We start from the raw sequence: 144,179 nt of genomic DNA on the forward strand, positions 1-144,179 counted from the left end.
GATCGCGACGAAGCAGCTCAGAAGCTGAGACAAGCACTGGAGACCATCGGGTTGACTGATTTGGCCCAAAATGTACCAGGTGAGCTAGAAGACTAGACTTTATATCAGACGCTGTATTGTCAGAAAAAAACTGCCTTGCTAATTAAAAGAAAAGTTCGAAATTAGTTAAACATTATTTGTAAACAATAATTATGATGCACTCTGATTCCTACTTGCATCAGTAACGGGCTATTCGAGAGACCAAGCAGCTGGACCCGAGCCAGAAAGGCGTCAAGAGGCAGGAGAAGACGAGGAGAGCAAACAAAACGGGGCGGCATCAACCGAGGAAGAGAAACTGAAAAAGGAACAAGTTGGCAACTAAGACAAACCTCGGCCTTTCTGGTAAAACATGATGAAATGTTGTTATTCGTACTGCCCCCGTGTTTGAAGAATTTACTCAGCATCAAATGTTGTTTTGAAGACAGCTAAAATTCCTTGGAAAACAGTCTTTTCTTACCTAAACAATAGTGTAGATAATGTGTACAATAATGGTTTATGATATTTGACTTCATTCATATAATTCAATGTGATTGAAATTATTCAAAGGGCCTTAACATGCAAATCCTCCTTTCTGACAGTTTCAGATATGTGCAAGTCTTCATCAAATGCCACGTGTCACACAAAGCAAAGACACTTTGTTTTCGAATGAATGCAGAGACATCTGTCTTTACCTTGAAGCATATGATAAACGAGAAAATCAGTGTCCAGCCTCAACAACAACGACTGTACATCCGAAGGAACTTTCGTAACTTTGAGGTAAAGATGGCTCCATATTTTACAAATTAAACATGTCGTAAAGTATACCAATCAACCTTTGATCAAATTAAAGGCAATGCATCGTGGGTTTTAGTCACAATCTCTTCTGTTTCAAAATAACATGAGGGTATATTAGATAGTGCTGCTTGTGATGTCAGTACATAGAGTGTTTGTTTAGCACCCGAGTAGAAACAATCAACAATTTGTTGTTTGTTTTAGCCCTAATAAATTAGTCTCACAATAAAAAAAAAGTCAAGTTTATCCTTAATAATTTTTTTACCCGTTTTTTTTTTTAATCCAACCCACTAAAGTGTCGTTTTACAAACATTGGTTCCAAAGATTGTGTATTTTATCAGGATCTTAAACATTGTTTTGCCAGCTTTGTAACTTGCTGACACTTCAAGATTGTGGAATTCATCAGGACGAGAACATCTCACTCCGTCTTTCTACTGATGGCCTACTGGGCGGTGGACCAACAGGTAAATACTCATGGGAAATGTTTCTAGACTGGGAAAAACCTACGGGCCTTATTATTTTAGCTGGGGATGCCACATCCGCCTCTCTAACTAGATTCATGTCACAGAAAAACAAACGGCATCGGCAACTTTTCCATATGCCTCTTGGAAAGTGCAGTTATGAAAATATGATCGACGCTCTATTCTCTATTTTTTGTCAACATGGTGAGTAGCAGTGGTGCAAGTACTTGTAGTTAAAGAGCGAGATAAATTAATATGCTGTACCGCCTCCTCCGCTGTAATTTCTCACCATTTCCCAGCATTTGCTAACCACTTCATCAGAGATAAACCAAAAATAGAAAATAAATCAGATATTTAAACCGTCAGCAGAAATCACATTTATATTTGCTTTTACTTCAACTAAAGTGTAAAGTTCATTGCATTTCATTAGGAAATGGCAGCTATCAACCACATACTCATATATACGTCTTTAGGTAATAAGTAAAAAGGCTTCTTTTCGTTTGGCAGACAAACTCCTTGTTGATGATCAATTCTTCCGGGACTTGGCTTCGAAAACTGAATCATGCTGGGAAGAATTTGCCAAATCCCTGAGATATGAAGAAGCAGAAATCAAGCAATTCCAAACAACCTCCCAAGAAAACAAAGAAAGGAGCCTACAGATGTTGCTTTCTTGGTGGGGAAAGCAAACAAATCGCGAGGAAGGATTTCAGAGTTTGAGAGACGCGTTAAATTCAATCGGGCGTGCTGAACTGGCTTCAATGATTCAATCAGCTGAGCAGCAGAGGATGAAACAGGACGATTTTGGTCATCGAGACAAACCTCAACCATCGGTACAAACGGAAGAAACTCGAGAACACAATACGCAGAAAGGGACTACATCGTCTGAGGGACAGAGACTAGGACAGGAGGAAGTTGCTGAACAAGGAAAACCTCAGCTACATGTACAAGGAGAAATTGCTAAAGAACAGGGGAAAGAGAAGCGGACAAAACCAGCTAATGAGGGACAGAGACCGAGTCAGGAGCTTCCGCCAAAACAACAGAAACTAGGGGAATTCGAGAAGAACGTTCAACAGAGGACGACGTCATCCGAGGAACATGGATCGAGGCATGGGGAATTAGAGTGTCCTCGAGATAAACCCCAACCAGAGATTCAAGTGAGAGGGGTAAAAGAAAAGCAGAAAGGTACTACATCATCTTATGGAGAAAGACCAAGACAAGAGGAAGTTGGTCAACGAGACAAACCTCAATCAGAGCTACAAGAGGGAGAGGCCAAAGAACGGAGCAGGCAGAAAGAGACTACGACATCTGAGGGGCAGAGACCGAGACGGGAGGAAGTTGGTCATCCAGACAAACTGCAACCAGAGGTACAAGTGGGAGGGGCCAAAGAACGGAGCATGCAGGAAGAGACTACGACATCTGAGGGGGGGATACGGAGACAGCAATTCCTTCAGATTGTGAGAAACTTGTGTATTTCATCCGTGCGTTTTGACCTGGTCTCAATGATCCCAAAAGAGCAGAGACCGAGACAAGGGACTTCATCATCTGAGGGACAGCGAAAGGGAAAGGAGGACGTTGGTCATCCAGCCAAGACAGAGACAGAAAGCAAATCAGGTAAATAATTGCAAAGAATCCATTATGCCGCACACTGTCTTACCTTCTATTTTCATTTGTTTCTCTCTGTATTATAAGGTTTCAACTTATGTCAAAGATGAACTGTTAATGTTTTGTTTTAATTTGCTCTTTTTCTCACAACAAAGTTTCAACTATTATATGTTATATGTGACAGATATAACTCCTTTATTTTTAGGTTCTGCGGTTGTTAACCTCTAATTCTGGGTATATTTTGCGCGTGACCATATCTTGTCAGCGTGTAGACTTGTTCTAGGTGTCTTCATTATGGAGACTGTAAAAGTGGCGGGAAACACATTTTTATTCTATGGGCCAGCAACATTCGAAGGCCTGCCTGCACAAATCAGGCGATTAAATTCATATGTCATGATAATTTACAATGCCTCAACATTTGTGAAGTAAATAATTCTAAATATATTATGAGTGGGATTTTTTTTAATGATTCATTCAAAAATAAAAATAAAAAGTAAACATAGTTTAATTGCTATAAAATAGAAATTCGGAAATAAAACATGATGTAGACGCAAACTTAATGCCACAAACTGGCATCATGAATTGGAAAATACCGAAGCATAATTCCATAGGAAAACCAAATACAATTAAGTACGATTGTTTTGTAACTTCTATTTCGCTATGCTGGTCTATTGTGATACAGTTGGAACGTATAACAACCGCTTTACTTTTACGAATGTCCCCATAATGTAAACGCAGTCCTTCTCAATGTATGCTCCCAATGTAACAAGTAAACTGCACTCGCTTTATTAATGGTGCGATTATATTTTATTCATTTATAGATACTCTACCTGACGACAAATCCATTTGGGGTCAATCTAAGAAGATTGGAACACACTGGGAAGAATTGGCCTTAAACCTGAAAATTTCTAAAATAGAAATTAATATAATTAAGGCTGATCATCCCAACGAAACTGTAAGGCAGTGCTTTGAGATGTTAAGCACATGGTGGAGGAAGCAGAACAATTACAACGAAGCATGGCAGACGTTGGATACGGCTCTGGTTGATTCGGGCAGAAGCGACTTGGTTCGGGGCACATCAGGTAGGCCTATGCACATGCAGCAACTGAAGAAAGATTGGCAAATCGTACACTTACATTAATTACGCTTTAAATGGTTCATGCAATGTAATTTCAGAATGCTGTCCTTCAAAATGCACCTTTGTGTACCATTTTACCTTATTTTCAATTTTCGTTTTGCCTTTTCGAAAAGTATCATGGTGCAGTAACCTCAATGTTACAGCTATTTCAGCAGCAGAAGTTTATAATCTTTGATATTTCGTAGTCATCAATGTTCTTTTCTATGATAATTCGTTGTTGTGTTAGTACATGGCAGTAAACCAATGAGCAACACCTCACAAATGTTTTTAATGAGGAAATCGTGGGTTTACAATATTTGAACAGTGTGATGCACCTATTAATTATTTGCAGGATCTTACGATTTGGACACAAAAAAGCATTGTGTGTGGCTTTTACTTTTTGTCAATGAGGCACGCTACCTTTATACGAATTATGCATGCACGTATGTACATGACCGATATGCACTTTCCCCAGTTATCTGTCATCAACTTTAAAAAGAGCAGAATATTCGTTTTGACCAGATTTTTTTTATTCTTTTCTTTTACCTTTTTGGGGTAGGGGGAGGGCACCGGGAAAATGGGGGTGGGGGCGGCAAAGGAATTGAAAAATGACCAGTATAAAAATACTTCAAATCTGACGCATTTATTCCTTTTTATTCATACGAAACAGAGTAAACGCGTATAATCGAAAAAAAAACTAAGTAAAAAGTAAATACTTTCAGATTATTGCAAGTGCGTCTTAGAAAAACCATCTGCTTCCTTTAATATATTCATACAGATGCGAGTAAATACTCAAAAAATGGTACAGCAAAAGCAAATGCTAGTTTTACTCATACGACGTAATGTTATTAGATGTCGAGAGCAGAGGACAGACGGTATGATTTTTTTATCTGTCATTATGTCTTATAACATAATGGAACAACAAAGAATAAAGTGGCCCAAATGAGAAAGTTAAATAATCATTAGTGTAGCAAATCATCAATTTGACAAAATCAAAGATTAATTTCTTCGTTTTATTTTTAGAGCGACCTCGTCACTCACAGAGCCAGGGAGACGACAGTAAACAAGGGATACCACCAAGCATGTCCACTGCTCTAGCAGGTAAATCCACACACAAATCACTTATTGAGAACTTTCCCTTGCAATTTGCACCTTTCACCTTTAATAATAAGAATGCGCCTATCAGTTATCGTAATACATTTTCATAAGAAGAATATAATTTTTCTTCTATGAACAGAAAAGTCACAAAAACTTTTGGATCCCGCTAAAAAAAAGAAATATACAAAAGACTAACGTAAAGAGGCTGTACAAGTTGTTGAAATCAACTAATTTCCCTTTCATAGTTAAAAGCGCTTTTACGATTAGCTTTGAGAGGATTTCGTATTGTTGATTCCCCTAAATAGGTATCATCACAGTTGTGTTCTTGTGGTGAATTAGCACGAAGAATAAACACCAGACTCATTTGATTTGATAAGAATCCGAATACAGCCTGGGTTATCGAATTCTTTTCGGCGAATGAAATGAAAACAACGACGAAATTCGAACCCAACTCTCACTTTGATTGATTGACATGATTTGTTTCAAATTTTGTTGTGTTACTCTTCACGTAAGATTCGAGTGGGTCGAGTGCAAGGCAACAACAGCCAAGATGCAGTACGACACCGGAGACTCGTGATGATCCAGCTCAGCTTGCTGCGGATAAGTGCGAAAAGGAGTTAAAATATAAATATCAGACGACGGGTAGCTTTGTGCAGATGCTTCCATGGGTCGATGTCAACAAAAAACATATTATGGACATCTATACAAAGCTACAATTAGAAAAGGGTGATAATGATTTGAAGGGAGAGGTAAAATCGTATTTGGATATTTTCAAACTCAAATCAAGAGAGGGACATCCAGTTATACGGGCAATTTTAAGAGGAACTGCTGGTGTAGGGAAAACCACTCTTATTGACAAAATTGCTTACGATTGGGCTTGTGGCACTGTTGACGTACTAAAAAGATATAAGCTTGTTTTTGTGTTGAAAATGCGATCCCTGCATCAAAAGTCGGATGTGATTGACGCTTTGTTTGATCAGTTACCAAACAAAAATGCCATAAATAGGAAAGACTTGAAATCCTTCATTACAGCCAACCCGGAGGACGTGCTGTTTCTGTTGGATGGTTTTGATGAATTCAAGTCCACCAAACTTCGTGAGACGCAGTTTGGTTCGATCCTTAAAATGCTTAATCGAAAGGGAGAGTACGAAAAATGCACTGTATTTGTGACAACCCGCCCCTCACACTATGACAAACTGGTAAAGAATACTTTGATTGAAAAGCCGTTTGCTCTTGTGAATGTGTTGGGGTTTAGCAAGGAAGATATTGTGAAATATGTGTTCAAATTTTACTCACCAGAACTACTCAAACCTTTTAGACTTCTTGTGAGGATTACTTCATCAGGTGTTCTGTTAGATTTGGCGAAAAGTCCCATGTTGTTGTTGTTGATGTGTTTGTTATGGAATGAGAGTGCTACACTCCCTGACACCATGTTCCGCCTCTATAAACAGGCAATGCAATACATATTTAAACGTAAGACACAAATGTCAACAGGAGAGATATTGAGGCTTATTATTGCAATTGGAAAGGTTGCTTTGGGTGGTCTACTTTTGTCTGATCAAAAGCTATCATTTCAAGAGGAGGATTTTGAGCCGGGTGAGCTTGATATGGCCATACGAGCTGGCATCCTCACCAGCGAGCGAGTCGTGACGGGGATCGACACTTGCAAAATTATTCATTTCATCCATAAGACGTTTCAAGAATTCTGCGCTGCGGTATACTACCAAAGTTTAACATCGGAAGGAGAAACACAGCAATTTGAAACGTTCTTTCGTGAAGTGTCTGATACAGCAGGGTTTGAATATCTTCTGCGTTTTTGTTGCGGTGACAATGTTGTACCAAGTACACAGTCAATTTTGAACGTTTTAACGCATAAAGTCATAGATGCAGGAAATCTGAAAGATACAAACTTACAAATAGCCCTGAATTGCTACTTTGAGAGCCAGAGCCAGACTTTGCAACCAATGGAGTTAATTAATTCTGTTATTGCCTCAAAATTCATTGCTAATGACGATTTAAGCCGTGATCATTTGACATCGTTGATGTACTTCCTAAACAACGTTACTGACGAGAAAAAGGGTGGAGGGAAAGCTTGCCTCCAAAGAATACATTCATTATTAATAGGAGGATCAACCTTTCTAAGCTTAGGTGCAGATTTTGTCAAACATGTAAATAGAATGGCAAGTCTGCATACTATTCATGTAGGTAATTGCTTGCATCAACAATCCCTTTCTTCCACACCGTGCGAGTTGTCACATTTAATTTCCCTTCTTCGCCTGAAAGAAATGACGCAGCTTAACGTCGTGTGTTTTAATAAATGCACCCTGACGAGTAGTAACATGGAGCACATTATTGGGGAACTGAGTAATCTTCCCAACCTTGTTGAATTGGATCTGTCTGAAAATACGACCCTTTCTGGGTCAGGTCGGTCATTGTCTCACTTGTGGGGAATTAAAACCCTAAAGAAACTGGCCTTGAGTCGCTGCAGATTGGGAAGTAATGACTTCGAGCACTTTGCCGTTGGGCTGAGTAATCTGCCCAACCTTGTTGAATTGGATCTGTCTTGCAATACCCTTACTGGGTCAGGTCAGACATGGTCTTATTTGAGGGAAATTAAAACCCTAAAGGAACTGGTCTTGGTTCGCTGCGGATTGGTAAGTGATGACTTGGAGCACATTGCCCTTGGGCTGAGTAATCTTCCCAAACTTGTTGAATTGAATCTGCATGGCAATGAGACCCTTGCTGGGTCAGGTCAGTCATGGTCTTATTTGAAGGAAATTAAAACCCTTCAGAAACTGGTCTTGATGCAATGCAGATTGGGAAGTGGTGACTTGGAGCACATTGCCGTTGGGCTGAGTAATCTTCCCAACCTTGTTGAATTGAATCTGTACGACAATAAGACCCTTGCTGGGTCAGGTCGGTCATGGTCTCACTTAAAGGAAATTAAAACCCTTAAGAAACTGGACCTGCTTGAGTGCGCATTGAAAAGTGATGACTTGGAGCCCATTGCCGTTGGGCTGAGTAATCTTCCCAACCTTGTTGAATTGGATCTGCTTGCCAATGAGACCCTTGCTGGGTCAGGTCAGTCATGGTCTCACTTAAAGGAAATTAAAACCCTCAACACACTGAAACTAAGCTTCTGCAAATTGAAAAGTGATGACTTGGAGCCCATTGCCGTTGGGCTGAGTAATCTGCCCAACCTTGTTGAATTGGATCTGTCTGGCAATGAGACCCTTGCTGGGTCAGGTCAGTCATGGTCTCACTTAAGGGAAATTAAAACCCTCAACAAACTGAACCTGAGTTACTGCAAATTGGGAAGTGATGACTTGGAGCCCATTGCCGTTGGGCTGAGTAATCTGCCCAACCTTGTTGAATTGGATCTGTCCGACAATAAGACCCTTGCTGGCTCTGGTCGTTCATGGTCTGTCCTGGCAAAAATCAAACATCTTCGAAAGCTTGATTTGTCATCCTGCGATTTGGCCGCTGACGATAAGACACACATCACCGAAGCAGTGAGTCAAATGACCAACTTGGAAGTAATTTTGGCTGAAATGGGCTCAGTATCTGCAGCAGTCGGTAGAGTTAGGGATGTCTACAGCATGATTTGTGCGTTAACATTATTACGCTGAGCGATGACGTTATCTAGTTACTTGGCGTCGGCAATGAACGTTATAAAAATGACTTCCGCAGTAAGACATTTTACCGACATTGTTGTCATACAATATAAGTGACTTTCAAGATTTTATTCACAGTACAAAATAACTACAAATACATCGTGCATACAAAAGGCGAGAATGTTTAGGTAAAAAAAATCAATCCGAGAAATCTCAGAGCATAATGTGGAATGGTTTTGAGTTGATATATGAAATCATTTAACTCCCACAAAATATAATGAAAAAAAGTAAGAGTTTTGTCGTCCGGCTCTTTAGCCATCGAAATCGAGGACGTTTCTCCATTCAATTGGGCAATTTGTATCATGCCGATGCCACAAATAGCTGCCCTGACAATTCTGTAACCGTACTCGAACCAAGCAACCGCTCAAATCGAACGATTCCCAGCTTTTGAATTATAGCATCAGTATATTAAATTAACTGCTTCGGTATTCTTCCATTCATTTTCCTCCTTCCATTTTTGGCCGCTTGTCAAACAAACAGTTGCTGATCACGTGGACCGCTTTTCGAGGAGCAAATTCTCTCATAAAGTTCTTATTAATCTCATCAATGCCACGTGCAGGAAGCAAGCGTTGCATCTATTATTGTTCAAAAAGATTGGCGATTACAATATCAAGTAGGGCCTATGAGAAGTACGAATGACAAACAGTTTCAAGATTTAGAATTATCTAAAAGTTCTGAGAAGCCTAGAATTCGAACCCTAGCAGTATAATGAAATAATAAGATATAAAACCTGAGCTTACGGCAAAAAGAGGTTCCATCTTTATTGTAGCTTTTGACAGCAGTCAGTTATGAATTCCTCATTCTTTCTTTCTTTTTTTTTGGGGGGGGGGCGAGGTTTGCTTCGGCCAAAAGGTATGACTGGCACAGGTCTGCAAAGATTATTGCAAAATAAACAGATGCAGAGACGACATGACGTCACGCTTTGTTTACACTCTGAAAACATTCTGGTCAAATTTGACGAGAATACAGTCCAAATTGCACCCAGTTGACCCTAGCTGTAGTCAGCTTTTGGAAGATAGCAACCCACAAGCAAAACCACACCCGACATGAGCTTGGATGAATACACAGAGTCGATCTCACATTGAAAAAGAGGCAAAACTAAAGAAACATTGTTACTTTCTGATGTATCATCCTGCATACAGAGCCTGCTTTGAGTTTGCCCGTAATTGGATGACCCTCTTCAATAAGTGCACTATAGAAGTGTAAATGACATTTTGTAGTATGAGAACAATATCACTGCTTGCCGAGAAGCAGTTTTGGTGTCACTGTATATATGATAGAAATTAACATTTATAATTATATATATCTGTGTGTGTTTACATAACGTATGTTTATGTTTTTGATAAACTGAATATCAGGCTCCATCATAAAGAAGCTTTGGAAGGGAGCGTATGAAAATGTACATAATCGTGATTGCTAACATGTGTCCGTGGAAACAAACCACAGTTATTTTATACAGCAGTGATAAAGATTAGCTCGAAACTTGTATACGTGGCGATGGACGGATACCTCCACAACTTCATACTTAAATGACTCAAATCTAAAGTGAATCGCAAGTCAATCACAAACCAATCACAAGTCAATCACAATCCAGATCACAAGTAACAAAGGAACGAATGCCTTCAGTCACGGCTCATTAGCTTGTGACTCAACTTGAGACTGGATGACTTGTGATGACTTGTGATGACTTTGTGACTGACTCGATTGCAACTCTGTGAATTAATGAGTGAATTCACGTTGAGATGGGTGGCAAAGACACTCTATGATAGTAAACAAAAGAATATGGAACATTCAGTATAGCTGGTGTAAATGTTCATGTAAAAAAAAGGTGTCTTGCAAATGAGTTTCCCAAACTTTGGTTTCGTTTCGTCTTTGGCTCAGTCTCAAGTCGACATTGGAATCAAAATGTTTGGCATTCAATGGCCAGGAATGAAAACACTGTCATCTTTGGCTTATATCATAGAGTATTAGAGTTTAATATCCATCTAGAGAGAATCATCTTCTCATATTTTAACAAACATCTCCAAAGTCAGTGATTAAAAATCAGGCATAGCAGAAGACGGAGGCGATGCCAAAGATTACAAAAACAACAGTAATTATTGATAAAGGTGTGGTGTAATACCATGATTTCGTAGATATTGATACTCATCCCGTTCCAGTTATAAATATAATTCTGGATCAGGATATTTTAGGCTGTTAGATTCCAAAACGAGAAACGTTACCACAAAACACCCCGGGTAGGGCACTCCAAGTATCCAAAGGAATGGATTCATGACTTGTTTTCTGATTGTATGCTAAGCAATGGGGGGGGGGGGGACAAAATGGTGATCATGACCGGGAACATTTGAGATTTTCTGAACTTTTAAATATTGGGTACATTTGTTTGACTGTGATAAGGCTTTTGTCCAAATGTTTTTATCATGAGGGTGGAAACATATATCTTGGAAATATTTACCGCTACGGTATTGAAAGATATAACCAATCGGATACAGTTAATCTGTTTATTGGAGAAGAATAATTATATTATATGGGATGGATAAATTCTCTTTACAAGCTTGTTTTTGTCAGAGTAACATCATTATAAAGTGTACACATATTTCTTTGATTTGTTTCATATCAGTAAAGTTGTACAATTTTGTTATGAGATATTTCTAAGTTTGTTGATCAATCTCTTTTCGGTAACAATAGCATCACAATGCCGTTATTTGCTGGTTTAAATTCTCTTCAAACACCGTAACTGAAGTGTATTAAACAGTTACCTCCGTGTGATTGTTTGGAAGTCAGAACATTAAACAAGACAGTATGGATTTTCAAAGAAACGTAAATAAAAACAGTTTTATATCCAGCTCAAATTGTCTACATCAGCAGTTTTTCCCTGTTGATTTGATTTTACTGTTAAGATTAAAGGCCAAATGTTCTGCTTATAATCTTTAACCAGCGAAATTCCAAGCTGACAATCTTCTTGAGTTGCATTTGCCGTGAAAAAGGCTCCCCCTCCCCCCCCCCCCCCCCCGTGCAGGTGACCCTGTTAATAAAAGTATACATTTTACTGGCGCACAATACCGACCACTAGACTGCCCCCCCCCCCCCCCCCCAGGGGACCGGTCGCTAGCTCCCATTTAAAACCTTTGGTTGGAATCGCCTCTGCGCGGGCGCATCACGATTGTTTATTTTCAATCGCTGTTCACCTTGAACATGGACGCCAATGATTACACTCACGATCATCACGATTTAACTCACACTTGTCTTTACCAAAAAAAAGTACACAAAATCACCAGTGTCTCCATGAAAGCAACTTTCAAGCATTTCAACTGCATAGCTTGTAAATATTGAACAGCAACAATTCTCTCTTTATTAATATTTGCCAGTGATACTTTCAAATTCAACAAAAATCGAAGCTCATTGCCTCCACAAATTCCACATTCGTGGCAAGGCCTACTGCCGTTTTGAAACAGGTTGCAGCTGCGCGCAAACATTACCGAGTTTTAGAACACACGAGGCGAGGCGGGCTTCAGACCTACGTACGTCATGCATACATTACCCGGAATTCTGAGTAATGTATGCCAGATTCACCGCTAGCTAAACCTGTCCCTATTTTTGAAGTCCAAATGACAATGGGGACAGGGATCCAGACGACACCGACCACCACATACAACTATCCACAGCCTGGTACTCAACACAGCAAGAAACCAGTTGATGACGTCATTGCCCTGGACGCCCAGTCCAATTGTCTGATCAACAACAACGGTACACAGACTGAAAAAGCCGAGACACAGAAGGAAGATTAAAACAAGATTTTCTGAAAGTAATGATGAACATGATGTTGTTCTATTAACATTAATTACGCAAGAGTCGTTTTCAGAATCTTGACTCAAGGTGCCATTCCAAAGCAATTCAATTTCTGTATCCTTCTTAAGTGTGTTCTTAAACCACTTATTAAGTGGCGGCCGCTACTTATTAAGTGGTGGCCGCAGCCTCTTCTCATGACGCCTGGGTAATTCAAAGCCTTTGCAAAATATAAGTTTTCCTGGCCAATTTCGCAAAAATAGCATTCGAATTCATTCATCTGTATAGTGGTCAATTTGAAGCGGAGTAGCGACCTGCTGTCATTCCCGTGGTTCGTATTAGATTTCAGGAGTTCAAACTCGTTTAAAGACCTGACATTTTCATGTTTAACTCAATCTAAATTGAAGTTATGTCATTTGGTTTAAGTGATCATTCAATTCAGCAGTCGGTTTGGTCAAGAGTTATTTGCATGAGATTCTTGATTTCTTTTTAATTTCCGTGCATTCTATTTAGCACTTTTTGCGTTAAAAAAAATTAAAATAAAGCGAAGGCATTGGACGCGAGTCTTTTTATTTCTTCCACCTTTTTATCATTTCTGCTTTTCCGTTTCATTTTTCTCAAAGTGTCTATTCTGTCTGTTTATTCTAAAGAAGTAAAAATGTAAACAAATCAAACAAAAAGGGGGCATAACTAAACATATATGAAAATATGCAACAACAAACCTATAGGCAACAGTAAACTTAGGTGATGTTTTTCCTTCTTTTTATCGTGTTCACATCAATCTTACTTCTTTATCTTTGGGTTTTTGATCTTCTGTTGTCAATTGTGATCTTGGTTACATATATTTGTTTATATCTCTATAACTTTTTAAATGTGTAATCATCTTAGAGTCCCTTTTTGTCTCTCTTTATTTTTGAAAGATGAGGATACTGTCTCCTGCAGGTCTGTTAGCCATCGATCTCTTGCCGTGCCAAGCATCTACATTTGAAATTCTCATGTAACGCCCATGAGCTGCCATGTTGATATTTCTAGTGCTTTAAGCTAACAGTGTGCACGGTGATCAGAGTATTGGCAGAATCTTGTTGGAGACAGGTTTTTATAGCCATACCAGTATTCCAAATTCTAACAAACAACGGAATGACATCAACCTATTTCGAATCCATTTGCTTACTTTTCACAAATGCCTGCTTAATGGAAAATTTGAATGACCAAACTCACACAGCTGGAAGCTTCGGCGAATTTGGATCCTCGTTTGTGCAATTTTAATTTGAATGCCCCGTTGTTAAAATTGCATGATTAAAAAGTGAAATCGCATGCTTCAAATGTTAAATTGATTGGTGTTTTTTCCAATTGAACGTTGATCTCCGCGTGCAGTGGCGTAGACAGGATTTTTCAGTGGGGGCGCTGGGGGGGGGGGGGCTGGAACATTTCATGGGGGGGGGGGCGTCATGTAGATCAATGATAGTTTTTAGAAACTCAAAATCTCAGTGGGGGGCGACTGGGGGCGACAAGGTTTCTTGGGGGGGGGGGGGGGGCTGTCGCCAAATCTGCTAACTTGGCCGGGAAAACCTATAATTAAGACACGGCCAATACTGCTCGGAGTGGATTGCGCTATTACCGCCCGCCCCTGGTCGCTTTGGTTTCGGACCTATTGGACGTATTGACAGTAACCGTAGCAGTGAGTTACTGGGCAGAAATATCCTCGTTCTCCTTTAACATGTACCTTTTTCACCAGGACTAGTGTCTCAGCTACTTTTACTCTGCGTTGACGTTTGCGTAAAATCGCACCACCATTGAGTCAACAGTCCCGCCTAGAGCTCTGCGTTCAATCGCTGGTTGTTATGGTAACGAGACGACCAAAGTCCGGTTTTTATGTTGATTGCCCATCCCTTTTTTTATATTTATTATTGAGTATAGATATTCACCGAGTCGTTGTGTTAATTATTTTCCATTGTAGGATTGTATTAGTACTGCTTATTTTGCATGAAATATGTAAGGAGAATTCAGAAATCATCCATTATACCCAGAATCATTTAATCGACACTATAGTGTGGTTTGTTTTATGAGAATAAACAATGACGTTATCGTGTGTAATATCCTGTCATCCTTTTTTTCCTGTACTTTTGAGGGGGTTCGGATTGATATTATTTTCGTCTAGACTTCTCAGAGGCGTAGCAAAGGGAGGGGGTGGGGTGGGGCTAAAGTAGCTTTCATAGCAAATGCTGTAAGATAATATGGCGCAGCCAGTTGGGTGAGTGGGGGCCGGAGGTGGGGGGGGGGGGGGTAAGGGGTATGTACCTCCCCCCAATATTTTGGAAAGAGTACCTTTCCCCGTACACATGTGCCCCCTTTTTGCAACCAGCTGATACCCCTGTAATATTTTGTTAAGAGTGCGTGCCCATTTTGTTAACGCATTTCCCCCTTTTTTTAACCAGCGGCCTTTTTAGGAGTAGAAGTCTTGGGAGCACGTGCGGTTTTGTAGGCACTGGGTGTATATTACAGTAAAACATTTCGAAAATGGAGCATCATGTCTGATGGCATGTTTTTATACTATGTGTACGTTTCATTTTGCATTATGCTCAGGAACATGCAATGGCTTATTGACATGTGTTGTTCATCGATAAGCTGATCATCAAGTATACTTCGTGAAGAATGCACCTTACAATGACTTTATATGAATAAAACAACAGAAATAAGGTACATGTCTATCAAAGAGCAACATTAAGAAGGTGTTTGACCTTAATGCTTAGTGTCCATGTCAAATTGTGAAATGTCAATTCCTGACTTTAATGTTAATTGTGAAACACAACAATAAAAATGCATACCTTATACAGCTAACAACTTTTATTTATACATAATAAGGTAATAATTTATATGTTGAAATTATCATTGTTTTAATGCGCACAATTCTTCAAATAAGTCTAAAGATTGGGTGCATTTTTTAATCGTACACACTTTAAGTCACCAGAAACGAAATGTAATGACAACAACATGAAAACGAACGACAAACAACAAATTTGCTTTGTCAATTCAACGGCGATTGCTTCACGAGACGAATTTCAAAGATTTTGGACGAATAGGAATGCAAACAATTTGAATTATATTGCACCTTAAATGAAATCGAGTGGTGGCTTTTTGAAATTCAAATTGAGAAGTGAGCTTGGTGATGATCGGGGACGAAATTAAAGTAATGATATAGGGAATTCGTGTGATACAAGTGTTAAAATAGCCGGGAAAACCTATATTTAATTTACTGGTCTGTACCCATGCAATGGCCGTGTTCGAGTTTACCTGGCTACAGCTTGAAATTACACACGAGTCTATGGAATGTGGCTGCAGCCACTTCTCATAGACGCCTATGCATTCGAAGCCGTTGCCAAATATAGGTTTTCCTAGCCAATTTCGAAAAAAATAGCATTCGAATTCATCTTGATAGTGGCCAATTTGAAGCGGAGTAGCGCCCTGCTGTCATTCCCGTGGTTCGTATGAGATTTCAGGAGTTCAAATTCGTTTAAAGACCTGAAATTTTCATGTTTAACTCATCCTAAACTGAAGTTATGTCATTCGGTTTAAGTGATCATTCAATTCAGCAGTCGGTTTGGTCAAGAGTTATTTGCATGAGATTCTTGATTTCTTTTTAATTTCCGTGCATTCTATTTAGCACTTTTTTGCGTTAAAAAATTAAAATAAAGCGAAGGCATTGGACGCGAGTCTAATTTTTATTTCTTCCACTTTTTTATCATTTCTGCTTTTCCGATTCATTTTTTTTCAAAGTGTCTAAGTCTGTCTGTTTATTCGGAAAAAGTAAAAATGTAAACAAATCAAACAAAAAGGGGGCATTACCAAACATATATGAATATATGAAACAACAAACCTTTAGGCAACAGTAAACTTAGATGATGTTTTCCCTTCTTTTTATCGTGTTCACATAAATCTTACTTCTTTATCTTTGGGTTTTTGATCTACTGTTTTCAATTGTGATCTTGGTTATATATATTTGTTTATATCTCTTTAACTTTTTAAATGTTTAATCATCTTAGAGTCCCTTTTTGTCTGTCTTTATTTTGGAATGATGAGGAAACAGTCTCCTGCAGGTCTGTTAGCCATCGATCTCTTGTCGTGCCAAGCATCTACATTTGAAATTCTCATGTGACCCTAACGCCCATGAGCTGCCATGTTGATATTTCTGGTGCTTAAGCTAACAGTGTGCAAGGTGATCAGAGTACTGGCAGAATCTTTTTGGAGACTGTTTTTTATAGCCATACTAGTCTTCCAAATTCTAACAAACAACGGAATGACAAACACCTATTTCGAATTCATTTGCTTAATTTTCACAAATGCCTGCTTAATGGTGAATTTGAATGACCAAACTTACACAGCTGGAAGCTTCGGCGAATTTGGATCCTCGTTTGTGCAATTTTAATTTGAATGCCCTGTTGTTAAAATTGCATGATTAAAAAGTGAAATCGCATGCTTCCAATGTTAAATTGATTGTTGTTGTTTGCTAATTGAATGTTGATCTCCACGTGCATTCAAATTCGTGCGAAAATGAGTGATTGGTCACCAATTTGGCCGCCAAATCTGCTAACTTGGCCGGGAAAACCTATAATTAAGACACGGCCAATACTACTCGGAGTGGATTGCGCTATTACCGCCCGCCCCTGGTCGCTTTGGTTTCGGACAAATTGGACGTATTGACAGAGACCGTAGCAGTGAGTTACTGGATAGAAATATCCTAGTATTCCTTTAACATGTACCTTTTTCACCAGGATTGGTGTCTCAGCTACTTTTACTCTGCGTTGACGTTTGCGTGAAATCGCACCACCATTGAGTCAACAGACCCGCCTAGAGCTCTGCGTTCAATCGCTGGTTGTTATGGTAACGAGACGACCAAAGTCCGGTTTTTATGTTGATTGCCCATCCCTCTTTTATTTATTATTGAGTATAGATATTCACTGAGTCATTGTGTAAATTATTTTCCATTGTAGGATTGTATTAGTACTGCTTATTTTGCATGAAATATGTAAGGAGAATTCAGAAACCATCCATTATACCCAGAATCATTTAATCGACACTATAGTGTGGTTTGTTTTATGAGAATAAACAATGACGTTATCGTGTGTAATATCCTGTCATCCTTTTTTCCCTGTACTTTTGAGGGGGTTCGGATTGATATTATTTTCGTCTAGACTTCTCAGAGGCGTAGCAAAGGGAGGGGGTGGGGTGGGGCTAAAGTAGCTTTCATAGCGAATGCTGTAAGATAATATGGCGCAGCCAGTTGGGTGAGTGGGGGCCGGAGGTGGGGGGGGGGGGAGGTAAGGGGTATGTACCTCCCCCCAATATTTTGGAAAGAGTACCTTTCCCCGTACACATGTGCCCCCTTTTTGCAACCAGCTGATACCCCTGTAATATTTTGTTAAGAGTGCGTGCCCATTTTGTTAACGCATTTCCCCCTTTTTTTAACCAGCGGCCTTTTTAGGAGTAGAAGTCTTGGGGGCACGTGCGGTTTTGTAGGAACTGGGTGTATATTACAGTAAAACATTTCGAAAATGGAGCATCATGTCTGATGGCATGTTTTCATACTATGTGTACGTTTCATTTTGCATTATGCTCAGGAACATGCAATGGCTTATTGACAGGTGTTGTTCATCGATAAGTTGTTCATCAAGTATACTTCGTGAAGAATGTACCTTACAATGACTTTATATGAATAAAACAACATAAATGAGGTAAATGTTTATCAAAGAGCAACATTAAGAAGGTGTTTGACCTTAATGCTTAGTGTCCATGTCAAATTGTGAAATGTCAATTCCTGTCTCTAATGTTAATTGTGAAACACAACAATAAAAATGCATACCTTATACAGCTAACAACTTTTATTTATACATAATAAGGTAATATAGGTTTTCCCGGCCAATTACACCAATTTTTTCATTCAATTTAACGCCTGGCTCATTCAATTTAGATTGAAATTGAAAGATTGTGCAGATCGGCATTCCACAATCACAAAGAATCATTTAATTTCACTATCCGAGCATTCTATCGCCTTTTAGCTTCACTCGTCCCTATCAAAGATGCATTTATATTAAAAGTATCGCGTTGTTCATTCAATTTCGTCTAAACCATTAGTAAGGGGTTGATCGGGCATTCGTTTTCATTAATGGGCAAACGTGTTTTACATTTTGTGAAACATCTTTAAAGACTTCATATCACACGTGTCCGTATTCGTTAGCGTAAATCATATTTGATGACTTCAAACCGTAGATTGACTTTCTTTCTTAATTAAAGGGTTTGTTCAAGGAATTTTTCTCATGAATTCTTTTTGCGCAACTCTGTGAAATGTAAGAAAACTACACATTTGACAACACTTTTGGGGTTAATCTTATTGCAAAGACCACTTCTTTAAACATTCAAAAGTTTCTATGTTTTTCCGAACTAATGCTGTTACTGTGATGTCATTTCAGGAAGACACTGTTCAGTTTAGGGTTTTTCTTTCAAATTATTAATCCAAAATTTGCTAATTGAAAACATTAGTGGGAAAGGGTTGGTAATTGCCTTACTGCCATGTACTGACACATCATATAATCACCAAATTAAAGAAATTTATGACAGCAAAATATCCAAAATTCTAGCACTTTTTGTGCTGAAATAGCCGTGTTTTCTAATGAATATGAAACCTTGCATTAGCATAAAAACGGAGAATGCACCAAAACACCCATCAAAATGGAAAATAAAACTTGCAAATAAGGTTAAATGTGATAAAAAGATGTATTTTTAAGGTTTGCATTGAAATCTTTGCATGGGCCCTGTGAATATGGTAAGTGTTCGGTCAGACATACGCAAGAAAACATTTAAGAAATAACGCAAGAGAAGTGTTCCCGAAGGTACAACCATTGCCAAACATACTTGTCCCCGATGTCTTACACGTCAAGAAATCGTCAACGTAAAAAAGCCCCTTGATCAAACGTTTAAACAAGTAGAAAAGATCAACAGTGAAAACGAAATTATCTTAGCCCCTTTCAATTCATTATTTCGTTGCATCTTGTTTCCCTCACATCAGTTGATTTGTAACATTGTAAATTTTACAGTCATCAAGATTTTTTTTTGGGGGGGGGGAATGAACCTCGGAGAAAAATAAGAAAAAAAAAACAATTAAAAAATCTTAGTAATTTAAAATTCCAAACGATGAAAGCGATTGCCCATAAACGAATAAGAAACGAACCGCATAGTTTTACGTTATAAGCCACAGATGTTCGCTAATTTGAATGCGTCAACCGTCAAAAGGTTGCAAAGAGTTAATTTAAGACTGCTACAAGTTAAGTCTTGAATGCACCAAAACGAAATAGGCTGTTTGAAAACGAAAACGAACATTCACAGCAAATTATTGGCTGCCTAAAAATGAAATTAAATGAACCCCAAATGAAAAAGAAACCGCAATTGGACCACATGTGCAAAACTCACGCGAAATTGAATGGCAGATAATGAAACCGATTAGAAAAATTTGGAAATTCGCAGGGAAAACCTATATTATGTTTAAATTATTATTGTTTTAATGCCCACAATTCTTCAAATAAGTCGAAAGATTGGGTGCATTTTTTAATCGAACACACTTTAAATAACCAGAAACGAAATGTAATGACAACAACATGAAAACGAACGACAAACAATGTGAGTTACTGGGTAGAAATATCCTAGTACTCCATTAACATGTACCGTTTTTCACCAGGACTAGTGTCTCAGCTACTTTTACTCTGCGTTGACGATTGCGTGAAATCGCACCGCCATTGAGTCAACAGTCCCGCCTAGAGCTCTGCGTGCAATCGCTGGTTGTTATGGTAACGAGACGACCAAAGTCCGCTTTTTACGCCCAAAAATTCAAATCAGGTCCGCACCGGTTCGGTACGTGGCATTTCATTCCAACAATAACCACAGACTAGCTGCGAGCCTATCATCGGGAGATAATTCCTTTCAGGAGCTCAGGAAACATTTCAGCCGCCAGGACCGAGACCGTCTGAAACCTGCAACGGATTCATTCGACAGGCAAGGATTCTTAAGTTCAACGTAGATACACTGCCCGTTAAAGGTAGGAATACTATGCCTTTGAAAATAATTTACTTTAATTGCGAGTGTCGAAAAGGATGTTCTTCGTCATTTGAATTTATTTTCTGATTTTTTTTATCATGCATATCACAGCGATACAACACGATGCGAATACATTTAGACGGATGCGGCTTGGAAAAATGTCACTAGTCAAATCACCACTTAAGGGGGAGGGGTTGTTTCTTGAAAGTAAACAGAAATTAATTTGCAAAACGGCTGACTTCATTACTTTGTTTAAATTGACTTTCAGGTCCTTTTCAGATGGATTGTGAATTATTTATTTGAATAGTGTGAGCGTTAGATATGCTCGGTTATAATTTTTTCATTTTGGTTGGGGGGGGGGGGCGTTGCCAAAATTCCTAAGACGGGATTTGATTCACTAAAGACTTGATGGCGCCCTCTACTGTCGTGGTGGCTTGACCGTCAAGGTCTGCAATGCTATAGAGACGTAAATTTCTCCCCTGGTGACGCGCTTCCGGAACCTTGAATAGGAAAATTAACGTGTAAAATTCTAGAGTTTGCAATGATTTTGGTTTACTGAAAATCCGAAAAAAGTTCTTTGTAATATAGTTACTAGCATATCATTTTGTGCATGGAAACTGATAAATCGAAAGAGATATCGTAACGAAAATAACCTTTCGCGTCCAAAATACGGAAGCATATTCCACCGTCGGTGTACGTATAGATGAGAACTCTTGAAATTTGTGGCGGTCATAAGGTGAAACTGAGAATGCCACCAAGACCAAGATGTCGTTTAAGAATTTAAGTTGGAAGAAAATTAATAAAGGACTTTTGCTGCATGGTATTTAGAAAAAGAATCTAAAACTGACCGTTTACAGATTGCACTCATGAGTTGCTCAACCCAACCCCGCTAATCTAGAACCCACTGGCTATAGGTTGGTCAATTTTCTCAATGGTATATGCATTCTCGTTCCCACGCAAGTAGACGATATGAAAACACAAATGCGCAGGTGAGGAGACCTATGAACGATAATGCCGGATGTAAAAGATCGCAAATGAAATTCAGTTTTACCCATTTCCAATCATCCTCAAGTTTACTTGAAGAATACCAAGATACAATTTCAACGTGAGAGTGTGTAGGGATTGTCACGGTTAGAAATCATTGGGCCCAAAATCAGGTGAAATGGTAACCCGATGTAAAATGCGCGTAGGCGGGCCGCGCCGCACGAGGGTCCCAAAAGCTCGCCGAGTGACCTGTTTACTTGCATGCAGGGTCTATTGGGCAACTAACAAACTCGACGATGACCGCACATGTTGAGAACGCTGTAGCACAAACCCATTAATATTGATCTATTGGTTGATTCTGGCAACAGGAATTATTTGTATTTGAGATAAATTATTCAGATTATCCTGCATGCTTCGTGTACAAAGCCACAGTTTTAATAAGTATGTATACATGAAATCACACAACTGTTGAGTCAACATTACACACTGAACTCTGTGCATAGCATTCACCGGTTGTTATGGTGACGAAAAAAAACAAATTCTTGTTTACGCCCCAAGTACAATTCAATCCGGTATGCACCAGTAAGGTACATGGCAAAGCATTTTAATAATAACCACTGACTAGCTGCAAGCTTTCAAGAGCTCAGCAAAAAATGTAATCGCCAGAAACGAGAAAACTACAACGTATTCATACCACGGACAAGGTTTTAGACCGAGAGCTTTTATTACAAATTATCAAATAAACCACAACGGGAAATTGATAGGTTCATTTACCTTGACTATTGACAGTTGATTTGATGTACACAACAGCTACATAATTATACCACAAGCTCTTTAATTTGAGTAGATTAAAGTACTATGAGTCAATCTATAATATTTTGTCCACTACAATATTCTATAAAATGTATCACCACACTAAAAGGGAAAAATGCTATACCTTTTATATTGTCTTACAGTGTATTGTAAAATATATTTAACGAATGCAGAATGTGTATTGCACCACCAAAATGACGATTTGGGCCTCGTTTGAATCAAGATGCTCTAATAAACCGCCTAGAATATAGGCCACGCTAGCCAAACGGGTGACAGTAACAAGTGTTTTAACGTTAGCATTTTTTATATCATATGCGAATCTTGTTTGAAAGCAAAGAACAATGAATGTTACAGACTTTTTTTCCCCTGGATTGTGTGCACCTACTTTTAAAATAAAGCTCTACCACCACATAAATTCCAAAGTGGATCCGTTTTGTACAGACATTTTCAGCCCATTTCGATTTCAACCAGACCTGCCAATTTTCATGTTTATTTTACCTCGAAAATACGCGATATTTGTCACAATTGGATCACAGATTGTGTAACTATTTTCGTTATTCTGTGTTTTCAATTCAGCATACCCTATAAGCATAAGTAGCAATGGCAACATCAGACAACATGACAAGCGTTCCAGCTGCACCTACCGCCCTCAAGCCTACACCTGCAGGATCAGGATTGACTGCTGGAGAGTGGACTGGCGTTGCAATTGGTGGTTTCGTAGTCGTTGTGATCGGCCTAATTCTGGCTTGGCGTGAGTAAATATTATTGGATAATCACTGCAGATCTTTAAATGTTTTAGGGTAGCGGACCTCAACGGGGAAAATCTGCAAACACAGTTGCTCCCATCATTTATTGATTAGGTATATTGGTTGGGGAGACGTTTTGAACTACTAAACAATCCGACCTTTGAACAACATGTACTAACCGTCTAGTGGAGCTGGTTTCAGAGAACACATAAATGACATTGATTCAGAATGGCGAAAAGTTGGTAGAATAAGCTTTGTCATTAATTACGAAGTCATAATTATTCGCATGGAGACTTCACTTATCTACAAGTGAATCATGAAAGTACGCGGAACTGCTAGACCATAATGTACATGTTGTGAAACACTACACGATGCGTGAATAAGCAAGCCTCGATATGCTTGCCCGAGACAAATTACAGTTAGTTACCATCCCGAGACACCCCCTCCCAACTTGATTGATTGTTCAGCGAGTAATTGAAAGAAAATGCAGCATTTGTGCCCCTTTTTTGCATTGTATTGAGTATTGAACATAATTCTGTCCCCAAATATGGCAAAGTCAGAGTTTTTTTGGGTGTACTTAAAGCAATATGCCTTCGGAAACCACGAATACCAATGGAATTGGGAACAACAATGTAATTACTCCCTAAGCAATCCTAGCAAGACTGTAAAAAGGAAAGAAACTCTTCACGGTGGGACCATTTTGTTGAGAAAACAGTGACCCAACAAATGATTCCGTTTTCACAAAATGAGCTTCGAAGCGACGGTTTCAAATTGTTCATTACCATTTTGAAGGGTAGTTTGGTGCTTTCTGCTTTAATGCTAATGCGAATTTTCTTTTCGTGAGCAAATATGTTAATGTGTCTTTTCAGGTACAAACCTGAATTAATGATACAGATATTTCAGCCCAAACTTTTTTTGATATTTTTCTGTGGTGATTTTTTGTTATTTTCCTTATCTTCTCTGTTTGGGTGTTATAACATTACATTGAGAGTACCGACTTTTTTTTCTGAATAAAAAATTGACAAAAAGAAGGAACATAATGCATGTCATAAAAGTAATACCCTTTTCAGCTGTAAGGCTAACAACTTAAAAAATAAAGTGCAACAGTTTAGTATTTATTTCTCTTTATTATTGAATTAAATCTTGCACGCCCCCTTTTGCCCACTCGATGCAGTTCACCCTCCCTTTTCAGCATTTGGATAAGCTAAAAATTACTTTGTAATGTTTAAAACTATGACCAAACCCACTGTGTGGCCATGGGCGTCGCCAGGATTTGTTCTAGAGGGGGGCAATTTTTTTTTTTGCCAAAAAAAGCTTGTATTTCTCAACACATTCTCGATTTATCAGTTTTAGAGGGGAGCAGGGACATTTTGCCCCCCAACTCATTAAATTTACACGACTTTGTGCCCCCCCCCTCCCTTGCCAACCCCCCTCGCGACGCCCATGTGTGTGGCCTCCTTAGCTCCACCTCCCTTTTCCGCAACTGGGACCTTGACTGATGTCCTAAAGTAATAACGGGTAATACATCGACTATATCATATATGTTCAATATCTATGGACATTGTTGCTTTGGAAACTACTGTTTTATATATACAATTTGTTTTACCAAAAAGCCGAACACCTTAATGTAGAACACATGCACCAGCACTTTTTCATTACACTTTTTCTGCTTTCCAGAAATATGTTTTTCTCTAGGTTTTGCGATTCTGTTATGTTTCTCGTGTTTTTTTCATCAAAATAAAAAAAGCTGTATGAAAACAAATGATTTGATATTCAAAATTGCGTTTAAATCTCAATAAGTCCCGTTTGGTTTATTCCTCGTTATATAATAGCAAATCAAAATCAAAATCTAGTTTTAACCGAGTTTCAAGAACTAAAGGCTACAAAGTTATGATTTGGCACTGCAATGGAATGCCATTTAATACAGTAATAACCTCTGAATGATTGTGTAGACACTGATGACATAAGGAGATTTTTGGTGCTTAGTGACGTCATCGAAATATGCTTGAAATTTCATGCAAAGCTACCACTTGAAAAAAAAGTCGATTATATATCTTTTTTATCACTAGAGACATTTACAACACAAGTTTGTGGTATCAAGCGTGCCATATAATTAGCTCATGGACTTATACGTTAACTTTGAATGGCCGGAGTCCCTTTACGTTACACGTTTCATTCTTATTTTCTGGTTTATCTTCTGTCTTATTCAGTGAGATTTGGATTCGGTGATAATGTCATTGGTAGATGCCGAGGTCGTCGAAATGGAGGTAAGCATTTTGATGTAGCATGCCCCTGGGTCGGGCATTGTGGGTCCCTCAATTATTACCAATTTTGTCATTTGTGATTTTGTCACCAAATTGCTGTTCAGTCTAAAGTTAATAGTGAAATGATCTGTGAGGGAACCCGTTTTTGTATTAAAACAAATCTTATACATATGTATTTGTTTGCATAATATGTCAATTATCTTACTGGTTGCTATGCAACCACGTGCATTCACCCATATACATTTTTAAGCGTTTAAATTATCCTAACTATTTTCTTTTCTGTGAGTTAAAATAATCCGTTGACCAAACTGAACAGATTCAATAGAAAGGGTCTCTATTCAACACGCACACATATTTAATTTCCCTGTCTTTTGTATTCAGAGGGGCGGCAGTCGCACTCAAACAGAGAAGAGGACGGCGGTGAACAAGGGATTCCAAACATACCTTCTACTTCAGCAGGTAAATCCACATTACTGATAATTTGTCCTTTATTGTGTAAGTTGTAAACAGAAGTTTGCTGGTAATTTTGAAGAATAAGACAAAGATGCACCGATCAGTCGGCGTAAACCATTTTCATAAGGATATAATAAACTTGCCTTAGTGAACACAAACAGATATTACCCGAAATCCTGTGAAATTAATCCGCCTGAAGAAATCAATTACTGAAGATGGTTTTAGACACACTGCTTACGTACGTTAGCAAGGGGATCCAGTTACGAGATCCCCACAAGTTTGTTTTCTCGAAATTGTAAAGTGTCCAATGAAACTTGGTAAGAATATTTTTTTAACGCTACTTTTTCAAACCAATAAAATGTCCAAAGAAAATGATCCCAAATTACTTTCAAAAGTTAAACCTTATGAACCAAATCAAAATGGAATGAATGAGCTTTCGTGGTTTGCAGCAACACCCATGCATTTCTTGAGAAAGTTGTCGTATTGTGAATCAAACAGTTTGTGACTCATCAAAACCACTTTTTTCAGCACACAAAAACCATTGGATCATCAATTTCAGTCCGTGTTGAGAAAAATTACCGAGTGACCAATTCTCTTAGATTTTCCTCTTTTTTTGCAGGAATAAAACAACTGAAAACCTGTGTTACTTCAAATAAACTCACAGAAAATGGAACCGCTATCCAAACTATTGATGGAATTCATCACATTTCTAGGTTTTTCGATGTATTGAACAAGGAGTCCACATTACATACAACGGTTCGTTTATTTATTACCTTTACAGGGAAGACGAACGCGACTAGGTCAAAGGCAGAACAAAGACGAGCTGAGCGAGCTGCTGGACGAAGGTGTAGGAAGGCCTTAAAGGAAATATACACTAGTACGGGAAGCTATGTGCAGATGCTTCCATGGGTCGATGACGACAAAAGGCATATCATGGACATCTACACAAAGCTACAATTGAAAAAGGGTGATAACGATTTGAAGGGAGAGGTACAATCGTATTGGGATATTTTCAAACTCAAAACAAGTCAAGGTCATTCAATTATACGGGCAATTTTAAGAGGATGGGCTGGTTTAGGGAAAACGACTCTTATTGAGAAAATTGCTTACGATTGGGCTTGTGGCACTGTCAATGCACTGAAAAAGTATAAGCTTGTTTTTGTGTTGAAAATGCATTCCCTGCAACAAAAGTCGGATGTGATTGAAGCGGTGTTTGATCAGTTGTTAGATGAAAAGACCATAAATAGAGAAGATTTGAAATCATTCATTAAATCCAACCCCGAAGACGTTCTGTTTCTGTTGGATGGATTCGATGAATTCAAGTCCACCAAACTTGATAAGACGGAGTTTGGTTCGATCCTCAAAATGCTTAATCGAAAGGGGGAGTACAAAAAATGCGTTGTACTTGTGACAACTCGTCCATCACACTATGACAAACTGGTAAAAAACTCTTTGATTGAAAAACCGTTTGCTCTTGTGGAAGTGTTGGGGTTTAGCAAGGACGATATTAAAGAATATGTGCACAAATATTACTCACAAGAACTGCCCAAAGCTAAAGGACTTCTGGAGAGGATTACTTCATCAGATGTTCTTACAGATTTAGCGCAAAGTCCAATGCTGTTGTTGTTAATGTGTTTGTTATGGAGTGAGAGTGCTACACTCCCTGACACCATGTTCCGGCTTTATAACGAGGCACTGCGTTACATATTTAAACGTAAGACACAAATGTCAACAGAAGAAATATCCAAGTTTATTATTGCAATTGGGAAGGTTGGTTTGGATGGCCTACTTTCATCTGATCAAAAGCTATCATTTCCAGAGGAGGATTTTGAGTCGGATGTGCTTGATATGGCCATACGAGCTGGCATCCTCACCAGCCAGCGAGTCTGTAAGGGGATCGACACTTGTAAACGTGTTCATTTCATCCATAAGACGTTTCAAGAATTTTGCGCTGCGATATACTACCAAAGTTTAAAATCAAAAAAACAAACGTGGACATTTCAAAACTTCTTCAGTCAATTGTCTGATTTAGCAGGGTTTGAATATCTTCTGCGTTTTTGTTGCGGTGACAATGGTGGACCAAGTACACATTCAATTTTGAACGTTGTAACGCATAAAGTCCAACATGCAGGAAATCTGGAAGATGAAAACTTACAAATAGCCCTGAATTGTTACTTTGAGAGCCAGAGCCAGATATTGCCACCAAAGGAGTTAACTAATTCTATTATTGCTCAAAATTTCGGTGCATATCATGATTTAAGCCGTGATCATTCGACATCGTTGATGCACTTCCTAAAAAACGTTACTGACGAGCAAAAAGGTGGAGGGAATACTTGCCTCGAAAGGATACATTCATTAAGGATGCCACAATCAACCTTTCGAAGGCTAGGTGCAGATTTTGTGAATCATGTGAATAGAATGACAAGTCTGCATAAAATTGATATAAGTACAAGGAGTTTTAACTTTACACAGGAATTTCCGAACGACGTGTCACGATTAATTTCCTCTCTACGCTTGAAAGAAATGACGCAGCTTAACATCGTGCGTTTTAATGAATGCGTCCCGACGAGGAGTGACATGGAGCACATTATTGGGGAACTGGGTAATCTGCCAAACCTTGTTGAATTGGATCTGTCTGGCAGACGCACCCTTGCAGGATCAGATCAGCCATGGTCTCATTTGAAGGATATCAAAACCCTCAACACACTGGCCTTGCAGCAATGCGGATTGAAAGAGGATGACTTGGAGCACATTGCCGTTGGGCTAAGTAATCTGCCCAACCTTGTTGAATTGGATCTGTCTTACAATGAGACCCTTGCTGGGTCAGGTCGGTCATGGTCTCACTTGAGGGAAATTAAATCCCTCAACAAACTGAACCTGAGATGCTGCAAATTGGGAAGTGATGACTTGGAGCCCATTGCCGTTTGGCTGAGTAATCTGCCGAACCTTGTTGAATTGGATCTGACTGGCAATGAGACCCTTGCTGGGTCAGGTCGGTCATGGTCTCACTTAAGGGAAATTAAATCCCTCAACAAACTGAACCTGATATCCTGCAATTTGCAAAGTGATGACTTGGAGCCCATTGCCGTTGGGCTGAGTAATCTGCCGAACCTTGTTGAATTGGATCTGACTGGCAATAAGACCCTTGCTGGGTCAGGTCGGGCATGGTCTCACTTGAGGGAAATTAAATCCCTCAACAAACTGAACCTGAGATACTGCAAATTGGGAAGTGATGACTTGGAGCCCATTGCCGTTGGGCTGAGTAATCTGCCGAACCTTGTTGAATTGGATCTGTCTGGCAATGAGACCCTTGCTGGGTCAGGTCGGGCATGGTCTCACTTGAGGGAAATTAAATCCCTCAACAAACTGAACCCGAGATGCTGCAAATTGGGAAGTGATGACTTGGAGCCCATTGCCGTTGGGCTGAGTAATCTGCCCAACCTTGTTGAATTGGATCTGTCTGGCAATGAGACCCTTGCTGGGTCAGGTCGGGCATGGTCTCACTTGAGGGAAATTAAATCCCTCAACAAACTGAACCTGAGATCCTGCAAATTGCAAAGTGATGACTTGGAACCAATTGACATTTGGCTGAGTGATCTGCCCAACCTTGTTAAATTGGATCTGTCTCGCAATGGGACCCTTGCTGGGTCAGGTCGGGCATGGTCTCACTTCAGGGAAATTAAATCCCTCAACAAACTGGACTTGAGCAGCTGCGGATTGAAAAGTGATGACTTGGAGCTCATTGCCGTAGGGCTGAGTAATCTGCCCAACATTGTTGAATTGGATCTGTCTGACAATGAGACCCTTGCTGGCTCTGGTCGGTCATGGTCTGTCCTGGCAAAAGTCAAACATCTTCGAAAGCTTGTTTTGTCATCCTGCGGTTTGACCGCTGACGATAAGACACAAATCACCGAAGCAGTGAGTCAAATGACAAACTTAAAAGTATGGTGGCCCTGAAGGGACATCGCATATCGCAAACGTGTGCGCATACGTATGCGATGTCGCGAAATTTATCGCGAACGTGTGCGCAAACGTATGCGATGTCGCGAAATTTATCGCGAACGTGTGCGCATACGTATGCGATGTCGCGAAATTTATCGCGAACGTGTGCGCATACGTATGCAATGTCGCGAAATTTATCGCGAATGTGTGCGCACACGTATGCGATGTCGTGAAACAATTCGCGAATATGTGCGCACACGTATGCGATGTCGCGAAATGTATCGCGAATATGTGCGCACACGTATGCGAATTTGTTTGCAATGTCGTGAATTTTATTGCATACCTTGTCGCATACCTTTCAGTAAAATTCCTATTGAACTGGGGAGTTGTAGCAGCTAGTCTGGAATCTAGACGTACTGTTAGATATAAATAGGGTCTGACTAATAAACCTTCGCACGCACGCTGTTCCTCGCGCAATCGTTACTACTAGTACTGTCGAGCGCAAACTTGGTACTTGCGCAAGTTTGAAACTTGCGCGCGCAAATTTATAGCTGCCTGACAGTTTTGTAACCGTAGTCGAATCAAGCAACCACTAAAATCGAAGGATTCACAACTTTGGAATTATACCATCAGTAAAGCAAATAAAGTGCTTCAGTGCTGCTCTATTAATTTTCCCTCAAAATTTCGGTCCGTATTCATAGGACCAGGTCTTTATTGGGTGACGTAGATCACTTTTTGCGGGGCAATTTCTCTAACAAACATTTTGTTAATCTCAGCTCTACCACACAGAAGCACTGTTGCATTATGATGGTTCATAAATTAGGTGATTTATACATAGTTTTCAAATAGAGCCCATGAGAAGAGCAGGAATTACAAGAATTTTCAAGAAATCAAATATCGTGAAAGTTTTAAGAAGCCTAGAATTCGAATCCTCGCCGCATAATCAAAGAATAACTTTTAAAACAAGAGCCTACGGCTAAAAGCTTTCGATCTTCATTGCAATATATGAAGTGTTTAGGGGCGTGGGGGGGGGGCGGGGAACGAGGTCTGCATTTGTTCAAAACGTATGACAGGCACAGATCTGCAAAGATTATTGAAACAAAAAATAACTGAAACAACATGACGTCACTCTTTGCTTACACTCTTGAAACATTCTGGTCAAATTTGACAAGAAATCAGTCCAACTTGCACCCAGCTGACCCTAGCTGAATAGTCTGTTGTTGGAAGATAGAAACCCACGAGCAAAACCACACCCGACGTGAGCTTGGATGAATACACAGAGTCGATCTCACATTGAAAAAGAGGCAAAACTAAAGTAACATTGTCACTTTCTGGTGTATTATCCTAGATACAGAGCCTGCTTTGAGTTTGCCCGTAATTGGATGACCCTCTTCAATAAGTGCAGAAGTGTAAACAATTACTGTTCTTTTGTTAATTTCTCTTTCGTATATGGTCTGTCTGTATTTTGTTTGTATGAGAATAATATCACTGCGTGCCTCGGAGTAGTTGTAGTGCAAGTGTAACTGTATGATACAAATTAATATGTATATATCAATGGATATTAAGGTTATAGCTTATGTATACAACTGTGTATGTAATATAATGTGTGTTTCTATTTTTGATAAATTGAATATCAAGTTCCATCACAGAGAAGATTTAAAGTGAGAGTATTGAAATTGTAAATAAATGTGATTAGTAACTTGTTTTTATGGTTTTTATAACTACGGTCTTTTAAACAGTAATGTTAAAAGCAAATGATATTTTGTTTGTAACAGGGAACGAAAACTGTTCCATTGGAAGGAACATTTCAGAGAATACCATGCACTTTCGATTCCAGTAATCATTCTCGGACTCAGTTTACGAGTATCTCGATACTTGGACATAGCAAGGGAGGGATACCTCCAGGACTACGCTTTAGATTGAGTCAATCACAAAGTCCATCACAAGTCAAATCACAAGTCAATCACAAGTCAATCACATGTCAGTCACAAGTCAATCCCAAGTCAATCACAAGTCAATCACAAGTCAAATCACAAGTCAATCACAAGTCAATCACATGTCAGTCAAAAGTCAATCCCAAGTCAATCCCAAGTCAATCACAAGTCAAATCGTTTGTCAGATCACAACATGATGAACAATGTCAAACGAATGCCTTCAGTCACAGCTCATTAGCTTGTGACTCGACTTGAGACTGAATGACTTGTGATGGAATTGTGATGACTTGTGATGACTTTGTGACTGACACGATTACAACTCTGTGAATTAATGAGTGGATTCCCGTTGAGATGGGTGGCAAAGACACTCGAGGATAGTAAACAAAAGAATGTGGAACATTCAGTAGCTCGTGTAACTGTTCATGTAAAAAAAAAAGGTGTCTTACAAATGAGTTTCCCAAACTTTGGTTTCGTCTCGTCTTTGGCTCGGTCTCAAGTCGACATTGGCATCAAAATGTTTGACATTCAATGGCCAGGAATGAAAACACTGTCATCTTTGCCTTATATCATAGAGTTTGATATCCATCTACAGAGAATCATCTTCTCATATTTTAACAAACATCTCCAAAGTCAGTGATTAAAAATCAGGCATAGCAGAAGACGGAGGCGAAGCCAAAGATTACAAAAACAGCAGTAATTCAAGGTGTGGAGTAATACCATGATTTCGTAGATATTGCGACTCATCCCGTTCCAGTTATAAATATAATTCGGGATCTGGATATTTTAGGCTGTTAGATTCCAAAACGAGAAACGCTACCCCAAAACACCCCGGGTAGGGCACTCAAAGTATCCAAAGGAATGGATTCATGACTTGTTTTCTGATTGTATGCTAAGCAATGGGGGCAAAATTGGTGATCATGACCGGGAACATTTGAGACTTTCTGAACTTTTAAATATTGGGTACTTTTGTTTGACTGTGATAAGGCTTTTGTCCAAATTCTTTTATCATGAGGGTGGAAACATATATCTTGGAAATATTTACCGCTACAGTTTTGAAAGAAATAGGTAATCGAATACAGTCCATCAGTTTATTGGAGAAGAATAATTATATTATATGGGATGGATAAATTCTATTTATAAGCTTTTTTGTCAGAGTAACATCATTTTAAAGTGTACACATATATCTTTGATTTGTTTCATATCAGTAAAGTTGTACAATTTTGTTATAAGATATTTCCAAGTTTGTTAATCAATCTCTTTGCAGTAATAATAACATCACAATGACGTTATTTGCTGGTTTAAATTCTCTTCAATCACAGAAGTGTATTACGTAGTTACCTCCGTGTGATTGCTAGGAAATCAGAGCATTAAACAAGACAATATGGATTTTCAAAGAAACGTAAATAAAAACAGTTTTATATCGAGCTCAAATTGTCTACATTAGCAGTTTTTTTCTGTTGATTTGATTTTACTGTTAAGATTAAAGGCCAAATGTTCTGCTTATAATCTTTAACCAGCGAAATTCCAAGTTGACGATTTTAAACAACATGAAGCAGAGTCTTAGTGCGCTCACCGAACATGGAGCATATTATTATTTTGGGACAGTTGTTGTTGGCTGAACTAATTGACTCAAAATTGAAGTTGGCTCCCCCACTTTAGATTCAGTGTTTCGAATAAGTTCTTTTATCTCTTCTTGAGTTGCATTTCCCGTGAAAAAGGCTCCCCCCGTGCAGGTGACCCTGTTAATAAAAGTATACATTTTACTGGCGCACAATACCGACCACTAGAATGCCCCCCCCCCCCAAGGGTCCGGTCGCTAGCTCCCATTTAAAGCCTTTGATTGGATCGCCTCTGCGCGGGCGCATTACGATTGTTTATTTTCAATCGCTGTTCACCTTGTACATAGACGCCAATGATTACACTCACGATCATCACGATTTAACTCACACTTGTCTTTACCAAAAAAGTACACAAAATCACCAGTGTCTCCATGAAAGCAACTTTCAAGCATTTCAACTGCATAGCTTGTAAATATTGAACAGCAATTTTTCTCTCTTTATTGATATTGGCGAGAGATACTTTCAAATTCAGCAAAAATCGAAGCTCATTGCCTCCACAAATTCCACATTCGTGGTAAGGCCTACTGCCGTTTTGAAGCAGGCTGCAGCTGCGCGCAAAGATTACCGAATTTAGAATAAACGAGGTGAGGCGGGCTTCAGACCTACATACGTCATGCATACATTACCTGGAATTCTGGGCAATGTATGCCAGATTCACCGCTAGCTATACCTGTCCCTATTTTTGAAGTCCAAATGACAATGGGGACAGGGATCCAGACGACACCCACCACCACATACAACTATCCACAGCCTGGTACTCAACACAGCAAGAAACCAGTTGATGACGTCATTGCCCTGGACGCTAAGTCCAATTGTCTGACCAACAACAACGGTTATCAGAATGGAAAAGCTAAGACACAGAAGGAAGATTAGGCTCAATAAAAACAAGATTTGTCTCAAAGTAATGATGAACATGACGTTATTCTATCAACATAAATTACGCTAGAGTCGTTTTCAGAATCTTGACTCAAGGTGCCATTCCAAAGCAATTCAATTTCTGTTTCCTAACCAAAATATAATCATTTTGTTCATTCATTATTTTTGTGTGCATGAATGCATAGCAGACCGGCAATGTGTAGTATAACTGTTCTTAATGCAAACGACGCCGCAGGGCCCGAAAGTAAAATATTTTATAGGTTTGTCATAAAATTGATCATTCTGAGTCTGACTGTTAACAGATGGCAGGGGGCGTCACTGTGGCGGACTTGCATGGTTTGATCACTGTTATGCAAATTCATCAGCAACCGCTCCCTGGAACTGTCTAATCCCAATGAACGTACAGGTTAATGTACTTCCTGCCTAGTAAGATACGGATGGCCGCTTCACATACGCTGTTCATATCACAATGCATGTGTAATCTCTGCTATAGACCATTATCATGCTGCGGCCATCTTGATTTTTTCCCCATTCAAATCAATGTAACCAAAGCGAGCCTGGAAAGAAAAATAGACTGATTCCTTATTGCATAAAAAAACAGTATCATTCAGTACTGTTATTGGATAAAGGGAACATGACTGAAATGGTGGCAGCATGATAAAGGTCTATAGCATTTTTTTTCTCTCTCTGCTCTCTCATTTCGTTTCTACTACACGAGGGCGGAGCTAGTTTTCAGGAAAGGGGGGTTTGATATGAAGGGAGTTGGGTGAAACACGGATCCTACACACAAGGATGCGTAAACAAACATGTTAACGTTACATAGTGTGAACACTCATTTGTATGTTTTCGTGTAGTTAAGAAAACATGTGAAAACAAATCATTTTACTCACACTGTGAAAACTCTTTTAACCTAGTTTTTTTTTAAAACTATGATTGCCTTGTGTATTTCTCTTCATTTTGCGACTAATAAACAGAACCAATAAATGCCTTGGAATCTGTTTTCCAGAGAGGAGGAACCCTGCGTGTGTAAACACCGACAATCGTGGACCAAGGACAAAATGGTTAGTGCACAAACAATACGTCCACAGTTGATCGATAGTCTACAATTACAAACCGTGTACAAAACTAATGGGAGCTGTTGCTGAAAAGTTCGAGAACAAACAAAGGAAAAGAAGATTACGGACACTGGGGTCCACGATTGCTGGTGTTTACAATGTGTGGACGTGGGCAAGTCCACACGACGTATCTGTAACCTGGTTTATGTCGACATTCAGAGCTCTAATACAAAATGCACTGAACGGGATCACGCATTTAACCAACAGTTTTGCCGCCGAGTCGTTCATTCTTGGTGTAGGATCCGTCGGTGAAAGCTTGGCAAAATAATGTACGCCCTGCATGCTATGGGGTTTCGGGAGTATGCCCCGCGGGGAAATTCTGAAATCCACAATGCTTTCTCCTGCATGCTCTCTATGGCAATTTGTGGAAGAATTTATACGTAGGAACTTTAGGATTCCATTTTTATTTTTATTTTTTTGGCCCGTTTTACTAGTGTCATAACATTAGTCAGCGGCTGAACGGAGGGGGGGGGGGATGTTGCAACACCCTAGGTCAGCCACTGCTGCAGCATTTGGGACGTCGTTGCAAATTACAATCCCGTGCAAGCTTTAAGTGTATACCGTGTTTTGTTGGGGTTTATGTGGTTGTTCATAATCGATGCTGATTGCTATTTCCCAATAACTCAACGACAACGAGGCGATTCTATCGATTCTTAATATCTTTGTAAATGAATGCAAATGCATACGGCTGTTGCATATTTAATATACCCAAAAAGTGCTGTGGCCTTGCATCTTGCGTGATCAGGCACCATGAAGCGCATTCTCATAAAAAAAAGTACATGGCAAGAATGTTGGAATGTTGAGTAATAATACAAGCATGAATAAATTGTCAGTATTTTATGTAAATCGTCGGTTTTCCGCGCTCAGCAGTCTACAAAGGCACTTTATAACGAGTCGAAAGGCAGACGCTTGTTTACAGAGCTCCGCGATTGTCAATCGTCAGCGATCAACAAGGAAACTCTCCATCGTTTACTGAGTGTTCTGCTATTAACAGAGCTTGAGTCCTTTCACGGAAATCGTAAGTAGAAACAAAGATCATATATAGGGAACATGGGACACAGAACATTTTTTCTTACGCGCGTATAGAAGGCGCCCGCGATTGGTCGATTTCTCGAAGTAGTACTGGGCATTTGTGTTATTCTTGTGAGAACCAGTGCATCGCATTACGTGGACGTGCAAGAAACAACATTTGTGTTGGCCATGCCAATTTGTGTTGTGTACTTTCTGTTACACACACATACAGCGTGTACCGTATGATTGAATGCACACAGCGTCACCGTTTTGACGAAGTGACGCATCTGTGCACACACATGCAAAACCTAGTTTTGAGAAAATTGCGTTTGAAGTTGGTGGATTTTTCAATTTGCATTTTTGTGTACATTTCTCCACCAGAATTGAAAAAAAATATAGAACTGAGACAATAGCCCAGGAGCTAAAAAGCCAAAAGCAATGATCTCTGTTAAAATATTAATTATTAAAGATGTCTGTCACTTCGTCAAAACGGAAAATCTATTTCTTCGCAAAAATGAGGCATATGTTTGTACACGTATATAAAATGTATACATTTTAGAACGCCCATGCGTCACTTCGTAAAAAACGCAAATCGTGGAGGCTTCATATTTTCTAAATATAGCTCACGTGTAAAATCAATGAGACTAAGTGACGCAGAGATTCGTCACTTTGTCAAAACGAAAAACTTGGTGCAATTAGCGTAATTAACGAAAGATGGAATGTTGTGTCTCGAAATTTGGTAATGATGTAGAGGACATCATATAAAGTTAGAATATCCAAAAATCTCAGAATTCAGAAAATCTCAGTTTTGGACGGACTACGTCAAAACGGTGACGGCAGCTGGAAATGCGAATGCGTATGCCGCAAAATGCAGCCGCGTCCGAAGTGAACAATCGGTTTTGTTTTGTCTTTTCTCGGGAAAGGTTACAGATTAGCTTCCTTTCAACCAGGCCTTTGAAATAGAATAATTAAACAATCCAAAAATAAAATGTTCGGGGATTTTAGGCCGTAATGCCCCTTGAATTGTATACCATTATCCTCCTTATGATACAACCAACTAAATTATTGAAAACATTTAGGCTACCGATGTTCCTATGTGCCATTATCCTCTGAATTATACAACCAACCAAAGATTTGCCGTTTCGGACACCTGTTGTTGAAATTCACATTCTGGTATTAACGTTGGCTCTGAATAAAAAAAGCAAAGCATCATGTACAAATAAGTATCATGTACAAATAAGTAATTTGTTCAAATAAACGTATTCTATGACTCATACTGATCAGCTGTTTCTATTTTTTTTGGGTGTGTATTCCCATAGATTACTAGACCCCAACATGGTTGACATTGCAGCGGTGGTGGTCAGCGGCGCAGCCATAGTCAGTAACGTCCTGGCCGTGGTGATATTCGCAGCTTCCAAGCAGCTCCGCGTCAAGTACTACGGCTTCGCCTTCAACCTCGTGCTCGGCGACATTGTGGCTCCGACTTCCGTGCTTCTGTTCCATGGCAACTTTTCCGAGGCCGTGGTGCTTCCGGTGTTCGGCACGTCCCTGTGTGCCGTGGAGCTGAGCATCCTAGCGATTGCCGTGAATCGCTTTCTAGCTCTGACCATCACGCCCCCAGCTCGCTATGACGCCATGGTGACACGTTGTCGCATGCTGGCAGCTTGCCTGTTGATTTGGATCATCTCTGCTGCCATCATTGTTCCCACCCTGCTATACTCCCAGGCGGTGGCCTGGATGGTGCAGTCATGGATCGCGCTGGGCATCCTGCTCATCACCGCTGTCTTTTACTGCGCCGTGTTCCGAAAAATTTCCCGGTACGCTCCACCGCTCGCATCCACCGAAGGTGTCCGGGCCGATGACGCCGTGGCCCGTACGCGCCTCCGCCAGACTCGCCACTTGATGATCACTTTCACCATCATCTTAGTCACGTGCTTCGTATGCTGGAGCCCATCCTGCATCGTCAACTTCATGATTTACTTCAGGGGCAAGAGCATGTCCGTTGGGCCCCAAAACCTCTTGATTTTGTCTCGTCGTGTTGCCACCATACTGATGTTCAACTCTCTCATTAACCCGTTCATCTATTGGTGGCGTATCCAAGAGTTCCGCGTCAGCATGTACCGTTTGATCTGTTGTGGTAGGGGCAATGCCGATCCTGAGAATGACGTGGTCACCCTGCAAACAATGCAGGAACCAGAGAATTGATACTAAGAAAAAGCCACGCATCCTTCCTCAACTCAACTTCGTCCTCACGATAAATACTTACAACAAAATGAATGAAAGCCATGGTATGGTGGTCACATTAAATGTATCAGTTAGGATCCTATTACTCTCCTAATAAAAGATGAAAGTCATTTTGAATAATGTGGGTTCGCCAACAGATGGCGCACTTCACAACTCATACCGCCTATATTCGCAATGCATCTTGGGACTGGATGACAAACAAACCAGGCAATTTGTGCACAAATATATGGGGCTGAGTACTAGTTACAACTTTCATTTGATTTCTCCTTATTTTGTATCACGGATTAAGATTTAATCTTTTCATGCATTGTTGCATTGGTATTTCGAAACATACTCATTTCACGAAGAAAGTATGAGGAAATCCCTTTCATTGAGACCAGTTTCATTACTGAGGAATAATAATATCATGACTCTGCCAATATTGACCAATCAGAATTCAGATGTCAAGCTCACACCTACAAGCTACAACACTGATGGATCACAAGATTGTTCCACTTGGCCTGATGACTGGTACCCGGTAATCAATTCAAAGATTTCTTTCTTTCTGTTTGGAAAGTAAATAAACTAAATTTTATTTTCAAATTATGTTGTTATTATTCTATGCATTTATAAGTGAATCGATGATCATTTAATCTTGGGAAATAAGGACTTTAAGCTTGACTGGTTCCTATGCCCATAGATTTAGCTGTTTGCAGAAGCCCTGTTCATTTTCCCCATATATTTACACAGCTGTAATATACATGACGCAACTCTAAAATTGATTAAGGCAAGGAACTTGGTCACAGTGTCCAAAAAGTTGTTGTGATCAATTGACAATTGTGTTGTGATGCGTGACTGAAGTTAAATGAAACTCATAGGGTTTAAGGCCAAGGATAAGGAATATCTGCACAAACTTTTCAAAATTGACTTCATGGTTTGTTGTTATTTTAAATGTATTCAGACGGACACTTTTTTGGGGTCATACTGTATATTATAAACATTACAAAATATTTACAAATAATCATAATGTATGTACCCATTTGCAAGAAATTCGTTTCCTTCAAAACGTCTTAAATATCTGGTGAAAGAGTAAATCAATCGTTTGAAGTAATTCCTCTGTTTGACAAAATGTATGGAGTTATTTTACAAGCATTTTTAAGGTTTTCGTTTAGTTCTCAATTTCCACATTTTCAAGTGACTTTTTACTTCTCAGTCTTACAAACGAAACCAAACAAAAATGTTTCGTCTTCTTAAATTCGAATATCTTCTTCTGCGGTATTTAGGAGTTTACAGTATTTTACAGGTTTTTTTTTAAATGATTAATCAGCTGGTCCGGCCTAAGTTTGTAACAAAGTTGGGTTTTAAATTACGATTAATTTTATTTCGTTTTATTGTTTCTCGATCTATTTTTTTTGTTAAGCGCTTTGAGGAATATTGGATTCATATTGCGCTATATAAATGCTTTATTATTTGTTATTTTTATTATTATTATTAGTAGTAGTATTAGTAGTAGTGTACGTGTAATGGTACCATTAAGGAGACACGTTACTGTAATTTCTTCGCACGATGGGAGACATCGGTCATTAGGGAGATATTTTCATGTCTCCCCAACGTCACAGCCCACCTTTAGAGGCAAAATTTTGTTCGCCATTAGATTATATTTGTTGCTCGTGGTCTAATTAGTAAACATACCGAAATTCGTGGAAAAAGGACAAGGGAATATTGGGTGAGGGAACATTTAAGTTTGAAAAAAGTTGAGCACAAGTCTAAGGGGATGTCTCCCAAATGTCCAATGCAGGGTAATTATTATTATTATTACTATTATGATATTACTAAATGTACACTTCTGGTTCTTAATTAAAAAAAAATAAAACATACTAGATTAAAATACCGATGGTGTTGCCAGATATATTGGTGGTGTCAACTTTTGTTCCACGGCATGCATACATGTATGGCCCGGTATAATATTACATGGTATCTGATGGAGGTTCTGCCCACGGATTCTGCCAGTCTTTGGTTGGTTGTTGCACCCCCCCCCCCCCGTTCGCTCAGACGCTGAGTTACAAAAGGAGTACAATTGGTCAACAAGTAATAAATGGATTGCTAAAGTTTCTAAATTGATTATCAAATTGCCTGAGAATGCATTAAGAATGCATCGTAGCTTTCAAAACTTGTTTGGGCTCTTGGCATGCACCGGGACCCCCCCCCCCGGCCCCCAAATCAGGGCATGCCTTCGGATCGCCTTCACTCAACCCCCTTCAATACCCCACCCCCCTCTACTGAAAGCTAGATCCGCCCCGCAATTAGCTCATGGACGCAAGATTCAGTATTTGCAATACATTCTTTACCTCTACTTGAGTTCCGATTCCATTGCCCCCCCCCCCCAACCCAACCCTGCCCCTATGTTCTCTTGCCGACTTCCCTGGGGGACTTGGTTGGGTGCAGATCTGATATACATCCCAAAGAGGCCACGTTCACCAAATCACGATTTGTATGATCATTTTCGTCTCATAGCAGAGAGTTGTGCGGCCCCTTCACTTCAGGGTTGGTATGAAACTAGGATGCGTCCCGACGAGGAGTAACATCGAGCATATTATTAGGGAACTGGGTAATCTGCCCAACCTTGTTGAATCGGATCTGTCTCACAATGAGACCCTTGCTGGGTCAGGTCGGTCATGGTCTCACTTGGGGGAAATCAAAACCCTCAACAAACTGTATTTGAGTTACTGCAAATTGGGAAGTGATGACTTGGAGCCCATTGCCGTTGGGCTGAGTAATCTGCCAAACCTTGTTGAATTGGTTCTGTATGACAATAAGACCCTTGGTGGGTCCGGTCGGGCATGGTCTCACTTGGAGGAAATCAAAACCCTCAACAAACTGAACCTGGAGTACTGCGAATTGGGAAGTGATGACTTGGAGCACATTGCCGAGGCGCTGAGTGATCTGCCCAACCTTGTTGAATTGGATCTGTCTCACAATGAGACCCTTGCTCGCTCTGGTCGGGCATGGTCTGTCCTGGCAAAAATCAAACATTTTCGAAAGCTTGATTTGTCATCCTACGGTTTGACCGCTGACGATAAGACACAAATCACCGAAGCACTAAGTCAAATGACCAACTTGGAAGTGAAATATTAGTTTCGGCCATAATGGGCTCAGTAGATGCAGCAGTTGATAGTGTTAGGAGTGTCTGCCGCGCGCATTGTGCGTTCACATTATCACACTGAGCGATGACGGTATCTAGAGACTTGGCGTCGGCAATGAACGTTAGGAAAATGACTTCCTCAACAAGACATTATACTTGCATGGTTGTCCTACAATGTATAAGTCTCTTTCGCGATTTTATTCACAGTACAACATAACTAAAAATACATCGTGCATACAAAGGGCAAGAATGTCAAATTAAAACAAATCGATCCAAGAAACATAAGAACATCAGTGTGAATGGTTTTGAGTTGATACATCAAATCATTTTATCCACACACAATGTCGTTGAAAAGTTAAGAGTTTTTTCGTCCGGCACGTTTGGTCAACGAAATCCAGGGCGTTCCTCGTTTTAATGTGGCATTATTATCAACTGATATCACAAATAGCTGCCTGACAATTTTGTAACCGTAGTCGGATCAAGCAACCACTAAAATCGAAAGATTCACAACTTTGGAATTATACCATCAGTATAGCAAATTAAGTGCTTCAGTGTTGCTCTATTAATTTTCCCTCAACATTTCGGTCCGTATTCAAAGGACCAGTTCTTTATTGGGTGACGTAGATCACTTTTTGCGGAGCAATTTATCTAACAAACATTTTGTTAATCTCAGGTCTACCACGCAGAAGCACTGTTGCATTATGATGGTTCATAAATTAGGTGATTTATACATAGTTTTCAAATAGGGCCCATGAGAAGAGCAGGAATTACAAGAATTTTCAAGAAATCAAAAATGGTGAAAGTTTAAGAAGCCTAGAATTCGAATCCTCGCCGCATAAACAAAGAATAACTAATAAAACCTGAGCTTACGGCCAAAAGGTTCGATCTTCATTGCAATATTTGACTGCGTACAGCCATGAAGTGCTTTGGGGGCGGGGAGGAAGGGGCGGGGAACGAGGTCTGCATTTGTTCAAAACGTATGACAGGCACAGATCTGCAAAGATTATTGAAAAAAATAACTGAAACAACATGACGTCACTCTTTGCTTACACTCTGGAAACATTCTGGTCAAATTTGACAAGAAATCAGTCCAACTTGCACCCAGCTGACCCTAGCTGAATAGTCAGTTGTTGGAAGATAGCAACCCACCAGCAAAACCACACCCGTCGTGAGCTTGGATGAATACACAGAGTCAATCTATGATTTTGCCTATAATTGGATGACCCTCTTCAATAATTGCACTGTAGAAGTGTAAAGAAATACTGTTCTGTTGTTAATATCGCTTTCGTATATGGTCTGCCTGTCTTGTGTGGTGTAAGAGAAATATCACTGCGTATCTCGAAGCAGTTGTAATGTCTCTGTATGTGATATAAATCGATATGTATATATCAAGTTATAGCTTATGTATACAACTGTGTATGTCATATAATGTATGTTTATATTTTTTATGATAAATTGAATGCCAAGTTCCATCACAAAGAAGATTTTTAAGTGAGAGTACTGACATTGTAAATAATCGTGATTAGTAACGTGTGTTCATGGAACCAATTACGTTTTTATACAGCAATGTTAAAAGCAAATGATATTTTGGTTGTATAAGGGAACGAAAACTGTTCCATTGGAAGGAACGTTTCAGAGAATACCACGCACTTTCGATTCCAGTAATCATTCTCGGACTCGGTTTACTAGTATCTCGATACTTGGACAAAGCAAGGGAGGGATACCTCCAGGACTACGTTTTAGATTGAGTCAAGCACAAAGTCCATTACAAGTCGATATCAAATCACAAGTCAATCACATGTCAGTCACAAGTCAATCCCAAGTCAATCACAAGTCAATCACAAGTCAAATCGTTTGTCAGATCACACGATGAACAATGTCAAACGAATGCCTTCAGTCACGGCTCATTAGCTTGTGACTTGACTTGAGACTGGATGACTTGTGATTGACTTGTGATGACTTGTGATGGACTTGTGATGACTTGTGATGACTTGTGATGACTTTGTGACTGACTCGATTGCAGCTCTGTGAATTAGTGAGTGGATTCCCGTTGAGATGAGTAGCAAAGACACTCGAGGATAGTAAACAAAAGAATATGGAACATTCAGTAGCTCGTGTAAATGTTCATGTAAAAAAAAAGGTGTCTTGCAAATGAGTTTCCCAAACTTTGGTTTCGTCTCGTCTTTGGCATTCAATGGCCAGGAATAAAAACACTGTCATCTTTGGCTTATATCATAGAGTTTGAGATCCATCTAGAGAGAATCATCTTCTCATATTTTAACAAACATCTCCAAAGTCAGTGATTAAAAATCAGGCATAGCAGAAGACGGGGGCGAGGCCAAAGATTACAAAAACAACAGTAATTATTGATAAAGGTGTGGTGTAATACCATGATTTCGTAGATACTTAACTTGCGACTCATCCCGTTCCAGTAATAAATGTAATTCTGGATCAGGATATTTTAGGCTGTTAGATTCCAAAACGAGAAACGTTACCCCAAAACCACCCAGGTAGGGCACTCAAAGTATCCAAAGAAATGGTTTCATTACTTGTTTTCTGATTGTATGCTAAGCAATGGGGGGCAAAATTGGTGATCATGACCGGACACATTTGAGACTTTCTGAACTTTTAAATATTGGGTACTTTTGTTTGACTGTGATAAGGCTTTTGTCAAAATGCTTTTATCATGAGGGTGGAAACATATATCTTAGAAATATTAACCGCTACAGTATTGAAAGATATAACCAATCGGATACAGTTAATCAGTTTATTGGAGAAGAATAATTACATTATATGGGATGGATATGCTGGTTTTAATTATCTTAATTAAGCTTTTAGCCAGAGTAACATCATTATAAAGTATACACATTATATCCCCGATTTGTTTTATAGCAGTAAAGTTTTACAATTTGTTGATAAGATATTTCCAAGTTTGTTGATCAATCTCTTTTGAGTAATGATAACATCACAATGACGTTATTTGCTGGTTTAAATTCTCTTCAATCACTGAAGTGTATTACGTAGTTACGTCCGTGTGATTGCTAGGAAGTCAGAGCATTAAACAAGACAGTATGGATTTTCAAAGAAACGTAAATAAACAGAGTTTTATATCCAGCTCAAATTGTCTACATTAGCAGTTTTTTCTGTTGATTTGATTTTACTGTTAAGATTAAAGGCCAAATGTTCTGGTTATAATCTTTAACCAACGAAATTCCAAGTTGACAATTTTAATCAACATGAAGAAGAGTCTTAGTGCGCTCACCGAACATGGAGCATATTATTATTTTGGGACAGTTGTTGTTGGCTGAACTAATTGACTCAAAATTGAAGTTGGCTCCCCCACTTTAGATTCAGTGTTTCGAATAAATTCTTTTATCTCTTCTTGAGTTGCATTTCCCGTGAAAAAGGCTCCCCCCCGTGCAGGCGACCCTGTTAATAAAAGTATACATTTTACTGGCGCACAATACCGACCACTAGAATGCCCCCCCCCAAGGGTCCGGTCGCTAGCTCCCATTTAAAGCCTTTGATTGGATCGCCTCTGCGCGGGCGCATTACGATTGTTTATTTTCAATCGCTGTTCACCTTGTACATAGACGCCAATGATTACACTCACGATCATCACGATTTAACTCACACTTGTCTTTACCAAAAAAAGTACACAAAATCACCAGTGTCTCCATGAAAGCAACTTTCAAGCATTTCAACTGCATAGGTTGTAAATATTGAGCAGCAATTTTTCTCTCTTTATTGATATTGGCGAGAGATACTTTCAAATTCAGCAAAAATCGAAGCTCATTGCCTCCACAATTTCCACATTCGTGGTAAGGCCTACTGCCGTTTTGAAGCAGGCTGCAGCTGCGCGCAAAGATTACCGAATTTAGAATAAACGAGGTGAGGCGGGCTTCAGACCTACATACGTCATGCATACATTACCTGGAATTCGGGGCAACGTAAGCCAGATTCACCGCTAGCTATACCTGTCCCTATTTTTGAAGTCCAAATGTCAATGGGGACAGGGATCCAGACGACACCCACCACCACATACAACTATCCACAGCCTGGTACTCAACACAGCAAGAAACCAGTTGATGACGTCATTGCCCTGGACGCTAAGTCCAATTGTCTGACCACCAACAACGGTTATCAGAATGGAAAAGCTAAGACACAGAAGGAAGATTAGGCTCAATAAAAACAAGATTTGTCTCAAAGTAATGATGAACATGACGTTATTCTATCAACATAAATTACGCTAGAGTCGTTTTCAGAATCTTGACTCAAGGTGCCATTCCAAAGCAATTCAATTTCTCTTTCCTAACCAAAATACAATCATTTTGTTCATTCATTATTTTTGTGTGCATGAATGTATAGCAGACCGGTGTGGAAGGTAATTCTTTCCCCCGGTAAAAGTGTCCGGGGGGACAGAATTACCTACGTAAAAGTGTCCTCCCTGGCCCGTTAATCCTGTCTCCCTCCAGGTAATTCTGTCCCCCGGGTTTTTTTGTTCCCCTCTTTTGAAACCCGGAAGGTTATTGTTTTGATGAATTCACTCTACAAGGTATACATTTTGGACTTTTAGTCTGCCCTTCATGAATATAAAAAATAAGTAATTTAGTCTATTAGATGATACGTGAACACAATGTTTCGATTCGGAGTACGGTGAAGTCTATCGCGATTCTACCGCGATAGGTCAACACAGCGGCGATGCATGGCGATGGCCCTCGTCTCATTGATAGTATGATACAACGTCTCCTTGGATTGGTCTGTGTTCCCATCATAGCGCGTAACAAAATCCTCTTGGACGAATTTCCATTGTAGAGGGAGACGCATATGTACACATGTTATAATCACTGCCTCAAATCTTGCAGCATGTACTGGCGCGTGCGACACGCTGCCGCTCTCAGTACATACTGCATGGGGACACATTAGGCCCCCCAAAAAAGTCTCCGGTTTCTGGTATGGAGCTTGTCCAAAAAGTGGTGCGGTGACGCGGCTTTTTTTTTTTTTACCTGATTTTTTTGCTTCAAATGTCGGCTGATGACTGCAAATGGTGCCCGACTAAACTTAGTGCAAATATATGGGAGTCCAGAGAGGCCACATAAAGATTATTCTCGACCATAACCCAATCTAAAAACACGTTAAAATTGTGCAGCAGCAGGATTCCAGTCAAACCAGTGAGTTTGGCGGTTTTGAGACATCATCTTTCATTGAAAAAAAACTTTTTCATTTTGCCGACGCGCATAGCTACGGCGACGCGCGCGCATACCAGAAACCGGAGACTTTTTTTTTTGGCCTTAACCAGGGGGACACTTTCACCGTTGGGCAGGGGGACATTTTTACCTGGAGGGGGCCAAATTTACCTAGGCAAAAGTGTCCCCCCGGACACATTTACCGGGTCACGAGCCGGTAAATGTGTCCGGGGTGACATTTACCAGGGGGGACAGAATTACCTGTCACACCGGCAATGCGTAGTGTAACTGTTCATAATGCAAACGACGCCGCAGGGCCCGAAGGTAAAATATTTTATAGGTTTGTGATAAAATTGTTCATTCTGAGTCTGACTGTTAACATATGGCAGGGGGCGTCACTGTGGCGGACTTGCATGGTTTGATCGCTGTTATGCAAATTCATCAGCAACCGCTCCCTGGAACTGTCTAATCCCAATGAACGTACATGTTAATGTACTTTCTGCGTTGTAAGATACGGATGGCCGCTTCACATACGCTGTTCATATCACAATGCATGTGTAATCTCTGCTATAGACCATTATCATGCTGCGGCCATCTTGATTTTTTTCCCATTCAAATCAATGTAACCAAAGCGAGCCTGGAAAGAAAAATAGTCTGGTTCCTTATTGCATAAAAACCAGTTTCATTCAGTACTGTTGTTGGATAAAGGGAACATGACTGAAATGGTGGCAGCATGATAAAGGTCTATAGCATTTTTTTCTCTCTCTCTGCTCTCTCATTTCGTTTCTACTACACGAGGGCGGAGCTAGTTTTCAGGAAACGGGGGGTTTGATATGAAGGGAGTTGGGTGAAACACGGATCCTACACACAAGGATGCGTAAACAAACATGTTAACGTTACATAGTGTGAACACTCATTTGTATGTTTTCGTGTAGTTAACAAAACCCGTGAAAAAAATCACTTTACTCACAATGTGAAAACTCTTTTAACCTAGGTTTTTTTTAAACTATGATTCCCTTGTGTATTTCTCTTCATTTTGCGACTAATAAACATAACCAATAAATGCCTCGGAATCTGTTTTCCAGAGAGGAGAAACCTTGCGTGTGTAAACACCGGCAATCGTGGACCAAGGACAAAATGGTTAGGGCACAAACAATTCGTCCACAATTGATCGATAGTCTACAATTACAAACCGTGTACAAAACTAATGGGAGCTGTTGCTAAAAAGTTCGAGAACAAACAAAGGAAAAGAAGATTACGGACACTGGTCCACGATTGCTGGTGTTTACAATGTGTGGACGTGGGCAAGTCCACACGACGTATCTGTAACCTGGTTTATGTGGACATTCAGAGCTCTAATACAAAAATGCACTGAACGGGATCGCGCATCTAACAGTTTTGCCGCCGAGTCGTTCATTCTTGTGTGTAGGATCCGTCGGTGAAAGCTTGGCAAAATAATGCACGCCCTGCATGCTATGGGGGTTCGGGAGTATGCCCCGCGGCGAAATTCTGAAATCCACAATGCTTTCTCCTGCATGCCCTCTATGGCAATTTTTGGAAGAATTTATATGTAGGAACTTTAGAATTCCAATTTTTTTTGGCCCGTTTTACTAGTGTCATAACATTAGTCAGCGGCTAAACGGAGGGGGGGGGGGGGGGGGGTTGGGGGGATGTTGCAACACCCTAGATCAGCCACTGCTGCAGCATTCGGGACGTCGTTGCAAATTACAATCCCGTGCAAGCTTTAAGTGTATACCGTGTTTTGTTGGGGTTTATGTGGTTGTTCATAATCGATGCTGATTGCTATTTCCCAATAACTCAACGACAACGAGGCGATTCTAGCGATTCTTAATATCTTTGTACATGAATGCAAATGCATACGGCTGTTGCATATTTAATATACCCAAAAAGTGCTGTGGCCTTGCATCTTGCGCTATCAGGCACCATGAAGCTCATTCTCATAAAGAAAGCACATGGCAAGAATGTTTTAATGTTGAGTAATAATACAAGCATGAATAAAATTTCAATATTTTATGTAAATCGTCGGTTTTCCGGGCTCAGAGGTCTACAAAGGCATTTTATAACGAGTCGAAAGGCAGACGCTTGTTTACAGAGCTCCGCGATTGTCAATCGTCAGCGATCAACGAGGGAAACTCTTCATCGTTTACTGAGTGTTTTGATATTGACAGAGCTTCCGTCCTTTCACGGAAATCGTAAGTAGAAACAAAGATCACATGGGACACTGAACATTTTTTCTTACGCGCGTATAGAAGGCGCCCGCGATTGGTCGATTTCTCGAAGTAGTACTGGGCGTTTTGTGTTATTCTTGTGAGAACCAGTGCATCGCATTACGCGGACGTGCAAGAAGCAACATTTGTGTATAGGCCATGCCAATGTGTGTTGTGTACTTTCTGTTACACACACATACAGCGTGTACCGCATGATTGAATGCACACAGCGTCACCGTTTTGACGAATTGACGCATCTGTGCACACACATGCAAAACCTAGTTTTGAGAAAATTGCGTTTGAAGTTGGTGGATTTTTCAATTTGCATTTTTGTGTGCATTTCTCCACCAGAATTGAAAAAAATATAGAACTGAGACAATAGCCCAGGAGCTAAAAAGGCCAAAAGCAATGATGTCTGTTAAAATATTAATTACTAAAGATATCTGTCACTTCGTCAAAACGGAAAATCTATTTCTTCGCAAAAATGAGGCATATGTACACGTATATAAAATGTATACATTTTGGAACGCCCATGCGTCACTTCGTAAAAAACGCAAATCGTGGAGGCTTCATATATCTAAATATAGCTCACGTGTAAAATCAATGAGACTAAGTGACACAGAGATTCGTCACTTTGTCAAAACGAAAAACTTGGTGTGTAGCACTTTCAACACTTTGTGCAATTAGCGTAATTAACGAACGATGGAATGTTGTGTCTCGAAATTTGGTAATGATGTAGAGGACATCATAAAAAGTTAGAATATTAAAAAATCTCAGATTTCAGACAATCTCGGTTTTGGACGGACTACGTCAGAACGGTGACGACAGCTGGAAATACGAATGCGTATGCCGCAATATGTCAGCCGCGTCCGAAGTGACCAATCGGTTTTGTTTAGTCTTTTCTCGGGAAAGGTTACAGATTAGCTTCCTTTCAACCAGACCTTTGAAATAGAATGATTAAACAATCCAAAAATAAAATGTTCGGGGATTTTAGGCCGTAATGCCCCTCTGTATGATACAACCAACTAAATTATTGAAAACATTTAGGCTACCGATGTTCCTATGTGCCGTTATCCTCTGAATGATGCAACCAACCAAATTATTGAGAGAAGAAAATGACGGGCAAACGCAACAAAAGTTTGAGTGACATCATTTCTTGAGTGGGCGTCTGGGCAGTGCGCCGACAAAGGTTTGCCGTTTCGGACGTCTGCTGTTGAAATTCACATTCTGGTATTAACGTTGGCTCTGAATAAAAAAGCAAAGCATCATGTACAAATAAGTATCATGTACAAATAAGTAATTTGTTCAAATAAACGTATTCTATGACTCATATTGATCAGCTGTTTCTATTTTTTTGGTGTGTTTGCCCATAGATTACTAGACCCCAACATGGTTGACACTTCGCAAGCTCTCAAAATTGCACTGGTGGTGGTCAGCGGCGCAGCCATAGTCAGTAACGTCCTTGCCGTGGTGCTATTCGCAGCTACCAAGCAGCTCCGCATAAAGTACTACGGCTTCGCCTTCAACCTCATTCTGGGCGACATTGTGGCTCCGGCCTCCATACTTCTGACAGCTGTCAACTTTCCCCAGGCCGTGGCGGGGCAGTTGTTCGTCACGTCCCTGTGTGCCGTGGAGCTGAGCATCCTAGCGATTGCCGTGAATCGCTTTCTAGCTCTGACCATCACGCCCCCAGCTCGCTATGACGCCATGGTGACACGTGGTCGCATGCTGGCAGCTTGCCTGTTGATTTGGGTCATCTCTGCTGCCATCATTGTTCCCACCCTGCTATACTCCGTGCTGGTGGCCCGGATGCTGCAGTCATGCATCACGCTGGGCATCCTGCTCATCACCGCTGTCGTTTACTGCGCCGTGTTCCGAAAAATTTCCCGGTACACTCCACCGCTCGCATCCACCGAAGGTGTCCGGGCCGACGACGCCGTGGCCCGTACGCGCCTCCGCCAGACGCGCAACTTGATGATCACTTTCACCATCATCTTAGTCACGTGCTTCGCATGCTGGATCCCATCCTGCACCGTCAACTTCATGATTTACTTCAGTGGCAAGAGCATGTCCGTTGGGCCCCAAAACCTCTTGATTTTGTCCCGTCTTGTTGCCACCATACTGATGTTCAACTCTCTCATTAACCCGTTCATCTACTGGTGGCGTATCCGAGAGTTCCGCGTCAGCATGTACCGTTTGATCTGTCGTGGTAGGGGCAATGCCGATCCTGAGAATGACGTGGTCACCCTGCAAACAATGCAGGAACCAGAGAACTGATACTAAGAAAAAGCCACGCATCCTTCCTCAACTCAACTTCGTCCTCACGATAAATACTTACAACAAAATGAATGAAAGCCATGGTATGGTGGTCACATTAAATGTATCAGTTAGGATCCTATTACTCTCCTAATAAAAGATGAAAGTCATTTTGAATAATGTGGGTTCGCCAACAGATGGCGCACTTCACTCCTACCGCCTATATTCGCAATGCATCTTGGGACTGGATGACAAACAAACCAGGCAATTTGTGCACAAACATATGGGGCTGAGTACTAGTTACAACTTTCATTTGATTTCTCCTTATTTTGTATTACGGATTAAGATTTTATCTTTTCATGCATTGTTGCATTGGTATTTCGAAACATACTCATTTCACGAAGAAAGTATGAGGAAATCCCTTCCATTGAGACCAGTTTCATTACTGGGGAATAATAATATCATGACTCGGCCAATATTGACCAATCAGAATTCAGATGTCAAGCACACACCTACAAGCTACAACATTGATGGATCACAAGATTGTTCCACTTGGCCTGATGACTGGTACCCGGTAATCAATTCAAAGATTTCTGTCTTTCTTTTTGGAAAGTAAATAAACTAAATTTTATTTTCAAATTATGTTGTTATTATTCTATGCATTTATAAGTGAATCGATGATCATTTAATCTTGGGAAATAAGGACTTTAAGCTTGACTGGTTCCTATGCCCATATGTTTAGCTGTTTGCAGAAGCCCTGTTAATTTCCCCCATATATTTACACAGCTGTAATATACATAACACAAAGTGAAATTGATTAAGGCAAGGAACTTGGTCACAGTGTCCAAAAGGTTGTTGTGATCAATTGACAATTGTGTTGTGAAGCGTGACTGAAGTTGAATGAAACTCATAGGGTTTTAGGCCAAGGATAAGGAATACCTGCACAAACTTGTCAAAATTGACTTCATGGTTTGTTGTTATTTTAAATGTATTCAGACGGACACTTTTTTGGGGTCATACTGTATATTATAAACATTACAAAATATTTACAAATAATCATAATGTATGTACCCATTTGCAAGAAATTCGTTTCCTTCAAAACGGCTTAAATATCTGGTGAAAGAGTAAATCAATCGTTTGAAGTAATTCCTCTGTTTGACAAAATGTATGGAGTTATTTTACAAACATTTCTAACGTTTTCGTTTAGTTCTCAATTTTCACATTTTCAAGTGGTTTTTTACTTCTCAGTCTTACAAACGAAACCAAACAAAAAACATACTTCAAGGCGCTATATCTACAGAACCGGAAGTCCGATTTGGTTCAAACTTGGTATGCAAGTATTCCGGGACGTGTTATAGACGAAAATTGCAGTGACGTCATGATGACGTCATCGTGAGATTTTATTTAAATTATTCAATTTTTGGACCTTTTACTCATATCTCATAAACGGAATGTGGTAAATTCGAAATTCTTTTTGTAACAGGTTTGTTAGGTCATAGATAGATGCACAAAATTTCGTAAGATGTGTGACGTCATCATGACGTCATCAAAAACGTGATTTTTTTTATTCACATATAAGGGTATGTCCGATCTTTATGAAACTTGGTGGGTAGGTGGGTATAGATAACAGCATTCGAAATCTAAAGTGACGTCATCATGACGTCATCATCTGATTTTTTATGAATTTTTCAAATTTTAATACTTTCATCAAATTTTGCAAAAATTATATAAAATACGGTCCGATCAACTTCAAACCTGGCACACACTTAAGCAACCATCGTGAGATGTATGCCAAATCATGACGTCATCATGACGTCATCACGTGTCACATGACGTCATCCTAAAGGTGCATACTTTAAGGCCCTTTATCTACAGAAGCGGAGGTCCAATTGGGTTCAAACTTGGTATGCAAGTATTCCGGGACGTTTTATAGACAAAAATTGCAGTGACGTCACGATGACGTCATCATGTGATTTTATATAAATTATGCAATTTTTGGACCTTTTACTCAAATCTCATCAATGGAACATGGTAAATTCAAAATTCTTTTTGTAACATGTTTGTTAGGTGAAAGATAGATGCACAAAAATTTATAAAATTTGTGTCGTCATCATGACGTCATCAAAAACGTGTTTTGTGATTCACATATAAGGGTATGTCCGATCGTTATGAAACTTGGTGGGTAGGTAGGTATAGATAAAAGCATTCAAAATCTGAAGTGACGTCATCATGACGTCATCGTCTGATTTTTTATGAATTTTTCAAATTTAATACTTTCTTCATTAATAAAACGGTCGAAACAGCTCAGTGTTTGTCCACAAACACATTTGTAGTTATTATTATTATTATTATTATTATGATATTACTAAATGTACACTTCTGGTTCTTAATTAAAAAAATAAAATTAAAAAAATACTAGATTCAAATACCGATGGTGTTGCCAGATATATTGGTGGTGTCAACTTTTGTTCCACGGCATGCATACATGTATGGCCCAGTATAATATTACAGGTATCTAATGGAGGTTCTGCCCAGGGATTCTGCCAGTCTTTGGTTGATTGTTGCCACCCCCCCCCTTCGCTCAGACGCTGAGTTACGATAGGTGTACAATTGGTCAAAAAGTAATAAATGGATTGCTAAAGTTTCTAAATTGATTATCAAATTGCCTGAGAATGCATTAAGAATACATCGTAGCTTTCAAAACCTTTTGGGGCTCTTGGCATGCACCGGGACCCCCCCCCCCCTTCCGGCCCCCAAATCAGGGCGTGCCTTCGGATCGCCTTCACTCAACCCCCTGCAATCCCCCCCCCCCCTCCTGAAAGCTTGATCCGCCCCACAATTAGCTCATGGACGCAAGATTCAGTATTTGAAATACATTCTTTACCTGTACTTGAGTTCCCATTCCCTTGCCCCCCCCCCCCCCAACCCAACCCTGCCCCTATGTTCTCTTGCCAACTTCCCTGGGGGACTTGGTTGGGTACAGATCTGATATACATCCCAAAGAGGCCACGTCCACCAAATAACGATTTGTATGATCATTTTCGTCTCATAGCAGAGAGTTGTGTGACTCCTTAACTTCAGGGTTAGTATGAAACAAGGGTTCCAGCTCTGCATCGGTGTTTGCGCTTGTGTTTCTGTCAAATTTGGGATTAAAATGAACCCCAAAGTCGCTCTATTTTTTAAAGAAGAAGAGAAAATGTTTTTTTTTTTTTTTTTTTTTTTTAATATGGGATTGGCTTCAGGAGTAGTTGTGGGTGTGATAATCTTTGGAGACAAAAGAAAAATCATCCAAAAGAACAGACAATGAAAGAGATTAAATTGATTCGATGTATATCTTGATCACCTATGAGAATTCAGAGTATTTTCCCCGATTTTTTTTTTAAATGGGGGTGTTTATCATTGCTGCCTATGGGAACTTAGTTCCTGGTCATGCAACCACAGGTCGTTTCCGAATTTACTTGGCTACGGCTAGAAGTTACACAGAAGTCTATGGGAAGCGGCTGCAGCCACTTCTCGTAGACTCCTGTGTACATTTCAAGCCGTTGCCAAGTAAATTCAGACACGGCCAGTACTGCTCGGAGTGGATTTCGCTAATAGCGCCCGCTACCGGTCGCTTTGGTTTAGGACCTATTCAGACTATTGGCCGTAAACGTTAGTTACAGCTAAAATAATCCACAGTACTATTGTGAAACAAGGCTATGTTGTCATTACTAGTTGCCTCTTACTTCTAGCCCAAAAAGGCCTCTGACGCCGAAGCAGACACAATTGTCAAAATGAGATTCGAAGATACCGTTCCGTATACTACCACAACCATTGTAAAAACTGTCAAAATGTGACATGGTTTATTTTTTTACTAAAAAGTATTCCTAGTCATTCAAAACGAAGCATCAAAGAACTTTCATATTTCTAAACCTAGACAGTTTATACTTTGATGACCTTATTGAGGAACGTGTATATGAAACACGGAAACTAAACCAGAGTTATCTAAAGGACTTAGCATAACACGAAGTACAAGTACATGAGACACCAAGAACGCCGCAAGGATAAGCCAGAATAAATATACCATTGCAATTGATGTGAACATGATTGTTATGGTTCATCGAGCACTATTTACGTAAAGAATGTCTGTTTTTGTTGGCCCTATTGATAACGCAATGTACAAAATACGCAATACATGTCTGAAAAAAAGGAGGAAATAAAAATTAAAATACATGCAAAAGGCTGCACCATTCAGATCACATGACGAGTCTTCACACTGACGAGTTTTCACTGGATTCGTATGTATTACAATTCCGTGTGTATGATCCATCAATATAGTTCTATAAAGGCCTAGATCTGCCGAATTATCGTTCAACAGGTAAGCATTACATGTCTTAAGAATTACTGAAAGTATGTCTTAGATTTATGTTACATTTGTGATTTGTAAACTGTCTGAATTGCTCGCATGAAAATGTCATATGAACGAAATTTGCACAAGAATTTCACGCCCTATATGGTGTGATGTGAAATGAACGGAACTTCGCATCAACCACGCCATCTTTATGGCGTACATTATGGCGGCCTCACACGAAATGTTCAGTGCATATTCCTTGTACCTTCCAGTATTAATTCCTAATTCGGACTGTAAAGAGTTAGAACGATTCAGATTTAGAGATCGTTTAAAGCGGAAACTGTAATTCCGTCTTCGTGTCATTGGTGGCTAGAAAGGAGAAATTCGGCCTTTAGGCAAAATATTTTTTTTTTAAATGCTGGTTAAGAAATGTTATTGACTTTTCGACTTCCATCCTATTTAACGAAGATTCGAAACAAAATAATTATCCCTCTTTAGATTAAAACAAAATCATGTTTGCATTATGATGTTACAGTTCAGAGTCTGGTCTTTTGGTCCCAACGTTATTGAAATCCACTGCTTGTCAACGTGCGGAAATAATTGTGTAAAATTAAAAATTGCTAAATTCTGAAATAAAAAACTTCACATCTATGCTGCAGGCTTACACAAGACATCCTGGATCACCCATTTTTATAAATTGTCTGCATTATTTGGTTTCCGGTTATCTTAGGCTGTTGGGTCTGAAAACAAGACAAACGTTACCCCCATGACACCCCAGGTATGCACTTAAGTATCCAAAGGAATGGATTCATGACATGTTTTCTGATTGTAAACTAATCAATGAGGGGCAAAACTGGTGAACATGACAGGGCACAGGGGGACTTTTCTGAACTCCAAAATATTGGGTACTTTTGTTGGGATGCGAAAAGGCTTTCGTCAGAAGGCACTAGAAAGCATCATCAATTTCAAAACTTTCCGGGGCTCTGGGCATGCCCCGCACTCCCCCCCCCCCCCCCGCCCGGCAGGGCGTGCCTTCTGCTGGCCTTCATTCAAACCTGTTTCCTGAAAGTAGAATCCGCCCCTGCACTTTGCTCGCAGACGCAAGATTCAATGTTTGTGATAATTTATTCATCTGTTTTTGAGTTGCAATTTCCTTGAGACGGCAAGGCTCCCCTGCCCCGCCCCCAACCCCGCCCCTAAGACCTAAGAGATTAAATTGATTCGATGTATGTCTTGATCACCTATGAGAGCTCAGAGTATTTTCCCTTTTTTTTAAGTGGGGGGGTATTTATCATTGCTGCCTATGGGAACTTATTTCCTGGTCATGCAACCATAGGTCGTTTCCGAAGTTACTTGGCTACGGCTAGAAGTTACACAGGAGTCTATGGGAAGCGGTTGCAGCCACTTCTCATAGACTCCTGTGTAATTTCAAGTCGTAGCCCACTACTTCGGACACGGCCAAAGTAACTGGTCGGAGTGGAATGCGCTAATAGCGCCCGCTACCGGTCGCTTCGGTTTAGAGACCTATCAGACTATTGGCCGTAAACGTCAGTTACAGGGGAAAAAAGTCGATAGTACTGCTTTGAACCAAGGCTATGTTGTCACTACTAGTTGTCACCTACTTCTAGCCCAAAAAAACCTGGAACGCCGAAGCAGACATTTAATAACGGTTGGACAATAATTGTCAAAATAGAATTTGAAGAAATCGTTCCGTATATACTATGACAACTATTGTATAAATTGATTTACATCGCCCCGACGCAAAATCCACTTGATGCATAGTTTAATTGCGGTACCCGCTGCTACATGTCAGGGGTGTGATTTTTCCGGATTTTAAGTCTAACGTCTGCGGAATTTTATGTGGATTCCGGATTTCCAACGTTTTCTGTTTCCGTAACTTCTGGCAAAATATAGGCCCTAATTTACGATAATGGATGGACTGGTAACACAAGTCTAATAAGCAGTGCGGTCAAAAACCTGGTAGACATCAATACAGTGTGCGCAGTGGAGTACTTGAGGACCAGACTAAAAATAATTTTCAATGGGTTTGCACCTTGCGTTTGTATATCGCGTGTGGATGGGTGTGTGTGTATTGTGTATGTATTGTGCAGTGACGATCAAATTTGCAAACACATTGGTGTCAATATTGTCAAGGAATTTAAGAGTATGGTTGGAAGAACTGGTAATATATTGGGCATAAAGTGTCACTGTGGATGGAATCAGTTTGAGCTGCAGTAGTGCTTGAAAAATAGCCACCACCAACACAAAATTTCAAAAATGTTTTGGAAGCCTGGGACTGGAGTTTAAAGTAAGATTACTATCAATAACTTTATAAAGCACCGTTCATATTTTTTGTGTGAATCGTTTCTCTATGCAAACACTGCAAAAGTAATAACATCACACATAGAAAAAGACATATTGAGTCAATCACGTATATCGTTTCTTTCTCTCTGCAAACACTGCAAAAATAATAACATCACACACACAGAAAAAGACATTATTGAGTCAATCACGTATGGATTATCATTATTTAATGACCAGACATTTTTTTCCTTATTTTTCCCCCATTTGTTTTCTTTACTGAAGCGACAAAGTTTGCAAACATAACAGAAATTACGGTAATCCTTACTTTTAGGACCCCGTTCCTATATAGGAAGGGAAAGACTCACCAAAACAGTTGACTAAATGGCACTCAAAATTGACATTCTGATATTTCTTGACACATCTGAACAATTGGCAATGACACCTTCTTGAATATCAGCAGGTTTAAATTTGTGGAAAGAGGGCAGGGCTTTGATTTATATGAGGGAAATTAAGGGGTAAAAGACGACGATAACAACCAGAAAACAGACTCAAAAACCAAGATGGCAAACATGAAAGCTCCATGCAATAAAAGCTCGATGCTGATTGGCTGATAAAAGAAATAAATATCTTATTTTTTTTTTTGCAGCGTCTGCGAAATGTCACTTTGCAAGAGTCACTTTGGTACTGTGGACATGAGTCATCTGCAAAAGTCAGTTTTGAACAGAACTTATAGCTTAGAGGTGTCCTAAAGATAAGGATTACCAAAATTACAGTACATAAAAATGTACATGCCCTATATATGGATATACGTACATGTACAATAATACATGTACATGTATACATGTCAACCGAAGTTCGTGGATTTTTCATTTTTGTCCAATCACATCACCCCTGACATGTACATCAGATTCGAGCCCGCCAACCTTTCCCGCAAGCTCGGTGGTCGAGTGGTAAGGCATCTGCACTATAGAAAGCAGGAGTTCGTGGGTTCGAGTCACACCTGAGTATTTTTTTTCCAACTTTCACTCGGGAGCTAACACACTGAGTATGCAGTGTTTATACGTCGGTGCAGGGCAAAACCTAACATTGAGGTACATCACCCCGACGCCGCATGACGAATAGCATTGTATAAATTGTCAAAATGTGACATGGTTTAATTTCGTACTAAACAGTATGCCCAGCGATTCAAAACGAAGTAACAAAGAACTTTCATATTTCTAAACCTTGACAGTTAATACATTGATAGCCTCGTTAAGGAACGTGTACTGGAAACACGGGAATACAGGAGTTAAAGGGAATATACAACATTTGCAAACATCGAAAAATAAAACTACCAAGTTTTTACGAAATACCTTACTAGGATGTTGGTAAATGACAGTCTAAAGCATCCTGTAAAATTATGGCACCTGGTGTGAAGTCATTTTCAAGAAAATTGTATTTTTGTATACATTTCCAACGGTGGTCGGCCGACTACCGTTGGAAAAACCAATCTTTTTTTCAACTACTGCTCCAACTTTACACTTTTTTCAGTCCAAATTTTGTTTGGTATTGGTTACATGTTCATGAACGGGTGCAGGCCAGCTAGACTGGTTCCCTTACCTTACAATTTTCCGGCATTTATAAATTGATCCATTTTATCTTTAGTGGAGTCAAGGAACCAGACTACTTGAACATTTTTGTTTTTCTTGGTTTTTCCAGCATTTTCGAACACAAAACTTCAAACATGTCAGTGTAACAATATTTGATCTATGATACTAACCCCTCAAATAGTTCATTTCTGAAAATTACAGCAAAAGCCAATGATGTATATTCCCTTTAACTCAAGGCTAAAGCCTAACAGGAAATACACGGGCAGGAAGTACACAGCGCACTGCAGCTTTGATAGGCCAGAATATACACCACTGAAATGTGTGTTATTGTATATCGAACACACTTTGCGGAAGGATGCCTGGTTTTTTTATGATAATACAAATTTACAACTTAGGCCTACATAATAAATGTTTTGAAGGGAAAAAGAGGAAGTAAAAGAGAAAAAACCACAAAACTGTAGCATTCAGATAACATGACGAGTCTTCACACTTGACGAGCTTTCACTGGATTCACATAACTACAATGTGTATGTTCCGTCAAGATAGTCCAGAGGAAATACAGGCCTGCCGTTATCGTTCTGGTAAGCAATGTCTTCAGAATTCAGTAGTTGGTCCCCGTTCCTTAAAGGATTAACTCGGATTTCAGAGAATTTAAACTACTAGGATTTAGTGATTGCTTCATGTAAAGCAAGAACTGAAATTCGGTCTACATGTCATTAGTAACTAAAATCATATACAAAGGAGAAATTCGTCCAAAATATTGCATAATAAAGTAATGTCGCTTAAGAAATGCCATTGACTTTTCGTCTTGTATCCTTTCATCAAAGATTCAAAACAAAATAATTGTGCCTATTTTATTTAAGATATCACGTTCGCAATGTGATGTTACGGCTCTTAGGCCAAAAAAAAATAAGTCTCCGGTTTCTGGTATGGAGCTTGCCCAAAAAGTGGTGCGGCGACTCGGCTTTTTTTTTTTTTTTACCTGATTTTTTTGCCTCAAATGTCGGCTGATGACTGCAAATGGTGCCCGACTAGACAAATATATGGGAGTCCAGAGAGGCCACATAAAGCTTATTCTCGATCCTAACCCCATCTAAAAACAAGTTAAAATTGTGCACCAGCAGGATTCCAGTCAAACCATTGAGTTTGGCTGTTTTGAGACATCATCTTTCATTGAAAAAAAACTGTTTCATTTTGCCGACGCGCATGGCTACGGCGACGCGCGCGCATACCAGAAACCGGAGACTTTTTTTTTTGGCCTTAGTCTGGTCTTTTGGTCCCTACGTTGTTGAAATACACATAGCTTGTCAACGTGCGTAAAAAGTACGGGCCACAACCCGGAAATAATTGTGTAAAAATTAAAACAATTTGCTCAAAGAACACAACTTCACATCTTTGCTACAGGTTTACATGAGTCGATCCTGGATCATCTATAGCTACATTTTCTGCAATATCAAAACAGCTTAATTATCGTCTTTCGAGCTCGATCGACATAATCATCTTCACTTCAAAATGCAGTCTGGTGTCTGTACCCTCCTGGGAGTGTTGATTGCTTTGTCGGTGACTGGTGAGTATTATGTCTTCTTGATTATGTATCTTCAAACACCGAACCTGAATGATGATCATGATTTATAGTACTCTGTTGCTGTCAAGGGCGGATCCGGGGTGGGGCAATTAACAGGGGGCCATGCCCTCCCCCCCCCAAAAGACACATATTCTCGGGGTTTTTTAAGTGATGTCGCAATGAAGGCAGGCACTGCGTACACCGCCATCTTTGTGGTCTTAAATTGCCTCAGATCGCACCACAGAGCATCCAGAATCCGAAACAAATTCGGGGCCCCGAACTTTAACCCCATGCCGTGATTTTTGGGACCCACTTTTGTAGGGAACCAAGATTGCTTTGCCCTCGCCAAACATAGCAGTTACACGTCGTAATTGACTCGATGTTAGGTTCACGCCAACGGCGGATCCGAGGAGGGCAACGGGGGAAATCCCCCCCCCCCCAAAAAAAAAAACCAACCAGTTTTGTATTTTAACTGTGACGTCGTAAAAAAGGCAGCCATTGCGTACACCATCTTCTTTTGTCAAAAACAATTGGTTAAAGTTGTCAGAACTTTTCTGAGATTGCACCACAGATTACCTAGAAATCAAAAATTTGCCGGGCCCTTAAGCGGGCCCCGAAACCGATGCCGAAAATGTTTCATTCCATTTTAATTTTTTTTTGGGGGGGGGGGGGACAATACCCCCTCCAAAAAAAGTGTTTGGATCCGCCCTTGATTCACGCTAAACACGTTTAAACAACTCATTGTGCAGCGTTATGAATCAAGACTTTTGGAGAACCCAACTAAAACAGACCCAAAAAAAAAAGAAAATCGAAAACCCCAAACCCAAAGAAGTATATTTCATGTTACAAAAATATTTGTAGCACCTGCACCAAAAACAATTATGACAGGTAAGCAACTTTTAGTTGATGTAAATATTCTTCAATTCCTCAATCCGTTCAAATATATATCAATATTTAAACGAAATGACCCCAAAATCAGTTTCAAAAGCAATTAATGTGTGTTCTGACTGTTTGGAACAACAAAGGAAATGCCACAGAATACTTCTTTCAAAAACATAACTGTATAAATAGTACACAATATCTTTATTAACAACCCTGCAGTATCATGCTTTGGCCAACAATATGATTTATAAAACCTACCCTTTTGAGACGGACCTTCAAAAGGACTTTGTTGAATAGTTTTAACTTCTAAACTGAGGTTTTATCGCTGGCCATGGTGAGGTTTGAAGACAATTGTAACGGTGGTTTTTAAAATTGCACATCACTTTGGACGAAACAGGTTCTAGGGTCATATCATTTGAACGGATTGAACAATTGAAGTAATTTGTTTTCGTCCAAAAAGTAGTTTATTAAAATTGTCTTACCAGTCATGATTATTCTCGGTGCTACATATTTCTTATAAAATATGAAATATATTTCTTTGGGTTTGGGTTCCGCTTTTTCTTTTGACTCACCCTGTATGTTAGTTTGATGATGGAATAAAACCTTAGAGTGGGCTCGACGACTCATTATTGACACTTTATCGTCAATGCAGGTTCAAGCATCGGCCTTCAATGTTACTATTGTATCGGTAGCGTCGACGATTGCGGAGATCCGTTCAACACTACCACTGCCGTCACTATGACGTGCCAAGCGGACGGGAGCACGTGTGCGGTAAATGCGAAGTCTTGTACATTTCACTGCGAAACTTTTTATGCATTTTAATTTCTGGGGAGGGCAGATGAATGACAGTAAAGCACATCACTCTTTTTTGTTTTTAATTATTGTTTACGACATTTTGAGCATGCGCTACACGCACGCGATGTAAATAACTGAAAAAAACCCGCTGTGTTCGCTGCCACCAACTGTCGCAAAAGTCTCCCATTGGTAAGCAAACAACAGCTGGATACTAAGCACGAGCAATATCACATGGAGTTTTGGATTGGCAACCTGCTTTTATATAAGCCAGACTGTTTTCGTGCTAAACACATTTGTGTGCTCAGCAGCGCGGTGAAATTGGCCCCTTATTCCAACCGGTCTTAAACAGTGTGTTTAAAACCTCCTAATCACACATTTATTCCCTCATTATTTTTTACTACATGTAGTTGAAAACCAAGGCCAGGGTTGCTCAAAAACCGCATATGGGTCTTATTCACGAGTCGGCCATATTGAATTGAAAGTGAGGTAAAATCTTTTTCTTTCTTTTTTGAACTTGTGAAGAGAAATAAAATGCAAGTTAATTCCTAATTTATTCCAGTGAATAATTTCAAATTTGTAATTTTAAAATTCCCTAATGTTTAAAGCCAGGTTAAAAAAAATACAGTAAAATAAGGCTGCATTGTGCCTGCATAGATAGTCTGGCGCCATCCCATTGAAAAGTTAACACTTAATGAAATACGTTCAGGGAACTCTTCAAAATGGCCGATTCGTGAATAAGGCCCATTCTCGCCAGTCCACACATTCAGAGAGAAAAAAATATCGCAGAGTGTTCTCCATATCGCCTGAAGATTGTTGTATCACCCTAAGTTATTATTTTAATAGGTTGCGAAGCGCATCGACAATGGAGTTACGCAAATATTCCGCACATGTACACCTGTAAACGTGACCGGTATTGGTGTAGTGCAGTGCACCCCTGGGTGTTTCCCACCACCCATTGATACTTGTGCCGAGTGCTGCATGGAGGACCGGTGCAACGGTGGTCCGGTACCAACCAACGGTGGTCCAGAACCAACCCAACCGACACCAGATCCCGAGCAGCCCCCTCAATCGTCTCCCTCCCCGATAGGCAAAGGGGCCACTTTGGCCCCCAACCTGAAATCAGCCTTGTCCTTGATGGCGGCACTGGCCATGTACTTGGCCCTGTAGTGAAGCCATATGGTATCACTGGACACTTACGAAGGCCCCCAGTAATGGCTGAAGCACTGCTGCCCAATGACGGTTAGCCTGAATAATCCCTTGCGCAATGTTTCAGCCATTACTGGAGACGTATGTTGGTGAACGGTGATTGGCATAGGGTACACAGTACAGGGTGAGTTAAAAACAAAAAAGAACAAATGGCGCCCCCTATTGTCTGAACAAGTTCTGCATATGTATATGGCTAGTTCAAGATCTATGATATTTTAGAATGCCCAAATAATAAGCTTCCTTTTCAGTGAAAGAATCATTCAAATCGCTCACATTTTAAAACAACATGCTTTATAATGTCGAGAGTTTATAGTCTTGCCCTGCCTTCTACTTGGCTACCCGGAGACTTATGGGATTATTCTGATATCGTGTTCAGGATACAACATGGTTTCATTTACTGCAATATCTCGTAGCTTAAACGTGATCCGTGGACATAATTTCCAAACTGTGCTTGTGTTCAAAATTCTATAACTGGAAAAATACACAAGTGATTTGAATGATTCTTTTACTAAGGCCTAATTAATTGGGCTTTCACATCCTTGATCTGGAAAGTGCTATATCTGGAACTTCCTTAGGAAAAAAGGGCCGACATTTGAGTTTCTTTTGGGTTTTTTTACTCACCTTGTGTACAATGTCTACATATTCCTGATATACACAGCAGGGTGACAAGTGAAGCCGTAAAATGTTTACATGTACACAGAAAAGGTACACACTTGCATTGTTAATCCATGTATGTTATTTGGTAATAATTTGGTATCTATAAGTTACTTTTGGGGAGGGGATATAATTGCAATACAAGCACTTACTTGACTTTATTTCCATCCAAGCTAGGTACATAAACAATAATTAGCCACTTTATTATTAGTATACTAAACCACGACAAAATCAAAACATTTTCGTGGTGTTAAAACCCCATGCGTACGGGAAGCGGTCATGGCCGCGGCCGCTAATCCTCATTTGAATGTGTGTTGCCAGCTGTGGTATGCCGTGGCACACGGCTAGTGGGTAGTTCCACAGCTGCTGCTTTTGTGCAGTCCCGCTACCACACAAAGGCTGTGCAGTCATGCGGGCCACTTGCTCTAAGTGTGGAGGAATGTCCCCATTACACCCCGTCCTTAAGGGGTTAAGAAATATAAGGCAGAGATAGAGGGGACCCGAAAGAAGCAAGGCTTGTCGAGTGCAAGCCCGCATCCTCAGACGGCATTAAGTGGGCTTAAAAGAGGGATCGATAAACCACACTTGAAATACTTGGTTATCCTACCGCTAATCAACGTTTGCCTACAGTATTGATGTCCATTTAGGAGCAACATTCTTAATATTAGCAGTTCCGTATTTAACAGGAACTAAAAATAAAAAATAATTTCCCCCAAAAATTGCAGAGCGCAGAATGAGGAAATAAAACCAATATTCGACCGTAGTGCACTCGGGGCTTGTTCTTCTCAAGTACCCGCTGGTATCGGTCATCGTATATTGTTTCTTATGCCAACAGACCTCCTTTCTTGTGTACATGTAGTTTAAAAAAAAAATAAGGGCTTAAGGTTTCGGTCGCAACAAGAACTTTTTCGAAGCCAATGAAAAGGGATTTTTGTTTGTCATGTCGCAGACCTACCCACCCTTTCTACAATGATGGGGACATAAAGATGTCCTTTTTGCATCATCATGCCTTGTAATTTTTTCTTTTTCAATTCTAGGGCCCATAGTATTGTGACTGGTAGACGTACACAAGTTGTGTGTGGAATCGTTTCCAAACAATAAGATATTTCTCATTCACCTCTGCAGCATGTTGAATTCGATTATCAGAAGATAGAAGAAACAGTTATATACTGTTAATAGAACTGCATGGATTATGTTTAAAAGGATCCAATTTTACACTTAAAAGGAGTACTGTTTCTTGGTAAAGTTTATAGTCAATGTGTTATTCTCTTCTCTTTCAACAAACATGTACCTTAATTATAATGCCATTACGAACCAATGTTGCAGTTTAAACAGTTCATAGTACTGGAGCAGATAGGGAAATATTATTTTGGGGGAATTGTGCCTTAGTTTGGTGATACAATCATGTCATTTGGCTCGCGGTCAGAGTATTTCATGATAAATATATTTGACTATAGGCCCATCACAGATTTGTGCTTTGAAGAAAAAATAGAGAGAGCGAGGTAGAATAACAAGGAATTGTCATTGCTTGTTATTCTACCTATATTTAACCAAAGGACCAATCTGCAATGGCCCTATAGCCAGATATCTTTCTCATGACGTACTCTGACTGTGTGCCAAATGACATGCTTGTATCATCAAAGGCACTATCCCATCACCTATTGAATACTTTACCGGTTTGCAACTAGAAACTTGCCAATCACCTATCTGCGATACTATAGCATATCGAGAATAGTCCTATTTCACAAGGGCTTTGCAAACTTGTGTCACGGATGTGCGTTATGACAACAGCCGGATTACACATCCTACGGCTTTTCCATGTTTAGCATTTCTAGTAGCGACGGCTTTTCCATGCTTAGCATTTCTCGTGGCAAAAGCGGTAATACTATTCAAAGGCACTTCACAACATACGGCAGATAGGTTGGGATTGTGCCTTTGATGATGCAAGCATGGCATGTGGCACGCAGAGTATGTCATGAGAAAGATATTTTGCAATAGGGCCATTGTAGATTTGTCCTTTGAAAAAAATTAAATGGAAGTAAAAAAAAATGGAAGTCATTTTGAAAATTTTGAAAATTGCTTGTTATTCTACCTATATGCTTTCAAAGGACAAATCTGCGATGGCCCTTAAGCCAAATATCGTTCTCATGACATACTCTGACTGTGTGCCAAATGTCATGCTTGCATCATCAAAGGCACAATTCCACAAAATATTTCCCCTATCTGCCCCGCTATAAGTTTTAATACTGTACTTTATGAACTATATACTTTCTTCATTATTCAAGGTTTTTTTTAGTGATAAGCTGATTAAAGGCATGTGGAGGAAAAATTCAAGAGTTGCAGTTGGAAAAAAGAGCGCTTTATTTTGTAGTTTTCCCAGTCCCACATTATCTTTTTCATACTCAAACCATTGCGCGTGCGCACTGGGTGAGGATTCGCACAAAACTTAGCCTTTCGCCAGGGCCATCGTGGCTTTACTTGCCCGCATTAGACAAAGCGGCAAAGCCGCGAAACCGCCTCTACCGTCCTCTACCGTCCCTCTACGCCCTCTACCGTCCCTGCAAGCAGACCACACTTCACGGTCGCTAGCTCATCGCAAACCTTCAATAATATTAATATCCTATCTCGTTTTGCTGCAGGGTTACGTAACTTTTCCGTGTACAAACACGCTATATCCGCGTTATTATCACACTACAAATAGTATCAATGACTATGGATTCTCCCCATACATTTTTCATCAGTTGACGATCTCGGGCTATTTGCCGTCTCCATGGCAACCGGCCAGATGCGAGTCCGTTGGTACCGTAATTAATTTCAGGGGCCTGATTATCAAAAGACAAAAAAAACAAAATACAAATCAAAGCGTGTACAGTTTTGGTTTCTTCTGCAGTTGTTTGGCACGCTTAATGATCTGGATTTTTTCAATTCGGTGTTACTAGTTCCGATGATCGCATGGGACATGCGCTATCGAGCTCCCACCAACACAATTATCTTACTGATTGAAGCCAACACATTTGTATTCCAACGAGCGTCATCACTAAGCTTAAGGCGAGACTCGTCCGTACTCCTTGATTTCCCGCGAGCTGTAAACCCAGCTCTGTATAGCTAGGCCAGTCCAGCACTACGTAACCAGTCTGTGCTTGCTTCACTTTCTTGTGCTACCCCTTCATGGAATAGTCGGAAAACGAGTTCCCATAAAAACGAGAAAAGGCTCGTGCGCCAAGGCAGATGTGCTTCGTCTTCCACAGAAACTCGACGCGACAGACGGATCGATTCTCTCAAGCAAGATATCGCATCACGGTCGTGAATAGAACTTCGGTTCAAGTATGATCATCACAAATTGTAACAGTATACCCAACTGGTCGTGGAATGATTTTGATTCAATGGAAGAGATGGAGTCAGTCTTCGAGACTCTTTAATTAAGGTAAGTAAAAACACTTCATGTGGAGTCAATGTTCTGATTTTATCAATAATTATGTACAGCATAAATATACTGATAAATTGACAAACATCTTAAGGAGTCATAGCGCTGTACTTGAGTAATGAATCTTGGAGAACTGATCTTTCCCCTACAATGGCATATATAGGTTTGATTTGTTGATCATCCTTACTGCAATAAGAAATACATTTTGTCACTTTAGGTTATAATAATGTTGTGGCAGCAGTTTTCGGAGATGATTATGAAGTTTTCTGAGGTGACGTTGTGAAGCTGTACCGTCAATTCTATCAACTTGTTTATATACATCATTTGCTTTTGCTGTAATTTTCAGAAATGGATGGAATTGGGGGGTTAGAAATATATAGCAAATATAGTTACTCTGACTTTTTTTGAGGTTTTGGGTTCGAAAATGCTATAAAAACCAAGAAAAACAATCATTTTCCTGTAGTCTGGTTCCCTGACTCCATTTAAGAAGAAACAGAGCAGTTTACATACATTGGGGAATTGTAAGGTCAGGGAACCAGTCTAGCTGGCTTGTACCCGTCCATAGATGTGTAATCGATTGCAAACAAGTGCGATGGTCAACTGGGGCCAGTATTTGGGGGGGGGGAAGCCAGTTTTTTCCAACGCTGATCGGCCGATCAGCGTTGGAAATTGATACAAAAATACCACTTTTCTTGAAAATGACAGTATACCAGGTGCCATGAATTTACAGGATGCTTTACACTGTCATTCACTAACAGTCCAGCAAGGTATTTCAAAATGATTTGGTAGTTTTATTTTTTGATGTTTGCAAATGTTGTATTTTCCCTTTAACAAAAAAAACATTTGAAGTGGTCTATTTTGACAAGAATTGCCGTTGAAATTTAGATTTTCATCTTCAAGAATTGTAGTTATTCAAACCGATTTTCAGTGTCACAAACTGACCCTAAAATCAATGCCTTGTCATGATTTTGGTTGTTATGCAGTCATCTTGGACAAATTTCCGGCAAGTGTGATAAACCAAACTAGCAGAGTACTGCAAACGGTTTAGTGACTTGACTAACCAGAACAACAAACGTTTAAGGTCCCCACGTCGAACTTTCTCTACATCGGCAGGAGTAGCATGTTCTATAGACCGTTATCATATTGCGGCCATCTTTGATTTTTTTTTCCATTTCAAATCAACGTAACCAAAGCGAGGCTGGAGAAAAAAAATAGTCTGGTTCTTTTTTGCACAAAAAAAGCCAATTATCATTCAGTACAGTTATTGGATACAACGAACATGACTGAAATGGTGGCAAGACCATTATCGTGTTGCGGCCATCTTGATTGTTTTCCCATTTAAATCAACGTAACCAAAGCGAGGCTGGAAGAAAAAATAGTCTGGTTTCTTTTTGCACACACACAAAAAAAACATTCAGTACTGTTATTTGATACAGGGAACATGACTGAAAAGGTGGCAGGATACTTAACTCTAGCCCTATATTTTCATTCGATCTTGTGTCATGGTGCGAAGTGGACATCACATTTCTGTCCCCGCTGTTAATCTGGAAACACGGTGGTCATTGTGCCTTAACAACAATCCTCAACAATCGCTGCTTTCCAATCAATCAATAAATATCGATCGTCGGCAATCAACAGGAATATACTTTTGGAAGGATTGTATGGGCATTAATGCATTCCAACATGTCTGGGCCGGGGCTCGTGCGTGTTTCTAATGGCCGAGGAGTTATGGAGGTGTACGTGGGTTGAATACGAATCGATGGATTTATACGCATGGCTTGAAAAAGTCTTGAAGTAACTACCAGCTTATCCTAGGATCGATATACTGTGTGTTAAAATAATAGTGTCTCCATTTTTATTGAGGGGGCGAGGGGGGGGGATGAATATTTTGCTTGTGTCTTTTCACTGCTAGAGAAATAAACGATCGTATACTGCACTGGAACAAATGAAATGTCCCTGACTTCCCATTCCCAGTAAAAAAAAAAAAAATTTACTGCTTCTTGTTTTAAAGGGAAAATACAACATTTGCAAACATCAAAAAATAAAACTACCAAATCATTTTGAAATACCTTGCTAGACTGTTAGTGAATGACAGTGTAAAGCATCCTGTAAAATCATGGCACCTGGTACATGTTTACTGTCATTTTCAAGAAAAGTGGTATTTTTGTATCAATTTCCAACGCTGGTCGGCCGACCAGCGTTGGAAAAAAACTGGCTTTTTTTTCAAATACTGGCCCCAATTGACCATCGCACTTGTTTGCAATCGATTACACACCTATGAACGGGTACAAGCCAGCTAGACTGGTTCCCTGACCTTACAATTCCCCAATGTATGTAAACTGCTCTGTTTCTTCTTACAGGAAAATGATTGTTTTTCTTGGTTTTTATAGCATTTTCGAACCCAAAACCTCAAAAAAGTCAGTTTAACTATATTTGTTATATATTTCCAACCCCCCAATTCCATCCATTTCTGAAAAGTACAGCAAAAGCAAATGATGTATATTCCCTTTAATAATGTCATAATTTCATTCTTACTTAACAGTTATATCATATGATTTTTTTTTTCTCAAGATTATGGCGAATATGTACGAGAAGGTCGTAGACGTCATATCAGCCGCCCCGACGGATCGAGACGACAAGGATATTGACATACTACTGCCGTGGTTTAAGCGCAAGGCGGAGCTTTTTACCTCCCTAGGAAATGGTAGAGTCATCATGTTTAGGAATTTGTTTTTAGGATTTTTTTTTTGTAAACTCGTCGGAAGCAATTGGATACCTTTTGTAGTGTAGTGTAGCATTGGATAACCGATTTGGCAAAACCTTTATTTGAAACTATATGTTGTTTTTCTACCTTTTTTTAGTTTAAGATGTGAAGAAACAGAATAAAAGTCGGAATGTGAATGAGATGTTTTTTTCTGTAATTACTTTCTTCATATGCTATAGACGTCATCAGGGATATTATCAAGAACTGTGAATTTCGTCGATACAAGACGGATGACGTCATCATAAGACAAGGCGACAAAGGACATTGGTAATACATTAATATAACGAGGAACACTTCCAATATTAAAGTGCACGTCACAAAGAAAATAACATTGACAGAAATATGTTTTGATGTTCAAAGGCTGATCCTTACGGGTTAAATGAACACAGGAGAGAATGGATTTCAAAATAATGATAGATTTAACCAGACTTTTAAATTTGTTACTTTTTATCTTGACAAGATAATGTTCAATAGCTTACAATTTGGTCTGTTGTGATTTTTTTCTCTGTATCACTTTTTTAATTTCTGAAATTTTAATTTGTTTTCTTCGTTTTCCACTTTCCCCCTTCATGATTACACTGCAGTTTCTTCGTGGTTCTGAACGGCTCAATATCGATTTATATTGCCGCGGACGAGGATGAACCCCCACCCGTATCCAATGACGACCCCGATGCACCACGTGACCAGAGAGCCGAGCTTGGGACATGTGTCAGAATTCTGGGTACGTTCAAAGGGAATTTTCTCCCGATTTGATTTTTTTTGTGGTTTTATTTTTGATCACTCGTACCCAAGTCTTTTCGATTTGTTTGCCATAATTATGTCTGATTGAATGAGACAACTTTTGTCTTTATGATCGTCATCATGTCGGTACAAACTTATTTCCCGCAAGGAACCCCCCCCCCCCCATATGTTTTGTACACATCGCCAAATTGAGGACCTTCTGGAATTGGGGACCCTATTGTCCTCTATTTTGTTCAACGTCCCCTATTGGATGCAGAAACAAATTCAAACACAGCTAGCGTTTTTTCCCGACGCTTTTAACGTTCGAGCGATTTGGATGGAGGGCGTCGCCAAAAACGTTACAAATTATAATGTTACCAATGGCGAACGATCTAATGTCGTACGGTAATGCTTGCCTGATTTTTCAGTGAGGACAAAACGTGGGCTTTGTGTGGCATTTTTCATATAATTTGCAATCATTTGAAATGATTTCCTTGCTGAACATTATACGCACCTTCTGTAAACTCTATCATTTCAACGCCTTTTTCTCAACTCTTTTCTTTAGGTCCAGGTACCAGCTTTGGGGAGTTGGCGTTGATAGAAACCGGAAGCGTTCGGAAAGCTTCGGTGGTGGCCGACGAGCCTTCGGACTTCATCGTCGTGAACCGGAAGCTGTACAGCAGATCGCTGAAGTTCGCGCAGCAACGAGATTTGGACGAGAAGACCGATTTCGTCAACCGTCATCCGCTATTCAAGTGCGAAAAAAATGTTGTTTTGTTCAACCATTTCATTATAAAGTCTGGAAAACTAATTATCGATTTCTAATTGAAATACAGAAAACCGTTGAGTTATTTTTTTCCTTGATAGTCAAGCGGAACTTAACAAGACAAGACAGACATGCTTAGTAAAGCCGAACGTTCCCGCAGAGCGCCCAAAATTCTATTTAATCGTCACTCGAAGTCTGTTCACGTATCAGGTCAACACAACGGGCCTGTTTCAGCTCATTCATTGGCTGAAACAGGGCAATCCTATACAATAGCACTAGTCAGAGAGATGGACAACAAAGACACTGGTCCTAGCTCAAATGACAAGTCTGTTATAAAACAGCAGCCCATTGAATTATTGCTACCGTTGTGATGATCATTAGACAATCCAACCAGATAAATAGACAATTATACTCGACAATACTCAGTGTTAGATTCTTTCTAAGTTGGTTGGATTCTAACCTCTAACGTACCGGATGAATGTGCAGCCGTTCTACTTTTCCTCCGCAGGTTTTGGAAAGCTCGTCATAAGTCGATCCTCGCCATGAGCCTGAATCGCAAGAGGGCGCTTTTCGGCAATCGACTTGTTCAGCAGGGATCGTCGATGTTGAATTTGCTTTTCGTTTTGAAAGGGCAAGCAAAGGTGTCCATCGCTCCGTGGAAGCAACCTAATCGAAAACTGATGAAAAGGCAAGTGGGAAAATCCCTAAGGGTAACAGTTGACCCACCTGATGACAATTCTTTTCTCGTGTAACGTAATCATGTCATTAATATGAAATTAACACCTTAATGATTGGCCATGTACAGGGAGTTACCAAGGGCAACCATTGAAACTAGCCAGGTACCAGCCAGCGAGTCCACGACTAGAGCAAAGAGCGCCCCCTACGACACGACATTTGATGTCTGTTCCATTGGTCCAGGGGATATAATTGGTAGGTCATCCTCAAAATGTATTACAAAAGGCCCCGCCCACTGCGCGCGTGGTTAACAACACACGCGCCTCTCCAATGTCATCACATAAATATGCATATTCCAGACGCGCGTTTCAACGAGTACGCGCCATCGCGCATGTCGGACATTATGGCTTTGATTGGTCAAAGTATCACTAGGCGGGGCTTAATGGATCGAGTCAATTATTATCCGTCAAAATGTGGAGTATACTGTATATGACTAAAATCCTGAAAATGTATACAATTAACGTGCAATCTTTATTTTGACCTTTTGGCAAAACTTTATTTTGCTTTCAAGGGGACATAGAAATAGCTTGCGACTTCACTGAGCATGTGCAGACTGTCACGTGTCTGGAAGCTGTTGAGGCCTTTGAGCTCGATATGGACAACTTTCACAAGGTCGTGACCAAGAAAAACCCGGCGACTGTGGACCGAATGCGACTGGAGGCCCAAATGAAACTCGCTGCACGCGCCATCAGAGCGCAAAATCAAGGCTTGGTAAGACCAACAAAGACGACCAGGGGTGACCGTATATACGGTCATGGCCAAATATTCTGCTAAATGCACTCCAAAAATCTGTCCGATTTATCAAAACTCTCAGATTTATCAAATTCCCCAGAATTACTCTAAATCAATATAAACACTTAAATTCACATGCCAGTGTTGTAGTATTGCCTTGATTAAGGTTCAAATTACATTACAATCTATAGTCACATGAAGATGTTATAAAACTGCGTACATTTTCAGGCAAAACGCGGTTTATACGACACGACGAAGTCCAGTTCCCAGTGAACCTCAGCACCTAGACCCATTTTTTTTTCAAATTTGCTATGCTTTTCTGTCAAAAAAAATCCCCCATTTTTGCGTAATTCCGCCAGAAATCTGCCTTAAAAATCCATTCTCGACTGTCAAATATCCTGTCAAACTCGCATTTTTTTTAACAAAACATCCGTCAAAGTTAGCCGGAAATCGGCTAAAACGGTCACCATGATTAATTTATGAAATTGTCAAACTCTTATAATAACATAAAATTGAGTTCATAAATTTCAAGGATTATTTTTGAACTTACAGGTATATTTCTTGGAATGTCTGCTGAAGAAAATCGCGGTCGCTGAGGACGAGCCGATGGTCCAGGAAGACATGCGCAATGACCTCTGGATGACCCAGCGCGGACCAATCATCGACAGTCTTGGTCCGGGATCACTGTACTATCGCGCCACACGATTGGAGGAAAAGTTACGGCGCAGGAGAGAACGGCGGGAACGGAAAGAAAATGGCAGTGAGACGAACATTTTGTCTCAAGATCAACAACAGGACACCAAAGTTTCGAACGCCAATCATCAACAAAATACTGCTTTCGATGCAGACAGAGAACGTAAAGAGAAACAAACTTTGGAGTCCCGTAAACACAAAAGCTTTTTACCGGCGACCGTCCAGGTTAACGGAATATTGAACAACAGTGCTGATTCCCAAGCAACATCCGTTCGTGCTGTTCGAAACCCAGGGGAGGACACAACTCACATCGAGCCCCTTTTACTACCACAGGCTAACTGGTCTGCAACGAGGCAAGAAACGCCCTTGGACGTGCAACAGCCGTCGCCAAAACTCGTCATGTTTGTTAATGTTAAGGACGAATCATGCCATGAAATGCGCGGTGGACGGTAAGTTAGCTGTTTTCACCGACACTGAAGAGCACGCATAGGTATTAAAGCATGGACGAAATTGTAACCGGAAAGATGCCGACAATGTTCAAATATACAACCGTCATAATTATAACAATTAAACCGGATTCGAATACGTGTATTCGGAATATAGGCCTACATGCACGCCTGGTTATCAAAGTTTCCCAATTTATACATCAAGTCGAATAGAAACCTCTATATTCCTCACTTTCAGATCACATGCACCAGCTGTAATACCGAGTTACCTACACCTCCACCATCGCTACCTGAGTAGGAGACAGTCGACCGGGTCCGTGCTGTTAGATCGATGGGCGCGGTCCGCCCCAAACACGGCACCAGCTGCTGGTGGCGTGGCGGTCGGGCAAGACGGGTTCGCGGACGTAAGTTTCAGCAACCGAATTCAACCGAGTCTCTTGCATAACTTTCTCCCACACTTATTTGCGGCTAGTCTTGATATTCAAGATGCGATCTGTCCTGTGGTGGGGCGCCCTCAGACCAAAAAATAATGAGGGGGGGGTGGTCCTATAGCAAATATCTTTCTCATGACATACTCTGACTGTGTGCTAAATTCCATGCTTGTATCATCAAAGGCACAATCATATCTGCCCTACAGTTCCGCATCTCCAGAGTCGCTCCAAATGTGATCAGTTAAATTGAAGTTTTTAGAGGAGACTCAAAAATGCAAAATGTGCTTGAGTTTGCACTGGGCATTGTTCCTTTCATGAAAATCAAGCTTGCCAACTTCCCTTTACCGTTCTTAATTGTTTGTTTCATTGTCAGCTACAAGCGCTACGGAGACAATACAGCGCGGATGAATACAAGAGTCTCAAGGACAAATTACGACTCCAGGAAAAGCGGCACGTCCGCTACCTCAGTTCACTCTGGTGACCAAGAGAAAAAAGTAGGCTCAAGTCAGCAAAGAGACCGCGGCCACACAAGATTTCAAAGAAGAGATTGGAAGTTGTCAGATTTACGAGGAACTTGAACGGACACATGAAGATCTCGAAACGGAGTATGCACATCCCTGGCCGGCCCTATGTGATTGTTTTCCCGTTTTGCTGAAAGAACACTTAACTTTTTTGGTGATCCGTGGACATAGTGATAGTCGTGTTTAAAATTCGGTAACCTGAAAATTACATGAGTGATTTGAATTATTCTTGTACTAAAAGAAAGCTTATGAATTGGGCTTTCATATCCTGGATTTTGAAAGTGCTGCATGCTGAACTTCAGTAAAACAATGGTCCCAACATTTAGTTTTCGGTTTTTTCCCCACTCATCTTGTATAGACTGCTGGGGGGGGATGTAAATAAAATTCGAAAATAAATACGTCCGTTCCCAACTATTTGTAATTTAGAAATGCCAACATGTGTTTAAATTAGTTTAGCAGCAACTCAGTTAACGTACACGCCCCACGCGTTAACCACACCCAAAGTGAGGCCAGAAAAAAATGACACAAAAACAATACGGAACATCTAAACTGCATTAAGAAACACCATTACAGACCTACAGTTTATTTATTTAGTACATTTCTTTACCCAGCGTGTGCCCAAATTGGGGCCCTGCTTATGCGTTACAATGCATGAGTTATGACATGTACTGGACCATGGGATAAAACTGCACAAGAACAGCCAGACCGCATCAAACTAATATCAATGACTCAAAGTTAGGAAATGACACAAATAGTACTAAACGGAGTTCCATTTTTGTTTCGTATAATTTATTTGTACATTTTATTTAAATAAGTATGATTACATTTATTATTAAACACATCACAGCTATATATAACTTAGCTTGAACGAAATAAAACCTTATATATGTACCGAGGAGTAAACTAAAGACTACTTGAAATTATGTCAACTTTACCTTCTAACAGAAACTATCGATTATTGTGAAAAAGTTATTAATACTTTTCAAACAGTAACATATGTTTAAGCACTTATTATTTACCACACGAACGGGTCTGTTTTGATACTGTTCGGAGGGCATTTTAACACTTTAATTATGGAAACAGATCAGTCCAATTTCATAATGACTCTGCTAACCACAGAATTCCGTGCTTATCACCATTTCACAGTGCTAGCAGAAACATTTGCGCTAACCCTGTAAGCACAGAATCTTTACGGGATGTAGGTATGCGATTCAGCCAACATTTTTCGCTAACCCATGAAATATGCTAACCGTAAGCGAACATTTTCTGCAACAGTAAGCAGGGATGTTTCCCTTACGAGAAGCGGAGCCATGGACTCGGGCCCTGGGCTACTCGTGGAGCCGAATATAATTGCTGAAGAATAATTTTGGTTGCAAGCAAAAGTGAGCACAGCACCAGCCACAGGCAAGATACACGTCATACATGCACGTTTTTCGCAAGGAACCCATTTGTGCTAAGCAAACAGATGGTGTCAACTGCAATTGACTTATAACCTTCGTAGCTCAATGAAATTTGCTTGCTAGTTTCCATGTAACTGCTTCTGTTAACTGACACTGTGTTAGGCTTTTGATTTTAGTCAGTCCGCTACATGTATTTGTGATATAGGAAATGACAGGGCGACTATATTTAGTCACATCCTTCCTGTACAATAACATCACACGTATAAACTACACACTGTATCTCTACATGTCAACCGCTAGACTCATCCACAAGCCGTATACATGTACAGTTGAATCTCGTTAGTACAAACTCTAAAATTCTGGTTATAACAAACATAAAGCCTTAGTCCCGACTGTGCATTTATGTGCACGATGAATGGGACTGATGATCCTCTTAATACAAAATTCTGATATAACAAACAATTTGGCTAGGTCCGAACGAGTTTTTATTAACGAGACTCGACTGTACATGCTGCATATACCCCCCCCCCCCCCCCCGGGCTTTGAGATGGTCAAAATAGCCCGGCCCTTTTAGGATTAAGTGGGATTAATAAACGATTTTATGTAGATTTTAGAGCATGTGCAATGTTAAATCAATTACTGACGGAACACCATTTTTTTTACAGCGTATATCTGACTAAATTCAATGTCACTTGATCACATCACAAACAAAGGTTCCATCGATATTTCTATTTTAAAAGTTTTAAACAATGACTTTCGTTAATACAAATTCTGTTAATACAAATTCTGGTTATAACATAAAAAGTCTGGGTCCCAATTCTGCATGTGCACCACAAATGGGATGGGATGAGCACTTCTCTTAATACAAAATTCGGATATAACAAACATTTTGACAAGGTCCAGCCGAGTTTGTTTTAACGAGAATCGACTGTACAACATTTCACTAAAACACCCCAACAACTAAACCTATGAAAACTGTTGTTTTAAGAAAAAAGCAACGAACAATTGTAGATAAAAATTATGTTGGATTTGTATGAAGTTCAGGAACCATCTCCACATACAAAAAAAAACATGACCTAAACAGGTACAGTCGACTCTCGTTATAACAAGGTCGATGGGACTAGCCCAATTACCTCTTTATAACAGGAATGTTGTTATAAAAGGACAGCGAAACAAAGAAACACAAAGAGAACCTGAGATTTGGGACCTCAGAATTTGCTCTTTATAAGCAGAACCTCTTTATAAAAGTGCTCTTTATAATGAGTCGCTTGTGCATGTCCATGTATACATTTTAATTAGTGAGTATTGAGACTTGTTAGATATTAAAGGAAAATCCTGCTTAAAGTTCAGGAGTATGGAAGGAATAAAATTGAGTGTATGTCGATTTTGTTACCAATTGTTTTCTTCGAAACCTTACTTTCATTGACTTTTTGAATTTTTAAATTAAAATTTTATTTTGATAAAAAAGTCATTCAATGATATTACATTTTCTCTGAGCATCATACTTGTTTTACTCTTACCCTAAAAAAAAAAAAAAAAAAATCACATTAATTTATATCAGTACTTAAACAGAAAATCATACATTTTGAGACAAGGTCCTATGTACAAATATTGCAGACGCATCTGCAGGTATCAATAAATACCCAGTTATCAGAGGGTACATAATTTGGAAGAAAGATATACTCAAATTGCTACTGAACAAGTCAATCAAACATTTCAAATCTGGAATGTTTTTCTTTTCCCAACTGTTGAATATCATCGAATTAACCAATAGACAATTTGCAAATGCCCACCAGCGAAGGCAGGATTTACATAATGAGAGGTACAGTCGACTATCATTAATACAAACTCTGGTGATACAAAATTCTGGTTATAACAAACACAGACCCTTGGTCCCGACTGTAAATGTATGTACATGTACACAGTGAATGGGACTGACACTCCTCTTACTACAAAATTCTGATATAACAAACATTTTGGCTAGGTCAAGCTGAGTTTGTATTAACGAGAGTCAACTGTACCTGTACAGGCTGTTTCTCAGTCCCACTAGGTATTCTGGACACTGAAAACAGAGTGTGGAAATCAGTCAAAAAATGAGAATTTTGATATGTTTCACATTTTCACTACAAGACAGTACTTGTGCTCTAATTTTACAACTTTTTGTTGCAAATCTTTCTGCGTATCAGATAACTCAAATGTATGTCGGTCCGAGACCATACTAACAAATAGTCACATGTTCATGACATGCGCCTAACTCTGTCAGGTTCCCAGAAGCCAACATTGCATTTCTATTAAACATGAACTTGATTTTGTACCGTCATATCAAGTTAAGTTGCCCGTCTAAGTACTGTCTTGCTGTGGCCTGATAGAGTTGTACAGAAAAACCCACAATAGGTAGAAGTGTATCTAGGCAACAAAAATGGTCGTTTTAGGGGAGGGTAAAGGATAAGCATGTTGAAAAAAATGTTAAAAAAAATAACAAACTTTGATGTTCAATTTCATTTAATCAACACAACTATTAAGCTCCTTTACCCTCCCCTAATCTGGCACTACATGCCCCGCCCCTTTTGCTACATTGCATAAACCCTTGCCATCACATAGAAGGGACAAATTCAAATTATTTTGATTTTTAAAGTCAGTGTAGCAATAAAGGAAGCGGGGCCGACGACAACATGGAAAGCCGTGAAAAGACCGTCAACTTTTCAGTGGACGTTATATTGCTCTTTGTTGTTGACTCGCATTTGCCAGACGGAGAAGACCAGCCAGAGAACGTAAACGCCGGCCGCGATGAAGCAGTTGTTGGACACCTCCGTGTAGGCATCTTCCAACTCCGTTCTTGTCAGGGTCTTGTTCGTGTCGAGCGGGAGATCTTCCAAAAGAGCGACCGAGTTGACTCGGAAGAAGACACCCATCAGTACCTTAATGGAAAGTATGACAAAATACAGGGGTTGGAAAAATTCTCAATAGTCTGCGATCGTGCTAAATAGACATGATAGAAGCACAATATAACCACTTCATGAAAAAGGGAATTTGTAGAATTTATTCCTCACTTGTCATATCCCATGGAAACATGTTGTATTTTGATCGCGTTATGGTGGCAATTCAGTTTGCCTATTTACGCAGTCTTCACGGCAATCATGTAGTTTATACGGGTCCCTATGGAGGACCAATGTGTGACGTCATCTAGAACCTGAAAGTGTAGTGCAAACGAATGGAGTACGCGTGCGTGCATGACGTGTTGGTTCACGGGCTAAATCATGCGCTAATGTCTTTCACACACATTTTGTGCATGTGACGTATTCACTTTGGTACTCCATTCAATTTTATCAAGTTATCTTAGAATTACATACATGACATAGGCCTAGAGTCAAGGAACAAAACAAAAACGACCTTTTTAAAAAGCAGACATGGCATTGGCAGACTTCTCTCAATGCTCAATTCATGCAATTATAATGCCATCTTTATTGTAATTCTCACAACAGTTTCTTGTGGGTAGTTTCTTGTGAAGAAATACGGCATATAAAAACTGACAAATGACTGATCTGGCATTTAGTGGCAATAAGAAAATTTGATATTTACCAACATAATCACGCCCCATGTACTGATCACGGAACAGCACGTTGAACACTTCGGTCCGCAAATCTTCATACCCATTTTGCCTTTTATTAATCGTCGACGTTTCCTTCAATAAATCCGCCTCTGCTGCCACTAAATCAAGCACTTGTGCTCACTGGCTAGCTGACTCCAGAACTGAGACACTTCGAGCTTACTTGCCTCTGAAAAAGAATGAAAAATCACCAAATGCTGTTACAATTTTTCAGGGTCGAAAATCGTCAGAGCAAATTATGTCATGTGATCATCACCTGCCTAAACTCCACCCAGTAGCAGCAGACTAATCCGTAGTCTTATCGCGTGCCGTTTTTTTTTTAGTTGGCAAAAAGTGGCACAAATTTCAATGCCGGTGTCATATAAAGATCCGACTCCTATGAAAATCCGACTCCTTTTCCGTATTATTGGTTAATCTTTCGCACGTGACAGGTCACTCCCCTATAAATAGGCCTATTTATAGGCTATTATCATGTTTACGCGTGCGCAATATTACCAACGAGTCCATATTTCATGGAGTCGGATATTCACGCTACACCGAGCAATTCATAAATCAAACAAAAACGCTCCTAAAAAGAAATTCATCTTTCATAATAGATATATCAAGATAATATCAACTCAGCAGAACTTTAATGTTGGTTGCTGATGCTGTTTGGTGTCGCTGTTTGTGATACAGCTTCAGTAACTAACATATTAGTTATAGTTTTCCCAATTGTAGTTTATTTTTATGAAATTATATATGAGTATAACCTGTGCCTGTCAGTAGTTGAATTGATTTAAATGATCTTTAATGATTTAGTACTTTAGTATCACTTAATCCGTTCACTTAAACTTATTAACTTGACTAATTTGTACCATCAAAATGAAGTGTTGTGGCCTGGAATATTTCATAAGGCCAAATAGTTTTTTTTTCATATTTCTGTTTTGTTTTGTTTTTAAATTACTATCACTATAAAGGAGAAATAATAAAGAAACATTTCGGGATGAAAGTCATCGCTGGGAATTTGTAGCAGAGTAACATAAAACGGATCGTATAAAGTCTATAGCTGCAAAACCTCCTGCTGCTTTATGGATTTAAAGACTAGAATACGCACTCAGTCCAAATCAATAAAATATGACGTCATCTTGGCAGCCGACTCATTATTTTCATACTTTTCGTTGATACATTTTCTTTACAAAAATACAAAAGGCAAATTTCATCTTTTTACATAAACCAAAGATAATATTATTTCAGACGTCAATTTTTTTATTTTCAGAAATGTACATTTTTTTAAAGTTAAATTCTTAGTGTGCGGTGGTACGGTCTTGCACCTGTCATTCTTTAACGAATTCGATGACAAAATAGTTCAAGAGAACCAGACTCTCCACCGCCTCCTTTTTATGAAGTATTGACACAAACAAGTGAAAATGGTGGATCGTTTGGGTGAGTAATTTCGACTTCCTTTTGGTGGAAAGTGTAATTACGATGAATATTTTACAGTTGCGGGTCTTCTGGTTGAGGGATTGAAGAACCTTGGCGTGCAACTGTTATTCTCATCGGTGCTATGCAAGGGGGAAATGGCTAGAAACTGTTTCGTTTCCTCATTCCTGATTTGAAATAAAAAGTGATGTTCGATGATGTTGACAGGATAATCACCCTAGGCCTATTCGCACATCATTGTCATCCGGTCATGCATGACCTGATGACTCGACTAAACACCATAACAATAACATGTATCTTCACCATAGCTCTCTTCAGTCCGTTTGTAGATTTGATACTTAAGTTTTAGTCAGATAATTTTTTACAATTAATTAACAAACATGACAAACAAGTTTAAAAAGGGCGATCGTGTCATGTAGGGCCCCCTGTTCCATTTAGTTTCGATTAAATTAGAGTACGCCCTAGGTAGGTAGGTGTTTTTTATTACCCTAAAAATAAAAAAATGACCTTTTCAACACAACATAGACATGATAAAGCAGACTTCTCTCAATATTATAAGGCAGTGTATATTTTGCCGGAGACGGCAAACCTTTTACTTAGTAAACGTTAGTTTGCCGGATATGCACTGAACATGCGCAGTTACTGGTTTTTTTTTACTTTAACATTTTCCGGTGACAAGTTTTAGTCTGGCTCCGTGCCAAAATTATCGTTGTTACCTCGTATTCACAAGATGGGATTCAGACCATTTTATAATTTCGGACTTTATTTCCCTTTTAAAAAAAATCCTCCAGAGCCACAAATCTGAAAAAGAAAAAGTAATACTCTGCAAAAAATGTTTGAGACATGTTAAAATAATAAAAGAAGAATATTCTTATTTATTTGGGGATGAGAAAAAAAACCTTAAAAATGTGGTGCGGTCAAATTCGAACGCGAGTCATCCCGCTTACTAAAGCCTTTGCTTAACCATTACACCAAACGTGCTACACAACTTTTGGTGGGAATTTAATACATCTTATAATTCAGCCCTGTTTTAAAGAGTACAGCTTCTGTTGATATGGATTGCCGCCGGCAAACCTTTAGTAATCGTTAGTTTGCCGTCATTACCTCCGGCAAAATATCCACTATCATATTATAATGACACCTTTTTTGTAATTTTTAACAGTTTCTTACAATCTTACTTTTCTTAGGGTAAAAATTACAATTTTCCTATGCGGTTTATGGTTGGTGCATTCACGGTACATCGCGCGGTGAAACCATCTCTATTTTCGTGTTGCGTTTTGTCGTTGTCATTGTCAGTTTGCCCCCAAATTTCCCTCAAGAATTCAAAACCCTGCCCTTTATCTATGACATACGTACCTGTACCAACATGCTGTAAGCATGTTCTTCTTAATGTCCCAAACTAGTTTGGTAAAGTCAAATAATTTAAAGTGGAATTTGTTCCCTGAAATACAGGCATGCAATTGGGAAGTCACAAAAACAGAGGAAATTCAAATCTTTCCGAGACTTTGTACAGTGTTTGTCTATTTTCAATGGCACACATAGGAATACAAAAAAAAGAAGGAGATCAGCAGATCTGAGGAAAAGTTGCATGCCTGTACATGTAGAGCCGGGCCCGTAGATAAACGATTGCCTTAAAAAGGGCAGTGAGACAAATGAAAGAAAATGTGAATTTATCTATCATGTCATGCATGTCTGTCTATTTTGTTCCGTCTATCTATATTCCATTTTTTCTGGCAAATCTGGTACGAAACCTTTGTTTCCTCACACTTAAACTTGTGTAAAGTAGATGGCAAACCTTCAAGATACGACAATGAACATGATGAAATATATGCAGTTCAGAATAAAACAGCATTCTTTCAAACTGCTCTCAGGCCTATCTCTCAAAAGAAATCAAGGTCGGAGAAGGACGTTTCCTGGCATGATACGTTATCGTTCACTACCTGACTACTGGCATTAATGAGGTGTCTTTTTTTTTTCCTCTTTCCTTTCAGTTAATAGCGAGGCGAACGAGAAGCGAATAAGCCATGTACAGGCTTGCTTTGGTAGCTCAGGCCAGGTAAGGCCACAAAAAAAGTAATTAATGATAAAATTATGTTCACCTTAATTCTTAACTTAATTATATATGTGATCGGGTTAACCTGATTAAAGTTCAGAAATAAGTAAATAAATGAATAACTTCACATGATCTCAAGAAGATTTTATCCCAGAACGAAAGCAGCACCTTATACATTGGGCCTATTGGCGGATAAACCCTGACCATGCTAACCTTCCAAAATCCTCTTTGTAGAAGTGAGGATTTTACAGGATTGAGGCTACATGGCAAAAATGTGCTGATTTTGGAAAATGCACTGTATCAAGGTCTTGGGCCAGACCTTGTGTTGTTTATGCTCAGCCATGCATATATTTAGGCTTAAATTGTACTTGAAATCCTCCGCACTGCTCCAGGATGTCACTGGCTCTGCCTCAACATAATTTGACAGTGATTGCTGGAGGATTTTGCAGGATTGAGGCAGTGGTCACCCCTCCAAGGACCACATTCAAGAAATAACAGATGATTTTTGGAGGATTGAGGCTGTATGCTATTTTTACATGGAGGCAATATTTTGCAGACCTGGTTGAGGATGCTTCCAGCAAAAAATGCCTAGGGAGTCGGGGTTTAAGACCAACATCTGTAAGACTCATTTCTAACATGTACCTTTGCTTGAATATTAGATGTCATGTTAGAAATTGTTTCTTGTTTGTCTCCTGCCATCAGACGCTTATCGCTCCAGGGCGTGTTCTGGTCGGGGAGGGAGTTCTCACCAAGCTATGTAGGAAGAGGCCCAAGCCGCGGCAGTTTTTCCTCTTCAACGATCTCCTGGTCTACGGCAGCGTTGTAATGAATAAGAAGAAAGTAAGTTTTTGTGGTAATTTTGTTTTTCTGAGTTAACCAAATGAAATTACACTCGCAGTCAAACATGGATAGTTTCAGCCCAAATACCACATTTCCCCTAAAACAAAAACAATTCGAAATGAACTCAGAAGCTGCGAGTCAACTAATTTGTGTCCATGCGTGACGTGATTGTGCCCTGTAGTTTCTGGAAGGGGTAGTGTCCTCAGTACAAACATCAGGTTCGTGACCCTCGACCTTGACCCCTTTTTTCGTGGGACTTTCGGGGAGTTGGGTGATTACAGTGCACAGGTGTGGGTGTCTCAGGCACGAGTTGGGTGATTGATAGCGCCCAGGTGAGACATTTCTAACGTCTGTGACAAACCAACCAACCAACGGAGAGACATGTCTATTTCTTAAGCTGCTTTTCACAGCTAAAAATGGGCAAAAATTATATTGCCTAACTCCTCTTCCTGCAATGGACTCCGTGCGCAGACTGAAGAGGGCGCTCTTTGTTGAAGACGATTAATTCTGCTTTGTTGTTATTTATTTTTGCATCACAGTATAGCACCCAGCACATCCTACCCCTCGAAGACGTCAGGCTAAAATCAGTTGAAGATGACGGCAGTAAGTAGTTCCATCTTCATGATGTTGATCTAAAATCTCAATTTGAAGAAAAACAAACAAGCAAAAGGAAATTGGTATTAAACTCCGTTTTCTTGTTCTCCTTAGATCTCAGAAACGGTTGGCAAATCATCAGTGCTACCAAATCCTTCACGGTGTACGCTGCCACGGCGACAGAGAAATCAGAGTGGATGGCTCACATCAACAAGTGTATTTCCGACCTACTTGCCAAGAGTGAGAATGTGTTTTCCAGTCTTCAAGCTTAACCCTAACTCCCTAGCATAATTCACTAGGAACCATACCCATTCTGGCAAATTCCAACACCCACATGTGAAATCGTACACACACACTGTTGGACTTAGTTTCTGGAGGTATGCCAAACCCAGTGTAAAAGACCATCAGTTTAGGGGTACTGTACCTATCCCAACAGATTGCACCAAAACCTGCTGTTGGGCTTTGATGGGTTGTCTTCGGTTAGGGTTAATATTGTTTTCTTCAAAATGACAGCATTCCAGAAGGAATAAGTTCACAAGGAGTTTAGTGTCACTACTTTCTTCAAACCACGTCAGCTTTTCAATGATAATTTGGTCGGTTTCTGTTTGGAAAACTTCAACATGGTCCATTCTACCCTTAAAGAGCGACTTGCTTAAATTGAAGAGTTCTTTAGAACAAGTGGGTTTTGCAGTCAATGACTGTTCGTGGAATTACATATTTTAGGTGATGTTGATTTTATTTACATAAAAAATGAGCTAATTTAGTAACAGTATGAATTGACCAGCAACACTGTTCTGCTCTCCTTCTTTTGTCAAATTTCAGGTGGAAAGAAACCTGCAACCGAGTTGAGCCCAGTCTGGGTTCCAGACTCCGAGGCACCGCTCTGCATGCTTTGTAAAAAATCCAAATTCACCGCGCTCAATCGGCGGGTAAGACGCACAAATCTTTCCATTTTCTGAAGTGAGGTAATGTGTATGTAGGGAAGGGTCGAGACTTGAAACTAATTCTCACATGTCCAAAATAATTGATGATACAGGCATTTGATTTGTCAGACTTTTGTCTGAAATCAGACTTTTTAATCTGAGAGAATGCCAATATTTGTATACAAATGATGCATCCTTGAGCGTTAAACTGAGGTCTTGCCATGATGACTGATAGCCAGGCAAATGATTCCAATCCCAACTGCAGCCCTTTTCACAACATGCAAGAGGATACACAGCTTTTATAACGCACTGAAATTAATCAAGGCATGGAACTTGGTCACAGTGTCCCAAAAATTTGTTGTGATCAATTGACAATTGTGTAGCGATGCGTGACTGAAATTACATGAAACTTGTAGGGGTTTAGGCCAAGGATAAGAAATATCTGCACAATCAAAACAATTCAAAATGGACTTCATGGTTTTGTAGTCATTTCATAAATAGTCAGACGGATTTTTCTTGGGGGGGAGAGATATACCTTTCAGACCTTTCATCCAATTTTCAGACTTTGTTTTACAAACTGACAATCGCATCCCTGGTTCAATTTCAGACTTTTTTTTTATTTAAGGGACAATCTCATTCCTGATTATATTACGCAGTGTTCTGTTTTGGAAGAGTGAGTACTTCAAAGAAGTGGTGTTAGCACAGATGTATTTTTTTGCTTGGGATTCATACTTTTCTTTAGCTCAGTCACAATTCAAATCCCAAGTTTGGTCGCAGTTAAACAGAGAACGGGAGCAAAGGAATGCCTGTGTTACAGCTCATTTCGTGAGCTTGTCATCTGACTCATGCCTAGGCGATGGGTAAATGACTTGGGTTGACTTTTGACAACTTGATAACAATTCTGGTTCCTACGCTGTAGCAGAACCACCCAAGCTCTAAAGTTTTTTTTTAATTTGATTCCAGCATCACTGTAGGAAGTGCGGCAAGGTCGTCTGCGGACCCTGCTCAGCCAAGAAGTTTCTCCTGCCCCAGCAATCGGTCAAGCCCCAAAGGGTCTGCAACGACTGCTACGAACAGCTGTCCTCGGGACAGATGAGTGCCCAGGGCAAGAACCCAGCTGAAGGTAAGAACCAGCCGCGGCCATCCACCTTACCCCTCCCCGACCCAACCCACTCCCAGGGCAAGAACCCTGCTGAAGGTAAGAATCACCCCAGCCATGCACCCTATTCCTCCCCGACCCAACCCACCCCCAGGGCAAGAACCCTGCTGAAGGTAAGAATCGCCCCAGCCATGCACCCTACCCCTTCCCGACCCAACCCACTCCCAGGGCAAGAACCCACCTGAAGGTAAGAATCACCCCAGCCATGCACCCTACCCCTCCACCCTACCCCTCCCCGACCCCACCCACCCCAGGGCAAGAACCCAGCTGAAGGTAAGAATCGCCCCAGCCATGCACCCTATCCCTCCCCCCTACCCCTCCCCGACCCCACCCACCCCAGGGCAAGAACCCAGCTGAAGGTAAGAATCGCCCCAGCCATGCACCCTATCCCTCCCCCCTACCCCTCCCCGACCCCACCCACCCCAGGGCAAGAACCCAGCTGAAGGTAAGAATCGCCCAGCCATGCACCCTACCCCTCCCCGACCCCACCCACCCCCAGTGCAAGAACCCATCTGAGGGTAAGAATCGCCCCAACCATCCATCCTACCCCTCCCCTACCCTGACCCCACCCACCCACCTCCAGGACAAGAACCCATCTGAAGTTAAGAACCACCCTAACCATCTACCCTACCCCTCTCCCAACCCCACCCAAGGGCAAGAACCCAGCTGAATGTAAGACTCACCCCCAGCTATCCACCAATCCCTCCCTGACCCCACCCCACACACCCAGGGCAATACTCAAGCTGAAAGTAAGCACCACGCTAACCATCCAAGGTACTCCTACCCCAGGGTACCCAACCCTACCCCTGTGCTAAGGCTATCCTAGCTCTACCCCACCCACACTCCAGGGCAAAAACTCAACTAAATTTTAAGAGATGAATGCCCAATATAACATTGGTGACTCAGGGTTGAACCATAGATACCCTTTAAAACCCCGTTATCCTTCACAAAACATGGAGGTATAACCTTGAGTTACTGCCTGTTTTAATTTGCATGCTCTCCTTAGCACCACCCCAACAACCCATCCTTCCCATTTCCTCATTACACCCCTACCCCATTCCCACCCAGTAAGCACCCAGTAGGCCCAACTGGTTAAGCACCACCTTACCCCAACATTGCCTCATCCCACCCTTTCCCACTACAAGCCCCACTCCAGCTTACTACCAGATCTCCTACATCACCCCACCCCGACCCTACCCCAAAAATTGACGTACGTTAACATTTTTCAATCCAATCCCCGGTATTAATAAGTTGGCTTTAAAACACCAATGTGGAATTGTTAATAACTTTATTTTCTCACAGGTAAACGTCAAGGAAACAGCTTAAATTACGGCCCTAACGATGATTCCTCGGGCGACGAGTCTACCGACGATGATGAAGATGATGCACCTGTTGACATGGCACCTGTGGAAGACGAGGTAAGTGGCTGGACACAACATGGATGCCGTTTACAATTATGCGCACAGATGCTGGTGTCACAGAGCTGCCTAGACACAATCTTCCAATGGGGGCGCTGTTCAAAACATATATCATGGCTACAGTAGACAATAACTACCGCTATTCCCTTTCTAAGGGACATTATGATAAACAGCCACTTGCAAAAAAAATATGCACAAAATTGCAGAAAAAAAGGGACTTAATGTTCATCCAGCTAATCGTGGTAACTCATATGGCTGTGCTTTTCTGGGGGGGGGGGGGGGGGGGGTTGGCGTGCACCAAGCCACACCCCCTCCCCCCTTCCCCGTAGCTACGCCCGCTGGCGTGGGCTCTTTTCTGGTCACAATTGTTGGTGACAATCTCGCAGTATTTTAGACCAGACAGTAAGAATAACAGCCACTGTTTTTCGTATCTTTGATTCAACGTACTGTTTTTGTTTTCTCCACAAACACAGCATCCAACGTTCTACGAGGGAAACTACAAGTAGTCGATTCGTTAACGTTATATTCACAGGGGCGCCCTCTGTTGTCCAACATCCTCAAGGTTTTGGTGGCCACAAGCGTCATGCCTGCTGTCGATTCCATGTACAATTATTAAATATTTTACTTGGAGAATATGCATGAGTTAGGTTTGGAACGAAATACTTTTACAAAATAACTCCGTTTTTAAAGGGGGGGGGGGGTTTATTTGTTTTCTTTTTTTGCGGGCGTTGGTTTTTTTGTTGAATTTTTTTTGGGTGGGGGTTGCATAGCACAGCATGGCAAATTTTGTGCAAACAATTGCAAAAATCACCATAGTTAGACACATGCTTGGGTAGAACCCTTCAAATGTTCAGAATATCACTTAAACTGGGAATATTTTTAAACACGGTCAGGGCGATATCTATATATATATATTTACATACTGTATACTCTATGTTCCCATAGTTCATATGTCATGACATTTTTTATAATCCAGGCATGCAACTGGAAATTTAGAAGGAAAAAAAAACGAGGAAATTCCAAACCACACAAGACTTTGTACATTGTTTTTCAATTTGTAATGGCATTCATAAGAAGTTAAAAAACGGAGAAATCAGCAGATTCGAGGAAAAGTTGCATGCCTGATAATCCAATCAGAAAAGAATAGGCTTTTTTTTGGTTAAAATTTTTTCTTATTGTTAGGCCAAAAAAAAAAAAGTCTCCGGTTTCTGGTATGGAGCTTGCCCCAAAAGTGGTGCGGCGACGCAGCTTTTTTTCTGATGACTGCAAAGGGTGCCCGACTAAACTTAGTACAAATAGGCCTATATGGGATTGGGAGTCCAGAGAAGCTTATTCTTGACCATAACCCCACCTAAAAACACGTTAAAATTGTGCAGCAGCAGAATTCCAGTCAAACCAGTGAGTTTGGCGGTTTTGAGACATCATCTTTCATTGGAAAATAAACTTTTTCATTTTGCCGACGCGCATGGCTACGGCAACGCGCGCGCATACCAGAAACCGGAGACTTTTTTTTTTTGGCCTTAGTCACCTTCAGTCATACCCTCAATTGTCTACACTGTACATTCAAACAGTGTAGTGCCTCGCTCCTGTAAGCACCATGGAAGGGAGTTTGGGCTGTTATGTCTGTGGCACCAGTCTATTCTGCGAACACAGGTGCAGCAGGCTCTGAACTAAATGCCCCTTTAATTTTTAATTAATTTGCAGGTTTTTTTTATTTTGAGGTTTAATTTAAAGTACGTGAACGTGCACATTTAGCATGGGTTTTTGATTGTGAGAAGGTATAATTTAAAGTACATGAACGTGCACATTTAGCATAATTTTAAGTTAACTTGTTTCAATTAGGAGTTTGTTTCACCAATCTTTTTTTTTTTTAACAAAAATGCCCAACTTTCACATTTTTATTATTTTTGAGTTATATCTCATTGCTGTTTGCACAGTTTTTGTCCTAATAAGTGCAGCATTATAAATTGTTATAAAACGCCTGAAAAAATCCCCTGCATCTGATTGGCGGGTCGTTGATCACGTGTCATTAAATTATTCGTCCCAAGCAAGGCAGAAAGAGAAGTCCATTCCACCATTGAGCGAGGATCCAAGGAACCTCGCTCTCTGATTCCACGGTGAATAGAACTTCGATTGCACGGTCATACTTATGGCTGAGATGGCTCTGGTTGTACCAGTTCACAAGTTACAAATCAGATGACGGGGATTTATTCAGGCGTTGAATAAAACAAAAAATGAGTGTTTCACATTCCTACAATGGAAAGAATAATTTCATTCAATGACATATGGAATGTTCCATTCCACTCGGTTTCGCCTCGTGAAATGGAACATTCCATCTGTTACCTCATGAAATTATTCTTTCCATTGCACTCATAAACATTCATTATTTGTGTACCAACATATCCAATGTGTTTTGCTTACATGTAACTCCATTTGCTCACCTACACATTAGACTTAATTCATAGGGTGCACTGCGAAGTGACAAACATTCCGTGGACTTTCTGCGCATGGTACGTCATTTCGTGGTGCGACCGACGTTATTGAAACTTGTCAAATTTGAAATTTGTTGAAGAATTTGATTTTGGAATGCTAGCCACATTATGATTGTGTGTAATATATATGTACATGTATCTGCAATAACTCTTCAATTTATGAATTGAAAAACTGATGATTGATAAAAGTGTAAATAATTTTTCCCCCGTTGGTAAAAAGATGTAATATGCATGTGTTTTATTTTTACTGCTTATTCAGAAAATGTCAATTTTGCCCATAACTGAAAATTGAGAGACTCAAGGAAAACAATTTTTGAAGCAGCTCAATTTAAAAAACCCAAAACACGAATACTCATCACTTGCATCTGTGTCTTTTTTTTTTTTAATAATTAATCGAAGCAATTTGTACAGTAGAATAATTATTAAGTGTGTTGTATAATTGAAGAGCCAAAAAACAGGTGTTTCGTTTTTTTTTCTTAAGATTTGTTTTATCAAATGTTTAAATTTGGTTATTCGACGTTTGGAGTATTTATGCCTATACGTATAGATGAACTCCATGATTGGAGGTTTGAGAGATGTAAGGATTTATAGAAGGGCGTGACTTCAACAAATCCCATGTAAAAACTTATAATTGCATGAATTGCGCAAAGACATTCACTCCGACATTGATTCCATGTAAGCTTTCTCAAACCCTACTACATGTAAATCACTTTTGTTGGGGGGGGGGGGGTTAAAGGGGTAGGAGATTATTAAGTATAAATATCATGCACTTCTTCCTCATTGTATTACTAAAAATTAAAAGGTATGTGTAACTGATGGCTTGTGAGAGAGATACGCAATACCCAATGTTTTAATAGAGGTTTTCCCGGCTATTTTAAAACATTTTTCGTTCGAATTCATCGATTCTTATATTCAAATTCATCCAGCAACATCGATTTTAGCGCACTTTCAATGTTTAATTTCGTCTTTTGTCAGACAATTTCAAATTTTGTCCAAACACGTTCTACAGTGAGAACGCGTGTTCGACCAGGAGTATTTGATTTTCTCTCGTCTATGCCGAGTGGTGTTATTCAGAAATCAAATTCGTCTTATTAATTGATACAAGACGAATTTGATCTCTGAATGCTGCCATCCGGCAACAGCTTGGACGAATTTGATCTGTAATGACCGTATTCTCGACCCGTTGACTAAGAGGGTGACCAATTTTTATAATTGGATGGTAAATGACTAAATTTTTTTTTTTTTTCAATTTCAAGAACATTTATTTCCATCTTTTCACAACATTTGATTATAATACAAAATAATGAAAAATTATACTGATGGAGGCATGCTAAAAAAAGCCGAAGCTTATAACATATAACATGCCTGTACACATACATAACAAACTCACACGATAGACGAACATTTAGAATCAAAAAAGAAGCACAAACAAACAATTAGAGAAAAGGACAAACAAATGTGATAAACATTACAAAACTACAATAATAGTAACGGAAGCGTATAGAACAATAGAGGAGCAGCGGCAGAGATGACAAGATAAATAAAAAGCAAAGCAAGAGGTAAAAAGCAGGCAAATTAAACTGAGAGAAACGAAGAAGCGGAGAAGCTATGTAATATAATGGGCGAGCAGATGCGTCTTATAATGATTTTTAAATCTGCCTACAGAGGATTGAGATTTGATAAGTGGGTCAAGTCCATTCCAGAGACGTGGTCTTGTTAACAGCCTGTGCAAATTTTCGTTGATGAAATTAAATGATAGAGTTGGTGAATTAGAGTGAAAAATCTTTTAAAATAGCCAGGAAAACCTGAAAATTCATTAACAAAAATAACACATTTTTGGGGGGAGGGGGGTGGGGGGGGGGGGAGGAATGGCCCCCGTATGCCAACTTTTGCTTGTTCTTCGTATTCAATCATTAGGTTTCGCCTAGACCATAAGTGGATGTTATGATGTGCAGTCCATGAAAGTTATCACAACTTTTCATTCAGCCGTGTAAAAACTGTATATTAGGCCAAAAAAAAAAAAATATTCGGTCTCTGGTCAGACCAAAGTTCCGGAATTGACGCGGGGACGCGGCTTCTTTTTTTTTTTTTTCAAGCTTGGATCGTACAGACAAGGTGGGGTACTATTTTGCTTTTTTGGTGTCCTCGTGTACATTGGTGTCCTCCATAATTTGCCTTGGTGCTCTCGATCATTTGCCTTGGTGAAATTTCCCATTCCTTGGTGCTCTTTGGTAAAAAAAAATTGAGGTGCGGCAGTAGAGGGCGCTGTTGGAGCTACCGCGGAACATTTTGGGAAAAAAAAGATTGACGTGCATGATTAAAATCGATGCACGCCCTGATCAGAAACCGACTTATTTTTTTTTTGGCCTGAGCTAATAAAGCCATCCTACTTAAAATCCAAATTTAAATTTTGTATCCTTAAAACTTAAATACCTGTTATCCCTGGTATGCATGCTCCTTAAAAATAATGTTTACATGTATTTCTTCCAAGTGATCCATGGACAGTAAAAACCCCAAAGTAATGTTCATTTCACCAATTTGATTCCTTGTAAAATTACAAGTCAGGTACAGGCTGGTGGCGATTCGGTATTTTAAAAACAAAGAAAGTGTATTTCATTTTAACCTTATTATTCCAACGGTTTTGTAATGGAATTTCACCAAGTTTTCACACTGGGGCCATCTTGTGAAGTTCCCGGAACGGCCAGTTATGTAGCAATAGAATATGCGACCACAACAAAAGGCACCAGTCTAGTTAAAACACGAGCCTCGTTTTGGAACTTGGGCTCTGGCTGTGCATGGTCAAGTATGAAGGAGAAAAATAAAAAAGTGTATCAGAAAGTTATAATAGTCTAGTGCTTCTTGTGTGTTACTGTTTAGGCCACACAAAAAATGTTGGTCTCTGGTCAGCGCGCGTGTCGATTTTAATCATGCGTGTCGATCTTAATTTTTCCAAAATGTTCCACGGTAGCTCCAACAGCGCCCTCTATTTCCGAACTTCATTTTTTTTTACCAAAGAGCACCAAGGAATGGGAATTGCACCAAGGCAAATGATCGAAAGCACCAAGGCAAATTATGGAGGACACCAATGTACATGAGGGCACCAAAAAAGCAAAAAAAGTACCTACCTTGTCTGTACAATCCAAGTTTGAAGAAAAAAAAAAAATTGGCCGCGTCAATTCCGGAACTTTGGTCTGACCAGAGACCAATTTTTTTTTTGGGGGGGCCTTATTTTGTGTACATATTGGGTCAAAGAAAACACTTCTCGGTACCAATCAGTTGTGATGCTTGACAATTGTACATGTACATTGTTACTTCTTTCCCCCTTTTAAGAAAACTTCACTGTTCTCTTCGAACAAATTCAAGGAGTCCACATGTTGATGTAAAGAGCTCAAACCTACTATTACATACATGTAGATAGAGTCTACAAAATCGGAGAAAAGGGGAAAAAATGAAACAATGTACAGTTTCCAGATGCCACTTCTTTGGTTGTGTACTAAGTCTATGGAGAGTCGAGTGCTTTGGCAAAGAATTTTCTAACAAAATTGGAAATGTTTTTGATTCATGTCTTCAACATTTTGCAATGACACCTTCGTTGAGATAATAAATGCTGGAAAAAGTGAAATCAGGATGCAACATTCTTTCCAAAGAAAAAAAAAAAAAAAACTTATAGCTGAAAACTTGCATGACATTTTGTGACACCATAAAAAACACATCCAACTACACTCCTTTCTATGTGGCAAATATGCTTTTTTATTGATCCTCAAAAATCACATCACAAGACATATCTTAATAGCGTTTCTCCGTATTACATGAGTTAGTGGACTTCAGATGACTATTCCACCGTTCCCCCTATGTTGCCATCAACCTCGGAACTAGTTCCAAGTTCTAGAACTTGGCAAACTGTTTCTTTTCGGAGCCCGGGGCCTTGTTGACTTTGAGAACGTTGAAGCGGACCGTCTTGCTGAGAGGCCGACACTCGCCCACCGTCACACTGTCGCCCAGCTGAACGTCCCTGCAAAATACACACAACCGAACAGAAATTTACTCAATTTTGCCCCAGAACTCATGAAAAGTGATTGTGCTAAATGTTTTGTAGGACTTGAATCAAGACGAGCTGTTTCGGAATTCTGTCCAAAGTCTTTGGGTTTAGGGAGGTTAGGAAAGGGGTATTGAGCAGGAGAGTGCGGCCTAGTGGTTAGGGTTCCTGACTCATGTTCAGAGGGTCAGGGGTTCAAATCCAGCTGCTGGTCATATGTTGTCCTTGGGCAAGCCACTTCACCCCCACTTGCCCCTCTCCAGGCAGGAGTACAAATGTGTACCGGCATTAGCTGGGGAGTAACCTGCGATGGACTAGCATCTGATCCAGGCATGCCAGGGAGGAATAGAATTTTTCTTGGTCGTTTCATGCCAAGGAAACCGGAGATAAACGCCGGCCTGATGGGCTGTATTGGCTTGTGACAGACTTTACTTTTTACTTTGGGCTATGGACTGAGAATAGACCAATCTTTAACCCTAACCGCCCTGAATCCTCCAAAATCCTTTTTGCAAATTGGAGGAATGTGCAGGATTGAGGTTACATGGCAAAAAGTGGGTTGCTGATTTCGGAGTACGCACTGTGTCAAGGTCTTGGGCCGGACCTTGTGTTGTTTATGCTCAGCCGTGCATAAATGTAGTCCTTGATTATACTCGACATCCTCCGCACTGCTCCAGGATGTCACTGCCTCTGCCTCAGCCTTTTGACAGTCGTAGCCGGAGGATTTTGCAGGATTCAGGCAGTGGTCACCCCTCCATGGACCATATTCAAGAAACAACGGGGGAATTTGCAGGATTGAGGCTATATGCTATTTTTCCATGAGGCCAATTGGAGGATTTTGCAGGATTGAGGCTACATCCTAGCAAAAAGGCCTAGGGAATTAGGGTTAAGCTATGCCAAGTGCCCACAAGGGCAACAACAAGTTTTTTTTTTAAATGCCATGCTGTACGTTCCAACCACTACAACAAAACCACAAACCTGAAGCAGGGGGACAGGTGGACCGACATGGTCTTGTGGCGCTTCTCAAACCTCTTGTACTTGGTGATGTAATGTAGGTAATCCCGGCGGATGACGATCGTCCGTTGCATCTTCATCTTGGTGACCACGCCCGACAGGATCCGGCCGCGGATGTGAACGTTGCCCGTGAAGGGGCACTTCTTGTCGACGTACTGTCCATTCTTGGCCTGAGGAAAGATGTTCAACATTATTTTTTTCCTCCACATGTTTATACATCACATCCTGATGTTGGTACTGCTGTGGAATGACCTACTAGTACTTATGAGAATAATGCACTTCAGAAAACCAGATCTATTAACCCTGCTATGCCCAGTGCAGTTGGCAGAGAATATCAAACATTTTAAATTTGCCTGACTAAAAGGGTTTTGAAAGGTGAAATAGTGCTGGAACTTTGAAACTTTTCGAAAGGTTTCGGAAGGTGAAGCAACTCTGTGGGCAAATTCAGTAAGTTGCCTGTCAATACCTTTCAAAAGGAATTGAAAGGTGTGGTAGTGCAGTAACAATAAATTCTGGAGGATTTTAAAAGGTCCGGCATTTTTTGTCCTCCAATTTGCCAGAACCCAGATTTTGAGGTGTTTTGAATGGTCAAACCACAGGAGAGTTAATGCGTCACTGTGGCGTGAACATTAAGCCATTTGCGAGTGACCTATACCCTTTTAAATTTTAAATGTCCGAAGAACTGCACTTTTCAATAAAATTAACCAAAATGGTTACGTCGGTCGTAACGAAAGCCACACTGTGTACAATAATTTCTTGAAACATTCACACAAAACTACATTGAACGCAAAACATGAACATGATCAATGGGAAAAAATGTTGCAACCTGATGGCACTTCAGCAGTTGTAAACTACATTTTAAAAGTCTATGGAGAGTTAAGATATAGAGTTAAGTATTTCTTAACAAAATTGGAAATGTTTTGCAGTGCCAGATTCATGTCTAATCATCATTTTTGCAATTACTGACCTCTCAACCCAGGTGGGTGCCGCCATTATTTAATGGTGGGAAGGTAACAGACTAGCTAGTGGAGGAGGTGTGGCGACCCCCCCCCCCCCCCCCACAGCAGCATTATAAGAGTCTGGCCCAGTCGCTAAAGAGAGATGGGCACTTCGTTTTTGTGAGCAGTCAGCACAGGTTCGTCCCCTTTAACCCTAACCCCCTAGGCCCTTGTTGCTTACAACCATCCTCAATCCTCCAAAATCCTCCAAAATTTTTCAACTCCGCCTAAATTTTTCAAAATTGTCAGACAGTCCTGCCTCAAAATGCTTTCATCTTCAATCCTCCAAAATCCTCCTCATCCCAAAACTTTGCACTCGTGTTTAAATGAAGGATAACCAACGCCAAATCCTGCCTCAAAATGCATTCATCCTCAATCCTCCAAAATCCTCTTGTGCTTCATTCACCATTCATCCTCAATCCTCCAAAATCCTCATGTGCTTCAATCACCATTCATCCTCAATCCTCCAGAATCCTCATTTGATTCAATCACCATTCATCCTCAATCCTCTAGAATCCTCCAAAACCGCCAGGAGGATTTTGGAGGAGTGAGGTGGGTTAGGGTTAATGATATGAAGAAAAAAGGTTGCAACATTTTTTTGAGACAAATGTTCCCGTCAATAAGTTACATACCTCGGAAGGTGTCTTGAAGCCCAGGCCGACGTTTCGCACAAGACGAGCTGCCTTCTTTCCAGACCCAAGGAGGCGCTTCTTGTTCTGAAAAACTGTCGGCTGCTTCTGATACGCCCTCTCTGTCTGAAATGGTGGATTTTTAAAACAATTCAAATTAATTTGGCCAACACACTTGACATGCTTGACTGACTAAAAAGTAGGCCTAAAATACATGAAATAGCTTGAGTAACTCCAGCTCTAATCCGTAATCGTATAAGTGTTGGCCCCCTAACCATAAACAATAGATAGTGGATATTTTGCCGAAGGTAACGCCGGCAAACTAACGTTTACTAAAGGTTTTTGCCGGCGGCAATCCATGTCAATAGAGGGCGCTGTACTCTTTAAGATAGGGCTAAATTACAACATGTATTAAATTCCCACGAAAGTTGTGTAGCACAATCGGTGTAGTGGTTAAGCAATGGCTCTAGTGAGTGGGATGTCCCGAGTTCGAATCCTGATCCCCATCACATTTTTTAGTCCGAGTAACTTGGACCCAACTTATCGCCTTTTTTAACATTTGGACATGGTCTGGCGATAGTAAGGTCCAAGCTAATACCGAGACCTAGACAACACAGTCCCAAAAACCAACATTTTCCAACAAAAAACATCAGATTTCCCCTTCAAAACGGCCTCCAAATTACTAGATATGTCACCTGAGGTACAAGTAGACATAGATGATTAAGATGGTTGTACTTAAGTTTACTTATGATCCGGAAAAAAGTGAAATTTTCCGTTCAATTCTGAAGACCCCCTCTGCCTAGGTTGTCGTTGTTGTGCTCACGTTCAAAACTGCATGATAATGGCGTCTGACTTCGACCTCATGCAAATGTCGTGATGACACGGCAGATTCCCCTGCGCCGCGCCAACGACTGTTTCCTGATGTAGAGTGCTGTGTAAGTTCGCGGTACGCCTAGGAGTCGCGCTGGCTAGCCAGGCGCATGGCTGGCGCTCTACATCAGGAAACAGTCGTCGGCGCGGCGCAGGGGAATCTGCCGTGCATGCAGTGCATTATGCGCAAGCGCGCCGTCCCGACATTTGCATGAGGTCGAGGTCAGACGCCATTATCATGCAGTTTTGAACGTGAGCACAACAACGACAACCTAGGCAGAGGGGGTCTTCAGAATTGAACGGAAAATTTCACTTTTTTTCCGGATCGTAAGTAAACTTAAGTACAACCATCTTAATCATCTATGTCTACTTGTACCTCAGGTGACATATCTAGTAATTTGGAGGCCGTTTTGAAGGCGAAATCTGATGTTTTTTGTTGGAAAATGTTGGTTTTTGGGACTGTGTTGTCTAGGTCTCGGTATTAGCTTGGACCTTACTATCGCCAGACCATGTCCAAATGTTAAAAAAGGCGATAAGTTGGGTCCAAGTTACTCGGACTACACATTTTTAAGGTTTTTTTTTTCATCCCCAAATAAATAAGAATATTCTTCTTTTATTATTTTAATATGTCTCTCCAAACATTTTAAAATTTTTATTGCAGAGTATTACTTTTTCTTTTTCAGATTTGTGGCTCTGGAGGATTTTTTTTTTAAGGGAAATAAAGTCTGAAATTATAAAATGGTCCGATTCCCATCTTGTAAATACAAAGTTACAACGATATTAATATTGGCATGGAGCCAGACTAAAATTTGTCACCGGAAAATGTTTGAATTACAAAAAAACAGTAACTGCGCATGTTCAGTGCATATCCGGCAAACTAACTTTTACTGAAGGTTTGCCGTCTCCGGCAAAATATCCACTGTCTAAACAATACTTTCTGCGGTGTGCATGTTATGGTCGATAGAGGGCGTTTATCATCAATGCGCAACACGCGTACGACCGTCAGTGACTGTTCACGACGCGACAACGTTGAAAACTCAGATTTATTTCGGCAGAGTTGCCTTTGAGCAGTACATCAACAACCTTATTTTGTAAACACTATGAATCTACTATCTTTGAACTTAGTAACTGGCGGTAAAGAATGTTTGTAATCATGTGAAAACACGTGCAAATGAGGGATTACTTCACGAGAATTTTGCGATTCCCTACCTGATCCGCCATGTTGAACGTGATAAAAAGGCCGATTGGTAGTATGTTATATGTAACGTGTAGTTGATGTAAGTTAGAATCGAGAAAGAAATTGTTTTACAAACAAACTATATCATGTTTAGCCGAACATAAATGATCGGGAAACAATTAAAAGTTGAAATCATTAATGAAATAAACTCACATCAATTGCTTAAATTGCGAAAAATTGGTTTACACCTACTGTACGTACAATATTACTTTTCCTTGGCTGGTGTACAAAATATCAGTGTGCACATGACAAACAAATAAATGGCTTCAAACTGGTAGCCGTTTCCATGCGGTGTAAGAATAGACTTGTACTAGTATTAAATTTGCTCCCAGCGCGCTAACGTTGGGCGGAGTTAGGCTTATAAAAGAGGGGCAATGAGTCGGGTCTTAAAAATGTTCGTTTTGAATAATTCAATTAGTTTTAATTGAATGTAATTTAAGTTAACTTCCAGAAAAGTAATATGTTTAGTTTCTTAAGCTCGCGCTTAAGGTTTAAATTAATCCCGGAGACAAAACTTAAGGAATTGCGGCCAAAAGGTGAAATGAATCAGCCAGATTTTATATAGTAATGCAAGCTGTGTTCAATTCTGTCTTTCTTCTCCCCCCCCCCCCCCTCAAATGTTCACTTGAATAAATTTCGTTTTGTTTTTAAGTTAATGAAGGCAACTTCCAATGTGTCCTTCCTCGGCTCCTCGGCTCTCGTAAAGTTTTCCACAGCGCCCTCTATCAAGATTGTAATGGTCAGACGTTTGCGAAACCTCGTTTTTGTTTCTGCATGGGCTTCACCATTTACTCCCGAGTAATTATGAACCTTGAATCAAGGCTTCTTGCTTTCATGTCGATTCCAATTCAAACGAACGTCTCTTATTCTGAAGCAGGAAAAAAATGAAATTAGAGTCGGTTCCTAAGGTCATATATGGACCTATAACTAATATAGTCCTGAAGCCCATCCGCTTACGAAACCGAGTTTTAGCAAATCACCACAGAGTCAACAGTTCAAGGCTGCAATTACCATAACAATCAAGCTTCACCGCCCTCTTTCTATGCAAGGTATACAGAAAACTCAGCTGCGATGGAGTTATACCACGTCACAATAATATTTACTATTCATAACATATAATGACCTAAAATCGCCCGCACACACAGTCTGTGGCATAAATATGTATTTAAAAAAAGAGGACAGTTAACAGCTCACTATACGTGTTGACACAGCAGACATGAAACCAACTACATGTAGCTCTGTTAATTCCTGCGAGTGTGAATTAGAATGAAATATCATAGAATTCTTGTTGCCGATTTATCATGATGATGACGATGAGGACATATCTGTTACCGGCTATTGCTCTATTTTGGGCCAGTTTTGGTATGTGTGTTTACAGAGAATAATTGCTGCTAGGTCAGAATAAAATTAATCATTCAAACAAGCAAAATGATATCACTCGTGCCGTTTAGTTGAGCCATCATTTGAGTCAGTTATTATGCGATAATGTGAAGTCCATTGGGGGCAAACAAAACCGGACGATACTAATTAAGCACATTCAAAAAGCCTAATTTGTTTTGGACATACATGCATTGCACAATGTCTACATTAATCTTGCATTTGTTAAAGTTCGGTGTTTCCATAAATTGCCGGATGAGATTTTGATGAAAGGGGAGAGGGCCATGTATGTCGCGTGGCTTTTAATTGTGATGACATTACACTTGCACATGCGCAGTTTTATTTTTGTCAAATTATGTTTTGCAAATTAATTACTAAACGTGAATTGCCCTGGAGAGGAAAGGTGTTGCATGTTCAGCTCAGCAAAAAAAAGAAGAAGTTTAACCTGCATCAAAGCAATCTTCAAAATTAAATATTTCTTCCTGTTTTAACAATAAAGAATTTGATTGATTTGATTTCACACCAGGCAGCACTGGCTCCCTTAAATGCTTCACTTGTAGTTCAGACGTCAAGGCCAACTGCAGGGATCCGTTCTACAACGTGAGTGTCGACATGCCCTCGTGCGGCTATGAAATAAGCCAAGGAGTTTGTACGGTGAGTTAAAAAAAGGAGATGAACTGCAAGCAACCTCAAAAAAATGGCGGTTGGTGTCCTGACGTCACAGCCAACTTTAAATCAGTTTCTACTCTAAGATAATACTCGGCACTAAACTTGCATGTATAGGCCTATTGTTCTTTTTGTGGATTTGATAAAGGTAATCAGCTTAGACCAAGACTGTGGGTAAAGTTGGGACTGAGCATGCGCAATATGACGTCACACTGGCTTGGCAACCAATCACTGCGCGGTTAGACCATGGGCAACTTACCACAAAGAAATCGTCGAGTGAGGGCTCCAGATCTCTTTATAACCATCCCTTATACAAGCGTCCTTTGTTTTAAGTTGTGTCATTTTTTAAAGACTTTGCATGAACAAGCATGATTGAGGACTGTACACGTTTTATCAACTAGTGGCAGCACAACACTCTGTTCTGTTATAATCATCATTTATCATTTCAACACCATTCTACACAATAAACAATCAAATCATCCTGATTTTGGTATTTGTGCTTGCAGCAGCAACCGGGTACGACGACCCATTGTTTTAATTACATCTTTCAATAATTCGAACCTTTAAAGACTTGATAGTATTAACAGAACTATCATCTATTGTTTAGGCGTAAGAGCCTTTCATTATAGACACATTTAAGTAATCAATTAATTAAACAGAATTATACCTGAGACAACACTCGTTTTTGCAATTGTTATGATTATTTCTAAATATTCGTACCCCATTTGATGTTATGTTTAGTCTCATCGCTGTGATGACTACCAGGTACGACAGTGTTTTAATTACGGTCATTCAATAATTTGAACCTTAAAGACGTCTTGGTGGAGACAAAATTTACAGAACTAGGGTCTATCATTTAGGCGTAAGAGCCTTTCATTTAGCATATTTGCGTAATCAATAATAGAATTAACCTTGAGACTTCTCTCCTCTTTACAATTGTTATGGTTACTTCTGAATATTCGTACCACATTTGATATTATATTAAGGCAAGCTTTTTTGGTTTTGTACAATACCAAATACCTTCCGCTGAGGATAAATCACGCATACTATGGTGCAAGTCTCTATTCAGACTTGTTCGCGTTCTGAACGCATTAGATCGCTAGTACAATTCTAGCATCTCATCTAGTAGATCTGATCTTTATGAATCTTACTTCCAACCTGCAAATCTCGTTTTATACCTCCGTCAGAATCTACTGCGCCCATACCTTGATTGCCACTTGTGGATTTCATTTGAACCTTTAAGCTTTACAGAACTTTCCTTTAGGCTTCAGAGCCTTTAGCCTTTAACTATACTTAATGAATAATCGCAAGATACCACTCGTCCATTACATTATGGCTGTTTCTGGATTTGTACCCCATTTAACATTGCTGTGTTGACTGCCAGATACGAAAAACCAAAACCATATTTGGAAAATGGAAACGTACACCTGAACTATGCAAGACAACTCCTTCAGGCAAGGGTAGCAATGTTCGTCTCTTATAAATACTGTTTGAGACATTGTACAACTATGAAATTTCAACCAGACTTGACAACTGTGTTAAAAATTGTGTGTTGTCGTTGCTGCTCGCAAGCGTGAAGTGATCTACCTTCAATCCAACCACGCACACATTCCTGTGCCAGTCCCTATTCAAATTACCCGCCCTTAACCACTCTACCGTGTCTCATTTACATATCAATGATAAAGCAGATTTATTCTAATTCGTCCCGGTACTCAACCGAATAAATCAATATGTCTCTTGTGCTTTCATGATGAAGTTACTAGGTGTATAAAAAAAAAAAGAAACCCAGATCTAAATATAAATTACAGAAAATCTAATAGATATTTTCAAATAAGTTAAAGATCATGTGAAACACAAATGTGTCCACTTTTCAAGTACAGGTTTTGACCCTTGACAGAATCACAATGAATGCTTTATCAGTCATCCGTGGCCACAGACACACAATCAAGGTATCATTGGAAAGAGGACACATTGGTGTGATCACGTGATCTTCAACTCATTTGAAAATATTTATTAGATCTTTTGTACATATCATCTGGGCTTCTTTTTTTTTTATCCTCCTAAGATTTTTTTTTTTGGTTACGGCGCTCGATGTTTACAAACGAAAGAAAAGTCTGTTTGGGGCCTAATTTTGGACTGCACTTAATTGCAATGAAAAGATGTTTTGTTTCGTCGTCTCCATTCCTCAGAAAATGATAACTGCAGAAGACGTCGTGATCCGAGGCTGCGGGCTGAAGACCTCCTGTCCTGACACGGGCGACAACGGCTGCGAACAAACCTCGGGAACCACGAGGTGTTGTTGCAATGAGGATGGGTGCAACAGCGCCACCACGCGGATCGTAGACTACTTGGTCCTTACCGCGGCCGTAACGTTCGCCGCAGTGGTTGTCAATGTTGAACTACTGTGATGTGAATCTGCTTACAAATACTCCCTTGAAAAATGGAGTAACTTTAATCTCGAATACAGTCCTGCGAGACTGGAACCTTTACGCAGAGTTTTGAAAAAAAGGCATGCCTTAGGCCAAAAAAAAAAAGTCTCCGGTTTCTGGTATGCGCGCGCGTCGCCGTAACCATGCGCATCGGCAAAATGAAAAAGTTTGTTTTCAATGAAAGATGATGTCTCAAAACCGCCAAACTCACTGGTTTGACTGGAATCCTGCTGCTTCACAATTTTAACGTGTTTTTAGATGGGGTTATGATCGAGAATAAGCTTTATGTGGCCTCTCTGGACTCCCATATATTTGCACTAAGTCTAGTCGGGCACCGGCATTTGCAGTCATCAGCCTACATTTTGAGGCAAAAAATCAGGTAAAAAAAAAAAAAAAGCCGCGTCGCCGCACCACTTTTGGGCAAGCTCCATACCAGAAACCGGAGACTTATTTTTTTTGGCCTTAAAGTAAAATGGAGATGGACATCGAGAATGAACAAACGAGGACACTCGCAAGGACAGCTAGCCATACAGGTGCACTTTGGGGGCGCTATATAACATGTTATAGCGCCCCCAAGGGGGGAAAACATGTCAGACTCAGAGATCGTTTTGTTCCCATCGAAGGGTGCTGTTAATGTTTCCGGTTGCTAATAATTTATTAGTGTTTCCACAATCATAAGAATGGCAACTCAAAGAATATGTGTGTACATTACATTTTGTGTTTTATTCATGTACATTGATATCGATAATATGGCAATGGATATTGGCCCGAATTGTTACATTATGTATGTTTCACCTAATTCAACCAGCTACGTCGAACATGACATACATTTTTGGCGAACGATTGCATCTCATGAAGCATGAAAAATACTAGAGCTATTGAAATAGCAGCAAAAAATATAATGGCTTTTATATGAGAACGAAAATTAAATAAACCAGATGAAATGTCATGACTTGTCAGGCGCATGCATATGCCTGACAGTTTAAAAAAAACAAATCATAGTTACATTCGACGAGGAATGGGTTTATGAGGCACACCTAATTAATACAAAACAAATGACTAATTTTTGCAACGCGACATACAACATTATAGGAGTATATCTTGACGATTCAAATTCCGATTGAATACAACTGCATATAACAATCTTCGTTCGTAGTACGAAATTAAACATATTTATGAATAAGCTGATTCGAATCACTTAGAAAAATTGTATCTTCGCTTGAATAGATGTCATAATAAAAAATGATGACAAATAATCTTAGCCTGGTGTCTAAATGACTAAATTGGTTTTCTTCAAAGCGTATGAATTTTTTCGCGGATGAAAAAAAATGATAGAGTCGGTGAACTTGTCTGAATAATTTTTTTTAAAAGCCGGGAAAACCTATTATTACAATTTTTTCCCAAGATTGTTTGTTAATGATGTTCTTTACGGTTTAACAAAGGCGATCAACATTGACACGCGTTACCTTTACGAAGGCCCCCTTCAATGGCGAAATTACAGTTCCAGTGACTTCTTATTCTCCATGGATATGGAAGGCTACGTCGTGCGTGAGTCTACAGCAATATTGGAATGCCGATAGGCGATCAATGTACATGTACATATACACTCACAAGACCCCTCCAGTAAGTTAGCTCCGCCCAGTGCGCACGTGGGCAAATTAACACGTGTTCCTCACCAATGCCACGCTGCGTTTTCCTGCCGCGCGCATCATACGCGCGCGTGCACGCACGTCGGAGTTTAGTGCACGCGCGTCGGACCTAAAATTACGGCTGTGATTAGTCAGAACACCATGGGGCGGTGCTTACTGGATCGGTCCATTGAGGAGCCATTAATATTGTACACGTTAATGACTAAAGTTATTGCCTAGTGGCGGATTATCTGAAACGCTTTTGCTATTGAAGGGGGCCATCTTGGTATAAATTAAAAGCTTGCCCGCATCGGTATACCAAATATCATGAGCAATGTAAAGAATTATATGAGGAATCTGTTAATCACACTGTCAAATAAAACATGACCAGTTTGCATGGGTTCCTCTATAAGCAAACCACTGCGACAAGCGAGACAAATATCAGACTTCTGGTAAGAGGGTTTTGCTTGATGGCTGATTGGGCTCCGGATCCGTCTGTGACTGGCTCCTTGGTCGGGAGGTCCGGAGTCAGGAAAGGGCCGGAGTTGCAAAGGTTACCAGAGCAGCACGAGGCGCAGCCGTATTCCACGCACTGGGATTGACACGGCAGGGTGGTTGCGCAGTCGCGGCGTATGATGGAGCCAATGTCGGCGCCGCTTTCGTATTGTGTCTACAGCACACAACATAAAAAGAACCAAATTAAAAAAAAAACTGTACAGAATATGTGCAGTGCTAAATCTCATTTTCCTCCCTTCCTATAAAAAAAAAACATGGCGAATATAGACCTCTTTGCCAACCCATGGTTGTTGAACTTTTTGTCAATACATGTATACCACGGTTTGGCAAACTATCATCTGTCAAACTCACATAAACAAAGAAAAGTTGTGAATGTCTCCAAACGAATCAATTGATTGGTGAAAATACAAGTACATAGCGCCACCGAAGACCTACACAAATGCCTCCTAGACATTGGGAGTGTAAATATGCAATTTGTGGCAAAATAGGTTGCCGATTATCCACGGATCAAAACAAGCCCTTATCTGTTTCCACTGAAAGGAAAGTCATGCATAATTCCAACATAAATCATGTTTGTGATTGGACAGACTGCCATCGTGGGCAGGGCTTAACTGACCGGCCTGTCACTATTCCAGTTCGTTAGTGTGACGTCAGTTCAGTTTAAACCACGCCCACGGGCCATTAAATAGAATTGGAACCATCGGAACCGGAAGCTAACGCACCTTGAACGTTTGTCCAATAGGCGGTAGTAATCACGGTATGCGCGCGTGTATGACGGTTCACTAACGAACCAACCTCGTCCCCAGTGCTTACTTTATTTCCAACCGCGTTTCCAATAGTAAACCCTGGATAGGAAACTTTCTTCCTGTATCCTGATTGGATACCGCAATTGGCTAGTAATGGATTTTTATCGTGTACTTGGTGCTATTATTCACAACGTGCAGTACGTGTTTTCGCGATCATTTGTCCACGCCTTCTCGAAAATACTAATTTCCTTTCCAATTTGCTCATATTAATATGAAATATGATACTGTATGTTGTCTCGATAAGATCGTAACAGTTTGATTTCAAAATTCGTGTTTTCGTAACTCACGCCGTGCTCGCGCTGCTACGAATTGACTCTGTTTTTACCCCAGACACCGCATACAAAAACAAACGCTAATGTGTAACGCATATCCAGGCACCAGACTGTTCCTCATTTGCATACGTGTGCAAAAATCTTGCACATGCAAATGATCCAATACCAGGGTGAGAGAGCAGGTAGTGATGGGCGCGTACTGTTCGACACCCTGGGGACGAGGTTGCTAACGAACCGGATAAAGGGACACCTTCAACTCACCTTGCATCCCTTGTCCTTGTCGCAAGGTACTATGTAAACCTTCGATGCGTCAAACGGGAGTCCACAAGGCCCGCTGTCATCAGGGGCGGGAGATTCCAAGAAGGTCTGCACACACGAATAGCAATTAACTGTATATTCAAGACCATCTGAGAGGGACATGCCGTTGCAGAGATCTCTGTTACAGCAGTGCGTGCAGTCGGTGCCGTTCGTGCCATAACAGCGAGTCTCGCAGGATTTGTTGGCTGAACACGAACGGTTGTATTGAGTACCTTCTTTTATGGTCTGAAAGACGGACAAGCAGATAATTATCAAGACAGAGGAGGACGCACTGGATTACTTATAAAGAATGAACACTCACAATAATTACCGCGAGTTAAAAAAGTCACTTTGGGCGACTAAAACTAAGAAGATTCAGTATGAAATTCATGCAACTGAGTAGACAAGATTCAGTATGAAATTCATGCAACCGAGTAGACCGAATTTCAGTCTGCAATTTAAATCATTTTCACTCGAACTCGTCTGACCAGTGCATAATTGGAAAGTCACTGTGATGAAATTACAATACCCATGCAAAAGGAATCGAAGTTTATTTGCTCAAAGTTCAAAATGTTCACCTAGTTCTGCATATAGGAAGGTCACTGTAGCGAAATTACAATACCCATGCAAAAGGAAACGGAGTTTATATGTGCTCAAAGTTCAAGATGTTGACCAAGTTCTGCATATAGTTCAGGTAGTGAAACAATTCTAAATCGTTGTATTATCTTCAAGCCGAGAGCCTGCCCGAAAAGAAACTGCTATTATCTGATTGATAATACTTAAACGTGAATGCAATGAGTTCAATGATTTAAACAAATAACTTATTTCACCACAAAGGAAACTTGCCACAGGTTCACCTTTATTGCTGTTGTTTGCAAAATGACTTGTGTTGGATTTGAACCTTTGACCTTTAAAACGAAAGTCTCTTCCCTTCGCATGCTTTTAAAGGCTGACGAGCGACAACGACCTTGCAGTTTTGCAGATTCATGTTTTCATTACCAGAAAAAGAATACAGGCCCGTCACCATTGGCGGGGGGGGGGGGGGGGGGGCAAAGTACCAACTAGGGGAGCCCACTACCATAAACAAACCACAAAAATAAATATGTATGCCTTTTGCCGTTTGGAGGCAATTGCTTGCCACGGGGGGGGGGGGGGGGGAGCCCCACCGGGAACCCCCTCCCCTCCTTGGCGACGAGCTTAGAATATCAAAACAAAACTATTCTGATTTGGCTATGTTTTACTCACCACACAGAAGTGTTCCTCCTCACAATCAATTTGAGGGATGTTGTCTGAGAGGAAGGGATCCATACACTTGCTACCACTGCCACCTTCACAAGAGTAGCATTTTAGGCCAAGGCTTGTTCCTAGGTTTGGGTGAAAACATCATTGTCTGACAAATCATGTACACTTTTCCCAGCGTATTCTCAGAAGTCCCTAACGCACGGAAATAGCAGTAGTGTAGTACTCGGTACTCGTACTCAAGTGCTACTCGAGTACTTTTTTTGGAGTGCTCGTACTCGTTCTTATACTCGAATGTCAAAGTACTCGTACTCGAAATGACGGTACTCGAACACGGGCAGCAAAGTACTTGTACTCGAATAGCAGTACTCGGGGGAAATGGTATAGCTTGACTTTATACACAATGGCCTTATTTTATCGATACTTTCAGTTTGAAATGGTTGAATGGCTTGTGGAGAAATCGAAGTTTCTTGATTTTCCTCTGTGCGCGTCCAGACAAACACAACAGCTAGCCGTGATTGGGTCTGTATACATCGGTCTGACAGGGCCTGTGCCAATTATTACGCACAATCAACCATTTGGCCGTATTCGGAAGTATAAGTACTCGTACTCGGAGACCTGTTCTTGTACTCGGAGGTAAAAATACTCGTACTCAGCTACCTAAGTACTCGGCAGTACTCGGTACTCGGAAAAAAAGTACTCGACTACAACACTGGGAAATAGTAAAATGAAATCATAAACGTCATAACTAATAATTGCTAATAGAACCCATCATGTTTGAAAGGATTGATTCTTTAAACAAAACAGTCAGCATTCTAAGCACTGCGTCGCGCGTTAGCTATACATCGACTGTTCAGTAGTCCTAATTTTAATGTACCACTATTTGACACATTTAAATTAGACAGTTCCAAGGGTTAAGATCGCGCAAGGCATGATGGAAACAAACATGGCGCAGCAAGAATGTACCCATTGAAACGAGGTTGTGGTTCTACTTTAAAAACAAAAAAAGGCTTCTTATTTTTCTGCAATGGCTGTCGCCAGATTTATATCTGGATGCCAACACTTACCAACAGCCACAGACACTATTAACAAGCAAAGTAAAGTCTTCATCTTCAGCGGTATGAACTTCATACAGAGTGAAATAAATGGATAGATCTATCAGTATGCAAAAATTCTTTCAAAATGAAGGATACATTTCAATGTATACATGTATGCATTTTGTTTGCATTGCAAGCTGAAGCGGTCCGCCGTACGGTTAACGACGACTGAAGTCCAATTGTAAACGTGACATAATTGTCAACAAACTTGACATGAATTTAATTTCGGGGACGGTAGCACCCATGATTCTGGCATTTTCTAGAATAAGAGGTTAAAGTCCTACTTTGGGCTTCGTGCACAAGTACCACTCCAAAGGCCAGAAAAGGAGAGTTGGGAGTGACCTAGACTGGTTCCCGGTCCATCCACTGCGTATTTCTAATGATCCCAAGTTATTGTGGTCGGGGATTAGTCTTTTACGTGACAGAGGGTGCTTTTGCACTGAACGCTGTGGCTAAAAATAGAGCATATACCGCTTGCAGATGCGTTCGATAATCGACGCGCGAAGGCGCGCGACGCCATGTTGTGAGACAAGCGTATATCTATCTATGCACATTTTGTCCCATAACATGGCGTCGCGCACCTTCGCGCGTCAATTATCGATCGCGTCTGCAAGCGGTCTATAGCAGTGGGCTAGGCGAGCGCAGCGCTTAGGCTCCGCCTTGTGCGTTCGCCATAATAGACCGCTTGCAGACGCGATCGATAATTGACGCGCGAAGGTGCACGACGCCATGTTATGGGACAAAATGTGCATGGATAGATATACGCCTGTCCCACAACATGGCGTCGCGCGCCTTCGCGCGTCGATTATCGAACGCATCTGCAAGCGGTCTATTGGCAGTCACTGCTCAGTGACAGCAACATGCACACGCAGACGCATATGGGCAAGCGGCTATGCGGCCGGCTCGGTAGGCTATATAAGGCGCGCAGGAAAGCGAAATTGGCGGACCTGATTTTTGGTTCGCTAACGCCGGCCCTTGCGGGCGTGTGGTAAGGCATATACCTCCTGTACTTAGGTGGTAGGGCTGTTGGGCGGTATTGTGACGAGTCGGTTACGGTTCCTCGAGTTGGTGCTGGGTTGCTGCGGGAGCAAATGTCCCTTCTTGGGGCGTGGTTTCGTTGTGATCTTGGCTCCGCGAGTAGGGGCTGGTGGTGCGTTCGATCGAGATAACTGACTCCGGCACGGTCTACCTATAGGCCTACGGACCTGCGTGCGCTAGGCTAATAGGAAACAATAGGTACATTGCTAATACTGCGCGCTGTGGATGTGAGCGGGTGAGTTAAGGGGCCTAATTGTGGTGCGGTTCGAGTCGTCCCTTATAGGGACTTGCGTAATATCTGGCCCTAGACTTGCATTAGTCTCACGCATGTTGCGCTTGCGTAGGAACTCGGAATTCCCCCTCACTGGGTTATCGTACACTGCTTGTATCCCGTAAGTTCATTGCACCCCTGTATTTAAGTGTCGCATTTCGGAGCGCCCTCTATTGATTTCTTTACTGTTGAATTGCTGGATGAGTGGGCCTCTTTGTGATAACAGACGTGTCAATAAAACATTCCCATTAACTCTTTGGTATATGAAACTGGTGTCCCTAGGCTGTTCATTTAAGGTCTCCCTCTCTCTCTGTTACGTCATTAAGGATTAGGCCAATCAGATTAAAGCACGCTGCCCAGTCACATAAAAACAACTAGCTTTCCAACCGGGACGGTATATTTCCATCCCAACGTACTCGTCTCTATCCGCTCAGGGACAACCTCGCCCCCAGGGTGTCGAGCAGTACGCGCCCACCACTACCTGCTTCTCACCCTGGTATTGGATCATTTGCATGTGCAAGATTTTTGAACACGTATGCAAATGAGAAACAGTCTGGTGCCTGGATATGCGTTACACATTTACGTTTGTTTTTGTATGCGGTGTCTGAGGTAAAAACAGAGTCAATTCGTAGCAGCGCGAGCACGGCGTGAGTTACGAAAACACGATTTTTGAAATCAAACTGTTACGATCTTATCGACACAACTTGCAGTATCATATTTCATATTAATATGAGCAAATTGTAAAGGAAATTGGTATTTTCGAGAAGGCGTGGACGAATGATCGCGAAAACACGTACTGCACGTTGTGAATAATAGCACCAAGTACACGATAAAAATCCATTACTAGCCAATTGCGGTATCCAATCAGGATACACGAAGAAAGTTTCCTATCCAGGGTTTACTATTGGAAACGCGGTTGGAAATAAAGTAAGCACTGGGGACGAGGTTGGCTCAGGGACTTTCCGATACGTGCCGTCCGCGCCACGCCTGTGGAGAGGGCGCCCTCTTTCAAGCACCGCTCCACGCTAAGGGCGTGACGTCACAGTACTTTATGAAACCATGGACCAAGAAACGGCACTTCGGCTATGGCCTGAAATCGTTCTTGTACATTATGGACATGAAAGAACGGCAATGCCCGCGTACCAAACCTTCGTTTCGTTAAAAAAAATAATTAAATCCCAAAAAAAAAAGTCCAAAAAAATAAAAATTCCAAAAAAAAGCAATTCATAAAAAAACAATTCCAAAAAAAAAAAAACAATTCCAAAAAAAAAAAAATTCAAAAGAAAAAAATGTTGGCACTAACGGGCTTTCGTACTTGTGAGCAACTCGTACGTCACGGATCAATGGTTATCTTGGACTCTACAATCAACCCATATCAATTCCAATCAACTCCCTGCAACGGTGCTTTACTGATAGAGATACATGAAAAGACCCCGCAGTAGCAGTACATTTCTCATTGAGACGTCAATCTGTACAGAGGACAAACATTCTACAAGGTAAGAATGAGTGAAACAAGAAATTAGCCAAATTAAACTCCTAATCTGGTAAAAAGCACAATCTATGTAGAGTATATAATTAATATATTTGTATATATTCAGGCGCTCTTTACAAATTAATTGACAAAAAAGGATCAGCGTTGAAATTTCTCTAGGGACGTATCCAGCTTTTGTGCTGTGGGCGCAACATTTAGGTTGTTTTTTTTTTTAGTGGTCGGGCACAACCCGACCTCTCTTTGGATCTGTTACGATTAATCTTTCTTTCTTTCTTTGAGTGGTCGGGCACAACCCGACCACTCTTTGGATCTGTTGCGATTAATCATTCTTTCTTTCTTTGAGTGGTCGGGCACAACCCGACCACTCTCTGTTTTTGTTCTGATAAATCTTTATTTTTTTTCCGGACAATACTTCTCCGCGGCTTTTCTCATAAACGGTTCATGACATGAACTTGTAATTTCCAATATATATCGACCCTCATCCCTAGCAGTGTTGTAGGTCTAGAGACCGGTATCGGTCTCGAGACCGGTCTCGAGACCACTTTTTGCCGGTCTCGGTCTCGGTCTCGGTCTCGGAAGCTGTTGTCTCGGTCTTCGTCTCGGTCTCGGTCCCCTTTGGTCTCGATATTTTGGCTGGTCTCGGGTCGAGACAGACAATATGTAGATTTTACAGCTCGATCGACTTCGCTCAGTACAATTGATAGTTAAAACATTTGCTAGCCCGTAGATCAAGCTTGTTATATATCGTGGTCGGTTTGGACTCGACTGCACGTTGGAAAGTCTCCAAAGTACATGTAAAGCTGCAGCAGTACCAGTCACTGAACGATTTGGAACAAGTTCGGCATTTATCCGTTGAGTCGGGCACATAAAGCAAAGAATAAACTTGTAACAATTTATGCAATAAGGGTCAACCATTTTCGGGGATTGTGTAGTTTAGCCCAACCCTGTGGGCGTAATCACTTGCATTTTGTATTCTGATAAAAAATGAGGTGCTTCAAATTAGTTATATTTTCGACCCCATACAATGATCTCTTTAATTTGGGACAGTATTTTGAATAAAAAGTAAATTTTTCTACCTCATTACTGGACCAAGCCCAGTCTAATGTGGCTTTTCCCGGGCTCGTATTCATGAGCCCCCTACTAAGATAATGGCTATTTAATCAGTTGACGACCATAAATATGTTCGCACATACTAAAAAAACAGGTGGGAGTGCAGTGGTTTGTCCTTGATAAACAGTCAGGCTATCCCCAATGCATGTGCGTCTGTTGTCTAGAGCCAGCCTGCCTCCCATCAGAATTTGAGTGACGATCGAGTGATGAGCCAGTTAAGTGCTGGAAAGCTACCTACAGCTAAGAAAGCCACATTAGACTGGGCTTGGTCCAGTAATGTGATTTTCCAGAATTGATCTCACACACTCTTACCAGTTACCACTCACTGTTGCCATGAGAGTGTATGATGAGACCCCATTTTCTGGCTGCTCAGTTTGAAGTACCCCATTATTCCTTACAAAATAAAATCCCGTTCAGAAATTTTTTTAAAATCCATATCTGGCACATTCTGGCTACCACCTCGCAACTTGTGGGTCTACATGTACAAGTCCACATTCTATGACAGAAATTTAAAAATTGATTCAACAGTTTCTAGCTCCCATTTTTTAAAATCGAACACAGAGGTCTTGTTAGAAGTTAAGTACTATATTTATTTTAGGAAAAAAGAGGCACAATGTAAAATTAAAATTGCATCTTTAAATATCCGTTAGAAGTCATAGCTGAAACCAAGGGGTGACTGTTGAGTTTAGGATCCGAGTTCCTATAACAGATGAAACATCTACTTTTAACTTTTACTTTTGTCAAGACTGGGTTCAGCCCATATTTTTTAAGTATAACTACTTTTTGCTCAAGTAAGGTGCCATGTATCAATTGTCAACACTGCCACTGGTCAAAATTTTGGTCTGTAAACTTTGTGAATAGAAAGGTTACAAGTTTCAACTATAATAACGTGTCTTGTTTTTTTATTTCGACTATTGTTATTTATTATCAGCGGTCTCGGTCTCGGTCTCGGTCTCGGTTTTGGACCATATTGGTCTCGGTCTCGGTCCGCCTTGAAGGGGCTGGTCTCGGTCTCGGTCTTGGTCTCGAATCTTCAGGTCTCGGTCTTGGTCTTGGTCTCGGACTATCCGGTCTCGACTACAACACTGGTATAGAAAGTATATATTGTTTGACTTATCATGATTATTTTTAAGAATACTGCGACGTGAAGTCATATTTGGTGTTGATTGATGAGGCAATAACCTATTTTAGTAGAGTAGATATACTTAAGAAATGCTTTATTGAGATGGCCAACTATAACTAGCACGTGAAGTACGTGATGTACGTGACTCCCCACTGAGGCTATCACACCCAGGCACGTACGAGTAACACCCAGCCTGACTGACTGCTCGAGTGAGGCCCAGTACCAGCGCGGTGGACCGCAACGAACGGTGACGTGGATACTGGCTTTCCAGCAAGTCCAGGACTAAACGAACGTTCGCTGAGGTGGGCTCGTTAAAAACGAACGCATTCGGTAAACGGAACTGATATACTGTGTCTAGCCGGAAAAACTCTAAAAAGAGCGATTTTTAGTCATTAATACTTTTGTGATAATAACTTGTTGTTTCTTGTATCTAAAAACCTTGACGGGTTTAAGTAGAAGAGTTTTTTTGTACGAACGTCATTCGTAGTCCTGTAGCCAGTGGATTTTGAAAGTTTCGTTTTGAGTTTGGATTTTATCCGCTGATGTATTTGTTAAGAGTCTTTCCCCCTTCCGTAAATTAAGTCTTCTCTGGGCCATTCTGGCAGTGTCTTCCTCGATCTTGTCTTGCCTAGTATGTGTTTTCTCACAAGGTGCTTTGTGTGGTGCTGACTGTATTCCGTCAAGTATTTGTCTTTGGTAATTTATTTATATGAGCATTAAGTACACAGCTGTATGTACGAAGAATCAATCTGCCTATGTACCTGCGCATGTCTTTTAGACAAGTAAGTGTAATGTTCAGGGGGTGCACCCCAGACTAAGAATTGTATTGCTCAAAACAGTCATGCAAAACAAAATCAGGCCAACTTTAGTTACTCTTTAGAATTGCAAATTTCTCCAAAATTTTCATTGGGCAAAGACAAGGTCCTCAGCATTTCACCAACCAAGTTTGAAAACTGAACTCAATGTTAAAAGGTGTGTTTTCTTCAATATTTTGCAGATGAGAGGGAAGTCAAGGGATTTTTAAAATGAGGTAAAGACTGGACTTATCCATGTCCATCCATGGTCCAACTGTTCGAAAAGACTGACTTCTTCATTCATTGTCATAAATAGTCTGGTGGCTGACTATAAATGAGTAGAAATAGAGACTAGTACCTCACATCCTATATATTTGTTTTGCACAGTAGAGTGATGTAGTACTGAAGAGTTATTGGACTGGTTGTTTCAGATGCCAGTCTATTTTCTTGTATTGCATGTTGTCAGTACCTTAGTTGTGGGACTCTCATACACAATATTGAGTCCAACATTTCCGGACTAAGTTGCCCCTGAGATAGTGGCTTAAGTACCGTTTCATTTGGGAGAGACTTGGCCAAATACTCCGATGAGCCTGGCCAATGATTTTGAGCTTCCTACGAGCCTGGTGTTCTCGTGTTTAAACAAGTTCAAAGAATGTTTTTAATCCACATCCCCTAAAAGTATCATTTATTTAAGGCTTTCAGAATTGCTCACTGTGTCACACAGTGAAATAACTTAACAGCGTTGTTGTATTGTAAACCCATACAAGCATTCAAGTCGCGTTCTTGCACACTTTCTGCAAGTCGACATAGATATCCTTGAACCACTGCCCCTGCTTTGCATAACAAATACACATGAATGAACGATTCGACTTTTATTCAATGAAATTTCTATGTACAGTCACCAGACTCTATTCAGTAAAAACCCCGTCAAAACGAAATTAAACAACCCACGTGCATGACGCACGGCTACACCATCGTACAGTGTGGCAGGGACACCAACAAGTAACAAAACAACATTTTTTTTTAAATTGATAAATATTCAGATTGAATTTCGTTAAAAGATACTTGTTGGTGAGGTATCACATATTCTAGCAAATTGATAAAAATGTACAATATTACAATATGCAATTTTGAGGGAAATGGGCAAAATACTGCATAAAATAATTTAACTTGATCATATTCATATAAACACAAACCGACTATCTTCATTTTCAGACCCACAACGAGGAATATTGTTAACACTGGGCTTATTGTGAGGAGTTGTGCTGGGAATCCATGAAGATGTTATTTTCAACATAATTTCTAAACAATTTAATGGGACATTCCTGTGACATGAGCCTTCCAGATGAAAAGTTTATGAGTGGGAAAGTATGGTACATAAACATGACTGTTTGATTCAAAAGCAGTTGTTGATGCGATCCCTGAATTTACAGCACTCCGTTTAAGGGTGCACACCAATACATACATTTCCATAGGCACCAAAGATTAATACCCCAAATTAAACAAATCGGGGAACATACTCTGAACCATCACAGGTGATCAAAACATACATCAAATGAAAGCTGAATTAATCCTCTTTACCTTTTTGGAAATCTTTTTTTTTTGGGGGGGGGTTGACCTATGACTTTTGGGTGATTTCTCCCTCCAACGATGATCACCCCATCGCCATTTTGAAAAACAAACAAACAAACAAACAAACAAACAAACAGATTCCTTCCACTCCATATCAATATAGATTCCATTCAAATGTTTTGTTCAGAAATCCAAATTCAGGGACATGGACCCTTCACTTCTACAAATACAGACCCTCAAGTGCAGGGGCCAAAATTCTTTATTATTAGAGATAAACTAGTATACAAATCGTAATTTGGCCGGATTAGGTCGCGCCTATTTGGGCTGCCTCTCATATGTACTGCGATCGGGAAATCTCCAGCGTAATAAAGACTTGAAGAAACTTTATTTGATTTATTTGATTCAATTATTTTATTTTAAATCTTAAAACATAAAATAAAAGCTAAAAGTTGGACAGGCTGCCACGGATATGTAAAAGTAAAAAAAATAAAAATTGTCATCAGACGATTATCCAAACCCCTGCCAATAAAACAGATTTAAAATTCCATTCATAAAAATTAAAGTACTATTGAAAAGTAAATTGTACAAATCATACGAAACCACACGAGACGAGACATGACGAGACATGACGAGACGAGACAAGACGGGGAGATGAGACAAGACTCAGCAAAAAAATCATAGAGTGAAACATTAGACAAACCAGACAGATACAAAAATACAAAAACGAACTAATAAATAAATACTCTTACAACCCAACAAACAAACAAACAAACAAACAAACAAAACAAACAACCAGACTCAATAACGGGAATGAATGACAAACGGGCTAAAAAGATTATTACAAACAAAACAAAAACGAGAAACAAAAGCAATCCCATTCCCCAGAGAGAAAAATGCAAACCATAAAAACAAACAACCTAGTTGACAAACATAGGTCTACACTCACATTAAATACACACAATAAAGCAACAACAAGAAAATACACGGGAACATTTCATGGGGGGCGTCATGTAGATCAATGATAATTTTTTAGAAACTCAAAATCTCAGTGTGTGGGGGGGGGGGGGGGCGACTGGGGGGCGACAAGGTTTCATGGGGGGGGGGGCTGTCGCCCCCATCCCCCCCCCCCCCCCCCCCCCCCCGTGGCTACGCCACTGGGCCTATTCAATTACTGTGTACACCACCCGTAGGCCTAATGTAGTTTAAAATATGGCCGAGCTCTCAAAATGGCGGCTACAGGGCAAATACCGACGGGTACCATTGCCTTACCGTATGGAAGTTGTTGTTTGACACGTATCAATGATTTTCTATACACGCTCTAAACAAAAGAAAAGAGTCATTGTTGTCCCACCTGGCCTTGACTTAAAGCATAGCAATGCTTTTGGGCTTGAGCTTTATAAAAAAAATGTTTTCAATAAAAACTGGTTTTGTGTGTGCTGTATGGGTGGTTATTTTTTGCACAAGCCTCGCCATTCCAACCGAACTGGTCAAAAATCTCTAGTTTTAATTTGTATTTTTTTTTTTAAGAAATCAAGTGCCGCCTGGGCCCCCAGTCCCATAGGATACACCACGGTGTTTCTCTGAATAGTTATGCAAAATTTCACCGAGACAAGACCAGTGATATATTTTTTTCGTTTTACCAACCTGTGTTTTGTTGATTGTAAAACAAGTGGCCATAGGTAATAAATAGGTATAAATCAAATCATTTAGTGAACTAAAAACAAAAACCACATGTACACAAACCAGTCCCTGCGTCGCCTAAACACCGGATGAGTTTTTTGAAACTCCCGCTCTCCGGTTATCACCAATCTAATGGGCCCGCTGGCAAGGTATGTGTTGACAAGTTATAACCCACCCATCACCGCAACCCAGCAGTGGAACTGATTTTACTCCCTATATGCGTATTGAATTTCCAAAAAAAGGAAAAAAAAAAACCTTAACAAATACGCTCTAGGCAGTTTAGTCATATAATTACACAGGTATCCATACCAGTGCTTGTAAGTCTTAAATAAACGGAAATCTTCCCTAGCTGGTTGCAAACACAATGTTTTCAAGAAGATTCATCAGCTCGCAGAGCCCCTCGTACTCCAATATTATCATACATCCCGTAAAAAGAAAAGAATGAGGAACGGCCCTGCTGATGCTGATAGCAAATTCCATCCTCCTCCTTTGTTTTAAACCCTAATTCACGGCGGCAACTTTCTTGGAATGACTTTGGAACTTTCCAACAAGTTATTAGTATCAACATATTGTTCCCTGAATTTTGCTTGCACAAAACCGGTTCTTCCTTGCTATTTTCCTAGCCAGAAAACCACTTCTTTTTAAGAAGACACAAGTCTGATAAAAAGTTAAATGCATGGTGGCGGCCAAACTCCATTCCATTCAACTTAAAATGTAGTGGCGACATTTATGATTACGCCCCTTCCTATTAAACAAACTGCTATCTTCAGCATGCAAATCCTCAAATCTTATATATTAGCTAAACATGGGCGATTCCGGCGTCACTCACATTTCACTTTTTTTGCATCCTTTTTCAATCTTAGTGGTTTACTTTCTACAAGAGAAAGTATTACTCTTTCATTTTTTGGTTTGGAAATACTCAATATAGGCCTATAAGGCTTTAACCCTATGGCATTATGACAATTTAATGATACTAAATATGAGCATGCCACTGTGGGAAAAAGGTCACTCGCATTTCGTGAAAACGACATGCCAAAAATTGTCTTCGTTTAAACAGAAAAGTCTCCTCAAACCAAATGTACCACAACCTAATAGTCATATGTACTAGATGCCTACCATACTGAAGTATAAATGAGAGTAACAAATACCTTACAACTAACCGTATTTAAGTTAAGAATTTGTGTTAGATTGTTTTTTGTTCATTATTCAAGGCGTGCCAACTGTTTATAGGCCATCAGCCTCGGTCCAAAATTTTGGCCACCAGTATCAAATGAAGGGAATAATCGTCATAGCGATTTTTGGCAAGGTATACACCTCCAGAGTTGGAAAATATGTGACAGCATTGCAGCGGTGGCAGCTTTTTGGGTGTTATAACCCTTTTTTTCAAAATGTCCATCTAAATGCTTGTTAACACTCTAGGGGTGGTATACCTTGCGCATGCTCGTTATAATCATTTATGCCCTGATTTGATACCGACCAAACCCCCTGGCTGATGGCCTATTAGGGGGAAAAAGTGACGCGCCCCCAACGGGGACGAAAGGTTTCTGTTTTTGACATGTTCTACCCATCCCCGTGTAATATACTGGATTAAAATAACCGCACCAAGATTGCCTGTTCGTGCTAGATTTTCTGTTCATACGCCTTTTACCCACCACTTTTTGAAAATAATAGGCCCACCCCAAAAAGCAGCAACATTCTGGAATTATTTTATTCTCATGATGTAGCACTTTATTCGGAGTATCACCCTTTGTCCACGGAGCCCTGTCTCCGGTTCAACGTCTGATATATCTAAGCATGCAGATTATGCGACCCCGCGAGCCAGCCATTCGTGACGTCATTTCATTCCGAAATCAGGACTAATTTGTTCGATTGGTCGATTCGGATACAGTGTTTTGTAATACAACAACGGCCGGGCGCGCATATAGATCTACAAACCTAGACACGACACTCGCCGGCTCTATTATTGCTTGCAATTCACAATATAAAAAAGAATAGTAGATGTCGTGTCCAGGTTTTATTAATAGATATCCACGACGAGACCCGATATAGAAAACGCCCGCTGAATGGTCAGAATGTCGAGGTCAAGACGCAGTTTTTCTTGCGCAATAATCGCCGAATCAGCTCAACCTTGCTTCGCAAGAGTATATTACATGGACTAGTAGCACTTGGGTGAACTGTCCAAATGCGAAAAAAAATGAAATTGACCGCATCTTTCTTTGCGGTCGAAGCCCCCCCCCCCACCCATTTTTTAAGTCATTGCCCCGCCTATAAAAGAATCAGAAAATAATAGCCTGAAGTGGTTTTGAACTTGTTGAGGTATCCATAAGTGATTCGGAAAATTTCAGAGTTCACCCCCAAAAATGCATCTGAGCCCCCACACGCACTCTTGTTTTACTATACTCTCGAGGACAATGCTTTGTGTTTCTCTTTGTCCCCGTAATATAACACTTTCACATACACTAAGCACATAATCTTACCACAGAGGACCGTTTCCAACAAAAGACCCAACTCCCGAGGACTGAAAGGTTTTGTTGTGTCGGTCCTCGGGGTTATGTAGAACACGTACAAGTCAAGTAACTATTGGTTACACCTAGCCTGCCTGTTTTACTTCAATATTCGTCAATTTCACTTTACAGTTAAATCCAGCTGAAGAGACATTCCCAAACCATGAAGTGGCTTCTTGGTCTCGTTGCTATCCTTGGTTGCCTTGGTGAGTTATTAAGGGAATAACAGTGTGAGGAGCCGGTCTTCACTGCGTGATAATGACCGGGTGTGGGGGTGACCGCTGTTAATGGACCGAGACGAAGTCGAGGTCCATTAACAGCGGTCACCCCCACACCCGGTCATTATCACGCAGTGAAGACCGGATCCTCACACTGTTATTCCCATTAATAAATACCTTTATAACGAAATAAACAGTTAAAATGCTCCAATTTTGTGACTTTTTTCCGGCGATATTTCCAGACTTTTTTGTGTTCATGTTCATGGGCCATATTTTAGCTTAACATCTATAACGACGTAAACTCAACAGAAACTGCTGCCGTAGCGAAACAAATTACAACAATGTTTTCATATCTTTACCTGATGGAGGAAGCTGAAATCTCGTTTACACATTCCTTGTGTCCGGAATTACAAAGATGCTTGGTTTAGGAAAGGTAAATATGTCGGTGGGTGAAGTGTTTCAAAAGAAAATAAATCGTAGATCTACGCTTTCGTCGTAAACATCCTCAGTATATACTGCACTGCTGTACGATGTCGTTTCAAAACTTCCTTACGCGCGCGCACGCACGCATCCCTAGCAACTGTGTTGCGTACGCGCGCGTCAGTCTCACGCGATGGGGGTTGAGCGCATGTGCAGTGCTCAATTGTTAAAAGCTACCGCAGGACTGTTACTATATTTTGACCAATCATTGGCTTGCATGGGGCTGAACGGGGCTTGATCAATGCTGGTTCAGGGGCCATTTATTCGCTTGATCTTTGAAGCCGGTCCATTATCACCGTTAATGACCGGCCACGTGATCGAGTCTCGACCAATCAGAAACCATCAACTCTCCAAGTTATTTATTAATTCAAATTAAAATGAAGGTCATTCCAATGGAGCTTAAGATTTTGCCATCTTTGTCGATTATATTTTTTGCTGATTTTTTTTATTTATGCAAAGGAAATTTAAAAAATAAACTGTTTTTACTTCAGAATGCTTTCTGTGCTCAATCGGGAGCAGAGATTTAACGACTCGTCGAGTCGACTCCTTTTTTTTTTTCTCTGAGGGGCTTCGACCATCCAGACCTGGTATGAAAAGGGCCCCTGGTAAGCTCGCTTGCAAAACGTCCTTTCATGCCGGCCCAGCTACCGGGCGAGGAGGCTGGTCCGGTGGCCTTTTAGAACCAGGTCTAAATGGTCTAAGCCGCTGACTCCAGACGAATCGAGACACCAAAAATTGGAAATCAAGTCGAGTGGAGTCATTACAACTCGGGAGTTGTAACCTTTTATTCTACTTCATCACTGTATCACTCATTTGGCCTATCAGTCTGTTCTCTTTGTAGGTTCACTGCTTCAGTTGTAAACTTATATCAAATCATAAAGGTCCAAATCGTTTACATTATCATTCGTTATTGCAAACAGGTGGAAGCCATGCTATCCAGTGTTACAGCTGCGCAGGAACAGGTCAGTGCGCAGACCCATTCAGTAGCACTAACATCAACATCCAAACGTGTGGCTCGGACGAGATATGCACGGTAAAAGGATATTTTCAAATAAGCCAGATTGGTATTTAATAATGATAAAATAGTGAACATTGTGTCCAAACACGTACAGAAAAGTATAAGGCGACTGAAAACAATATAAGGACATACAATAAGCATAATGCGTAGGAAAACCGATGGCACAAAGGAGATAGCTAGTGTAGAACCAACTTTTGGAAGGTCTTTTAGAAGTGTGTCATTCCAAGACACGTACGCAAATTTTATTATAAAACAAAGATTAAAGAGCGAAAAAAAAGAGCAAATATGGGCACAGGAATAAGGAGATGGTAAGACGAGCCAAAGGAAAGAAAGGAAGGGGGAGTGATTAATGACGGGGTTATATAGAGAGGGGGTGGGAAAAGGATTGGTAAAATAAATAAAGGGGTGGATTAAAAAGAAAAGGATTTGGCCAAAATGAAATGGAAATGAAATAACTTCAACTGCGCGTGCGCACTACCTATGATTTGATGATTTTCACACCACAGGAAAGACAAATCAAAAGTTGTTTTGATGTGATTATAAAACACGGAAATTTTGGAAAACAGACTCATACCATTTCTTGCTTTATATTTTGTATGCTCCAATCTGTAATTATGCTAAATACGTTTCCTCTTTTTTAATGACTGACTGCACTGCAAAACGCTGATTGGCGATTTGTTTAACATTACTGTTTCCCACCCCTATGGATTCGTTTACATGTATTCACAGTGTGCTTCTCGGAGGGGCTAAAATCGTTAAATGTTAATGTGCACATGTACAGGTGCAATACCAAATTTGATAAATTCAATATTAGGTTTTGCCCTTCACCGACATATAAAAATGGTGAAAATGCCACAAACCATGCTGCTGTTACATGCATTTAAGAACATTGGCAGACTAGCAATTACAAGAATGATTTTTAAAAGTCGATAGAATGTATTTCATACTAGAACATAACATAATCCAAATATCTATTCTTCTGAAAAGTATGCAATCTTCGAGAGTTGACTTTTTAATTATTTTTTTTTTAATCCACTCTGTTCTTACATTTAAAATGTAAAAACTACGGAGGGCGCTGCTACTGGGACGTCATGATAAGGCACTAACTCCTCAGTTTGAGTTTGTGTTGAAATTGCAAACCCAAATCTTTGCTCATTAACAATGCGTGCAGATAAGTGCTGATTGGCTAACTGTCATGAAACAACAATGAAACACACACAAAAAACACATATTTTACCACATCAAAAATCCTAAATGTCGGCAAGTGTTGATGCTAATGCAACTCTAACACAGTTTCGCTCTCAAATATCGTAAATTTGAATTAGCATTAAAATCCAAAAGGCATCAAAACACCCTTGAAAATGACAATTGGAATACTGAAAAGAAAATGTCAATGAAACACCAATGGTGTACTTCAAGGATTGCATAAAAGTGTAACGAAGGCCCCTTAAATGGCTGGTGAAAATAATAGCGTATTGTACTGGATGATTTGTATTTTTTCTTCCATATACAGAAAGTGAGAGCTGATGATCCTGGTACAATTCCCCAGGGTGTGACCAGAAAGTGCTTCAAGAGATCCATATGCGACAGGGCTGGTGTCACTGACGGCTGCCTAACCGAGTACTATGGCAGCCAGAAGGCGGTTACTTGTTGCTGCCCTACGTCCCTGTGCAACGCTGCCGGTACTAGTGGTGCCAACGTCAAGATCGTCGCTGCCATGTTGGTAGTCATGGCGAAGCTCATGTAGACCTGGGCCGCGCCAGCTATCACACATGCGCTTTAATAATATGGAATTAAGTGGTTAAAGCAGCTCCCAATACACACGTGTGTTTAATACTCAGAACTTGATTTTAACCGTGTTTGTAATGATTTAAACCAAGACCAATATCACCCATGCTATCAATTCCATGACGAAGGCCCCTTTCAGATTTAAAAGCATTGTGTTAGCTATTGTTCAGATACCGGGCAGTTGCTTTGTACGACAGTGGTCACAATGGTTCCTCCATTGAAGGGGGCCTCGTGAGTGTACACTGATCACGTGCCTGGATTCGTCTATGACCAATGACCTGCGACCCATAATTATCTCTATGACCGGAAAATTACATTATTTCATGAAATCAAATGGGACATTATGATGTCTTTCAATGCAGTTATCAGCAGTTGTCAGTTGTTCATTCAGTTACCCTCTGAGACAACAGAGAATCTAACTCATCTAATATTAGGCCTTGTTCCCTCCTATGTTTTCGGGGACGATGAAGTTGTGCAAACCCTAACCTTGGGGATTTTGATTTTTTTTCTTTCTTCAGATATTAAGGAGCAAAACATTTGTTTTAAATGAGATTGTCTATTATCTTTTCCCTTCAAATATGGTATTGATGTAAAGTCTACTTCGCATAAAAAGCAACTGACGATTGAAAGCTCATGAAAAACATGCATTTACCGAGTAATATGTATGTTTGAGGCTAGAATGTGGTCACGTGCCACACTCAGTTCCCTACAATGATTTGTAGATTTTTCGTTAATCCCAAAAAAATTACCAGTAAATGTTCTATACAGTCAGTCAGTTTGAATGGTATGGGCTTCGTGCGCGAAGAAGAGAGGGCGCTTAATGGACCGATCCAGTAAACACCGCCCATGGTATTCTGACCAATCACAGCGGTGATTTATGTCCGACGTGCGTGCACAGAAGTCCGACATGTGTGCACGCGCGTATGATGCGCGCAGCAGAAAAAAATGCAGTGTGGCATTGAAGAGGAGCACGTGTTAATTTGCCCACGTGCGCAGTGGGAGGGGCTTACTGGATCGGTCCATTACCACCTCCTAGTGGACGGGAAGCGCAGGCGTGCGCGTACTGGTTCGTGCGCGTATGGCGCGAAGTACGAACTGCTCATTTTATTCTGAATATGCGTGGGCGTTTGTCGTCGGCAATGCTTTCGAATGTCTCTTCCACCTCTCCCTTCGTTACCGTTGAGGGAGTGAGTCTTGTGCACGGAGCCCATAGTCATCAATGAAAGTAGAAAATAGCAGAGTAGGTTTTCGATGTTGATTTTGTACTCATTAAAACAAGGAAAGCATATAAACTGTGGTCTCAGAGCCAGATTATTCTATGTGTTGGAGGGGTAAAAATTAAATCAATTTTTAGCAGCTCTTTGTTGATTGGCCAAATCATACTCGAAATATAGTATCTACGAAAGCAGATGAAGGCAATTGAAGGAAAAAAATCAGTGAGATAATATTGTGTTTCCGTATAATATTTGTATTTCCAATCAAGACACCATGAAATGTGTCTGCTGCCACCTCTTCAATTTTTTTTTTTGGGGGGGGGGGATGAAAAAGTAAAATGTCCTCCAGGATTCGACCCAGGAACCTCCAGCTTTTAAACCAGTGAACCAACGCAGCACGCTATAGTGAAATCACGGAATATAAGCTATAAGAACTACGTGTAATTATTCTTCCACGAGAGAGGGCAGTATATTAAACATGTGATATGCACAATATTATTGGTCAATAGTGATAATATGTACACAAAATAAGAAGGAAACTTGGTTGATGTGCGGAGCGACTCGCAATGCGGTGCGCCCTCAAAAAGATCTACTTCCGGCTCTGGGGTCGGTAACTACGCGACGCATTACCGGCTGTCGGGCTTTGAAGATGGCGGGACTTTCCCGCGGTTGAACTCGCACCTGCCACAGACTGATGCGTGCATATTCAGTCGTGTCCCCAGACGACAGGGTTGACGTTTACCAAAGGTTAACTTTGCACGTTTCTACTCGCTACTTACACAAAGTCTCGTGCTTAAGTTGACCCTAGCGAGAAAACTGGAGCATATTCTATTAATGATTAACAATATAATTTTATGTGGCAGCATTTTACCTTCCGGACAAATAAAACCTTTACACCACGAAAGTGCCATACAGGAAAGGGACACACCTACAACGGGGGCTGTCGACTATTACTCAGCAAAAGCCACCTGCGTTTTAGAGTGTTAGGTTTCATTTTTTTTTTTCAGCCGAGTGCGAATTGTGCTGACACTACCTTTCAAGATGAAGATATCTGTTGGCATTTTGGTATTTTCTTTGGCTATTGGTAAGTGTTGGTGTCTGGCAGGAAAAGTGTGGGTGGTGATGTACGCAGTGCCTGCCTTTATTGCGATGTCGGGTACCCCTCTCGATTTTCAAAGTCCCCTTGCATCATGGTAATATAAGTGAGACAGTAGCAATAATAATGATAAGATGTTCAACGTGTCGTTCACAAGACAAAACAAAACACGACACTAAAAACCGAGACCAATTGAATAGTTGCAATAAAGATAAGTGAAATAAAAGTCCTGATTTGTCTTTTGCATTTGATAGGTAACCAACTCGGGCCTTTCGGAGCCTGGGATGGGCATTCTGATAGCCCATGGGTGTGATACCGGGACATGTGATCCAGGATGCGCCGGTGGCCTCTGCACATCCTGTTGCTCGGACAACTTGTGCAACACCGGCCAATTCCTGTCCCTCCTACCGTGGCACCGGGCGGGGGAGGGGGAGCACAATCCGCCACTAAGGAGGTGTTTCTCGCGAAAAGTCTAGGCATGGTTTTGCTTCTCACAATAGCCTTCCTGTAGGAAACTTTCAAATTTGACTCTTGTGGTCATTTCCTCACTTGACAATTACCTTTTTTTACTTGACAATTACTACATTTTTGTATTTTTAACTGGTGATTTATCCAACTCACCAAAGTTCCTAAATCAAACTGTGTAATCTTGGGCGTCGCCAGGATTTTTTCTAGAGGGGGGCAAAACATATTTTTCCCAAAAAAATTCCTGTATTTCTCAACATATTCTCGATTTCTCAGTTTTAGAGGCCCCCCCCCAACTCATTAAATGTACACCACTATGACTTCGCGCCTCTTTTTTTTTTTTTTGGCTTTTCCAGGGGGGAGCAAGCGCCCCCTTGCCCCCCCCCCCCCCGCGCACCCATGTGTGTAATTTAAGGAGTACTTATCAAACTGATATCGTTACCTAGACTGAAAAGGTGTAAAATATTTTGAACTGGTGAATGCTACTTTGCATTGGTGAGCTTTGCAACAGCGCCACCACTCGGCACATTATGTGCTGCCGTTTTGGTAACCACCATGGGCCTTATTCACGAGTTGGCCATTTTTGTCAAGTTCCCTGAACGTATTCCACTAAGTGTTACTGTTGAATGGGATGGCGCCAGACTATTAATGCAGGCACAATGCAGCCTTATTTTACTGTCTTTTTTCATTCTGGCTCTAAACATTAGCGAATTTTTTAATTACAAATTCAAAGTTTTTCATTGAAGCAGACTGGAATTAATTTTGAATAAACTTGCTTGCATTTCTCTTCGCGCAACTTCCAAAAAATAAGATTTTACCTCACTTTCAATTCAATATGGCCGACTCGTGGATAAGACCCACGCTTCTTGCAGTCACTGCCTTCTAAACGCCAACTTTTGATAATAAATGCAGTATGTGCGGAAGAGTCTTGATCCTCTCCATAAAATGAAGACGGTTTTAATTCCTTAATTGTTGTTACCTTATGCTTTTATCAAAGTCAAACCGCGAGTAAACCCTGCCGATTGATATCCTTTATCCTACGTGCTCGTGGCAAAACAAGTGTTCTAAGACGTGATACAATGTCTATATTTTAATACTTCAATAATAAGCTGCTTAGCAGTTTACTTTTAGTATGAAAGGATTGCAAAGGCATATACATATTAAATCAGGTTAAGAACTAAATGTGACACTTAGTCACTGTATCAAGCCTCAAACACTGCATTGATGGGATCGCAAAATTCTTATCCATTCTTCAACAGCTCGTCAAAAGAGTCTGTTATAGTCTTTTCCTTATTCATGTTTGTCATTGGCTTTTATTCTTTAGTTCATTAAGGTATCCCTTTTTTGTTTCCATTGTTCTTATTTGCTTGCACCCATATAAATGCCTACATTAAATGATGCCAAGTATACATATTGTCTCTAGATTTGTGTGTTGCAATGAGTTCATCCTGAGTGGATATTATACAAAAATTGAGTGGCTCAGAGTGAAATGGGAGGAATATTGTGGCAAGGTAAAATCTGGACTTTTCCATTTCACGAGGCGAAGCCGAGTGAACTGGAAAAGTCCAGATTTTACCGAGCGATAATATTCCGCCCATTTCACAATTTAAAGCCACTCAATATTTGTTTATAGATCCTTGTCATTTGACATTTTTGAACTCTTTTTTTTTCAATTTGGTGGAGAATGTACTTCTCTTTTCCAAACCACCCCTTCATGGAAGTGTTTGAACCCAACTCTGTAGCGCTGGCTCTTTGGAACAGTACGCGCTACGCGCAACGCAGAACGCGCACACCAGCATACATTAATAGACCGCTTGCAGACGCGTTCGATAATTGACGCGCGAAGGTGCGCGACGCCATGTTGTGGGACAAAATGTGCATGGATAGATATGCGCTTGTCCCACAACCTGGCGTCGCGCGCCTTCGCGCGTCGATTATCGAACGCGTCTGCAAGCGGTCTATTACACACAAATACCGCGTCATGGAACAAGAATGATCCTAATTGGTGAATGGGACTTTTTGAGCCCCGGCGTGAATGGGAGCAATAACGAATGTCACGTGATGTGCCACCAATCAAATGACTAGGATTTGTATGTCAGTTATATAACACTGAATATAATAGTGAAACCATATATATTTGGTAAAATGTATTTGACTTACATTATATCTGCATCAATCAGCTCACTAACATTTTGGCCGTAGTTGCAGCTATACTGGTTTACTATACGCCGTAGTTTGCGAACAAACTCTGGTATTCGCTTTAAGTAGATTTTTAAATTAGAGCTACAGTGCCTGAATTTTGAATGCATTATTTTATTGTACTGTTATTTTCTTTTAATAATGGGATTCAAGTCGGGAGCCTAAAATAGGGTCGGTTGGAAATGAGAACTGAAGAAATAAAAAGGGATGCCCTTACCTACAAAATAATTGGTGCACGTAAAACATGTGATGATAGTTTCATCAATTACTACTTCTAGACTACACCATTGCATAAAAATCTAACCAATGAAAAGATTCGACTAGTAGCTAAATACACGTCTTTTGTTTAGTAAGCGACATTTTTTTAATAACCAACACCAAATGAAAATGTCATTCTCTTATATAGTACGGTAGATTGGTGATGTGATTGTTCATTTGATGAATAAAAAAATTATAGGTAGAATAACAAGCAATAGCGGCCATTTTGAACATTTTGAAAATTGCTTGTTATCCTACTTATATTTTTTCAAAGGACAAATCTGCCATAGCCAAATATCTTTCTCATGACATATTTTGACTGTGTGCCGAATTCCATGTTTTTTTTTCAGCAAAGTGTACAATTCCCCAAATATCATCGCCTATCTGCCCCACTCATAGGCCATTATATCATGTTGCAGCCATTTTGGTCATTTCCCATTCAAATTTATCTGGCCAAAGCGAGGCTGGAAGGAAAAATCGTCTGGTTCCTCTTTGCACAAAAAACAAACATTATCATTCAGTACTGTAATTGGATACAGGGAACATGACTGAAATGGTGGCAGCATGAAAAAGGTCTATAAACACACGTGACGTAAATGTACAATTTCCGTGGTACATTTTTTTTTCGACAACAAAGGTTAAAAACGTGCTCAAACTTTTGACCACAAACACAATATGGTGCACCCACACTCAACTTGTATCCTTGTGGAGACATTCCCACAATATGGAACAAAACATTGTATACGTCTCCACAGGGCAATTTCTATAGATGAATACGTCTCCACAAGGTTTGCACGAAATAGATATATGGATTTTACTCAAAAACTAGGAATTTCCAAGGTGGGTTGATCAGTCGCAAAAGGAAGAGTTTTAGAAAAGGGATATTAAGTCCGAATTTCAGCCAAGGAAATAAATTCTGGTTAAAATAAGAGCGTTTTGAAACTTCACTTTCAAACTCGAAAACTTTACTACACAAGCATGAATGCTTATAACGTATACAAAATTAAGGCTAGGTCCGATTTACTTGGCTGCGACAAGTATAACACACATGTATATGAGGAGTGGCTGAAGCCGCTTCCATAGGTGCCTGTGTAACTGTGAGCCGTAGCCATGTATCCTCGGACTCGACCTAAGGTCTACATGAGCTTCCCCATGACTACCAACATGGCAGCGACGATCTTGACGTTGGCACCACTAGTAGCGGCGGCGTTGCACAGGGACGTAGGGCAGCAACAAGCAACCGCCTTCTGGCTGTCATAGTACTCGGTTACGCATCCGTCAGTGATACCAGCCCTGTCCCATATGTCCCTCTCGGAGCACTTTCTGGTCACACCCAGTGGAATTGTACCAGGATCATCAGCTCTCACTTTCTGTATGAAAGACAAATGCAAATCTTCACGTACAATTCGCCATCTTGTCATCTGCCATTTAAGGGGCATATGTTACATTTTGTATGCAATCCTTCAAAATACACATTTGTATTAAATACACATTGACTTTTTGGTCCAAAAATGCGATTTCAAGAATCGTTACAATTGTCTTCAAACATCACAAGCGATAAAACCTCGATTTAAAAGTTAAAAGTATTCAACGAAGTCATTTTGAAGGCCCGTTCTTTAAAAAAAAAGGTGAAGTTATCATATTGTTTGCCTAAGCAGGATTGTTAAAAAAATATTGTGTACTGCAGTTGTTGACAGTTGTTGAAACAAGTATTCTGTGTCATTTTCTTTGTTGTTCAAAACAGTCAGAAAACACAATAAATTGGGGGTTTTTTTGGGGGGGGGGCGGACGAAACAGGTTTTATAGGGTCATTGCGATTAAATGGTGATATTCTTTGAACGGATTTAGCAATTTCAGTATTTTTTTCATCTAAAAGTAGTTTATGAAATTGGATTTCCAGTCATTACTATTTTTGGTTCTGAATTTTTTTTTGTATGAAATATATTTTTGGGGGTTGCGGTTCCGTTTTTGGACTCAGCCTGTATGTCAATCTCTGTAATAAGTTATGTCAGTGTTAATGACATAGGAAACAACTTGAATATTTCCCTAGATAGAATTTACAATTGTTGTCAGAAACAAACTCTAAATACAAGCAAAACAGAAACGATGCTAATATCTGTGATGGTTTAATTTGAGATGATGTTTTCGTGCATTTGTATAGTTGTGAAACAACCGGCATATTGTGAATGTGTGAATGTGTGGTTATAAGCATTTGTATGGTTGTGAAACAACCGGCATATTGTGAATGTGTGAATGTGTGGTTATAAGAGGGTGGTTTTAAGCGCCCATCAGAAAGAGGAAGCTAAAATTGAATCAATGGCGAAAAGACGTTCTCCAATGGTGTATCTTTACACAATTATAGCTTGGAGCATATTAACCACATGGTTGTGACGGTGCATTTATGCAGTTTGTTTAGTTGGACACAACTGGCATATAGTCATTGTGTGGTTATATTGGGTGGTTTTAAGCGCCCATCAGAAAGAGGAAGCTAAAATTGAATCAATGGCGAAAAGAAGTTCTCTAATGGTGTATCTTTACACAATTGTATAGCTTGGAGCATATTAACCACATGGTTGTGACGGTGCATTTATGCAGTTTGTTTAGTTGGACACAACTGGCATATAGTGAATGAGTGGTTATACTAGGGTCGTTTATAAGCGCCCCTCAGACAGAGGAAGTTACAGTTGAATCAATGGCGAAAAGAAGTTCTCCAATCGTGTATCTTTACACTATTGTAGCTCGGGGCATACAAACCACGTAGCAAGATGTGGTACATGTACATTCTGTCGTTTCAGACATTTCCGATCACATCGAAACAACTTAGGGGCCATTCAGAATTTTCAATGTTTTAACATTTCGATCTTTTTTTCCAAATTGTGGGTGGGTGGGTCAAGCTAAATAATTGAAAATCAAAATTCACTTTGCATGGAAAAAAAAGATTAAAAAAAAACAAACAAGGATATAGCTTTGGACTTGCCTGAACTACGCGCAAGCGTTCCGATATCGCGATGCGTGTTTCTTTTCCAACTTCGTCCCCTGTATGTACGTGTACTGTACATGTACGTGTATATAGACCCACTGTGGCATGAGAAGGAGGTGGTTTTTCAGTAGACTTGGACGCCGCGGGCGTCGATTACCAATCGCTATAAAAACTGGACTATTCAACCACTGGACTCCAAGACTACGAGAACCGCAGCCTGTGATGTGAGGTTTGCCCAAACTTGATGTTTTTCTTTCGCTCGTACCCCCGCCCTGCAAACAGGGCGGGGGGGGGGGTACGAGCGAATGTTTTTCTCAGCTACCTCACGTGACAGGCACAACCTCATGTGTCACAATCATGTCACCCACCTCATCCAGAAAAAAGACAAAACCACGGCCATCTTTGTGGCTTCCAAGACTGCAACCTGTCTTTCCCAACAGTATATCAGCTGGCAAAACGCAAGAAAACTGAAGGTCACCAGTGCAAATGAGGAAGACCGACAACTTCACGCCGTCACTGAACTAGACACACATGTACATGGGTATACATGTACATGTTCAAGTATGCAAGTGCATGTACATGTACATGCTCAGTTTTTTATTAATCAAAATTAGGGGTGGGTAAGTGGGTCAAAATAATTTGGAAAAAAAGTCGAAATTTTAAAACATTGAAAATTCTGAAAGGCCCCTTATAATACTTGTTTTTCATTTGATGTTAAACTCATCAAATCCGTAGATGTGCACGCGCAGTTGAAATTAGTTCATTTCAATTTCATTTTGGCAAAATCCTATTTTTTTTTGTAATCCACACATTCATCTAATTTCCCAATTCTATTTTCAAACACCCCTCTATTAACCTCGGCATCAATCACTCTCCACTCCTTTCTTTCGTTAATTGTCCATTGGTAAGTTAACTCCTTGTCTTTCTAAAAAAAAAGTCCTTCCAAAAAGACAGTGTTGAAGTACTCGAACTCGGTACTCGTACTCGAGTACTACTCGAGTACTTTTTTGGAGTACCATACTCGTACTCGTGCTCGTACTCGAATGCCAAAGTAATTGTTCTCAATATGACGGTAATCGTACTCGGGCGGCAAAGTACTCGCACTCGACATATCGAAATTGTACTCGATAATCTAAGTACTTGTTCTCGAATAACAGTACTCGAAAAAAAATGGTATGGCTTGACGTGCCAGGCCTTATTTTATCGATACTTTCAGTTTGAAATGGTTGATTGGCTTGCGGAGAAATCGAAGTTTCCTGATTTCCGCGAACAAACACATTTAACGGCTAGCCGTGTGTAGGTGTGTATTTCGGTCTGACTGGGCCTGGGCCAATTACGCACAATTAACTATTTGTCGTATGGCCCTATTGGCCCCGAAAAAAAATGGATTCTAGATGTTCTGTGGTGTGATTTGAAGCAATTTCTTACGACTTTCCTCCATGCTTTAATATTTTCTTGGCAAAAGATAATTTTTTGAACATCGTTTTCGAGGTTGGAGACATTGAATCAGCTATCGGTATTCTGAGCTATTGGCGTGGGGTTCGGGGCCCGCTTAAGGACCCCGAAAAAAAATGGATTTTCGATGCTCTGTGGTGTGATCTGAGGCAATTTCTTACCACTTTAACCAATAATTATCTTAGCACAAAAGATAATAATTTAAACATAATTTTCGAGGTTTTTTCAGCTAAAGGCATATTGTGAACATTGTTTTCGAGGTTGGAGTCATTGAATCAGCTACCAGAATTCTGAGCTATAGGCGTGGGGTTCGGGGCCCGCTTAAGGGCCCCGAAAATTTTGGATTCTAAATGATCTGTGGTGCTATCTGAGGCAATTTCTGACCACTTTAACCAATATTTTCTAAGCAAAAGATACATTGTAGTACATAATAGGGCCCATGGCGTCATGTAGATCAATGATAATTTTTTTAGAAACTCAAAATCTCAGCCCCCCCCCCCGGTGGCTACGCCACTGTCTATAGCTATCTCCATTTTTGCTTTCGTAGGTTATTATTGTTTTAAACAACGTATTTTTTGGCAAATTTTTTTCATTAATTTATCATTAATTGGAATGCATTGAAAATGTCATCTTACCGTGCATATCTCGTCCCAACTACACGTTTCGACTTCGATATAAGTGCTTCTGAATGGGTCTGCGCACTGACCTGTACCTGTGCATTTGTAACACTGGATAGCATGGCTTCCACCTGTTGTCATAAAGAATAATTATGATCGGATACAATTGAACCCTAAAGGGGCCGGGCCATTTTGACCATCTCTCAGCCGGGGGTGGGGCGGATTCCGCCGCCCCCCCCCCCTCAAGATCTCGGCCATCGAATCACGAAAAAATTTGAAACTCGGTACATGCATAGAGCAACTCTTCATGAACATACCCAATAAATTTCATGACCAAAGGTCAAAGGGTTTTGGAATTATGGTTAATTAATTATTCATATGTATGAATGGCAATTCTGGTCTGTGTACACGACGTATTATGGGAAAATTCAGTTTTCCCGGCGCGTAGCACCGGAAAAAATTTTCGCTGCGCGACAACCCCTAGTCCGATTTTTATGTTTTTGGTGTCAAAAGATGCGCAAAGCTCGAGGCTAAAAAGTCATAAAAGATCAGGTCGCGAAAAAAATTTTTTTAAAGGCTATCACGGAAAAAGTTCAGGGGGGGGGCAGATTCCGCCCCCCGGCACATTTAGGGTTAAGAACTTCTTTTGAGCAGAATAAAAAGCCGAATGTGTGATACAGTGCAGGCGTAGTAGAATAAAACGGTAATAGTCTATGCTGGCATCAGCACTTTCCCGAATCCTTCCACCATCCCCCCTCCTACTCCCAACCAATTTGAAGTGAACAAACTCGACAGTGCCAATTGTGGGTGACTCGATCCACTGAGAGTGAAAAGAATCGTTACATATCTGCTCCCCGTTGAGCACAGAAAACACTCTGACGTAAGAAAATAAACTGCGATTTCTTCAAATCGTGTGTACCCATATAAAAATCATCAAAAAGTAAATGTAATTTACTTACCGAGGCAACACAGAATAGCAACGAGACCGAAAAGCCACTTCATTTTTTGGGAAATTTCTCTGGAGCTGAATTTAAATGAAATTGACTGATATTGGAGTTTAAAAGAAAAGGTAGGTGCTACTAGATAAATTCGACGAACAAGAAGTTGACGTTTGTACTGTGGGTGTTCACATGTACATGTGCCAGTCAACTCATATCACAACCGTGATTATTCTTGAACTTGCTTCCTCTATCCTGATTCGATACCGCAATTAGCAAGGAATGGAATTATATCGTGTACTTGGTGTTGGTATTTCCAACGTGCATTACGCGTTTTTTCCATGCATTGCAATTAATACGTCCGCACCTCAAAAACAGTCCTGTCATTTCCAATTTGCTCGCATTAATATGAAATGTGATATTGCATTGGCACTCATTCAAGTGGCCACTCATTCAAGTGGCCAATCATGCTACTTTACGCTCACTCTACTGTCTAATCATTCTACTGGCCACTCATTCTAATTGCCACTCATTCTACTGACCACTCATTCTACATACCACTCATTCTATTGGTCACTCATTCAGCTGGCCACTCATTCTACTGGTGGCCACTCACTCTTAGACTGTCCGAACATTTTACTGGCCATCTGCATATTACAGATACGTGATGAGGGTGCTTGACTCCGATAGGTTGCAGGCCAGAATTGTGGCCCAAAATGTCCTATTCGCCGCCGACCAAATCACGTCAAATGCCGTCAAATTATCTGCTATATAATATAGCATTCTGAGGGTCATGAACTTGAGGGTTTGCAAAAAAAGAAGCATGAACGCGGTGAGCAGGCATGCGAGCTTGTTATTTGGATGAAAGTGAGCCCTACAATTGCTCTATTTTGTAATGGAGCGTAGGCATCTTTTCTTTTCTCAAAATGGCGATGGGTTCTGGACTACTTTTAGAGACGATCGTGTTTGAATGGTCATTTTGAACGTCAGATCACCCCCTCAAAATTGAACAGAAAATGAAAGAGGATGAACTAAGCTTTAATTCGATGTGTGTCTCAAACACCTTGGAAAGTTGTGAGTATCTTTCCTGATATTTGACAATGGGGTTATTCATCACTGGGGTCTATGGCAGATTAAGTACTGGTCTGCATCCCGAGGGTAAAACGCAGGATCTATGACATTTAAAAGGAAAATTCATTTGACAAGTGAAAATGCAAAGGGAAAAAAAAGCGGGAACCCCATCGTCTATATAGACCAGTTCAGTGGATATAGGGATTAGTAAGGCCAATTCGGGCGATTCACAATGCAGTGCGCCACCAAGAGTTTGTCATGGAGAGTTATTTTTTTTCCCATTGCATTGTGGGAGATGTTCCACAAATTCACAGCGCGGGACATTTGAAATATTGTTGCTTTTTCCGGAGTTTCGTAAACGTATGATTCGAGTATACGTTTGCCCTTTTCTTTTCTTTTCTTTTCATCACTATAGTGTTTTTTTTGTAAGGCGGCAGAATGCTATGTCACAATCTGTACAAAATAACTCAAGTTATCTGCTGACACGCATTCAAATGGGCTATGTTTTGTCGACCGTCACCTTGAAAACTGGACTCTCCATGGCAAACTGTTGGTGGCGCACTGCATTGTGCATCGCTCGAATTTGGCTGCGTCCGACTTTAATTATGGCCGGGTACACCATTGTCGCCTATGGGAATGGACTTCAGCCGCCTTCATAGACGCATGTGTTATTGTCAGCAGTAGCAAATTTAGTCCGTCGAGGCCTTTCTCTCCCCCGGCTGTGGGAAACGAAGAGCGCCCTCTATATTTCAGACACAATGTCTTTAGCCTCAGTTTAAATTAGAGTTCATCCATGGGGCGTGAAGCAGATGGGCTTTCGAAACAATGCCAAACTGCCGAAAATACGGTTTTTTATGTGTGAAATTGAAAGACGTGAATTCTCAGTCAGTCACTGATCACACTGTCGGCTGAGGGCTCTCGAAGGCGTCATTTCAAGAGCCGTTCTTTTTATAAACAATGACGTCATACTTTTGGAAACCCAGAACCAACTCTCAAAAATTCACCAAGCGAGGGCGCTCTTTTATGTGTGTGAAACAGCCGTGCGTGAGGGACTCATGATCACTACCGCCCATATTGCCCAATTTGTGTTCTGACCTTGAAGATCCGTAATGCACTCACCACTAAGCTGCCGTGCAATTGAGGGCGCCTTGCTTTTATAAGGGTGCAGTCTAGTAAACGGACCCGAAATTACCGACGCCGGCCAAAACATTCTACGTTATTACAGCATTTTTAGGGCGATGAACTGAGGGTTTGTGAAAAAAGAAGAGTGGAAGTAGTACACAAGGGCGGATCCAGAACACCATTTTTTGGGGGGCCAAAAAAAATTTTGGTCCCCCAAAAAAGTGGGTCTAAAAAATTACGGCGTGGGGTTCGGGGCCCGCTAGGGCCCGGAAAAAAATTTGGATTCTAGATGCTCTGTGGTGCGATCTGAGGCAATTTCTGACCACTTTAACCAATTTTTTTTGAGGAAAAGATGGTGGTGTACTCATTGCCTGCCTTTATTGCGATGTCACATTCTTTTTTTGAGGGGCCATGGCCCCCTTTGGCCCCCCCCCCCCCCCTGGATCCGCCCTTGGTAGTACATAGGACTGCAAGCTAGTATTTTTGTTAGATTTGGGTGAAATTGGACCCTACTATTGCTCTATTTTGCAATGGAGCGCAGGCTAGGCATCATTTTACCAAATTGCGATGGGCTACAATTACTAATTTTAGGGGTAAATATCTTACGATGGAATTTTCTCCCAAAAATCATTGGTCAACCCCAAAATATTGACCAACAAACAAAAGATGATGAAATAAGCTATAATTCCATGTGTGTCTCAAACACCTTGGGGAGTTGTGTTTCCTCCTGAATTTCAAAAGTGGCCGTATCACTGGGGTCTATTGCTGTTTATTTAATGGTCTAGCTGTGACCATGATGTACCCACCAGCTAGCGCGCTGGTAGTCTGGGCTCCAGACTGGATTAGCGAATTTTATTCCGCGAATCATGGAGCCGCTCCTTCGCAAGCGATTTTAAGCTACTAAGCCGGTATGTAGAGGACGCTATTTCATCGTCTAAGTTTATCGTTGAGATAAGTTTATTTAAGGTGAAAAATAGAGAACCAGAACCTAAATGTCCTGCAGCAATTGAAAACTGAATTATGCATGATATGTTACGAGCAACCCACTTACGGGGAAAAACAATTCGCGAGCAGTCACCGGAGTCCTGAGCCCAATTTCTTGGCTCTGCTTACCGTTAGCAAAAAAAAAAACCTGCTTACTATAACAGCAAATTCTATGTTTACTGTAAGTGTATGCGCATGCGTAGGCCTACATCCCGCAACTGAGTATTCTTTGCTTACAGGATTAGCACAGAATTTTTATGCTATAGCGGTTAGCACAAAATGGTAATCGTAAGCGCGTTATTCTGTTGCTAGCAAACTGGTACTGCGGTATACCAGGGTAAACACGAGTATCACGTGATGACTTACCACACGTTGTGGCGGGTATCCGCTCCGTTCACAAGTACCCCCTCACCGGCAAAGGAAGTACAGTTGGGGATGCGCGGCCACTGCGTGTACATAGAACAAATCCCCTGGTGTGTACGCGCGTCACACACAAGGAACGGTGAGCGAAATGTACCGACCATGGGACGTCGTTGCTAGGTAAAAGTGCGCCCTCTTTTGGTAGTGCACGGAGCTCATATGCGACACATGTCTGTCCAGATGGACGGCTTGTAAACAGACTACAATCAATGGAATATATCACCATGCTGACTCAATGCTGCCAAGTACATGATGCGGCAATATCATTATTAAGGCCAAAAAAAAAAAATATTCGGTCTCTGGTCAGACCGAAGTTCCGGAATTGACGCGGGGACGCGGCTTTTTTTTTTTCTTCAAGCTTGGATTGTATAGAAAAGGTGGGGTATTATTTTGCTTTTTTGGTGTCCTCATGTACACTGGTGTCCTCCATAATTTGCCTTGGTGCTCTCGATCATTTGCCTTGGTGCAATTTCCCATTCCTTGGTGCTCTTTGGTAAAAAAAAAATGAGGAGGGGCGGCAATACAGGGCGCCGTTGGAGCTAGCGCGGAACATTTTTTTGGGGAAAAAGATTGACGCGCATGATTAAAATCGACGCGCGCGCTGACCAGAGACCGACTTATTTTTTTTTTTGGCCTAAGTCCATGGAGTCTAAAGTCTAAATATACATACAGAAGTTATTCATTTACGCAGTGAATAATCATCTATGAAACAAAAATGACAAAAGATATTTATTTGTAAATTTCCACTGTTTGAATGCATTGCAACAACAGTGAATAATCATCTATGGGAAAAAGTGACCCCCAAAAAATCGTGTTTTTGTAAATTGCCACTGTTAGTGAACGCATTCAACAATAGTGTTGCGCTTAAATATTGCTAAAGCATATAGTCAAAGCTTTCAATATATTTTTTAATACATAGGTTGCATTTAAACTTTTATTGTGGTCCATTATGTATAATATGGTCCGTTTTTGACTTGGTTTTGGTTTTTAACCAGGTTTTATGGCATGTGCGTTTGGCATGGATTTCCGTTTGGGCATATTAAATTTTCATTTTGATCTTTAAGTTTTGTGTATTGTTTGACTTGTGTGTTTTGGTCCTCTTCTAGTGAGTTGGTGTAGGCATACACTAAAGACATTATGAAATACATTTCAAGAGTTTTTTTCCCCCAAGTCTATATAAATGAACCTTTTTTTTTCTTGGTCTTTTCGCACTGGTTACCTTCATATTTGACATGTCCAGCTCATAGTATCGTGCCTGCACATGTGCGGTTTTTGGAGGAACCTTTTTCGTTCATCCTAAGAAAGTACGTAAATTAAAAATAAAACAAGTAAACATGACCTTTGTTCGCTGATAGCCAAACAACGCCTACTGACCTTAATCTTCGCGATTTGCGACAGTTTATGTAAACATTTCAAAGGTCGTGTAACAATGAACTAGACGTTTTATCTTCTCCCAAACAATTTTCGGCTGTTTTAATCAGATTAAATTGGAAAATATGCACGCAGTAACAGTGTGTCGTTCGAATGGAGACTTTTTGTGAGACTTCACACGAATATTTCTTTTATGGTGTCTTGCATTGATTGAGAAAGGGTCCCGTGCTTCAGTTCTGGAAAGAGTAAATAGATTAAAATATTAACTTGGGAGAAGGAAACAATGTCATCCAAAGGGTACAATTCTAATTTGGCCGGTACATTTTTTAAATTACATGACTTTGGTTCCTAATCCTTCCAAAGTTTCGCATTGTGCCTGTGTGCTAAATCGACCCATAAGGGTGTGTAAGTTCCTAGAAGACTTCAAATTATACCATGGGTGGATCCATGATTTTCCAACAGGCGGTTGCTGCATACGTTGTTGAAGTTCGAGATTCTTTAGAGGGGATTGGATCAAAAAAGCATAAACAAGACACAGGCCTTTCATTGACTGCACGTTGGGTGCGGTATTCAGGACAATAATCAGATTCGTGTAACCCTTTGCAGCTATGTGCTGATCCTGACCTTTCAGGACATCACCCACTTGCGAAACCTATAGAAAAACATCATCCCGGATGTGAAATCTTTACAAAAAGGGATAAAAGGAACACAATGCCATCACCCCACATGGCCTTCCTGTTGAGTTGTATGAATTAATGTCCATATATAGCATATTAAATCTCATTGTATTTGTTATATTATATTTCGTATTTTATTGTATGCATTATTATCTTCTTCTTGTGTGTGTGTGTGTGGGGGGGGGGGGGGGGGCTGAGGGGGAGGTAGACTTCCGAGATCTTATTGATAGCTAGAGGTGGCGCGTTTGTACGGGGGCTGGGGGGGGGGGGGGCTTTTGTCTAGCCCCCCTCCCACACACACACACACACCCACACACACAGACAATCCATAAAAAAAATTGCAGTAGGAAATGTTAGAAGGTGACGTCACCAGTGGCGCACCCAATAAGACTCTTTTTCAAATGGGTATAAAATTCCAAATGATAACAAAGTCAAGTTAGGCAACATGATAAAAACAACAGCAACACGTGGACGGATGTGACGCGCAGGAAGCACACTTGAAGTGTTTTTTGTAAACAATATTCTAAGTTGTACCCTGATTTAAGAACCTTCGGTCCTCATTCCAATTAGCCTTAACCTTTTAAGGGCGGCACAATATCACTGTGGAGTTCAAGTGTTTCGAAATCGAAACAGGGAGGGTTAGTCCTTTATCAAGCCCGTTGTATCTAACTGATAAAATGTATTTATTTTAGCGATATTCGCCCCCAAAATAAACTTTCGTTTCCCCTGCCACATTGAACCTACGTCATCCATATCACACTGAAAGAAAACTCTAATGGGCGTGAATACCAGAGAGATATCGGTACATAACTCCCCCCCCCAACAGAAAAACAACCGGGGGGGGGGCAGAGGGGGCAGTTGCCTCCCCCCCCCCCCCCCCCCACTTTTGAATAGGTAGCTATTTTGCCCCCCCCCCACTTTTTTTACCAGGAGCGATTTTTAAAAAACGAGGTTAATTAAAATGATACAGGAGGTAAAAAAAGATTTGAACACGTGTCTCATTTACAGGGCCCTATTAGTAGTATTATGTACTACAATGTATCTTTGCTCAGAAAATATTGGTTAAAGTGGTCACTTTTGCCTCAGATCGCACCACAGAGCATCTAGAATCCAATTTTTTCCGGGGCCCTTAAGCGGGCCCTGAACCATACGCCTCAAGGGCTTCGCACTTCACGCTCGCATCAGTTCTGATCAAGATATCCCCCCCCCCACTTTTGAAAAGCGATTTACACC

The 144,179-nt window shown here is 40.4% G+C and overlaps 9 protein-coding genes across 11 annotated transcripts; 7 read left to right on the plus strand and 2 right to left on the minus strand.

Annotated features, from left to right (window-relative positions):
* The first annotated feature begins 23,027 nt into the window (after positions 1 to 23,027).
* LOC119725380 (NLR family CARD domain-containing protein 4-like) lies at positions 23,028 to 34,258 on the plus strand. Its single transcript, XM_038196786.1, has 6 exons — positions 23,028 to 23,178; positions 25,384 to 25,440; positions 25,819 to 25,896; positions 26,672 to 27,774; positions 28,363 to 29,707; positions 34,095 to 34,258. Exons 1-6 carry the CDS (start codon positions 23,028 to 23,030, stop codon positions 34,256 to 34,258), a joined length of 2,898 nt encoding a protein of 965 aa, XP_038052714.1.
* Positions 34,259 to 37,722: 3,464 nt separating this feature from the next.
* LOC119725381 (sphingosine 1-phosphate receptor 5-like) lies at positions 37,723 to 38,592 on the plus strand. The gene has a single exon (XM_038196787.1). The coding sequence runs from the start codon at positions 37,723 to 37,725 to the stop codon at positions 38,590 to 38,592; it is 870 nt and encodes a 289-aa protein (XP_038052715.1).
* Positions 38,593 to 50,555: 11,963 nt separating this feature from the next.
* Positions 50,556 to 51,443, plus strand: LOC119725383 (beta-3 adrenergic receptor-like). Its single transcript, XM_038196788.1, has one exon. It carries the CDS (start codon positions 50,556 to 50,558, stop codon positions 51,441 to 51,443), a length of 888 nt encoding a protein of 295 aa, XP_038052716.1.
* A 4,188-nt stretch (positions 51,444 to 55,631) lies between these two features.
* On the plus strand, positions 55,632 to 66,228 carry LOC119725624. 3 transcript variants are annotated; one of them, XM_038197103.1, is made up of 4 exons: positions 55,632 to 55,779; positions 61,050 to 61,212; positions 62,744 to 62,862; positions 63,730 to 66,228. In XM_038197103.1, the coding sequence occupies exons 2-4, from the start codon at positions 61,158 to 61,160 to the stop codon at positions 64,051 to 64,053; spliced, it is 498 nt and encodes a 165-aa protein (XP_038053031.1). In that variant the 5' UTR covers positions 55,632 to 55,779; positions 61,050 to 61,157; the 3' UTR covers positions 64,054 to 66,228. The 3 variants fall into 3 exon arrangements, with proteins under 3 accessions (XP_038053031.1, XP_038053032.1, XP_038053030.1); XM_038197104.1 differs by lacking the exon at positions 55,632 to 55,779 and adding an exon at positions 57,839 to 58,060; XM_038197102.1 differs by lacking the exon at positions 55,632 to 55,779 and adding an exon at positions 59,959 to 60,226.
* Positions 66,229 to 67,520: 1,292 nt separating this feature from the next.
* LOC119725625 lies at positions 67,521 to 76,986 on the plus strand. Its single transcript, XM_038197105.1, has 11 exons — positions 67,521 to 68,170; positions 70,742 to 70,874; positions 71,114 to 71,201; positions 71,519 to 71,655; positions 72,220 to 72,409; positions 72,929 to 73,108; positions 73,226 to 73,350; positions 73,667 to 73,866; positions 74,440 to 75,029; positions 75,265 to 75,430; positions 75,831 to 76,986. Exons 2-11 carry the CDS (start codon positions 70,745 to 70,747, stop codon positions 75,936 to 75,938), a joined length of 1,914 nt encoding a protein of 637 aa, XP_038053033.1. The 5' UTR covers positions 67,521 to 68,170; positions 70,742 to 70,744; the 3' UTR covers positions 75,939 to 76,986.
* Positions 76,987 to 78,649: 1,663 nt separating this feature from the next.
* On the minus strand, positions 78,650 to 81,243 carry LOC119725626 (ribonuclease kappa-B-like). Its single transcript, XM_038197106.1, has 2 exons — positions 80,958 to 81,243; positions 78,650 to 80,296 (listed from the first exon to the last, which is right to left on the minus strand). Exons 1-2 carry the CDS (start codon positions 81,030 to 81,032, stop codon positions 80,081 to 80,083), a joined length of 291 nt encoding a protein of 96 aa, XP_038053034.1. The 5' UTR covers positions 81,033 to 81,243; the 3' UTR covers positions 78,650 to 80,080.
* Positions 81,244 to 82,296: 1,053 nt separating this feature from the next.
* Positions 82,297 to 90,601, plus strand: LOC119725628 (pleckstrin homology domain-containing family F member 2-like). Its single transcript, XM_038197107.1, has 9 exons — positions 82,297 to 82,407; positions 84,396 to 84,460; positions 85,160 to 85,297; positions 85,837 to 85,900; positions 86,006 to 86,131; positions 86,714 to 86,820; positions 87,778 to 87,937; positions 89,276 to 89,391; positions 89,865 to 90,601. The coding sequence occupies exons 1-9, from the start codon at positions 82,392 to 82,394 to the stop codon at positions 89,895 to 89,897; spliced, it is 825 nt and encodes a 274-aa protein (XP_038053035.1). The 5' UTR covers positions 82,297 to 82,391; the 3' UTR covers positions 89,898 to 90,601.
* A 5,005-nt stretch (positions 90,602 to 95,606) lies between these two features.
* LOC119725629 (40S ribosomal protein S11-like) lies at positions 95,607 to 100,782 on the minus strand. The gene is made up of 4 exons (XM_038197108.1): positions 100,637 to 100,782; positions 98,561 to 98,683; positions 96,895 to 97,100; positions 95,607 to 95,895 (listed from the first exon to the last, which is right to left on the minus strand). The coding sequence occupies exons 1-4, from the start codon at positions 100,646 to 100,648 to the stop codon at positions 95,769 to 95,771; spliced, it is 468 nt and encodes a 155-aa protein (XP_038053036.1). The 5' UTR covers positions 100,649 to 100,782; the 3' UTR covers positions 95,607 to 95,768.
* Positions 100,783 to 101,808: 1,026 nt separating this feature from the next.
* Positions 101,809 to 105,262, plus strand: LOC119725630. Its single transcript, XM_038197109.1, has 3 exons — positions 101,809 to 102,026; positions 102,568 to 102,695; positions 104,897 to 105,262. Exons 1-3 carry the CDS (start codon positions 101,966 to 101,968, stop codon positions 105,113 to 105,115), a joined length of 408 nt encoding a protein of 135 aa, XP_038053037.1. The 5' UTR covers positions 101,809 to 101,965; the 3' UTR covers positions 105,116 to 105,262.
* Positions 105,263 to 144,179: the final 38,917 nt, after the last annotated feature.

The sequence above is a fragment of the Patiria miniata genome, unplaced genomic scaffold, assembly GCF_015706575.1.
Source record: "Patiria miniata isolate m_02_andy unplaced genomic scaffold, ASM1570657v1 HiC_scaffold_19, whole genome shotgun sequence".
In the NCBI taxonomy this organism is placed as follows: Eukaryota; Metazoa; Echinodermata; class Asteroidea; order Valvatida; family Asterinidae; genus Patiria; species Patiria miniata.

Bases quoted from the DNA above. Each gene is read 5' to 3' on its own strand.
- LOC119725380 (XM_038196786.1), top strand. From the start codon at position 23,028: ATGGCAACATCAGACAACATGACAAGCGTTCCAGCTGCACCTACCGCC. The intron at 25,897-26,671 runs GTAAATCCACAT...TTACCTTTACAG, and splicing joins CATACCTTCTACTTCAGCAG to GGAAGACGAACGCGACTAGG. The intron at 27,775-28,362 runs GTCTGTAAGGGG...AACTTTACACAG, and splicing joins GCATCCTCACCAGCCAGCGA to GAATTTCCGAACGACGTGTC.
- LOC119725381 (XM_038196787.1), top strand. From the start codon at position 37,723: ATGGTTGACATTGCAGCGGTGGTGGTCAGCGGCGCAGCCATAGTCAGT.
- LOC119725383 (XM_038196788.1), top strand. From the start codon at position 50,556: ATGGTTGACACTTCGCAAGCTCTCAAAATTGCACTGGTGGTGGTCAGC.
- LOC119725624 (XM_038197103.1), top strand. From the start codon at position 61,158: ATGCAGTCTGGTGTCTGTACCCTCCTGGGAGTGTTGATTGCTTTGTCG. The intron at 61,213-62,743 runs GTGAGTATTATG...TCGTCAATGCAG, and splicing joins GATTGCTTTGTCGGTGACTG to GTTCAAGCATCGGCCTTCAA. The intron at 62,863-63,729 runs GTAAATGCGAAG...TTATTTTAATAG, and splicing joins CGGACGGGAGCACGTGTGCG to GTTGCGAAGCGCATCGACAA.
- LOC119725625 (XM_038197105.1), top strand. From the start codon at position 70,745: ATGGCGAATATGTACGAGAAGGTCGTAGACGTCATATCAGCCGCCCCG. The intron at 73,109-73,225 runs GCAAGTGGGAAA...GGCCATGTACAG, and splicing joins AATCGAAAACTGATGAAAAG to GGAGTTACCAAGGGCAACCA. The intron at 75,431-75,830 runs GTAAGTTTCAGC...TTTCATTGTCAG, and splicing joins GGCAAGACGGGTTCGCGGAC to CTACAAGCGCTACGGAGACA.
- LOC119725626 (XM_038197106.1), bottom strand. From the start codon at position 81,032: ATGGGTATGAAGATTTGCGGACCGAAGTGTTCAACGTGCTGTTCCGTG. The intron at 80,297-80,957 runs GTAAATATCAAA...CTTTCCATTAAG, and splicing joins CATGGGGCGTGATTATGTTG to GTACTGATGGGTGTCTTCTT.
- LOC119725628 (XM_038197107.1), top strand. The intron at 85,901-86,005 runs GTAAGTAGTTCC...TGTTCTCCTTAG, and splicing joins ATCAGTTGAAGATGACGGCA to ATCTCAGAAACGGTTGGCAA. The intron at 86,132-86,713 runs GTGAGAATGTGT...GTCAAATTTCAG, and splicing joins TTCCGACCTACTTGCCAAGA to GTGGAAAGAAACCTGCAACC.
- LOC119725629 (XM_038197108.1), bottom strand. The intron at 97,101-98,560 runs GTATGTAACTTA...ATCTTTCCTCAG, and splicing joins GCTTCAAGACACCTTCCGAG to GCCAAGAATGGACAGTACGT. The intron at 95,896-96,894 runs GTTTGTGGTTTT...TGTATTTTGCAG, and splicing joins CACCTGTCCCCCTGCTTCAG to GGACGTTCAGCTGGGCGACA.
- LOC119725630 (XM_038197109.1), top strand. From the start codon at position 101,966: ATGATGATGACGATGAGGACATATCTGTTACCGGCTATTGCTCTATTT. The intron at 102,027-102,567 runs GTATGTGTGTTT...ATTTCACACCAG, and splicing joins TCTATTTTGGGCCAGTTTTG to GCAGCACTGGCTCCCTTAAA. The intron at 102,696-104,896 runs GTGAGTTAAAAA...TCCATTCCTCAG, and splicing joins TAAGCCAAGGAGTTTGTACG to AAAATGATAACTGCAGAAGA.